Below are 144,179 nucleotides of genomic sequence, written 5' to 3'. Positions count from 1 at the left end.
TTTTTTTATTATTATTTAATCATAAGGGGTCGGGTCAGGTAATATTAATTTTGCTTAAACCTGAGACCGGCAAAATTGTGGATCGTCGTCCGGCCGTCCAGTCTCCACGCCTCTTGTGCAATTTCTAATAAGCGGGCAACTTTTCACTTCCATCTCAATTTCTCACAGCTAGGCACCATTTTCACCACAAATTGAAAACAAATAAAAGGAAGAAAGAAAGAACCAGGAAAAGTTTTCTGTTTTTATTTTCGAAAGAACCAAGAAGAAATTATACCGGACCGTGTCATGAAATCCTTCCTCCACAAATACTGCCACCAATTCTATAGCTTACGCTGGTCTTTTCAATAATCGGTCACTTTTATGCAATCAAAAGCTCCTGCCAGCTTTTGGGATGATTTGGAATAAAGTCGAATGACCGCCCTTCTTCTCTGCAGGATAATTAAGTTTCCATAGTTGGTGCCGGGCTGCTGCACCATGTGATCTTTCTTTGTACATCTTTATGATGTAATTTCTCTTTACTTTAATAAAAGACAGGGAGCTCATCTTACCTCCCTTTAAATCAAAAAAGAAAAAAAAAATCTTCAAAGGATTTGAAACCAGAGATTTATCAACTTACAGATTCCAGCAAGAGTAGGAGCATGGGAAGCAGAAGTTTGGTGCAAACATTGTCTTCCACATCAATTTCCACGCATGTAGGATTTCTTTTTTTTTTTTTTTTTTGGATGTAAAGGGAGGAAAAAATCTATCCTAATTTATTAACAAAAAAAAAAGTACAAAAACAAAGTGCAAATAAGATAAAGAGGAAAAAAAAAAAAACCCAACATCCCAACAAGCCTTTAGTTATTTATTTATTTTAAGCGGATACATCTTTATTCCATTTCACATTTCCTGCAGTGCAGGATCACCAGATTCTAAAATTCATAAACGTCTGCACTTAATGATCATCATGAGCTAGACCACCACGGTAAGTTCCCCTAACCTCTTGGCACATTCAACACTGTCATCCAGTATCTGCTTCACACCAAATCCATACTTAAAGCCCATATCAACCAGCTTTCTCGCCTTGCTCTGGATACTTAGCTCTTCTCCCTCAGCCCTGAAATCAGAAACCAAAACCATATTATCATACGCATGGGAAAAGCTTCTCAATGACTAGAAAGCAATTGGCAGTGCAATCTTCACATACTCTTTAATCACATCAAGTTCAGGGTACTTGGCGGCATAGTAGTCCACAATCACTTGCATCGATGGGTATGCACATGCCAAGAGGAACCTGCCGGTCATCGAAGGCTTCTCCATGCAGAAAGCAAGGGCTTCACAAACATCTTCTATATGCACCAAAGGCACTGAGCCCAGCAACGCCTGCAGGAACTTCAGCTGTATATGTTTCACCTTGTCTCCCGTAAGTGGGGACACAATGACTCGTACACTCAATGGTACATAGGGAAGAATTGTATCTCCTCCAACCAGGCCACAAGTCAGGCTTACCACTTCTAATTCTCCCTTCCCTTTTTTGTAGTTGTAGCTTAACACTTCTTTCTCCGAGAGCGTCTTCAGACATATGTAAGACTAAATACATGGACACCATGAAAGCCACAAAATTAGGCCAACATAAATTTAGCATCAGAATGGCAAGTTATAGAATTGCATGTAAAAGCCAGACCTTCACATGATCTTCGCAGTGAGCGAATGAGAGATTAAGAGGCGTCCAACAAGCTTCGTCGATGAAATCTTCATAACCGGTGCCGTCTTCCTTCAACGGAGATGCAGCCGTGACGGAACCAGTGTAGATGACTCGCTTCACCGTCCCGGATAGTTTACAGAGCCGCAAGATGTTCTGGACCGCAGCTAACGCAGCTTTGGGAGTATCGTGCTTCAATTTCACAAATATTATCAGATTTAGATTATGCTTCGACTGTGAATGTCACAATTAGATTGTTGTTTCCGTTGGAAAAAGAATCGTGAAGGTTATATTGAAAACCATTGCTCATCAGTAATAGAATTTTATTCCTACTTTTATTCTACTTAGTTACCCTATCTAGAATAAGTATTTTTGTCTCTTAGTAATTATCAAAATTTAGTTCCAAGGATAAGATAAGATTGATACCAACAATAAAAAAAGAAGGTTGCCGTCATGTAACTTGGAATAGTGAAGGCTTCACGGGAACAATTGCCGTGGTGCGATACAGCCGGCCAGCTCGTCTTCTGGAGTAGTGATATACAGTTCTAAGTCTTATTTTTTATATAGTTGAGGTCTTAACGGTCTCTTATGTAACAGAGAAATTCAGTTTGTATCAGTATTCTTTTACTATAAATAATGGTGCCGAGTTGTAGCGATTCTTCTTTTTGAGAAGAATCAAATTCATTATTTTAATCTCTATTTTTTTCTGAATAATATTTTTCAATGTATTTTGTTATTTTTGTTTTATTTAATTGGTATTTGTTCAGGAACTCATATGATCAATCTACTTCAAACAACATACTGTTCTGTATGTTATAAAGCAACTGATTTCGGACCTCATGGCTAATTGTTGTAGGTTTGGCTTCCAGGGTAGCGAAGATGAATTTTAGCTAGTCCAACGGTGGATCTTATGGCAGCACACAGAGTCCGCATATATCCATAGAGATCCAACTAGTCCAAATAAAATTGATTCAAAAGTTCCCCACTCATTTAAATTTGTCTGACTTGACTCATTTTGACCCGTGACAACTCACCAATCACTTGGTTTCAAACCAACCCCCACCCACCCAATATATATATATATATATAACCTCTCTTTTCCTTCGGAAGTTTGGGCCTTGATAAGGGCCACGTCTTATACAATCCGCACATGCAACTTGGATCCGCAATCTCGATTTGGGCCTGATCCGTAAAGAGTCGGTTGTACGTAGTCCACATCAAGCCTGTTAAAGATTTTAGATCAGGTATCTGTCTAACATTTTTAGACCCAACCGAAGCGGGCCCAATTAATTCATATTAGTGTTATTTGTATACTTTTCAATTTCTAAATTTTACCATACGATACTTTATTCTCTAACCAAATGGAGTAAAAAGAATAAAAATAACATGTCAAAACATGAGCATTTGTATTCGGCTTTGAACTAAATGTATTTTTTCAACTTCTTGTCGACCTTTGTTGTATGATTTACAATGAAATGATTATTGATCATGATTTATTTAAAAAATAATAAATATTTTATTGATAAATTTTGAAACATATAAATACGTTTAGTTTAATTAACTGTTTAAAAATATATAATTTGACACAGATAGAATTCTATATTTAGCATATATGAACCCAATTTTATTATCCAAATCCAGATCCAATCCAAAAAATTTAGCATATATGAACCCAATTTTATTATAGAAATCCAGATACAATCCAGAAATATAAAACAAATTCTGAACCAAAATCCAAAAAAAATCCTTGATTTACTAACATCCCGACTTGTCCAGTATCAATCCCATAGTTCCCGTATCTGTTTCCTCTTTCTTTTTCTTTGTCCTTTTTTTTTTAGGAAAAACAAAGTTGGGAAATAAAGTTCTCGCAATACAGAGATCCTAGCCAGCACGGAAATATGGACTCCCGGAGATTCACCTGATATGAACGATTGGTGATTGATGGGTATAGAATAGCAAGCGGAGGGATCGGCGGACTGACACGGGATCCACTTAAATGGGCAGTGATATAACGTCTAAAAGAAACAAAGCAATGATATTTTCCCACATAAGAGAGGAAAAGTTCGGTAACCTGAGAGTAGTTGGCGTTGAGCGGCGCAGGCGCGGCTAGGAGGAAGACAAACTCACACCCTTGGATGGCCGCCTCGAACGAGTGGGGTTCGAAGAGATCGGCTTCGAAGAGAAGAAGCTGGGCGTCCGCCCCCGGGAGGCTCTTCAAAAGCCTCGTCTTGGATTCATCTCCTGCCATATCCCCAAGGCCAGATTAATTAAGAAACTTATTATGAGTTCTAGATGAAGACAGTATGTAGAAGGGGAGAATGAACGAGAGAGATCGCCTGAGTTCCTCAAGGTAGCATGAACGGCATGGCCTTTCTCGAGGAGTTTCTTGACAAGCCAGGATCCAAGATAGCCGGAAGCTCCTATAACGCAAACTTCGCTGGTCCTCCCCATCAAGATGGAACCCCTCTAGCTGTCCAAGTCTGCCTTCTTTTTTTTCCTCTTTCTTTCTTTCTGATGGCAACTTTCCTTTTTTCTTGCCAAAACTGGGATGCGGTACATCAAGTCACACGTGGCCTCAGTTTTTTTTTTTTTTTTCTATCTTCTTTCGTGACGTCGACCACCCGATCGTATACCTTGCTTCGAGATCAGTATGAAGGATCTAACCGAGCAGAGCGGATCCGACGCCTTTCCTTTCCTCCAATTATTATTATTATTATTATTTAATGCCTGATCTCTCTGTGGAGAGAGGAGGGTCCTCCAGACGGCGCTCCTCCATCCTCGCGCGAGCGCATCCATCCTCGCGGCCTCCTCCACCCGCACTGGAATGGTGGCGTATGGGGCGGTTATGATCTTGCGTTTAAGCTCCAGAAGTGTGTTGGCCTGTATGCTTCCAGCCAAGGCAGTCATCCAGTCCATAGATGTGATAAAGGGTCCACTTGATCATTCCAACGATATCTGAAGAAGGCATTTTTGTTTTTTTTGGGTAAGAGAATATAACTTCATTAAATCGCTGTGAAAGCTGTACAATCACAAAAAAGCAAGAAGGCCTGGAATACAAAGGCCAAAAAACTGGCCGAGTTACCTAGTACAACATAATTACAACAAGAAAGAAAACTATAACCGTATAATAAGAAGATCCAAGTGAAGATGCCCGATTGACCAAAAACTGTAAAGGTGAAGGGAGAATTACAGTAGTGCCTTACTGCACAAGCCCTTAAACCAACATTATCTGGAGAAAGACTTGACGTGGGAGGCCTTCAAAGCTAGTCTCCATTCTTTTTTTTTAAAAAAAATAGATTGTCATAATAAAACTAGTTAAAATGGTTGTCATGTGGCTGCGTGTAATAACTAATTAAGATGGTTCCTATAATCCGACTTGGCATGAGGGAATTGATATATTAATTAATAGCAGGTCAGTGCAATTCACACGGGCAGGCCATTAATAAGATACCATGTCAAGCCTCACATCACATTGGGAACGGAGTGGGTACCGCTTTGGGTTGTTCAACATTTCGCTGATGAGAACAATAATTTATCTCATAATGTTGTCCTCGCATGGTTAGTAAACGAGATCCTTTGTTTGTTCCAAAAAAAAGAGGACACGTCCATTGAAATTGATGCGCGCTGATTTGTTCTCCACACTGATCACTCCATCTAAACACCAAAAAAAAAACTAATTCAATAGAATAGTATATCCTTCTACAGTGTAAAGATATCTATTCAAAACCTATCCCTTCGAACAAATTTAGCCTAGATAGATCGGGACAGTATAAGACTGAATTAAATGACCTATTCAGTTATTCTTATAGGATTGAGCTGACATTATATAGGATTTATGGATTGATCTGTCCATTTAAATATAACTCTGTATCAGTCAAAATTTACCAAGGCCAAAGATGCTGCAACTCACTTGGGAGTTGGGAATGGAGACTAGTAAGACCACCTGAAACAACTAGCAGTCATCTCCTCAATATTACGCTGGTCTTTTCAATGATCGGACACTTCTATGCAATCAAAAGCTACTGCCGGCTTTTGGGATGATTTGGAATAAAGTCCCTCCCTTCTTCTCTGCAGGATGATTAATTTTCCATATTTGGTGCCGGGCTGCTGCTGTTGCTTTGGAAGTTCAGAATTTTCCTTTCATAATTCCTCCATCTCCCGAACTGTGTGATCTTTCTTCGTACATCTTTATGATGTAATTTCTCTTTAATTTAATAAAAGACAGGTGGCTCATCTTACCTCCCTCTAAACCAATAAGGGAAGAAGGAAAAGAATCTTCAAGGGATTTGCAATCGGAGATTTGTCAACTTACAGATACCGGCAAGCGGAGCATGGGCGCGCAGCAGAAGTTTGGTGCAAACATTGTTTTCCATATCAGTCTCCACGCATGCAGAATTTTATAATTTTGGGGGGGGGAAAAAAAAACAAAAAAAAGCAATGGTGCAGAACAAGCCTTTATTTATTTATTTATTTTAAGTGGATATATCTTTGTTTCATTTAACATTTACTGCAGTGCATGATTACCAAATTCTAAAATTCATAAACATCTGCAATTAATAATCATCATGAGCTAGACTTCCACGTTAAGTTCGCCTAGCCTCTTGGCACATTCAACACTGTCATCTAATATCTGCTCCACACCAAACCCATACTTGAAGCCCATATCAACCAGCTTTCTTGTCTTGCTCTGTATGCTCTGCCCTTCTCCCTCAACCCTGAAATCAGAAACCAAAACCATATTGTCATACCCATGGGAAAAGCTTCTCAATGACTAGAAAGCAAGGCAGTGCGATCTTCACTTACTCTTTAATCACATCAAGATCAGGGTACCTGGCGGCAAGGTAGTCCACAATCTCCTGCATCGATGGGTTTGCACGTGCCAAGAGGAACCTGCCGGTCATCGAAGGCATCTCCATGCAGAAAGCATGGGCTTCACAAACATCTTCTATGTGCACCAAAGGCACTGAGCCCAGCAACGCCTGCAGGAACTTCAGCTGTCTATGATTCACTTTGTCTCCGGTAAGTGGGGACACAATGGCTCGTACACTCAATGGTACAAAGGGAAGAATTGTATCTCCTCCAACCAGGCCACAAGTTAGGCTTACCACTTGTAATTCTCCCTTCCCTTCTTTGTAGTTGTAGCTTAACACTTCTTTCTCGGAGAGCGTCTTCGCGCATGTGTAAAACTAAATAAATGGACACCATGAAAGCCACAAAATTAGGCCAACATAAAATTAGCATCGGAGTGGCAGGTGCTAGTAAATGCCAGACCTTCTCAAGATCTTCACAGTGGGCAAATGAGAGATCGAGGGGTGTCCAACAAGTTTCGTCGATGAAATCTTCATAACCGGTGCCATCTTCCTTCAATGGTGATGCAGCCGTGACAGAACCGGTGTAGATGACTCGCTTCACTGTCCCGGATAGTTCACAGAATCGCAAGATATTCTGAACCGCAGCTACCGCAGCATTGACAATATCTTGCTTCAATTTCACCAATACTGTCAGATTTAGATTATGCTTCGATCATAAATGCCACAATTAGATTGTTGTTTTTATCTGGAAAAGGATTGCGAAGGTAATTATATTGAGAATCATTGCTCATTAATAATAGAATTTTATTTCTAATTTTATTCTATTTTATTAGTTATCCTAGAATACGTATTTTTGTCTTTTAGTGATTGATTATCAAAGTTTAGTTACAAGGATCAGATTGGTATCACGATTTAAATGGGAAAGAGAGGCTGCTGCCGTGAGATTTGGAAAAGTGAAGGCTTCTTCGGATCACGTGTCCTGGTGCGATGTGGCCCACCAGCTCATCCTTTGGAGCACGGCTCCAGATTTTTTTTTTTTTTATATGGCTGAGGAGAGTCCTGGTGCGATGTGGCCCACCAGCAAACCCTTTGGAGCACGGCTCCAGATTTTTTTTTTTAAATGGTGAGGAGTGTCCTGGTGCGATGCGGCCCACCAGCTCATCCTTTGGAGCACGGCTCCAGATTTTTTTTTTTTTATATGGCTGAGGATTTCAATATGAAAAATTTTTTACGTACGGTATAAAAAAATTTAACGTAAAATATACTCTTTCATTTTGTTGAATCACATAATCATCACTTTTCAATATATATTTAATATCTTTAATTTTATTTTTTTATTTGAAATTTTGAATGATAAAAATATCTTTCATAAAAATTATGACACTTTTTTTTTCGAAAAATTATGATATCCCTTCATAAAATTATGATATTCTTTCATAAAGATTATGACACCTCTTTATAAAAATTATGATATCCTGTAAAAAAATTATGGCATCCCATGCAGAAAGTCATAATTTCAATGTACGATACCATAATATCAGCACAGGATGTCATAATTTTTTTGGAAAGGAAGGGATGTTATAATTTTTACGAGGAGTGTTATAATTTTTAAAAATAAATATTATAATTTTTAAAAATAATATTTTCATCATTCAAAATGTCAAACGAAAAAATAGAATTACAGACATTAAATACGTATTGGAAAGTGATGACTACATGATCTAATAGAACGAAACGATGTGCTCGACGTTAGATTTTCTACACCGCAGATGGTGCATAAAAAATTTTTACTTTAATATAGTCGCTCATGTACCCGAGGAATTCATTTTGTATAACCATTCTGGTTCTAAATAATGGTAGCAAGTTACAGCAATGCATCTTTGAGTGTGAGGCTTTTTTTCAAGAGAAGTCTTAATTTATTATTTCATTCTTTTATTTTTCTTTTGAACAAATTATTTTTTTTCATAATTTTTTTTCTTCTACTATTCTTGCTTGATTTAGCTAGTATTTGTTCTGGATTCTTGACTAGTGCATTCGAGTACAGCAAGATTGGAGCGCAGTCAAATATTTTGTGGGTCCGATTTGATTTATTCAAAGTATAATATTTGGAAGGGTGATTTAATTATTGATGGTTTTGAAAGTGATTATTGATTCTAGAGCTTTCAATAATTTATTGTGCATGTGAGTAGACATATAAATTCTATTTTGATTCAATATTTAGATTGTGATATTTGACTGCATCAATATTAGCATGGCCGCTTTTGCTACTATCATTTGTTTCTATAAGTTGAATAATATTTATTATCTAATTTGAAAATCTATTAATATTTGATTGGATAAGATTTACGAAATATTTTAAAAGAGTCAAAGATAATACCAATAAATACTCTTCATAATAAGGTCGATACTTTAAGATTGATGAGGTTAAGAAAAAAATCTAGAACATGGGGAGCTTAATCAGATAGATACTGTATCAAGCTTAGGAAAGATTATTAGCAAAGAACTAGTTGATTTTAAAATTGTTGAGGAAGAGTTAAAAGATGCCATAGCAATCTTAAAAATTATGTGGAGGAGTCTTTCGTTGAAGCTGTTTAACATATGGATGTTTTGTTTTTTTGGAGATTTAGTCAGCTAAAAGGTTGAAAAGTTAAATAATTTTGAAGTAGTTTCAGATATCGAATAGTAAGAAGATATGCTAAATGAAAATAAATTATATTGTGCCTAGTATATAACACAAATTTTGATGCGCCAATTAATTTTAAAGCTACTAAGAGTTTGAAAAATTAGAAAACTCTATGTATGAAAAGTTGATTTCACATATAGGAGCCAACTGTATACAAATATATCAAGCTGCTCAACTAGAAGCATGTGGATATGACTAAAGTTTTATTTTTGATTTTATTTATTTGAATATAATAATTAATGCTCACAATGACTATAAGTGGCAACTTAATATTTATTGTAATATTGTGATAAGTTGAATGTTTTATGGAATCTCAATATTATGATAATGAAGTCAACTCTAACAAAGTTAAAAGATATCACCGACTCCAAGATATGTATCGAAGAATATAAGCTAATGAATGAATTATTGTTCAAAGTCAATAAAAAAGTTCCGCTATTTAATCATTAGAACATCAAGTTGTTATATGCAACTATTACTGTTGCAATAATAACAAAGATTAAGATAATTGTAGCATTCACGCTATCTGTAAATCCAACATTGATGGCATGGACTTCATAATGAGGAATAGTATTGAGAAACATTGCTCATTAATATTATAATTTTATTTCTAATTTTATTCTATTTAATTATCCTATCTAAACAAGGTGTTTTTGTCCTTTTGGTGATCATCAAAATTTAGCTCCACATTGAAGTCCTTTAGCTATTCCTGGTTTATTTTTTTTTTATTTTTTTTGGTAAAAGACAAAATTGATATCAACATTTAAATGAGAAAGGAAGGTTAACCTACAAAAAATAAAAGGATTAGGAACATTCTGTTAGTAGTGTTATTAAATCGTACCTAATAAAAATAAATAGAGTCGTTTGTTACCGTTTCTATTGAATAATTTTTAGGCACATTTTTTTCGTTCCAATAAACACTTATAGGAATATTATCATAAAACCACTCTTAGATATAAATGGAAACAGATTAGAAATATTTCTATATACCAATTTAGGAACATTTGAATAAAAATGTTTCCATATATCTTGTTCAATTTTTTTGCTCCTAAAATTCTTTCAAAATTTATGAATTTATTTTTTTCTCTATGTATCAATTCATGTCTAAATAGACTATCATGATGTGGCATGCTCCTTTTATCTATGTCATCTACTTTTTTTCGAAAGAATTTTCTGGAATCAAGATATTATTGTTGTCAAATCAATATGCATTGCTTAAATTTTACTGATAGCAACTATTATCCATAATTAGGTTTTCATCGTAAAAAAGCTATGTACAAAGAATATTATAATAGAGTTGATATTTGTTGAACCTAGATATATATATATATACTAACAAATTAAAAAAATATTATAATAGAAAACTGACGCTTGTTGAACCTATATGTATGTATATATATATATACTAAAAAGTAAAAGAGGAAATCAAACTTATATAGATAGAAAAAAAAGGGTACATTCTGATACTGATGAGCCGTATGTTGTCCACTTTATTTTTCTTGCCATCTTTAAAGATCGCAATTGACACGAGTGCAAATCAGGGGTAGGTGGCAGTATTCGCATAAGTGCAAATCAAATAGCTAGACGCCCTCTTTAATAAATTCTCTCCCAATGCCTCCTATTTCTATTAAAGCAATATCTTTATCCCCTGATCCCATGCAACAGAAAATGGAAAAAAAAAATCTGATCTCCCATGATCGCACACCATAATCGCACCCCTGTTTTTCAAAAAAATAAAAATCCTTTCTAGCACCGCATGATTGCACGCCTCCTCACGTGGCCCGGGGAAAAAAAGAAAAATTTCTTCCCTCCTCTCTCTCGCGCCTCCTCGTGTGCCCCTCCTCCTCTTGCGCGCCGCTCCTTGCATTCCCCTTCTCCCACGAAAAAAAATATTTCTTTCTTTTTCTCTCGTGCATCTTCCCTTGTACCCACCTTTCTCTCTCGTGTGCCTACTCACATTCTCTCTTCTACCATTGAAAAAAATTTAAAAATCCTATCACACGTCTTCCTATGTCTGTGGATATCAAAAATCTTTACTTTGCCTTCTCTATCCGGTAGATTCCTAATCTTTTTACCTTCTATCTTGTCTATGTGCTTTTATATTTTTTTGATGGATTGGTGGGCTATAGTTTTTTATTTTTTTTATGGCTTTTCAAATTCTCTTGTTCTTCTTTGATTAATATTTTATTTTGGATGAGTTGGAACAGATTATTGTAGTCTTCCTTCGAAAAAAGCTAGCATGATGATTTTAATTATCACTAATCTTGTAGTCGGCCATCTCATCGTTTGGAGCAGTGATATACGGTTCTAAGTTTTATTTTTTGTGTTGTTAAGGGCTTCAACGTAGTCTCTTATGTAATAGAAGAATTTATTTGGTATTAGGAAACTTATCCTATAAATAATGGCAGTGAGTTAAAGCAAGGCACCTTTTATCCAAAGAGATACCTATGGGCATCATGGTTTTGTCCTTCAAAAAGTATCTCATATGGGAAAGATGGTCCATTCCTATATAAATCAGATTTTTTCTTGACTCAAAATCAATATAGGACTAATAATACCCTTTGTTATGGGATCTTACCACCTCAGTCAATGTTCTTAGGACTTATACTTAGAAGCTCTTGAATTAATAAGAATACCTATACGAGCCTTGACTACCGACCTCATGAGGAGGCCAAGCTCATCATAAGGCCGATGTCATCAGATGGTCGATCTCATCAGGAGGTCAAGATCATCAGAATGCTGATCTCTAGCACACGACAATATCAAGTGACATCGATCTCTAGCCGATCTGACTCTTCAGTATTATCCGTTAAGTTGGCTTAGTCCAGAACTACTAGTAAGCAGAATACTCACCTCTGTTATCTTTCGATCTCCTTTAGTCGTATCAGAACTTATGTCGGTTTCTGATCGATCTGATTACTGATACTCAAGGCATGACACCCAGTTCAGGTATTTACTTATATCAATTATTCCACATTAGTCTTTTACAGATGTGCCATCAGAAATATGGACTGTTATCTAACAGCTGTCATCCAACTCAACCATAACTGCCTTCTAGTTATATTCCAGCTCATTTACCATGTGGACAGCCACTCTACGATCTCTGTACAGCTGACAATTCTGTTATAACAACCCAATAGCTTAACAGATCTTTATCGATCTAATGACATGACAAATCTCTAATGGTCTAACAGATCTCTAACGATCTAATAGTCTTTTCTTAAGGCTTAAGCAAGTTCTCTCTATAAAAAGAGAACAAGGTGCTTTTCGGAAGATAAGTCCAAACTAAGTCTGAACAGAGATAAAACTCTGCTAAATTTCTTCAAGAAAATCAGAGTTCTCTCCACTTTTCTCTACTTAAACTCTTACTTCTTGTTTACTACTTTATTTTCACTACCTGTTCTCAAAGCTCCAGTTGACTTAAGCATTGAAGGATCCTAAATCGGAGGACACCCCATAGTTTTGAGATTTTTTTTACAAGTTTTACCATCGGTTCACATCGAAGCAACTCTCAGCTCTTTAATCTGGTTCAGCACTAACCTCACCTTCGAAGCCTTACAGCAACACTGTCCATAACAACATCGGACATAGGTATTTCTTAAACTTCTATTACATTCAATTTGTTAAGATTAGTTTATTCTCAATTAATCAATCTAATTCTTAAAGTCATATCATTCTTAATATTTTGAAATTTACTTATTATATTAAGCTACATCGACTTCATGATTGATCCAATCGAGGTTAGATAATGTTCATATTGTAAGAGGACAGTATTTTTAGTCCTACATCGGTTGTGAGTTAAAAGAGAGTACGGCTAATATGGATTGAAATTTTTTCTCTTCCCATAAAGAATAAAATCATGAAGCTTCAAATGACTAAAATTCACTAAAGTCTAAGACCCACTGAAGCCCAAAGATGATCATGAGTCAAAACGGACAATTCTAAATGTATATGAAAACAGAGTTAACCCAATCATCTGACCCATCTAACCCCTTGACCGCAACAGTTCATTATACATATGATTATCTAAGTCCTATATAGGACAGCTAAATCCAGATCAGGTTATATGAGGTTGGACAGACTAATTTACATATATATGTGAGTATGCATATATTAAAAAGAAATCCTCAACAAGATCTGAGGCCGTCTCAGTAAGATCCATGATGGAAGAAACTGATATTGACAAGATCCCAGGTACCATCTATGAGATTCGAAACCATCCCTGATAGGATCTGAAGTGGAGAAAGCCGATCTTTTATAAAGATATCTCGGGCACATGGCAATATTATAGATAATCATTTGAAAATTATATTGATCAAAGTCTATTTCTTGGTCAGATCAGTTAAATACCATTTTGGTTCAACTCAGCTCAACTAAACACCGATCTGAGCTAACTTGAATTGACTCTTGATGAGGCATTATAATCAGTTCAGCTATCTACCAATCTTTCATAGGGACATCGATCCAAAATCGATGTGATCCCAAAATATAGATAGTTATCTGACAGTTGTCTTCCAGCTTGCTACAGCCATGATCACCTAAAAACCCTCAATAGGATTCGAAGTAGAAGTCATTGGCAAATACATATTAGCAATCTATACTGAAAACTTATTCGAAAGGATGTAGCAATTTCACCTGAATAACTAAGTAGACAGATTGATCATTCTCATTAAAAATCCGACCTCATCAGGAGGCTGAAATCATCAGAAAGCCGACTTTATCAGGAGGCAGAAATTATCAGAAAGATCGATCTCATAAAAAAGCCAACCTTAACAGAAGGGCTCATACGAAGGTCGAGCTCATTAAATGACTGACTTCATTAGAGATTCAATCTCATCAGAAAGCCAAGCTCATCCGAAAGTCGATCTCCGAATTGAGCTCAAACGCTGAAAGTGCCAAAAAAAAAAGTCGATCTTTGAATCGAGCTTAAGTCTCGAAAAAAAAAAGAAGAAAAATCGATATCCAGATCGAACTTAAACGTCTAAAGCGCAAAAAAGAAAAATCGATCTCTAAATTGAGCTTAAGCCTCAAAGGGTCAAGAAGAAAAATCGATCTTTAGATCGAGCTTAAGTCTCAAAAAGTCAAGAAGAAAGGTCGATCTCCGAATCGAGCCCAAGCCCCAAAGGGTCAAGAAAAAAAGTCGATCTCTGGATCGAGCTCAAGCCCTAAAGAGTCAAGAAAAAAAGATGATCTCCAGATCGAGCTTAAGCCCCAAAGGGCCAAGAAGAAAATATCGATCTCTGGATTGAGATAAATCCCAATAGGACCAAAAATCTGATTTTCAGATCGATTTAAAGTCCCAGTGGGCCAAACCCTTTGAGGACCAAAATATCGATCTTTGGATCGAGATAAGTCCTAATAGGATCAAAAATTCAATTTTTGGATCGATTTAAAGGCTTAGTAGACCAAATCTCCTTGAAGACCAAAATATCGATCTCCAGATAGAGATAAGTCCCAATAAGATCAAAAATCCGATCTCCCGATCGATTTAAAGTTACAATACATCAAGTCCCCTTAAGGATCAAAATATCAATTTCTGGATCGAGATAAGTCTCAATAAGATCAAAAATCTGATCTTCAAATCGATTTAAAGCCCCAGTGGGCCAAATGTCCTTGAGAACCAAAATATCGATATCCAGATCAAGTGAGGCACTAAAGATAGAAATCCTATCAAATATGCAGGAGATCCAACCTGCTTACTTCGAGCTCAAGTAGAAGGATATAATAGTTTATTTGAAAAATTAAATAGTATAGATTCGCCACCTCAGACAAGCTGAGGATTCTTTTTTCATAAACTACTTTTGTCCAAAGCGATTTCTTTGGACTCAGAAGTGGGAGGCAAGTATTGTGGAGTCTTACCACTTCAATCAATGTCCTCAAAACTTATGCTCATGAGCTTTCGAGTTGACAAAAAATATCGATGCGAGCCTTGACTACCGACCTCATCAGAAGGTCAAGATCATCAGAATGCTGACCTTTGACATATAACAATATCAGATGACATCGGCCTTTAGCCAACCTGACTCTTCAGTATTATCTGTTAAATTGGTTTAGTCCAGAACTACTAGTAAGCAAAACGCTCACTTCGGTTATCTTTTGATCTCCCTCAGCTGTATCAGAACTTACGTCGGTTTCTTGCCAACTTGATTACTGATACTCAAGGTATAATGCTCAGTTCAGATATTTACTTATATTAATTATTCCACATAGGTCTTCTATCGATGTGCCATCAGAAGTATGGATTGTTATCTACCAACTATCATCTAGTTCAGCCGTAACTGCCTAGCTTCCAGTTGTATTCCAACATATTTGCCACGTGGGCAGCCGCCTCATGATCTCTGCATAGCTGACCATTCTATTACAATAATCCAACAATCTAATAGATCTCTAACGGCCTAACAGCCTAATACATCTCTAACGATCTAACAGCCTTTCTTTAAGGCCTAAGTAAGCTCCCTTTATAAAAGAGAAACAAGATGCTCTTCGGAAGATAAGTCTAAACTAAATCCAAACTAAGTCTGAGCAGAGACAAAACTTCGCTAAATTTCTTCAAAAAAATCAAAATTCTCTCCACTTTTCTCTGCTCAAACTCTCACTTCTTGCTTTCTACTTCTCTATTTTCATTACCTGTTCTCAAGGTCTCAACTGATTTAAGTATTGGAGGATCCTAAATCGGAGGGCACCATTCAATTTTGAATTTTTTTTTGTAGATTTTACCAGCGTTTTATATCGAAGTAACTCTCAGCTCTCCGGTCTAGTTCAGCACAAACCTCATCTTCGAAGCCTTGCAGCAACTCCCTTCCTTTTATACCACAACAAAATGTATCTTTTCAACTTTTTATCAATTTTTATTGTATGATTTACAATCAGGTCATTTTAAAATTTTTAAAAATAATTAAATATTTTATTGATAAATTTTCAAAGCATAAATACTTTCTGTTTGATTAACTGTTCAAATATATAGTTTTTTTTTTTAGTAAACAGTTCAAAATATATAGTTTGATACCCGATAGAATTCTATGCGTCGCATATCTGAACCCAATCCGACATAAAAGAGAGGAAAAGGTCACCAACCTGAGAGTAGTTGGCGTTGATTGACATAGGCGTCGCAAGGAGGAAGACAAACTCGCACCCTTGGATGGCCGCCTCGAACGAGTGGGGCTCGAAGAGATCGGATTCGAAGAGAAGAAGACGCGTGTCCGCCCCTGGGAGGCTCTTCAAGGGCCTCGTCTTGGATTCGTCTCCTGCCACATATCAAAAGGCCAAATTAATTAAGAAATTTATTATGAGTTCTAGATGAAGAGAACAGAAGAGGAGAATGGATGAGAAAGATCGCCTAAGTTCCTCAAGGTAGCATGAACGACATGGCCTTTCTCGAGGAGCTTCCTGATAAGCCAGGAAGCAAGATAGCCGGAAGCTCCAGTAACGCAAACTTTGCTGCTCTTCATCATCAAGATGGAAAACCCTCGCTATGTCTTCCTCCCTGTTTTTTTTTGCTTTCTGGCAGCAACTTTCCCTTTTGTCCCGCAAAAACTGAGATGCGGTAGGAACAAGCCACACTCGGCTCCAAGTTTTCTCTTTTATTTTTATTTTTTGGCGGGTATATTGGCCCAAAGCTTTCGCGCTGTCCATTTTCTTCGTTGTTTTATGTGCGCAATCAAATTTAGAGATAAGTGAGATAGCTGATAAAATAAAAAATCAAAAAAGAGAGAGAGAGAGAGAGAGACAAATTTACGATCTTCTCTCTTGAAGAAATACTAAGGAAGCATGTTGCCAACCAAAATCAAATTATTTTTTTTATTTAGATATCAATTTTAAATTTTATTTTTTTTTATATAATTTTTTTCATGATATACAATTCTACACCAACATATACTTTCAACTTTCTTAACAAGGTGGCGTACGTTTTTTTTTTCAAACTCATTTATAATTTTTTTTAAAATAATAATTATATTTTTGAAAAAAATTAAATTAAAATTATATCTCGAAGCTAGATATATTATTATTTATTTTTGATTTGAATCTATTTCGAATGTCTTATCTTGACTTCACATTCATCTTAAAATTTAAATGAAACAAATAAAATTCAATTCATTTAGACCAGAATGGATTGAGTATCTGGTGAATCAACTATAATTGGTATCACTAGACTTTAGCCAGCTAATGCCGAAGAGATGAGTTAACAAGATAGCAATAGGATGTCATTCCTCGAACGTAGAAGTACTGCAATGTAACTCAAATATAAAAAGCCTAGTTAAAATGGTTGCCATGTGACACAATGTGTTGCGGCCAATCGCCTCGTCGTTTGATCACCGGAGAACGAGCGCCTGCAAAAAGAGAAGTCCACACTGACCGGAGACGGCTCCGACGGGGACCCTCCGACGGTCAAGTCAGAGAGGTGACTGGGCAACAGTGAAATGAAGACAGAGAGCTCAATCGAGAGAGAGAGAGGGGGGGAGCAAGCCTGTGGTTTCGAAGTCGAAATGGAGGTCCCCTGTACAGTTGCCTTCCCCGATTTATATAGTGGAGCATGGTATGGCGCCGTCATTAATGGCGCGGACAATTGAGGAATTGTCAACTCACTGTAGACTGTCAGAGTCGCCGTAAAAGTGTCATATCGTCGTGGGGCTGTCAAATCACTAGGGTTGACAATGCCCTAGGCGGGATAATGCCTCTAGGTGGCAGTGTCGCATGTTGCTGTCAGGACTGACAAGCTCTGGCGGCTGTACAGCGATCGGAGGAGTCGACCGACCCTAGGTCGGTGGCCAGCTGTGTGGCGTCGGGTGGAGATTCGGGCCCCTTTGTTGGTCAGCGAGTCTTACGTGAGTCGGCCATCAGACTCCCTGGTTCAGTCGGTCGGGAAAACAGGAAAAGTATGCCCGACCGACACATCCTCAGTCGGTTATGGGCCGTTAATTGACCGGTGATGGCGCCCGTCGATCGATCGGTCGGCTGAACGGCGATCGGTCGGTCGGTCGGTCCCTCCGGCTGTCGGTCGATCGGTCGGTCCCTCCGGCCGTCGGTCGGTCCCTCCGGTCGTCGGTCGGTCGGTCGGTCGGTCGGTCGGTGGGTATTCCCCAATAGTTGCCCCCCTCCACTCCTAAGTCGGACGGTGAGCTGGCCGATGTCATTGCTCGGACAGCGACGCTGGGCGACAAGGAGTGGAATCACTGTGTGCCCAATTCCGACCGTACCACGGATGGATGCGATGTCAGGCGTCTCATAAATGCCGAGCGATTCGCTGGCGTCAGACGTCTAGTCGGTGTCAGATGTCGCGTCGGTGTCAGGTGTCACGTCGGCGTCAGGTGTCAGACGATCGGATGTCCGGCGCCTTCTGGGGAACGCAAACCGTCACCCAGCACCGATTCTGGGAGCGCGGGGCGCTGTCAGGCGTCCCATCGGGAATGCGAATCGCCGCGGGCGCTTTAATTCGGAACCGTGGCCTCTTTCGTCACGTGTCGGAGGTGGTTGGGCTGGCGCCCCTCGCATTAAATGAGGGCGGTGCGGCCGTCCCGAGATGGGCACGTCGAATCATCAGGCCGAAGGGAGGGCCCGGAGGCCGCTACGTGTCGCACATCCGTGAGGCCTCGGTCGGCGCGGAGGCATCTCGGCCGTCGGACGGCCCTATATATATAGGACCATCCGCACCCAAGACCCCATTCTTGACGTTTTTGCTGCAGAGACTCTGTCCGGGCGATTTCTCCATCGTCGCCGGCAGTCGTCTCTGCTCCCGCTCCCCAAAGGGCCCATTTCTGGTTGGTGATCCCCTCTTCTTCCTTTCTCTTCTTCTTTGCTTCCTCTCCTTCTTTGCTTTTTCTGCGGTTCTGGTGCAATGGCCGGAAATCCATCTCGGGGAGCTCGATCGGGAAATCCGACCGATGACTCCCGGTCGACTCCGGAAGTTGAGATTTCCTCGCTTTCGGGGCCGAACGATGATCGGCTTCGGGAGCAGTATCGCATCCCGGAGCAGTTTCAACTCTCCGCCCCAGGGGCCGGCGGTCGGGTTAACAACCCTCCGTCGGGCCAACTGGCGCTATATGTCGAAGATCTCCGCGCGGGTCTTCGGCTTCCAATTTCGGAGTTCGTCCGGAATCTGCTAGATTATTATGGACTCTGTCCGGCGCAACTGGCGCCGAACTCCGTCCGACTGACAATCAGCTTCGCGCTGTTGTGTCAGCTTCTACCGACCAACCCTCGTATCTCGCTCTTCCGGGCATTTTTTGTGCTCCGACCCCACCCTAAGGCCCGAGGGTGGTGGCTCTTCAACCTCCGGAAGGGTCTTTCCTTTATCACTGATCTTCCATCGTCCATCCACGGGTGGAAGAACTAGTTTTTCTTCATCTCATCTCCTTCTCCTTGGGGCTTCCCTTTCCACTGGGGCGTGCCCCGAACCGAAGCAAACGACAACAGCCAGGTGGAGGCGGACGATCGGGAGGACTTCCACCGACTCAAAGACATGTCGGTTCTGAAGCAGAGGGAGCTTGTTACCGAACAAGCTCTCTATGACGCCGGCCTGAGCTTGGTCCCCCGACTAGGTATTGCCCGATCCCTCGGTCTTCTTCTCATTCGGCCCTTTGTCTGGTTTTTAGATTAACATATCTGTCGGTATCGCAGGGACACCTCCAAGGATGCGACCGACCGACGTCGAGATCCGGCAGTACGCAGCAAGGAAGAGGCCGGCATCGGGGGCAGGACCTTCGCGACCTCCGAAGAAGTCCACTCCAGCGGCGCCGACCATCGAAGCATCGGCGACCGATCAATCGGAGCCGGTGATAGCGCTCGCGGCTCCGGCAGCGCATCCGGAGGAGAGGCCGGTGGAAGAAGCGGTCGAAGGAACATCGGCGGCCTCGCCGGCGGGGGTGGCGCCAGATGACGTTCGGGAAGCCGAACACCATCCGGCGGCGTCTGTGGCCGCAACGGGGGGTGCCGGTTCAAATTCGAGCATCCCCTCCCTGTCGGTTCCGTCAGTCGGGGCGGCCGATCGAGGGAAGGCCCCGATGGACCCCACGGACGACACAAGGTCGGGGAGTCGCACCGTGCCGCCCAGCGCACAGTTCCCCAAAGGGGCGTCGGCGTTGGCCGACCACAACCTGGCCAGGAGGCTGTGCCAGAGAATCCTCCTCCCGGCCGACGTGGAGGCGTTAAGGTCTCGGCAAGTGACCGAGATGCTGTCTTCATTCTACCCGACCATGGTCGAGGTAAGTCCTGTTTCGCCTCCTTTTTCCTTAGTATTTTCGTTACTTTGTTTTCCTGACGAAACGCTTGCGTCGGCAGCTGATCTACACCATGTCGGAGCTCGAAGCTGGATACCGGAGGTTCGGGAACGTCCGGGCAGCTTGGAAAGAAAGGTCGGCGGCGGCCGAAGCCGACCGGACAATGTTGGTCGACCACCTAAAGCAGTCGGCCGACCGGGAGGCCAAGTTGGTGGACGAAGACTCCCGCCTCAGGTCCGAGCTAAGGTCGGCCAAAAAAGAAGTCAAACGCAAGGGCCGAACCGTGCACCGTCTACGGCGCGAGCACGACGGTGTTGCCGCCGAACTCGAGGGTGAGCGCGAGCAGCTTCGAGTCAGCCTGAAAAAACTTGCCAAGGCTGAGGAGGATCTGTCAATCGCCCAGGCCGACGTCGATATATCGAAGGCAGAGGCAGAGTCGGCAAGGGACTCGCTCGGCCGGGCGGAAGCGGAAGTGAGGTCGGCGAAGGAGTCGGCCAGTCGGGCGGTGGAGGACTTTCGCGCCACCGACCAGTACCGGGAGGAAATGCTGGAGTCCGGCTTCACGTCGTACCGGGTGGGGTACGAGGATGGTCGGGACGCGGTCCATGCCCTGTACCCAGAGCTAGACCTCAGCAGTATCGTCCCACCGGGGGCCGAGGAGCAAGCCACTGAGGAGATGGCCGACCAGCCATCGGGAGCCGTCGTCGTGGCGGGGGAGGCCGTCCAGGAACAAGTGGCCGAAGGAGAGACGGCTGTGACTCGTGTCCCGGCGCCGACTGCCAGCTCCCCACCAACCGACGATCCTGCTTCGGCCGTCGACCCAGCGCCGATCATGGTGGATACGCCGGTCATCCCCGATCTTCCGTCGGTCGAGGAGATCGACTCGGAAGGATGATCGCGGTCTCGTCGGCTTTCATCTTTTTTTGTTTTATTTCTTAGAACTATTGTAACTGAGCTTCGGCCCGATTTTGTAAATTCCTTTTGACCTTGAATGAAATCAGTCCTTTACCTTTTTCTCTGCTTGTTCTTCTTTTTCTTGTGTATTGTTGAATGCCTTCGTAAGTCGCTAACTCATATAGGTCGGTTAGGACGTTCGGCAACTCGTGCCGCCACGCAGGTAGGACAAGTCTCGACTTTTAATCGGCCTTTGATAGTCAAGGTCATCAGTCGGGTGTCCTTTCCCCGGCCGTGAGTCGGGCGCGTCCGTTGAGTCGGGAGCCGACAGACCGTGGTAAAGGTTCGGTAGTCGGGTCCCTTCCGACGCGTTCAGTCGAATGTCATCCGACGCATTCAGTCGAGGGAGCACCGATAAGTCGGACCCCGATACCCTTGTGTCGGGTATCCGTGCTGCGCCTCACGATATACGGTGGTAAGCCGAATATCTTCCGACCGACCGTAGCCCGATCGGTGAATCATGAATGCGACTGAGGTCGCATTGTGCGATAGACGGTGGCAAGCCGAATATCCTTCGACCGGCCGCAGTTCGATCGGGAATCGCGACTGCGGTCGCGCAGGCATTCCGCCTTTCTTTGGTCGGGGCCCGATCGGCGTGTTAGCCGATGGTCTGGCCTGAAAGTTCGACCGTAGAAGGAGTGTCAACTTCCGTCAATATGGTGTATCAGTGCTCGTAAGAGTCCGATGTATCGTCGACCGTCGAAGGAGTGTCAACTCCCGTTGATATAAGTGTATCGATCCTCGTAAGAGTCCGATATATCGTCGGCTATGGAGCCGTCGGTTTCGCGCGGATACCAAGTCCGAATTGGCACGTCGGGGCTCGACCTTGGCGAGCACCGATCGTTAGTCGAAGAGTTAAAACTCCGAGATCTCAGACTGGATTCGTATTCCTACTGGACAAGTACAAAATTCATTGGTGATACAACTTCAGGTTATCGGCGTTCCACGTTCAGGGAATGGGCTTCCCTTCCAGAGTCTCCAGTCGGTAGGCTCTCGGACCATAGATTTCTGCTACCGTGTAGGGCCCTTCCCAGTTTGGAGCCAACTTCCCTTGGTCCAGGGGCTTCGAGACCTCTGCCTTTCTCAGGACCAAGTCACCAGGCCTGAAGAGCTTTGGTCTGACTTTGGCATTGTAATACCGAGCTACCTTCTGTCGGTACGAAGCCATGCAAATTTGAGCCTCGTTTCGCAGTTCGGGGAGGAGGTCTAGGTCGGCCCTCCGACAATCGGAGTTGTCCGACTCTTGATACCGCTCGACCCTTGAAGACGGCAGTCCAACCTCGAGTGAGATCATCGCCTCCGTCCCGTAGGCCAAGCTGAAAGGCGACTCCCCTGTCGGAACGCGGGGGGTCATTCGGTAAGCCCACAGGACGGAGCCTAGCTCGTCGACCCAGAGGCCTTTGGCTTCATTTAGTCGGGTTTTGAGTCCGTGGAGTAAGGTCCGGTTGGTCACCTCGACTTCGTCGTTGGACTGTGGGTGCCCGACTGAAGTCAGTCGGTGCGTGATGTGGAACTTTGCGCAGAAATTCCTGAAGTCTTGGTTGTCGAATTGCCGTCCATTGTCGGTGATGATAGTGTGCAGCAACCCGAACCTGAAGATGATGGATTTTTGGACAAAGTCCTCCATCTTCCGCTCGGTGATCTGCGCCAAGGGTTCGGCCTCCACCCATTTGGTGAAGTAGTCGATGGCGACAACTATGAATTTTCTCTGACCCGATGCTGGAGGAAAAGGACCGAAAATGTCGACCCCCCACTGAGCGAAGGGCCATAGAGCAACAATAGGAGCGATTTGGCTGGCCGATCGGTGTTGAACATTGGCGTACTTCTGGCAAGGTTCGCACCTCCGGACCAACTCGGCCGCGTCCTTCCTCATGGTAGGCCAGTAGTAACCCTGTCGCAGGACCTTGTAGGCTAGAGACTTGCCCCCTAAGTGATTCCCGCAAATCCCTTCGTGCACTTCGCGGAGAGCATAGTCTGCGTCGGTCAGTCCCAAGCACCTAAGCAATGGAAGGGAGAACGACCTTTTGTAGAGTCGGCCATCCATGATTACATATTGGGAGGCCGACCATCGGAGCCGCTTGGCCTCCGTGGGATCCTCGGGGCCGATCCTGTCAGTTAGGAACCGGACGATCGGATCCATCCAGCTTGGTTCAACTGCCAGCTGCTGTACTTCTTCGACCCGGTCGATGCTCGGCTGCTCGAGGTTTTCCACGAATGTCCGACCCAAAGAGTCGAAGGCCGAAGTCGCCAGTCTGGAGAGTGCGTCGGCACGGGCGTTCTCTGACCTAGGGATGTGGAAAATTTCAAAATATCTGAGGCACGCCACGAGGTCCTTCACTTTCTGAAGATATTTAATCATGGTCGGATCTCGGGCCTCGAATTCGCCTTTGACCTGCCCCACGATCAGCTGAGAGTCGGAGAAGGCCCGGAGGCTGTCGACGCCCAGCTCCCTTGCCATCCTCAAGCCGGCGAGGAGTGCCTCATACTCGGCTTGGTTATTGGAGGCCTTGAAGTCGAATCGGAGGGCGTACTCGACGATTACCCCATCCGAATTTGCGAGCAGGAGCCCTGCCCCACTCCCCTGAGCATTTGAAGCTCCGTCGATGTGCAGTACCCAGGTAGAGACCGGGTCTGGCTCGGAGACCGCATCTCGCCCCGGGTCCGCAGCTCCCGACCCTAGGTCGGTGGTCGGGCATTCGGCGATGAAGTTGGCCAGGACCTGAGCCTTCAGGGCAGGCCGTGGCCGGTACTGAATGTCGAACTCGCTGAGCTTCATCGTCCACTTTACCAGTCGTCCCGATGTGTCCGGTCGGTGCAATATCGCCCTCAGGGGCTGGTTGGTGAGAACCACTATGGCATGAGCCTGGAAGTATGGACGGAGTCGCTGTGCGGAGACGGTCAGGGTGAAAATCATCTTTACCGTCTCCGAATATCGGGCTTCGGCGCCGTGGAGTACCTTGCTGGTATAGTAGATAGGCTGATGGGTTCCGCTCTCATTTTCTCGGACGAGCACCGAACTGACCGCCTCAGAGGATGTGGCCAAGTAGAGATACAAGGTCTCCCCGACCTGCAGCTTTACGAGCAGCGGCGGGGAAGCCAAGTACTTCTTCAAATCTTCAAAGGCCCGTTGGCACTCATCCGACCAAGAAAAACCATTTGCCTGCCGCAAAGTTTTGAAAAATGGGAGGCACCTTTCAGCTGATCGAGAAATGAACTGGCTGAGAGCGACGATTTTTTCGTTCAGCTGTTGGACCTCCTTCTTGGTGTTCGGATGACGCATGTCGATGATCGCCTTAATTTTCTCAGGGTTTGCCTCGATCTCCCTTTGAGAAACGAAGAATCCGAGAAACTTCCCCGAGGTTACTCCAAAAGTGCACTTGGTCGGATTAAGCTTCATTCGATGTCGTCGTAGAGTGCGGAAGGTCTCCTCGAGATCCCGAACATGATCCGGGATCTGCGCACTTTTCACCAACATATCGTCCACGTATACCTCCATATTGCGCCCGATCTGGTCTTTAAAGACCTTATTGACAAGTCGCTGGTAGGTGGCGCCGGCGTTCTTCAGCCCGAAGGGCATCACCCGATAACAATAGAGGCCCTTGGGGGTCACGAAGGCAGTGTGCTCTTCGTCTTCAGGCACCATCCGGATCTGGTTGTATCCGGCGAAGGCGTCCATGAAGCTGAGCAGTCGAAATCCGGACGTCGCGTCCACCAGCTGGTCGATCTTTGGAAGTGGAAAGCTATCTTTTGGGCAGGCTCGGATCAGGTCGGTATAGTCGATGCAAATCCTCCACTTTCCGTTGGCTTTTTTGATCATGACAACATTGGCGAGCCAATCGGGATACGTGGATTCTCTGATGAAGCCCGCCTCGAGCAGCTTGTCCACTTCTTCGTCGATGGCCCTCTGTCTCTCTGGAGCGAAGGACCTCTTCTTCTGCCCCACCGGCCTCATCGTCGGGTCGACGTTGAGTCGGTGGGTAATTGTCTCCGGGGGGATACCCGACATATCTGCTGCCGATCAAGCAAATACGTCGGCATTGGCTGTCAGCAGCTCCGTCAATCGTCGTCGTTCGGGGTCGGGCAATTGAGACCCGACCCATACCTTCCGGTCAGGATTTTTCGCTATCGGGATCGACACGAGCTGCTCGGCCGGCGAACCCCGTTCTTCCTTCTCTCGTTGGTCCAGTTTGTCGATCGTCAGGGAGCCCCTCTACTCGTCGTTTTGAGCGGAGATCTAGAAGCATCGTCGGGCGAGCTGTTGATCCCGCGCATCTCTCCGACCCCATTTTTGATCGAGAATCGAACGAGGAGATGGTACATCGAGACGATTGCCTTGAGGGCGTTTAGTCCGGGTCGTCCAAGTATGGCGTTGTAGGCCGAAGGCACTTGGATGACCGCAAAAGTTAAGGAGACCGTGCTTTGTCGCGGTTCGGTGCCGGCCGTCACAGGCAGGGTAATTTCTCCTTCCATCGCGACAGCATCCCCGGCGAAGCCGATCAAGGGCATAGAGACCCTCTTAAGTCGGTCGGTTGACAGTTGCATCCGGGAGAAGGTCGAGTAAAACAAAACATTTGTCGAACTTCCATTATCAACAAAAATTCTTTTTACATCATAGTTTGCTATTGTTGTCGAAATAACAACAGCGTCGTCGTCGGGAGTTTGGATGCCTCGAACGTCCTCCTCTGTAAAAGTGATTACGTCGTCCGGGCGCAGTTTCTTCGTCGGCTCCCCTCCCGCAGACATCCCCGGGCCCAGCCGCTTGGAGATCATATTGATGACCCCGGCCGTCGGCTGATTAGTCGTCGCTTCTTCAGTCGGCTGGGGTCGTCGGTCGGCAACTGGTTGGGTCGGTGGGTTCTTCCGAAATTTACCGAGATACCTCCGACGAATGAGGGCTTCGATCTCATCCTTAAGCTGGATGCATTGCTCGGTGTTGTGGCCGTGGCCTCGATGAAATCGACAGTACTTCCGACGGTCGAGGCCTTTTGCATTCAGAGGCGGAGGCCGTCGCAGGTATTCTTTCCCCTCGATCTCCATTAGAATCTGCGCCCGGGGAGCGGAGAGAGGAGTGTAGGAATCATACCTGGGGCGTGTTGGCCTTGGAGTCTGTTGCCGGGGTGACTTTTGATTTCGTCGGGGTGGTGAGACCCGACTATCGGTCGGGGGCCTGCTGGGTTCGGCGGGTTCCCGACCCTTCCTCCGCTTCTTCTTCAGGCCTCTGGGTTCGGCCAAGCGTCGGTCGGAAGCTCCTTCATCCGCGCACATGTACTTGTATGCACGCTCCAGCAGCTTGGCGTACGTCCGGGGGAGGGTCTTGTCCAGAGAGTAGGTAAATCGGGACGCCCTCAGCCTCCATTTCATGACTGAGATAGCCATGTCTTCGTTGAGGTCCCGGACCTCAAGCGTGGCCGTGTTGAATCGCGCCACGAAGTATCGAAGCGTCTCATTCTCCCCCTGTTTGAGGGAGAAAAGGCTGTCCGACGTTCGCGGCGGCTTCCGGCTGGTGCTGAAGTGAGCCACGAAAGAGTGCTCGAGCTACCCGAAGGAGTGGATACTTCCCGATCGAAGACCGGAGTACCAGGCCCTGGCAGCCTTGCGGAGTGTGGCGGAGAAGCCGATGCAAAAGAGAGCGTCGATTGCCCCTTGGATCGTCATGAGAGCTTTGTAGCTCTCAAGGTGGTCGATTGGGTCGGTGGAGCCGTCGTATGGCTCCACGTGCGGCATCTTGAACCGACTTGGGATCGGTTCGTCGAGAACTAGTCGGGAGAGAGGTTGGGCGGTCTGGAAGTCGACGTCGTTCGAAGACTTCTGGCCGTCCACCTACAACTGCGCAAGCCGACGGTCGATTTCCTCGAACCTGCGCTCGTAGTCGTCCGTCCGTCGGTGCTGGGAGACCCCAGGAGTGGAGTCTCCGGAAGATTCCGAGAGGGAGGCGGACGACGTTCGCGGTCGCTTCTCCTTCCTCGCCCGTTCCAGCAGGAAAGGAGAGAGCTGCTAGGACTGTCGGTCATCGCGCCATGGCCGTCCCTCCTCCTCTCCGTGGGAGCGCTGTTGCGGGCGCTCGCGCGGAGGCGACGGGGATCGGCGCGGGCGTCGGCGGCTGCTCCTAGAGGGCATCGGATGGGCCGCCGGTTGTTGTTGGAGGCTCTTGACCGCGTCCGTCAGTACGGTCATCTGCCGTACGATGGCCGCGATCTGCGCCTCCGTGGTCACCGCAGGGTGTGGAGAGCTGGGCTCCGCCGCTGAGGGTGGCGGGGAGGCCTCTTCCCGACGGGAAGAGCGCCTCGCCGACCCGGTGATCCTCGATCGCTGGGCTCTTGTCTTCGTCATCAGTATCTCCTGCAGGGGGAGGCTTGGTGCCGTATAGCTTGCTTTCCCCTACCTGGCGCGCCAATCTGTTGCGGCCAATCGCCTCGTCGCCTGATCGCCGGGGAACGAGCGCCTGCAAAAAGGGAAGTCCACACTGACCGGAGGCGGCTCTGACGAGGACCCTCCGACGGTCAAGTCAGAGAGGTGACTGGGCAACAGTGAAATGAAGACAGAGAGCTCAATCGAGAGAGAGAGAGGGGGGAGCAAGCCTGTGGTTTCGAAGTCGAAATGGAGGACCCCTGCACTGTTGCCTTCCCCGATTTATATAGTGGAGCATGGTATGGCGCCGCCATTAATGGCGCGAACAATTGAGGAATTGTCAACTCACTGTAGACTGTCAGAGTCGCCGTAAAAGTATCATATCACCGTGGGGCTGTCAAATCACTAGGGTTGACAATGCCCTAGGCGGGATAATGCCCCTAGGTGGCAGTGCCGCATGTTGCTGTCAGGACTGACAAGCTCTGGCGGCTGTACGGCGATCGGAGGAGTCGACCGACCCTAGGTCGGTGGCCAACTGTGTGACGTCGGGTGGAGATTCGGGCCCCTTTGTTGGTCAGCGAGTCTTACGTGAGTCGGCCATCAGACTTCCTGGTTCAGTCGGTCGGGAAAACAGGAAAAGTATGCCCGACCGACACATTCTCAGTCGGTTATGGGCCGTTAATTGGCCGGTGATGGCGCCCGTCGATCGATCGATCGGCTGAACGGTGATCGGTCGGTCGCTCCGGCTGTCGGTCGGTCGGTCGGTCGGTCCCTCCGGTCGTCGGTCGATCGGTCGGTCGGTCGGTCGGTCCCTCCGACCGTCGGTTGGTCGGTCGATCTCTTCGATCGTCGATCGATCGATCGGTCGGTTGATCCTTCTGACCATCGATCGATCGGTCGGTATTTCTCAATACAATGTAATGGCTAATTAAGATGGTTCCTAATCCAACCCATGAGTGAAATGGGGCGGTGCAACTCCAATGGGCAGGCCATTAATGAGATGGGATGTCAAGCGTCGCATCACATTGGGAACGGTGTGGTAGCTTGTTCGGGTTGTTTATCTTTAATTACTTGAAGATAACAAATAACTTATCTCAATAACTTTACCCTTCCATGGCCAGTAAAACGGGATCCTTGATTATTCTTAAAAAAATAAAAAAATGAAAGACAATGAAGATTTTTTTTTGGTAAATAACAATGAATATCTTAATTAGCATACGTAAAACAATGAGTCTTCCTTTTAGCGCTCTAAAGCGAAATGCAGAAGTGAAGGATAGATCCGTTGAGATTTTTTAGTATTTTTATTATTATTATTATTATTTTTTTTTTTTTGGATAACCCATTGAGACTTTGTAGTTAAATAAAGAACTCAAAAGCAACAATTGAGAACCACTAGCTGAAAATTGAAAGATTGTTATCTTACATGATAATAATATATAATAAAATTAATATAAATTTTTAATTACCTCATATATTCAATAAAAAAATATTTATTTGATAAAATTCATGTCCAAAAAATTGACATGGATTATCTGATATTTTGCAGATAGACACCAATCTCAAATCCTTTGCATCTAGAATTTATGGACTAAAATATTAATGCACCGTCCTAGAGGCATCCATATCAAAGGTATGCAAGGCATATGAGAGGAAAGTTGGGCGGTTTGCACATCCATCAAAGTGGCATTGTTTTGTTTATTTTTATTTTTATTTATCATCATTATTATTACTATTATTATTATTATTGTTGCGGCCAATCGCCTCGTCGCCCGATCGCCGGGAAACGTGCACCTGCAAAAGGAAGTCCGCACTGACCGGAGACGGCTCCGGCGGGGACCCTCCGACGGTCAAGTCAGAGAGGTGACTGGGCAACAGTGAAATGCAGACAGAGAGCTCTGAGAAAGAGAGAGGGAGAGAGAGAGGAGCGAGCCTGCGCATGTGGGAGAGACGGACGGATCGACCGCTTGCACTGTTGCCTTCCCCGGTATATATAGTGGAGCTAGGTACGGCGCCGTCATTAATGGCGCGGACAAGTGAGGAACTGTCAACTCACTGTGAGCTGTCAGAGCCGCCGTGAAAACATCATGTCGCCGTGCGGCCGTCTAATCATCAGGGTTGACCCGACCCTCGATGGGATAATGCCCCTTGGTAATTGTGCCGCATGTCCGTGTCAGGGCTGACAACGTCTGGCGGCTGTACGGCGGTTAGAGGAGTCAGCCGACCCTAGGTCGGCAGCCAGCGGAGTGGCGTCGGGTTCCTCCGGTCGGTCGGCGAGCTTTATGTAAGTCGGGCCTCAGGCCCCCCGGGTTCAGTCGGTCGGGATGGATACGCCCGACACACCCCAAGTCGGCGATTAGCCGCTGGTGGCTCCCGTCAGTCAGTCGCCCCGACCGACGTTCGGTCGGCCTATCGGCCAGTCGGAGTCGTCCAACGGGGGTGGTCAGGCCGTCAGGCGGTCGGACGGTCGGGCCGTCCAGTCGGTCGGGCCCTCCGGTCGGTCGGGCCCTCCAGCAGTCGGTCGGGCCCTCCGGCAGTCGGTCGGGCCCTCCGGCAGTCGGTCGGGCAGCGGGTATTCCCCAACAGTTGCCCCCCTCCACTCCCAAGTCGGGTGGTGGACTGGCCAAGGCTTCCGTTCGGGCAGCAATCCCGGACGACTGGGAGTGGATTTGTCGCACGCGTAGATCCGACCGTACTGTCGGATGATCCGATGTCAGACGCCTCATGAATGCCCAGTGATCCGAACGTCCAGTCGACGTCAGAGGTCACGTCGGCGTCAGGCGTCAGACGCCACGTCTTGTCATCGTCAGTCGTCACGCCGGTGTCAGAAGATCGGGCGTCGGACGATACGGCGTCAGTCGATCGGATATTCGACGCCGATCGCGGAAGAGAGGGCCGCTGTCGGGCGTCCCATCGGGAACGCGAACCGGCGCGGTGCGTGAATGCGGGGCCGCGCCCCGCATGCCGCGTGTCAAGGTGGTTGGCCGGCGCCCCCTCCGGCATTTAATGCGGGCGGTGCGGCCGTCCCGGGGCGGGGCGCGCCGAATCTTCCGCCAACCGGGGGGCACCACGTGTCGCGAATCTGCAGGTCTTCGGTCGGCGCGGAAGGATCTCGGCCGTCGGTCGGCCCTATATATATAGGACCTCCCGGACCATGACCCACATTTGCAACATTTCGCTGGGGAAACTCTGTCCGGGCGATTTTTCAGTCATCGCGGGCAGAGCTCTTCTTCACCTGCGGAGGGTCCATCCGGATCCGGTTCGTGGTCTTCCTTCCCCTTCTTCCTTCCTTTCTTCTCTTTCTCCTCTTTCGGTCCCTGCATAATGGCCAGGAAACCGACTCAGGGAGCTCGGTCGGGGAACCCGACCGACGACTCACGATCGGCTCCGGAAGATGAGGCCTCCTCGCTTTCGGGGCCGAACGTCGATCAGCTTCGGGAGCACTATCGCATCCCGGAGCAGTTTCGGCTTTCCGCTCCAGGGGCCGGCGGTCGGGTCAACAACCCTCCGCCTGGCGACCTGGCGCTATACGTTGAAGACCTTCGCGCGGGTCTTCGACTTCCGATTCCGGAGTTCGTCCGGAATCTGCTTGATTACTACGGACTCTGTCCGGCGCAACTGGCGCCGAACTCTGTTCGGCTAATCATTTCTTTCGCGCTGTTGTGTCAGCTCTTGCCGACCAACCCCCGCGTTTCCCTCTTCCGGGCCTTCTTTGTGCTCCGACCCCACCCTAAAGCCCGAGGGTGGTGGCTCTTCAACCCCCGGAAGGGTCTTGCTTTCATAACTGGTCTTCCATCGTCTATTCATGGATGGAAGAACCAGTTTTTCTTTGTTTCCTCTTCCTCTTCTTGGGGCTTTCCTTCTCGTTGGGGTACACCCCGAATAGAGGCCAACGAAAACAGTCGGGTGGATGCGGACGATCGTGAAGACTTCCACCGACTGAAGGACATGTCGGTACCGAAGCAGAGGGAGCTTGTTACCGAACAAGCTCTCTATGACGTCGGCTTGAGTCTGGTCCCCCGAATAGGTATCGCCCGATCCCCCGGCTTTTCTTCTTGTCCTTCTTTTGGTCGGCTTTTGGTCCAGCCATTAACTCTTTGGTCGGTATTGCAGGGACACCACCGAGGATGAGGCCGACTGATGCCGAGATTCGGCAGTTCGCCAAGAGGAGGAGGCCTGCATCGGGGGCCGGCCCTTCGCGCCCTGCGAAGAAGCCAACCCCAGCTCCGCCAACCGTCGAGGCGTCGGCGACCGACCAGTCGGAGCCGGTCATAGCCCTCATGGCTCCGACAGTCCGAGCTGAGGAGAGGCCGACTGAGGGGGCGGCCGAAGGCGTATCGGTGTCTTCCCCTATGCGGGTGGAGCCGGATGTCGTTCGGGAAACCGAACATCGTCCGGCAGCGTCCGCCGGCGCAACAGGGGGCGCCGGATCGAACTCCAGCGTCCCGTCGCTGCCAGTCCCGTCGGTCGGGGCAGCTGATCGGGGGAAAGCCCCGATGGAGCCCGCGGAGGAGGATAGGTCGGGGGGCCGGTCGATGCCCCCAAGCGCCTACTACCCCGAGGGTGCGTCGGCGTTGGCCGACCACGATCTTGCGAGGAGGTTGTGCCAAGGAATCCTCCTCCCAACCGATGTGGGGTTGCTGCGAACTCGACAGGTGTCCGAGATGTTGTCTCGGTTCTACCCGACAAAGGTCGAGGTAAGCTTCGGGTCCTCTCTTCCTTAGAGATTTTCCTTAGGAATTTTTGCTTATCATGCGACTCTGACGAAGCTTTTTGGTCGGCAGCTGATTTTCACAATGTCCGAACTTGAGGCCGGGTACCGAAGGTTCGGCAACGTTCGGGCTGCCTTCAAAGAGAGGTCGGCGGCGGCCGAAGCCGAGAGGGCGATGTTGGCCGAACAACTCCTGCAGTCGGCCGACCGGGAGGCCAAGCACAAAGGTCGGGCCGTACGCCGCCTTCAACGCGAACGGGATGGTGCAACTGCTGAACTCAAAGGGGAACGCGAGCAACTCCGGGCCAGCCTGGAGAAGCTTGCGGAAGCCGAAGAGGAGTTGTCCATCGCCCAGATCGACGTCGAAATGGCGAAGGTCGAGGCGGAGTCGGCGAGGGAGGAGCTCGCCCGAGCCGAGGATGAGGCGATGTCGGCGAGGGAGTCGGCCAAGAGGGCGGTGGAGGAGTTCCGGTCCTCCGACCGACATCGGGAGGAGATGCTCGAATCGGGCTTCGCCTCATACCGGGTCGGGTTCGAGGATGGTCGGGATGCCGTCCGTGCCTTGTACCCGAAGGTGGACGTTAGCCGCGTCGTCCCTCCGTTCGCCGAGGAAGGAGCCGAAGAAGAAGGAACGGAAGAGATGGCCGACCAGCCGTCGGGAGGCATCATCGTGGTGGAGGAAGCCGTCCCGGAGCAGGCGCCGACCGAAGTTCCTTTGTCGACCGAAGCCCATCCCTCGGCGGCCGACCAAGCGTCGCTTATGGCCGAGACGCCGATCATCCCCGATCCTCCGTCGGTCGAAGAGATCGACCAGGACGGGTGATCGGGTCTGCCGACCATCTTTATTTTTGTCTTTTTGAAAACACATGTAATCGGGCTTCGTCCCGACTCTGTAATTTCCTTTTATCAACGAATGAAATTTTTTTCTTTTACTTCTTGTTTGTAATGCCGACCATTGCTGCGACGTGGAACCTTAGTCACTAACTTAAGCAAGCCGCCAACTTACGTAAGCCGATAGGACTTCGACAATTTGTGCAGCCCCGAAGGTAGAATACGTCCCGACTATAGGTCGGCTTCGGGTAGTCGAAGTTGCCAATTGGGTCCATCCGTTGAGTCGGGAGCCGACCGAACCTTGTAAAGGTTAGGGGTTCGGACTCCCGTAGATGCATTTAGTCGGTCATTTGCGTCGCAATGTCGGGGGACGATAGTAAGTCGGGTCCCTACTCTGCGTCGGGTTCCATGTCTTTTGACAGACGGTGGCAAGCCGAATGTCGTTCAGCCGGCCATTGGTCGGTCGGCGAGTAGTGGGTGCGACTAAGGTCGCGTCATATGATAGACGGTGGTAAGCCGAATATCCCTCGACCGGCCGTAGCATGGTCGGAAGTCGCGGCAACAGTCGCGTGGGCTTTTAGCCTTTCCCCGGTCGGGGCCCGATCGGCCTGTCGGCCAAAGGATTCTGCCCGAAAATTCGACCGTAGAGGGAACATGAACTCCCGTCGCAACAGCTGCATCGGCCTCTGTCAGGGGCGGATGTGTTGCCGAAAGTCGAGGGAGTGTAACTCCCGTTCATAAGAGTCCGTCGGCCCTTGTGAAGGTCCGACGAGTCGTCGAAGGAGTATTGACTCCCGTCGTCGTAGATGCATCGGTCCGTGTGAGGGACCGATGTGTCGTCGGTGCCAGATCCGCGTCGATGCGTCGGGGCTGAGCGCCGATCAGTAGTTGAAGAGTTAGAGCTCCGATTTTTCACATTGAACTTGTATTCCGATAATTGGATTACAGAATTCACTGGTAATACAGCTTCAAGTTGTCGGCGTTCCAAGTCCGGGGAATGGGTTTCCCCTCAAGGGTCTCCAGCCGATAGGCTCTCGGCCCGAAGGTGTCAGCAACCTTGTAGGGTCCTTCCCAGTTGGGAGCCAACTTCCCTTGGTCCAAGGGCTTCGACACTTCCGCCTTCCTCAAGACTAGGTCGCCAGGCCTGAAGAGCTTTGGTCTGACCTTAGCGTTGTAGTACCGGGCGACCCTCTGTCGGTATGAGGCCATTCGGATTTGAGCCTTATTTTGCAGTTCGGGGAGAAGGTCTAGGTCGGCCCTCCGGCTTTCGGAGTTGTCCGGCTCGTGGTACTGCTCGTCCCTTGAAGATGGCAGGCCAATCTCGAGCGGGATCATAGCTTCTGTCCCGTAGGCCAAACTGAACGGCGACTCCCCGGTCGGGACACGGGGGGTCGTTCGGTAAGCCCATAGGACGGAGCCCAGCTCGTCGACCCAGAGACCTTTGGCTTCGTTCAGTCGGGTCTTGAGTCCATGGAGCAGGGTTCGGTTCGTCACCTCAACCTCACCGTTGGACTGTGGGTGCCCGACTGAAGTTAGTCGATGACGGATGTGGAACCTGGCGCAGAAGTCCTTGAAGTCTTGGTTGTCGAATTGCCGTCCGTTGTCGGTGATGATGGTGTGCGGCAATCCGAACCTGAAGATGATGGACTTTTGGACGAAGTCCTCCATCTTCCGCTCGATGATCTGCGCCAAGGGCTCGGCCTCGACCCACTTCGTGAAGTAGTCGATGGCGACAACGATGAACTTCCTCTGGCCTGACGCCGGTGGGAAGGGGCCGAGAATATTGACTCCCCACTGAGCGAAGGGCCATGGAGCGACAATGGGAGTGATTTGGCTGGCCGGTTGGTGCTGAATATTGGCATACTTCTGGCATGGCTCGCACCTTCGGACCAACTCTGCCGCATCCTTCCTCATGGTCGGCCAGTAGTAGCCCTGTCGCAAGACCTTGAAGGCTAAGGACTTGCCCCCCAAGTGATTCCCACAAATTCCTTCGTGAACCTCTCGGAGAGCGTAGTCGGCGTCGGTCGGTCCCAAGCACCTGAGCAGAGGGAGGGAGAACGACCTCTTGTAGAGTCGGCCGTCCATGATCACATATTGCGACACCGACCATCGCAGTCGCTTGGCCTCCGCGGGATGTTCGGGACTGGTCCCGTCGGACAAGTACCGGACGATCGGGTCCATCCAACTTGGTTCGGACGTTAGCTGCTGCACTTCTTCGACCCGATCAATGCTCGGCTGTTGGAGGTTTTCGACGAACGTCCGACCCAAAGAATCATAGGCCGACGTTGCCAATCTGGAGAGAGCATCGGCACGGGCGTTCTCCGTCCTGGGGATGTGGGAGATCTCGAAATACTCGAGGCGGGCCACGAGATCCTTTACCTTCTGAAGATACTTGATCATGGTCGGATCTCGCGCCTCGAAGTCGCCCTTGACCTGCCCCACGATCAGCTGAGAGTCGGAGAATGCCCGGAGGCTGTCGATGCCCAGCTCCTTCGCCATCCTCAAGCCCGCGAGGAGTGCCTCGTATTCGGCTTGATTGTTGGAGGCCTCGAAGTCGAACCGGAGGGCGTATTCGGTGACTACCCCATCCGAATTCGTGAGCAGGAGCCCAGCCCCGCTTCCCTGAGCGTTGGAGGCTCCGTCGATGTGGAGTACCCAGGTGGAGATCGGGTCTGGCTCAGAGACCGAATTTCGTCCCGGGCCTTCAGCTCCCGACCCTTGGTCGGTCGTCGGGCATTCGGCGATGAAGTCGGCCAGGACCTGGGCCTTTAAGGCAGGCCTTGGCCGGTACTGAATGTCGAACTCGCTAAGCTTCATCGCCCACTTAGCGAGTCGTCCGGATGTGTCGGGTCGGCGCAGTATGGCCCTCAGGGGCTGGTTGGTGAGTACCACAATGGCGTGGGCCTGGAAGTATGGTCGGAGCCGTTGCGCGGAGACGGTTAGGGCGAAAACCATCTTTTCTGTCTCCGAGTATCTGGCTTCGGTGCCGTGGAGCACTTTGCTGGCATAGTAGATGGGCTGATGAGTCCGACACTCGTTTTCCCGAACGAGCACCGAGCTAATCGCCTCAGAAGATGTGGCCAAGTAGAGATACAAGGTCTCCCCGACCTGCGGCTTCACGAGCAGCGACGGGGAAGCCAAGTACCTTTTCAGGTCTTCGAAGGTCTGTTCACACTCATCCGACCAAGAAAAACCGTTCGCCTGGCGCAGGGTCTTGACGAACGGGAGGCACCTTTCAGCTGATCGGGAAATGAATCGGCTAAGAGCAACGATTCTTCCGTTCAGCTGTTGGACCTCCTTCTTGGTGTTCGGATGACGCATGTCGAGGATTGCCTTTATCTTCTCAGGGTTGGCCTCGATCCCTCTCTGAGAAACGAGGAATCCGAGGAACTTCCCTGAGGTCACCCCGAAAGCGCATTTGGTCGGGTTGAGCTTCATTCGGTGTCGTCGAAGGGTGCGGAAGGTCTCCTCGAGATCTTGAACATGGTCCGAGATCTGCGTGCTCTTTACCAGCATGTCGTCCACGTATACCTCCATGTTACGCCCGATCTGGTCTTTGAAGACCTTATTGACGAGTCGCTGGTAGGTGGCGCCGGCATTCTTCAATCCAAAGGGCATCACCCGATAACAGTAGAGGCCCTTGGGGGTCACGAACGCGGTGTGCTCCTCGTCTTCAGGTGCCATCCGGATCTGATTGTACCCGGCGAAGGCGTCCATGAAGCTGAGCAGTCGAAATCCGGACGTCGCATCCACCAGCTGGTCGATCTTCGGGAGTGGAAAGCTATCCTTCGGGCATGCTCGGTTGAGGTCGGTATAGTCGATGCAGATCCTCCATTTCCCGTTGGCTTTCTTGACCATGACGACATTGGCGAGCCAGTCGGGATACGTGGATTCCCGAATGAAGCCTGCTTCGAGCAGCTTGTCCACTTCTTCATCGATGGCCTTCTGCCTTTCTGGGGCGAAGGACCTTTTCTTCTGCCTCACCGACTTCATTGTCGGGTCGATGTTGAGTCGGTGAGTAATTGTTTCTGGAGGGATGCCCGACATATCTGCCGCCGACCATGCAAATATGTCGGCGTTGGCCGTCAACAGCTCCGCCAGTCGGTGGCGTTCGGTGTCGGGCAATTTAGACCCGACCCAAACTTTTCTGTCGGGATTTTCTCCTATCGGGATCGCCTCGAGCTGCTCGGCCGGCGAACCCCGTTCTTCCTCCTCCCGTTGATCCAGTTTATCGATAGTCAGGGGATCCTTTGTCTCGTCGTTTTGAGCGGAGATTTGGAAGCATCGTCGGGCGAGCTGTTGATCTCCGCGCATCTCCCCGACTCCGTTTTTGGTCGGGAACCGAACAAGGAGATGGTACGTCGAGATGATCGCCCTGAGGGCGTTCAATCCGGGTCGCCCGAGTATGGCGTTGTAGGCCGAAGGAACTTGGACGACCGCGAAAATGAGGGAGACTGTGCTTTGCCGTGGTTCGGTACCGACCGTCACGGGCAGGGTGATTTCTCCTTCTGTCGTGACGGTGTCTCCGGCAAAGCCGATCAAGGGCGTGGAGACCCTACTAAGCCGATCAGTTGGTAGTCGCATTCGGGAGAAGGTCGAGTAAAACAAAATATTTGTCGAACTTCTATTATCAACAAAAATTCGTTTTACATCATAATTGGCTATTGTCGCCGACACAACAACAGCGTCGTCGTGGGGAGTCTGGATGCCCCGAACGTCGTCTTCGGAGAAGGTGATCACGTCGTCTGGGCGCGGCTTTTTCGTCGGCTCCCCGCCTGTAGACGTCCCCGATCCCAGCCGCTTGGAGATCATGTTGATGACTCCAGCCGTCGGCTGGTTAGTCGGCGCCTCTTCAGTCGGCTGGGGGCGTCGATCGGCAGTCGGTCGGGTCGGCGGACCCTTTCGAAACTTGCCGAGATACCCCCGGCGGATGAGATTTTCGATCTCATCCTTCAACTGGATGCATCGCTCGGTGTCGTGGCCGTGGCTCCGATGGAACCGGCAGTACTTCCGATGGTCGAGGCCCTTTGCCTTCAGAGGCGGAGGCCGTCGCATGTATTCTTCCCCTTCGATCTCCATCAAGATCTGCGCACGGGGAGCGGAGAGAGGAGTGTAGGAGTCATACCTGGGACGCACCGGCCTCGGAGTCTGTCGGCGGGGTGATTTTTGGATCTGTCGGGGTGGAGAAAGCCGACTATTGGCCGGGGGCCTTCTTGGTTTGGCGGGCTCCCGACCTTTTCTCCGCTTCTCCTTCGAACCTCTGGGCTCGACCAAGCGTCGGTCGGACGCTCCTTCGTCCGCGCGCATATACTTGTATGCGCGCTCCAGTAGCTCGGCGTATGTTCGGGGGAGGGTCTTGTCCAGAGAATAAGTAAATTGGGACGACCTCAGGCCCCGCTTCATGGCTGAAACCGCCTTTTCTTCGTTGAGGTCCCGGACCTCGAGCGTGGCCGCGTTGAATCGCACCACGAAGTGTCGGAGCGTCTCGTTTCCCCCCTGCTTGAGGGAGAAAAGGCTATCCGACGTTCGCGGCGGCTTTCGGCTGGTGCTGAAATGGGCCACGAACGAGTGCTCGAGCTGCGCGAAGGAATGGATACTGCCCGATCGAAGATCGGAGTACCAAGCCCTGGCAGCCTTGCGGAGCGTCGCGGGGAAGCCGATGCAGAAAAGAGCGTCGGTTGCTCCTTGAATCGTCATGAGAGCTTTGTAGCTCTCGAGGTGGTCGACTGGGTCGGTGGAGCCGTCGTATGGCTCCACGTTCGGCATTTTGAACCGACTGGGAATCGGCTCGTCGAGGACCAGTCGAGAGAGAGGCTGGGCGGTCTGGAAGTCGACGTCGTTCGAAGACTTCTGGCCGTCCATCTGCAGTTGGGCGAGTCGGCGGTCGATCTCCTCGAACCGTCGCTCGTAGTCGTCCGCTCGTCGATGCTGGGAGACCCCAGGGGTGGAGCCTCCGGAGGATTCTGAAAGAGAGGCCGACGGTGTGCGCGGCCGCTTTTCCTTCCTCGCCCGTTCCAACGGGGAAGGAGAGGGCCGCTGGGACCGTCGGTCGTCGCGCCGTGGTCGCCCCTCCTCCTCTCCGTGGGAGCGCTCGCATGGAGGCGACAGGGGTCGGCGCGGCCGTCGGCGGCTGCTCCTGGAAGGCATAGGTCGGGCCGCCGGTTGTTGCTGGAGGCTTTTGACTGCGTCGGTCAGTACGGTCATCTGCCGCACGATGGCCGCAATCTGGGCCTCCGTGGTCACTGCAGGGCGCGGAGAGCTAGGCTCCGCCGCCGGTGGGGGCGGGGAGGCTTCTTCCCGACGGGAAGAACGCCTGGCCGACCCAGTGACTCTCGATCGTTGAGCTCTCATCTTCGTCATGCGTTCCCCTACCTGGCGCGCCAATCTGTTGCGGCCAATCGCCTCGTCGTCCGATCGCCGGGAAGCGTGCACCTGCAAAAGGAAGTCCGCACTGACCGGAGGCGGCTCCGGCGGGGACCCTCCGACGGTCAAGTCAGAGAGGTGACTGGGCAACAGTGAAATGCAGACAGAGAGCTCTGAGAAAGAGAGAGGGAGAGAGAGAGAGGAGCGAGCCTGCGCATGTGGGAGAGACGGGCGGATCGACCGCTTGCACTGTTGCCTTCCCCGGTATATATAGTGGAGCTAGGTATGGCGCCGTCATTAATGGCGCGGACAAGTGAGGAACTGTCAACTCACTGTGAGCTGTCAGAGCCGCCGTGAAAACATCACGTCGCCGTGCGGCCGTCTAATTACCAGGGTTGACCCGGCCCTCGATGGGATAATGCCCCTAGGTAATTGTGCCGCATGTCCGTGTCAGGGCTGACAACGTCTGGCGGCTGTACGGCGGTTAGAGGAGTCAGCCGACCCTAGGTCGGCAGCCAGCGGAGTGGCGTCGGGTTCCTCCGGTCGGTCGGCGAGCTTTATGTAAGTCGGGCCTCAGGCCCCCCGGGTTCAGTCGGTCGGGATGGATACGCCCGACACACCCCAAGTCGGCGATTAGCCGCTGGTGGCTCCCGTCAGTCGGTCGCCCCGACCGACGTTCGGTCGGCCTATCGGCCAGTCGGAGTCGTCCAACGGGGGTGGTCAGGCCGTCAGGCGGTCGGACGGTCGGGCCGTCCAGTCGGTCGGGCCCTCCGGTCGGTCGGGCCCTCCGGCAGTCGGTCGGGCCCTCCGGCAGTCGGTCGGGCAGCGGGTATTCCCCAACAATTATCATTATCAATGATGTAGTTGGAATTTATATCATAATTATTTAAGACTTTCAAAATATTTTATCTTTAACAAAGATAAAGAGATAAAAGATGGCTGGTGATGAACGCCTCATCTGTCGCTATGAAATGATGCATCAATGGTAGAGGAAAAACAGCGCTCCGGAGCCACACCATTAGATTTTATTCTCTCTCTTTTTTTTTGGGCTTTGCCAATAGAACTTCACATGCCATTTGCTGATAGCCTAATATTATCCATAGGCTAAGATCCTTAATCATCCAATTGAGTATTTCTTTCTATCATATTATTCATCATCCACATATTTCTGGCAGATTCCATATAGAATGATCGGATGAAGAACTCCCAAAATTCACTCAATTTGAATATTTTAAAAAAAATAGAAGAAAATAAAAAAAATTATGAAAGCAGCATTCAAATTCATTTTTCTTTCATTTATGATCCACACATCAAAAATTGAAGCACCTAACCTTCGATTTATAATAGTAGTGAGGTCCTCTTTGTACAATTCGAGCTAAATTTCTCTTTTAATTTGAATAAAATTAAATTTTCAAAAATAAATATGATTAGAGAAAATAATCATTAAAAAAAAATCAAAATCTTACATAAAATATATGTCAATCTTTACATCAATTTTATCTTATATTATTCTATCTAATTCTTCACGAATTCAAAATATCTTTGATGATTTTTTTTTTGAAAAGAAAATCTTCAATTTAATCAACCTATTTCACGATCCAAATAATAGAATTTCAGCTCATTTTAACCTTCTAAAGAGTTAGCTCTAAGATGTAGATTTCAAAACGTTATTTGATTTCAAAAAAAAAAAATCATCTAAATCGGACGTCGTTTGACCAAATTATGATTTTTTGGCTCATAATTTGTTTTTTGGTACCACGAATCTCGCTCCTTAGATCTATCTACCTATTCATAACGGCTAAAACGATCCATATCAGAGATTCTCTTGAATCATGGAATAAATGGTGGGTTTAATTTAAGATTGTATTTTCAAATGGGAGGATATTATGCCAAACACTTAAGAAGATAGTCTTCTTGGGATAAGTGCAAAAAAAATAAGAGAGAAATTAATTCTATTAAGCGGGTTTGGTGAAATAGAATTCTTCCACAAAATAGGGAAACTTATCTCCTCTCATTACAATTTTAACTTTACAATTAATTTTTTTTTGATAAAATGCCTTGACACTCTTTAAGCACACCAAAAAAATAAAATAAAAGAGGAGTCCTGTCGTTATGATAAAATTCAAATCATCGTGGAATCATTGCGTCGGTTTGTTCTCCACGCTCATCCTTCCATCTAAACAACCAAAAATTCAATGGAACAGTATATCCTTCTAAAGTCTGAGGATAGCTCTTCAAAACTCATCCCTTCAAACAAGCGTAGCCTAGATGATTTTGATTGGGACAGTATAAGACTGTATTTAAGCAGGAAGAGTGGCCAACTGAAAGTCCTTTTGCTTATCTGGAGGTATCCATCTTGTGGCTACCAACAAAGGCCAACCAGCCCCAAAGGCCGAATTTACGAGGTCGTCGTCGTCGGAGTTATGAGGAATAGAGGAGGGATGCATGTTCTTTTCACAGGACCCGTCTTGCCTGTGAATTCATGGGATGGGGTATTCTAGTCCATAGGAATGCGATTGAAATAGTCGATTATTGAGTCCAAATAATCAACGTCACCTAGGATGCTGGCCCATTTGCATCCTTTTCGCCAATAGATCCGCACTATCTAGAGTTTTGTCTCATTACGTTTTGATATAAATAACCAAGTTCCAGAAACTTAACTACTTTTATTATTATTTGTAAAATTAATAACCATACTGCTAAGTATGAAAGGTATATTTCTGTTCTAACTCTGATATGCAAAGCTAAATTAAAATAAGTGGAATATGCTTATTCAAGAAAAAGAGTGGTTATATTGGCCGGACCACCGGGCATGTGGTCCACCAAATATATCAAATTATCACATACAGAAAAGGAAAAATGGAAAATACATGCCCATGATCCTGCCATAGATATCCATCATGTTATCCGTTTACGAGATAAATGGTTCGTTGTGGAAATCTAAATGATCACACTGGGTGCCATACGTAGTGTGCCCCTCGTATAAGCAACAATCACCTATCTTTGAGATGGATGCCATGATGGCTATTCAAAATGATGTAGGACTCTACAATTCAAAAGTGCATTGCCGAAAATCTTGGGTCTTCTCGGTGAGTTTGGATCATCTGTGGCATAATTTTTGTATTGCAAAGTATTTTACTATTGCGGATAGCCACTATATGTCAACTATCTTGAAGATGAGTGGCTCTCATTCATGCCACGAATATGATAAGACACCATTAGCATGGTATAGGGATGAAAGAGGATCATTTGTCTCTAAAATAAATGATGTGGTAGTTATCCACGATGGTTAAAAATTTTATGTTGCAAACATCTACCTATTTAGGATTTGGATATTCTCTAAAATCCCATTATGAGAAAAGTTAAAAGAAAGAAAAAAAAAGAGCTCTTCAGTTTATATCCTCCCTTCCCTGTCTTTTTGGGGCAACTCCCACCGCTTCTCTCCCTGGCCATTGCCAAATTTCCGATAACTCCCCCTCCATCTCTTGTCGCTGTCCTCTTCTAATTTTGTCGGTGAGAGAGAGGATGATAGTAGCCAATGCAAGCATGGCGATTGCCAGGGTGGTGATCGAAGAAATGAATTCCATGTTAAATTACTATATTTGATATAAAAAGTGGAAGAGAAAGATGGTAAAAAAAATTTGATGGGCCCCATGTTTATTTTTCAAAGATAGAAGGTAAAATAAATACTATAGAGGGTTGATATTCGGTAAATTTTCGAATGATGATAATTCATACTCGATAAAAATACCTCCAGTAAAGCTGCATATGTAATTATTGAATTTGTTCTAATGCCTTTCTAAATTTATTTAATAAAAAATTTTTATCAAAAAATTAAAATGAAGATGGTATTATGCAAAAGGGCTATGTGATTATATCATTATATAAAAACTAATTGAAGATGGCAATGCTATCCTGATATTAAAAAATTATTTTATATTGAAGTATATATATATATATATATATATGTTTGTGTAAATTTAGTTATATTCTTATATAAATTTTTCTCCAACCAAACATAATATTTTTTTTTCAATATCATTTTTTTGAATAATTTTTTCATCAATTAAACGTAATAAAAATTATTTTTCTTCATAATTATTTTTTATATAAATAATCTTTAAAAATTATTAGATTATCTTGTAATCTGGTATACTCCAACCTAATAGACCCTTGATCTTTTCCGAAGCCCCCCTGTCTCTTCATGATGGAAATGACGGAGATTTGCGGGTTTTCCATTTCTTCTACCGTCCTAGTGGTAGTTTCTTATTTAGCAGTGGACTGCGTGCGGATTAACAACATGAAGACTGTTTAACAAGTTGCAGAATCCGGACACGATTTGGGCCCAAATATAGATTTATATTCTTACCAAAAAAAAATATAGATTTATATTGGTTGTCTGTGTCACCCACCGACAAAAGCTGGCAAATATCTTATTGCGGCCAATCCCCTGTTGCACCCATCGTCGGAGAAGAGCACCTGCAAAAGAAGTCCGCACTGACCGAAATTATGTCCGACGGAGATCCTTCGATGCTTAAGTCAATAGAGAGTGATGAATAGCAGATAGAATATTGAAAGTGATAGAGTATCAGTTCAGAATTACCTTATCAATGCTGTTCATTTATCTTCATTTTATAGATGATTCAGATGTAACCATCGAGCACATGGTCTTGCTTTTTATAGCACAAAGGACAATTATCGGGCCATAATCCTAGAGTTAATGGGCTGTTTATGCCCACTGATGATCGTAACATGTTGATAACTATTTATAATAGTTAGACACGTGGGTTTTACACATTCTGGAATTTTGTGATTGTGGGATCGATGGTTACATCCACCACTGATCATGTTCTGGTCATTACGCGCTTTCTGTAATAGCAATTTCAGATATTACCGACTATATATCAGTAAAAATAATATGTCGATAATCATGGAGACCTGAATAAGCATCGATCGATAACTCTGATATGTCAATGGTCATCGATCGAAAATTAATCGAGTTGTCATGGTTGTTCATCGATGGTTGAAAATAGCCGACTGTCAGTCGGTCAACTGATTGTTAGTCAGCATATTATATTTATAAGGTCGATCTAGAGTTGAAATTGAGGGTCGGTTGAATTATCCCAATAGTTGTCCTCCACTCTCAAGTCCAAAATGGCCTGACGTGCATATTGTCACCTGGTCTATCACGTTGGATGAAGAAAGTTGTCACGTCACGTGCTGCTTCGAGCTCCGATTCAACTACTAACGTTAATGATTTTTGAAATACGAGAGATCTCTAGCTGTTTTGTTGTTTCGATATCTATGAGATCATCATTGGGATGTCATTTTGGATAGATAATTCGACATCCGGAGAATCCAAACGATTTGAGTAGATCTTGGCCACATATCAAAATATTATTGGATCTGAGCTGTTCACGCGGATAATGGTGAGGTGGCATGATCTGACAATAGGTGCGTCGAATTGTCTGATCAATGGTTAATCTTGATGTAGCCACATGCCGATATCCAAGGAGACTCTGATTTAAATGATTTTATCCAGACCATTGAGGGATCCTATATATACAAAATTGCTTTCATCTGAATTTTACTTTTACATTCGTTGTTTTCCTCTGCAATAGAAGGTTCTGCCAGAAGGTTTTGCCCCACTACTAGGAGCTTTTCAAGTCCTGTTCCTTGCGTCATCTTTGACTCCAAATTGAGTTCTCCTTTCTCTCTCTTAGGATTTTTTTTTAGGGTTTTCCTTTTTCTCCTTTAATTCTTCATTTTCAATGGTAAGTAAGAAGGCTTCATCTTCTCGGGATAGTTGATCGAAGAATCCGACCGACGATTCTCCATCGGGTCTGAAAATAGAAGTTTCTTTTTTATCCGAACCCAATGTTGAGTGGCTCTAGGAACAACACCATATCCTGGAGTAATATCAGCTTTCTGCTCCTGATCCGGACGGTCGAGTGAACTCTCCTCCTTCGAGCTAAGTCGCATTTTATGTGGAGGATCTTCGGGTCAGTCTTCGATTTTTGATTTCAAAATTCGTTCAGAATCTTCTCAATTATTATGGTCTCTGTCCTACTCAGCTGGCTCCGAACTCCATCAGACTGATCATTAGTTTTGCTTTATTATGTCATCTTATTCCGACTGATCCTCATCCATCTTTATTTCAGACTTTGTTGGTTCTCCGTCCTCACCCTAAGATCAAGGATTGGTGGTTTTTCAACCCGAGGAAGGATCTTTCTTTTATCTCCGATCTTCTATTGTCCATTCATGGATGAAAGATTCAATTTTTTTTTGTTTCTTCTTCTTCCTCCTGAGGCTTTCCTTCAAGCTGGGGCAATCCGAGAACTGGCCCCAACAAGAATAGTCGGGTGGATGTAGCTGATCAAGAAGACTTCCTCCAACTAAAGGATATGAAAGTTCCACCGCAATAAGAGCTGATCACCAACAGGTTCTCTACGATACCGGACTTAGTTCGGTAACTTCTCTAGATATATCATAATCGGTCACTTCACTTTTTCTTCTGCCTATTTCTAAACTTTGTACTGATCTTTTTCTTTTGATTGCAGCTATGCGGATAAGGGCACGAGTGTCAGCAGCTGACATCCGTTCGCATGCTACCAAGAAGAGGACAGTGATCGATGCTGGATTCTTTCGACCATCGAGAAAGAGTCGGGTTAATTCTCCATCGATATCGGCAAGAGAATTCGACATTCTGTCGGAGTCAGCCCAGAGCCAGTCCTAGTATTGTCAGCTCTGATAACACTTCTTCTGACTGAAGCGCCGTCCATTGGAGTCGGGGCGGCGAGGGATGAAAAAGCCGCAGTAGAACCATCAGCAGCTCCATCGATGGGGATTCGAGCTGAGTCGGAAGTCGCAGTCGAACCCAAGCAATTTGTGGCTGCGCCAACTGTTCCTCCAGTAGAGCGGTCTCGGGCACAGTCAAGCGCTAACTTCCCAGTGGTCTCAAGCATGCGACCGTCGACTGAAGACCGGGGGAAGGCTCTGGCTACCTCGATGGATGATGAGTCATCTATGGGCCTTCCCACCCTTGTTGACATTAGAATTTTTGAAGGTGAGTCACCCTTGGCCAATCCGACGTTGGCCAAGCGACTCATCGAGGCCACACTTTTCCCTACAGATAGGGAGAGTAGAAGAAATCGGACTGTATCCAAAATATTTTCCTCCTTCTACCCGACGGTACTTGGGGTATAATTTTTCGACATTCCTCTTTTCTTTTTTTTTAATCCAACTTGACTTGTCTTCTATTTTCAGTGGGTGCACGATTTGCATGCTCTAGAAAGCAGATATCGAAAGATCATCGACTTTCATCGATTTAGGATGGACAAGGTGGCGGCTGCCAGTGCTGAGAAGACTGCTGTCATTGAGTAGCTTTAAACAACAACCAAGCGGGAGAAGACACCTCAAGAAGAGATCTCCTGCATGACGGTTGATCTGCAGTCCTTCACAGCCGAGCTTGAGTCAGCTCATTAGAATATTACGTCTCCCGAGTCTCGGATCAGGAGCAAGAAACATTCTATCAGTCGGCTCTAAAGAGAGATAGATGAATATATTGAAGAACTGGAAGTGGAGCGTGAAAAGTATCGGGCCACCATGGAAAGGCTGGCACTGGCGATGCCGAGTCAGCCTCCGCGAAAGCTGAAGTCGAGTCGGCGAGAGATGTCCTAAGTCTAGCTGTCAAGAACTTCAAGAATTCGGAAGAATTCAAGGAGGAGATTCTCGAGGGTGGATTCGCCTCCTACTGCATCGAATACGAGGACGATCGAGATACAGTCGAAAAATTATATTTGAACTTGGACTTGAGCAGCATCGTTCCTCCAAATTCGAAAGAAGAGACTGCAAAAGAGGGCCCCGCACCACCTGAAGAAGATGCACCGACTGCATCAGGGCTTGCTCCAACTACCGAAGCTGTGCCGGAGCAAGGTGATGAAGAAAATGACTGGTGATTGGTGTAATTTCTTTTTTTATAATCAGATCTTTTTTGTACGTAAATGAACTTCGGTTCAATTTTGTAACATTCTCTTCGGTGAATAAAAAAAAAAAATTAAGTACAAACTCTCTTTTGATATTTTTCTCTTTATACTTCCAATGTTGTAGAATCATAGTCAGACAACCGATTATCCATTAGCGAATCGGATGTTCAATAATAACTGTAGTAGAGTTTGCCTATTAGTCGAATATTGGTCGACATACCTTATCTTTTAGGTATTTGGATAGATAGTGATAAGTCGAATATCCTTCGACTGACCATAGTCAAATCAGTATGTCTAGATATTTGATAAATAGTGGTTAGCCGAATATTCTTCGACTGACTGTAGTCAAGTCGGTATATTTTTGATTTGATCAGGATCGAATCGGCATAATATTTTATTTAGTTATAACTAAGTCGGCATAAGTAGTCATTCGACTGGAGTCGATTTTTATAGTGAAAAATCGAGATACAGTCGATATGTCTATTTTTATAATGAAAAATTAAGATAAAATTGATCAATTATTTATCGACCTAATGTTATTTTGTAAATGTAGTTGATTAAAATTTTTATGATTCTGAATTCCAATATTTCATTCTGAACATTATACATGGGAACAACTTTATTGATAATACATTTTCAAATTGTCAATATTTCAAGTTCGAAGAATAATTATTTCATCAAGAGTTTCTAGTCGATATACATCCGATCGAAGCATTTCGGTTATTCTGGGTCCTTTTCAATTTGAAGACAACTTTTTCTGATTCAGAGGCTTTGAAACTTCTGCCTTTCTTAGGATCAGATCTTTTGAACGGAAGACCTTCGACTTAACTTTTGCATTATAATATCAGACTATTCTCTGTGGATATGCTACCATTCAAATTTGAGCTTGCTGTCAGACTTCTGAAAGTAAGTCTAGATCGGCTCTCTGACATTCTGAATTGCTCGACTCATCATACTATTCAACTCTTACGATGATAATCCGATCTCAAGTGAAATCATCACTTCTGTTTCGTAGGTCAGGTTGAACGATGACTCTCCCATCGGTATACGAGGAGTTATCCGATATGTCCATAAGATCGGATACAATTCTTCCATCCGGAGGTCTTTAGCTTCATTCAGTCTGGTCTTAAGATCATATATGATTGTTCGATTTATCACTTCCACCTCACTGTTGGATTGTAGATGGCCGATTGATGTGAACTTATGTGTAATATAAAATTTCGCACAGAACTCTTTGAAGCTCTGATTGTCGAATTATCGATCATTGTCAGTGATAATGATGTGTGGTAGACTGAATCTGCATATGATTAACTTCTGAATAAAATCTTTCATCTTACTTTCAGTGATTTGTGCCAAAGATTTAGCTTCTACCTATTTGATGAAGTAATCAATGACAACCACTATAAACTTCTTCTAACTAGATGCCGGAGGGAAAGGGCCAAGTATGTCGATTCTCTATTGTGCGAAAGATCATGGTGCAATAATTGATGTCAACTGACTAGTTGGTTGATGTTGTATATTTACATACTTTTGACATGGTTCACATCTTCGGATGAGTTCAGCTGTATCTTTCTTCATGGTGGACCAATAATATCGTTGTCGTAAAACTTTATAAGCCAAAGATTTGCCCTGCAAGTGATTTTCACAAATTCCTTCATGAACTTCTCGGAGTGCATAGTCGGCATCCACTGATCTCAAACATTTCAGTAAGGGAAGAGAGAATGATCTCTTATAAAGTTGGTCATTCATCAAAATATATTGTGAGGCCATCCATCTAAATCGTTTGGCTTAAGGATCTGTAGGTAGAGTTTCATCAGTCAAGTACTGGATGATCGGATTCATCCAGCTTGGCTCATCATTGAGTTATAGCACTTCTTCGACTTTATTAACACTCGACTGTCCAAGGTATTTGATGAACGTCCAATCCAGTGAGTTGAATGAAGTGGTTAAAAGTTGAAAAAGTACGTCGGCTCGAGCATTTTCTGTTCTTGAAATATGAGAGATCTCAAAATATTTTAGAGTCGACGATGTAAGATCTTTCACTTTTTGAAGATACTTTATCATAATGGGATCTCAGACTTCAAACTCGCCCTTAACTTGTCTGGTAATCAATTATGAGTCGGTGAAGACCTTCAGATTTTCAATGTCAAGCTCTTTAGCAATCTTCAAGCCAGCTAGGAGAGCTTTATACTCGACTTGGTTATTTGAAGCTTTGAAATTAAATCGAAGGGCATATTAGGTTGCAATCCCTTCGAAATTAGTAAGGATGAGATCAGCTTCACTGCCTTGTGCGTTGGATGCTCCATCACTATGCAGCATCCACACCGATGTTAGATCAGGCTCGGGAGTTTCGACTTGCTTTATTTTATTTTTGGATTCATCCTCGAGATTATTGTCAGGTATGGTACCTTCGATGATGAAATCGATCAAAATTTGTGCCTTCATCTATGGACGTGGATGATATTGAATATCGAACTCGCTAAGTTTTATTGTCCACTTTATCATTCGTCCCGAAGTATCAGGTCGGTATAAAATCATCATCAATGACTGATCTGTCAAGATGATAATGGGATATGCTTGGAAGTATAGATGAAGTCCTTGCGATGATATGATTAGAGCATAGATCATTTTCTCCGCCTTTGAATATCTTACTTCAGTATTATGAAGCACCTTGCTGGTATAGTAAATAGGTCATTGAATTCGATTTTCATCTTCTTAGATGAGTATCGAACTAACTGTCTCTGTCAAAGTTGTCAAATAAAGATACAAAGTTTCTCCCATCTTCAATTTTGTATGTAGCGGTGGAGATGCCAGATATCTTTTTAGATCTTCGAAGGATTATCGACATTCATCCGACCATGAAAAATCTTTTGCTTATCTCAGAATCTTGAAGAAAGGCAAACACCTTTCTACGGATCTTGAGATAAACCGACTAAGTACAGTGATCCTTCCATTGAATTGTTGTATCTCTTTTTTGGAGCTTGGATGCTTCATATTGATGATAGCCTTTATTTTTTTGGGATTGATTTCAAATCCTCATTGTGATACAAAAATCTAAATAATTTTTCAAAAGTTACTCCGAATACACACTTGATTGGATTCAATTTCATCTGATATCGTTGAAATATGTCGAAGGCTTCTTCCAGATCCCGAACATGGTCAGAAGTTTGAGGACTTTTCACCAGCATGTCATCAACGTAAACTTTCATATTTTGCCCAATTTGTGATTTGAATATCTTGTTGACTAGCCATTGATAAGTAGCTCCAGTATTTTTTAAACTGAATGGCATTACTTTGTAATAGTAGATGCCTTTGTCGGTTATGAAAGCTGTTTGCTCTTCATCTTCGAATGCCATCCAAATCTGATTGTAACCTATAAAGATGTCCATGAAGCTTAAGAGTCAGTGTCTCAAAATCGCATCAACTAGTTGGTCGATCTTTAACAAAAAAAAGTCCTTCGAACAAGCTTCATTTAGATTTGTATAGTCGATGCAGATTCTTCATTTTTCATTGACTTTTCTCACCATTACTATATTGACGAGCCAATCGACATAATTAGCTTCTCTGATGAAGCCAGCTGCAAGAAACTTGTCGCCTTCATCATTGATGATCTTCTGTCTTTCAGGAGCAAAAGGTTTTTTCTTTTGTCTCATCGATCTAACTTTTGGATCAATATTTAATCGATGGGTTATTATCTCTAGAAGAATGTCTGACATATCAGTAGCCGACCAAGTAAAAATATCAATGTTTGCTCTTAGTAGATTTATCAGTTATTGCCGCTCTAGATTAGACAATTACGATCCAATATAGACTATCTTCTCAAGATCTTCTTTTAGCAGGATAAAAATCAGTTGTTCAATTGGTTCATCCCTTTCTTTATTTTCTCTTTGATCCAATTTATCGACAGACAAAGAGTCTTCAGATCGATTATTTTGTATAGAGATGAAGAAGCAGCGTCGAGTAAGTTGTTGATCTCCACGTATTTCTCTGACTTCATTTCTTATTAGAAATCAGACCAGCAAATAATATGTTGAAACTACTGCTCTTCAGGTATTAAGAACAGGTCATCCGAGTATGGCATTATAAGCCGAGAAAACTCGAACGACTGTGAATGTCAAGAGAATAGTATTCTATCATGGATCTGCTCCTACAGGTTAATAGGAGAGTGATTTCTCCTTCTACAGTAATTACATCCCCAATAAAACTGACCAATGACGTCGAGACTCTTTCGAGTCGATCAGTCGGTAGTCGCATTCGAAAAAAAGTCGAATAAAAAAGAACATCAGTTGAGCTTTCATTATCAACTAAAATTTTTTTTATATCATAATTTGCTATCATCGTTGAGACAATGACAGCATCATCATAGAGAGTTTGTATTTCTTGGACATCATCTTCTGAAAAAAATTACATTATCAAGTCGTCATGTCTTTGCCGACTCTTCTTTGAAAGTTGTCCTCCGATCATTCTATCATCTGGAAATCATATTGATGACTCCCGCCATCGATCGATTGTTGATCATTTTCTCAGCTTATGGTCGAGACTGTTGGTCAGTGGAAGGTTGAGTCGGGCAATCTCATCGAAATTTTTCGAGATTGTCTCATCGAATCAGGACCTCTATTTCGTTCTTGAGTTGAATGCACTGTTCGGTATCGTGTCCATGATTACAATGAAACCGACAGTATTTCTTCCTGTCATGGCTCTTCGGTGGCGCTTTCATTGACAGAGAGTGTCGAAGATACTTCTCTCCTTCGATTTTCATCAAGATCTGCGCATGGAGAGCAGAAAGAGGAGTATAGGAGTCATACCTATCATAGCTATTTGGCTTTGGACTCTGTCATTGAGGTGAAGCTCATTTATTGATGGTGGTCCAACTTGATTCGATCGGAGCTTCATCTTTCTTCCACTTTTTTTTTGACCTTTTTCTTCTATTTGGCACCGGTTAGAAGCGCCCTCATCCATGTATATATACTTGTATGCGCACTCCAAAAGCTCAGCATAAGTCTGGAAAAGAGTCTTGTTCAGAGAATAGGTAAATCTGGATCCCCTCAAACCCCTCTTCATAGCCGATATGGTCATATCTTTATTGAGGTCCCTAACCTCAAGTGTGGTCGTATTGAAACGAGCCACAAAATCTCTTAATGTCTATGACTCACCTTGTTTAATGGAGAAGAGACTGTCTGATGTCTGTAGCACCTTTCGGCTAGTGCTGAAATAGGCTACGAAAAAATGCTCGAGCTGCTCGAAGAAGTTAATGCTCTCCGACTGAAGCTCAGAATATCAAGCTCGAGCAGCCTTCCAAATAGCCGTTGGAAAGCCGATACATAAGAGGACGTCGATTGTCCCCTAGATCATCATGAGAGCCTTATTGCTCTCCAAATAGTCGATTGAATTGGTGGAGCCGTTGTATGGTTCCATCTACGGCATCTTGAAATGAGATAGAATCAGTTCATCTAGGATGTGTTAAGAGAGAGGTTGGACAGTGTGGAAGTCATAATCGTTGAAGGACTTTCGATCTTTTACATGAAGTCGGACAAGTTAACGATCGATTTTCTTGAACTTGCGCTCATAGTCGTCGAACCGTCGTTGTCGGTACAATTCGGGGGTAGAGTTCCTTAAAAAATTTGAGGATGGAGAAGCAGAAGGTGTACGCGGCCTTTTCTCTTTCTTGATACTATGTACACGGAAAGGAGAAGGAGAATGCCGCGAAGGATGGGCGGCACGATGGGAGTATCGAGAATGCGGTTGTCCGTCTCGGTGAGAGTATCGAGACGGTCGTCGCTCTGGAGATGAAGAGGGTGAACGTCGTGAAAGACGGCGGCTGTGCCTAAACGGCACTGAATGAGCCACTGGCTCCTCCACTGGTGGTTGCTGCTGCCGCTGTATTTGTTGCTGTTAGAGGCTATGGACTGCCTCTGTTAATACCTTCATTTACTGCATTAGGATAGCAATTTGTGCATCCATAGTGATCACAGGACACGAAGAGCTGAGCTTTGCCAATGGAGGTGGGGGGAATATCTTTTCGATGAGAAGATTGCCTCACAGATCCTGTTGAATGTTGAGCTCTAATTTTTGCCATGATTACTCGTATTTCGCCTCCTACCTGGTGCGCCAATCTGTTGCGGTCAATCTCCTGTTGTGTCCGTCGCTGGAGAAGAGCACCTGCAAAAGAAGTCCGCACTGACCGAAAGTATATCCAGAAGAGACCCTCCGATGCTTAAGTCAGTGGGGAGTGATGAACAGCAGATAGAATATTGAAAGTGATAGAGAATTAGCCCAGAATTGTCTTACCAATACTATTCATTTACCTCCCTTTTATAGGTGATTCAGATGTAACCGTCGAACACGTGATCCCGCTTTTATGGCACTAAAGGATAATTATCGGGCCATAATCTTAGAGTTAATGGGCTGCTTATGCCCACTGATGATCGTGACATGTTAATAACCGTTTATAATGGTTAGATACGTAGTTCCGCATATTCTGACATTATGTGATTGTGGGATGGATGGTTACATCTGCCACTAATCATGTTCTGGCCATTACGTGCTTTCTGTGCTGGCAGTTTCAGATATTACCGACTGTATATCGATAATAATAATATGTCGGTAATCATGGAGATCCGAATAAACATCGATCGGTAACTCTGATATATCAATGGTCATCGATCGGAGATTAACTGAATTGTCGTGATTGTCCGTTGATGGTTGAGAATAGTCGATTGTCGGTCAGTTAACTAATTGTTAGTCGATCGGTATATTGTGTTTATGAGATCGATCTAGAGTCAAAATTGGGGGTGGGTTGAATTGTCCCAATATATTCAAAAGTTTGGATTAATGCGGACCACATGGATGTCTATCCTTTTATTCACCGCGCCCCTGTGGTGCGTCGAAATATCGTCTTCACCTCAATAATCTGGCTTACAAGCTAGGAGGGTGAAGTAGGCAATGCGATCATAATTATCTAAAAAAATTTTTTAGAGTAGATTATGAAGAATATCCTAAATTTAGAAATAAATTATATTTACATCTAATAATTTTAAAAATCTATATTTATTTCTTTAAAATATATTTCTATTCAATACTTTAATTCATAACTTATTATAATATTAATTAAATCATTAATTTTAAATGAGATCCAAATATAATGTCGGATAAATTAGAAAAATGATCAAAATAATATTAAATGATATAATAATTATTAAAAAAAGAAAATATGCATATCTTCCTCTCCATCCCATTAATATCGTTAATTTAATTGAATATAAATAAAAATTTTACAAACTAATGTATATAAATATAATAAATATAAATCTCAAAAAAAAAATTTGTAATTTGTTCCATTCCTTGACCATCTAAGTTTTATTTCTTATTCATCAACTGTGTCAAATCTCTCTTCACAATGACAAATTAAAGAAACATGGCGTGCACGGTGCCGCAAAACCTAAGAACCAACGCAAGTACGGCCCGCTAGTCCGCACCTACATGCTACATGGTACAGGGGTTTTTTGGTTGGGGGTGGAAACTTTTTAACCTATAGTACAGGATAAGTCTTTTTTGACAGACAAGTACAGGATAAGTCTTCTAACTGTAAATTTTTTATGGGAAGCAGGTATATATTATGAATTTTTCTTGCTACAAAGGAAAACAAGGGTACGTAAAAAAATAGAAAAATTTAAGAACTAGTCGTCTCGAAAAACTTTAAGAGCTGAGTTTCTTTTTAGTTATTAACGTAACAGTGTTCTACCTCGTTTGTTAACCCTCAAGTGTTGCTTCGGGTGAATGGTCTAAATTTTACCATAATGTGGAGCTTCTCCATTAACATAAATGGGGAAAATTAATTAAATGAGATTACACCAACACGCAAGAGCATGAGGTAGAAAGCCGAAGAAACCACACTTAATTAGAATGTAAGCTTGAAGTGAAAGTTACATGGATTACAACAAAAGGTTAAGGAGTCATGTTCTAACAAGATGGACTTGATTATTGTCGGTGCCTTCCACATTTTCTTTGCTACTGAGCAGTTGCTGGACGAGAGCCGAGACCGATCGAGGGAGCTGAGCTAGATGTTAGATTATGGTTGATGTTGCGTTCGGCGGATTTATGAGAATGTTTGCAGAATTTCCTGTGCTAGTTCCTCCGCACTAAGTTCACACTCAATTCCGATCTGTTGAAAGGGAAAATATTAGATATATTACTAGACGTGCAAATATCTGCAAAAATACCTAAAACCTCATTAACAATCATTTAATGGCAGTCAACCATAATAAGTAGCTAATAGAATAGATTCCAAGATTGCCATGAAATCAAATGTCGGATCATAATAGTTCTCTTTTTTTCATGCAAATTCATAACCAAAGTTTCACTTATGAGCCAAATCAATTAAATACACTTCCTTGGGCAAAAGATGTTCTCCAACTACATCGTTCTCTGGCAAGGGTTGATATCTCAGACCTATCTGGCTTCTCAGTGTATTTATTTGACGTAAACAATGGTTAAGCTATCTTTCATGAAGGATCGAAGGTTGTTAATCTCTTTATTAAGTGGAGAATACTTGGATGAAGAATATAGCACCATGGCATCCCAGAGAAATGATAAGGTGGAAGAAAAGCTGAACCAAAGAGTAAGAGAAATGATGTCAACAAGAAAGGCTGCTCAGAAAGTTGAGTTCATCAATGATATGCTGAGCTAAACAGTAAGGTGTAAGTTTTTTTCATGTAAATGGAGGCGGCAAGCGGCTGTCCCCAGCTTTTATTAAGATAAGAGAGGATGTACAGTCGTGTAAGTAAAAGCATCAAAATTTGTTCTTTCAACTTTAATGTGTCATTAAATACTGACAGGCTCAACATGTAATGTAAACAGGCCTACACGTTAGCTATATCATCTTAAAAGATAAATTTTGTAGGATCCTCTTGGCCTCATGTGGCTACTCAATCTAACCTAGTTTTTGTCTTCTTCCCTGCATCTCGTTTAATCAATCCTTTTTCTTCTTCTTTTTGATGCATAAAAAACGAAAAAAAAAAACAAACATGGTCCGAGTGCCTCTAGTATTTAAACTTCAGTAGATATAAAACATTTACTAGCTAGCAAATTTAAGTAAAATAGTAGCCCTTTTTCACTTAAAAAAGAACCCGGAAAGCAATAGTGGTTCCAAGTTGCATGAGCAGCATCCAACATAAGTGTAAGCATCTTGAACAGCTTTGACTTTGTTGCAGATTCCTCGTAAATACAAAACTACATCTCTTATACATATATATCTACATGCCTTGTTTGGTGCTAAGAAGATATATGTATTAAACCAGCTAGACCAATAAGAAGTAAAATCTAGACGATCAGGTTCTTCAGTGGCTACAGGTCTAGATATAGGTTTTTAAGAAGATATAAAAAGAAACATGGGGGTGAGGGGTGTAGATACCTTGATGGTGAATGAGTTGAGCATGGTATCATCAATGGTGCTGATGCTTACATGGAGTATCTCGAGAGAGAGGCCCTCAAGGGCGGCGATTATCTTCAGAGCCTGGCCAGGGATGCGATGCGACACCGTCTTCAGGAGCACGTTAGGACCGGAGAACTTCACCTCTACATCCGCAACCGGGGATTTGGAGTTGGCCGCGAGCTCGCAGACGTTGTTCTCAATGGTGGGGGAGGATTCATGAGATGGAACCAACGTCGGGGAGCGATAGCTTTGCTGCATTCTTGGCTTGTAGGGGCTGCCTGGCTGAGGGGTTCTTGGACTTACCGGCAAGCCCTTTCTTGGACTCAGAGGCGGAGGCCTCGGGCTCAGTGGTGTCGTCCTAGGGCTCGAAACTGGTCTGGGGCTGAGAACCTCACTGTAGACTTTCCTCTGCTTCTTGGCCTCCAGGGATTGCAAGACTTGTTGTAACTCCTTGATGTAATCAACGACCCCTCCTATGATGGATGCTTGATCCCCCTGAGTTTAAACAACAAATATAAGCAAGAGGAGAATAGTAGAAGGATAGTCCCAGACATGCAAACACCTGAGAGAGCTTATTTAGGATGATGGGAGGTCTGAAAAAAGGGCTTGACGGTATCTTACTCTCTTCACATAGAAGCATGGCATCAATGATCGGAGTACCGATAAGTGCTCGTTCATTTGCTTCCTCCGGTTGCGCTCCACCGTGATGTGTGACATCTTGTTCTGCCCGTCTTGGGCAGCCGCATCGACCGAAGCAACCAGTGTGGAGGACTTAAGCTTCTTTCGGGCATGGTTAGTCTCCTCATCACCCTCATCGATCTCATGAGCCCTAATGCTAGATGAAGCCGAACCTCGAGACACTAGCCTTGTCGTAGAATCGTGATCACCACCTCTCGGGCTAAGGACAGGTTCTTCAAATGGGTTGAAGGGAGGAACCTCCTTAGTAGCATCCTCCAAGCTCTCCAAGATGCTAAAGAGGTCCTCCGGGGAGGCGGCCCCGGAGAAGTTGGTGTGCCCGAACTCTGTGTCCTCGAAAAGTTCAGATAAGCCGTCTCCCATGTCACTGGCTGATTAACTACGGATGTAATATCGGAAGCAGTCGGAAAACCACCTCGCTTGCAATGGTTTTGGATGAATATGGCCAAACTCTAGCGTGGAAATAAAAGAAACCTAAGAACTCATGAAGGTGGGTCTATGGACAACGATAAGAAATGGATTCCAGAATAACTCCCTAAGTTATATGGCTCTACTTCCTCCTTCAGTCACTAAAACAGTACTATGGATTATATACTATGGAAAGAGAGAATACAAATGAGAACAAGAGGAAAGAGAGGAGGAAGGAGGAAAAAGGAGAGAAGGAATCAAAATGGACCGTTGGAAGGAACGCGGAAGGAGGGAGGAGAGAGGTAATATAGAAAAATATCGGCTGACAAATGGAGGGGAACCACAGCAATGCCACTAGGGGTGTGGATTTTTTTTTTTTTTTTTTTAATTTTTGGACGCTCTGCATGGCGTTTTAAATTGGCAGTTCCCGGCACCGTACAGATTCTGCATTTCCGGGTACTGAAGGGATCAAAAAGGCAACACCGAGGAGGGCAGGCCAAGTTTTAACAGTTTGACAAGCGCAAGGAGACAGTAAAATTGGTCCCTCTTGGTGCTCCGCTGCATGGATGCAACGGCCGCGATAATGGCTTCAGGATACCTTGTAACGCTATAAATGTATAAAAGATTTAAAATAACCTAGACCTCCATCTAGGAGAGGGGGGTTGTACCACTAGCAGATCACCCGGTTCACTCTTCTCTTTAGATCTTAAGTAAGAAATTTTAACAACTTTCGGCTTTAAATGCCATTATAATTTACTGGGATAAATTTCAGGTAGGTGCAGTTCCATGATCGCCACTATTGATCTACAAGTATAGAATCTGGTGAACATAAATATTTTTATCCATTCATTTAGAACGGTCACAACTGCCATTATTTAACAAAAATCACCGTTCAAAAAATTTAAAATTATTTTTATGCAAATCAATATTTTTAAACAATACAAAGTATCATCTGATGGATAAGGAAGGTTTTGGAACATAACTTGGTCATCGAATTTATAAGGACCATGTGAGTGTGTTTCCCTCTTACATTGGTGGTGCATTGTATAGCTAGTATTTTTTATTGAAGTCCCAAGTTAGTACAATTTGTATTAGGATGAACCTCGCCTATGACCCATGTGTGACTAGGTTCACTGGATAGAGTACCAGGCTGAAACCCATCCAAGATCTTATCTATATACAGAGATATGGAGAGTCATGAATATGGACATGTTGCTGGATCTTCGCCAATCTACCAACATCTTCTCACCACTTCTTCAAGTAAAGCTCTGTCCAGTCTATCTACCATGGCTTCTTAAATGAGGTTTATTGCATAAAAAAAGTCTCTCTACAGAGAGTAGAACGCATATCTTAGGATTCTCACCACACACCACTCATGAAAATCCTAGTTCTCATCCTTTTATATTCTGAGAGAAAATTCTGAATCTGGGCTTTAACGATGGCCCTCTCTATTCCTTTAAACTTGGCTCAATAACACATAGGCCACATCTTCTCATAAGGAGGGATACCCAACAGCATTGTTGTATTATTATTTTGCTGCACTTAGCTATTATATGATGTTGTAAGGGTAAATAATGACCACTACAACAATTAAATCATACAGAAAAGTTCTTTAAATTTTTTAGCAACATTAAAATCCGCCATAATCTTATATTGATTCATAAAGTTCAAGATATAATTGATGTATAGCTATTAAGGCTGCTGAGGCATTATCATAACCATGTTACAATGCGATCTATACAAGCATGTTTTGCATAACCGATGCAAGGTCCTGAATTTGGGGGAAAAAGCCCCAGCAATCGCATGCAAAAACTTTTCCGCCAACGGAAGGAAAGTTTTGACCAAGTTCAATATTCTTGAGTAAGCTTTTAAATATTTGAAATATTGCACAAAATTAGAATTGGAAGAGGGACCTATGGCATTTTGAATAAATGCTGTAAATATCCAAAATTACGATGTTGCTGTTGATGCTGGATTTGATCATAATGTGGTCTTGCGGGTTTTATTTCGATAGTTTTCAGTCACTATTAGGTCTTTAGAATATATTTGTGTCTAGTGATTTTGATTTTAGGTTTTTAAAGCCATATGATCTGTGATCGATATTGTATTTGGTTTATAAAAAGATTTTTCATATTCTCTCTTTAAAGAAACTGAACAAAGCCTCTTTCAATGTAGTAATATGAGAATGGAATGGATTATTGAGAAAAGTTTGCCTGGAATTCGGATTTTGAACTTATTTCTCTGTCTTCCTCTTCCTCTCTATCTTGTTCTTTATCTTTTTCACAACATATTTATTCTCTCATTTATATAGATTATTCATTAAGATAGCATCAAATCCTTGACGATATTTGGTGGCTAAAGACCATTCACATCAGAATTTTTGGAGAGAAGCCTTTCTTAACAGAATTGCATCGTATATTTTTGGGTGGGACAGTTATTTAAATATTGAGTCACCCAAATTATATCACCATTGCTATACCGATGCTTCTGCTTCTTAAACTTGCTGCCATCATGCAATTAACTGCTTGCTTTTCTTGTGTTTTCTTAATAAAGTCGAATTACCTAGCAAATAAAACAGAGATTCAGGATCTATTCTAATTCTTATACCGACTTTTTCTCCCCTTAGATAACATTAGAGTTATTTCTAGTAATAATTATTTCTGGAAAAGTACTCGACAAATAGCAGGACTTTCAACAGAATAACAATTGCAAGAATGATGATTTTTATTTCAAACTGGGGGGGAAAGCTTAAACAGCCAGTGGTTATTATTTTCCATCCATTAGTTAATGAGAGGAATGAGAAGCAGAACAGAATGTTGGAGGCTTAGCCCATAATTCGCTTAATTGCTTCATACTTATTGTAATTTGACAAAATTTATCTTTAAAAATAGCAAGTTATGATCCGATTTGTCAGGTCGCACCATGAACGACTAGTTTTAAGCAGATTCAAGTTTGACATACGTGAATTTAGATGATATATAAATCAATTTATCTAACTTGTTTATCAAATAGAATGGATTCTGATTTAGATCTTTAATCTATTTAATTTATTTTGATCTATTTAATAATTTAATTAGATCATAACTCGACTAATTTAATTTATTTAAGATATATTTAATTTATTAAAAATTTATTTTATCTATTTCTATCCTGATGTCGTAATCCGCTCAGCCTATTTAATCTATTTAAATCCACTTAGTTCGTTAAAAATTTATTCAATCTATTTAATTTGTTAAAAATTAGATTATATAAATTAGATCGAATTATTTATTTAATAAATAAATTAAATTTATTTTTAAAATTTTATTTAATTTAATAAATAAATTAATATTAGATGGATAAATTTTTAATTCAATTGACATTCGAGCTTATCCGATTGCCATCCCCATGTGTCAGATTGCAATTCTCCCGTCAAGACGTTTTGAACTATGTTTTTTCACTCAGATCCTGGTCAAGATGCTCCACTCCATTGACAGCTTCAGGGGGAGCCCCATGCTTGTCTAACTTTTTAACTCCACTGCCAGGGAATATCTTAAAGGACTTTGCTTTTTGGTCAGCACAAAATATACTTTCCATCTCTCTTACGTGGAACCCGTTCAGTGCACAAGAAAATGGTATTGGTTTTGGGTACCCGAGCCACCAAAAGTAGCCGTTCGAAGCAAATGCTACTTGAACGTAGGGCGTTCTTCAAGGCAGTCGGACGATCGATCACAACATCCATTCACATGAAAGGGACCTGGGCTCAGTACTTACGCTATTTCCGACATACTTGTTCCCTGTTCCCTTGTTTCACAAAACAGTTCTCTCAGCCCTTTAACATTGCCTAGGGTAAAGAAACAACAGTGGCTTCACATGGTGATGCCATGATGCCTGGGATTTGAAATCCAGAAGAATTCCTGGGCAAAAATAAGAAATGTAATTAGAGAGAATAATGCAAATAATTCAAAGGCCAAGTGATGAATGCTGACAGCATACACATGAGAGCCCAGTTGTGTTCTTGTCAAGTGCTCTTCCTATAGATCACTGAACCACGGCAAAATGTTATGGCCAGAGGCTAGCAGTTTTTAAGCTTTTGACCACTAGTGGTCAGTTGACATGTTAATAAAGCTGAAGTTTATGGATCCAAAACCTATTCAGGTTTTTTCGTTTCGAGGAACGGAAAAACTTATTCAGGCTTATATGGGAAAAAAATAAGAATAAATATCCCATTTAGGCCAATTCTTTTGAGCCTTTTCTTCTCGTAATTTCCGGTTGTCCTCTTGCATCATCCTTGACTTGTTTAGGCCTTCATATGAATTGTCCAAAATATCTTGATTCGTTTGGAGTTATACATTGTTGACCTTTCCCCTGACATCTTAAGCTTTCGGCGCCTAGTGTTGTTGATAAAGAGTTCTGGGCCTTCGTGAATCAAATATTGGAAGTCCATTTCTCCCTGAAGGTAAAATTGTTTTGTTGACATAATCGGGAAAAAGAGTCTATTTTTCTTAGAAATAACTGGAGGTATCTTAAGGAATGCATAAAATTTGGAAGGAATGGACTTCTTAGAGGCAAACACATATTAGGAACTGTGTCTTGCAGGCATGGGATGGTTCATTTGCTACTTTTCTTTGCGTTGTTTTTTGAAATAAATGGAACTTTAGAATTTTTTTGGAAGAACACACTAATAAAGGCCGGGTGGCTTCTTTTGCCTCCTTTATCATCAAAAAAAAAAAGAAAAGAAAAGAAAAAAAAAGAAGAAGAATTCTTTTGGAAGAAATAAGCGGGTTTCGTTTCTTAAGTTGTGTGTTGTTCAGTTCTCTTTTCACCACTGCATTGTTTGTTTGGTCTTATTTTGTTTTAGTTATGTATCTGTAAATTCTGAGCTTTTTATTTTAATAGAACGGGGTTAGCTCTGCTACCTCCTGTTCACATCAAAAAATATATTTTGTTTTAGTTATTTTCCTCTCAGAGAGAGGGCTTAAAACGTTCCCTCACGCATGACTTCCCCCATGCACATGGAGGGAGAAATGAAATGAAAGACAAGTGGACATCACAATGAAATTAATCGGATAAATAGTTGAGAGGCTACAAAATGGTCGATATCCTTTTTTTTTTTAATGGAAATATGATTCATATATGCGACGAATATTGTTGTGTTCCACTAAAAGGGCACCCTGCAGAAGTCCTAACGATGATGAAAATATGAAGTTTCTAGCATAGCTCTTGCCTAACAGCAAAACGGCGGTCTTCTTGTTGCTCCCTGCCGCTGCTGCTGGTTGTTTTGTATTCTCCTCCCTCTCTCTCTCTCTCTCTCTGGAGTGGCCTCTGAGTCCATCGGCTAAAAGCGCCATGTTCATCTCCTCCAGGGCTCTGAATTCAGAAGCCACTAATGGCTACATTTACAACAATTTAATTTACAAGGGAGGATAGTTCCTTCTTGGATCATTGTCCTGCCTCCAATCAAAAAAAAAAAAAAAAATCCCCCACCTTCCAATGTGAACCATTCTTATGTTTATTAATTTCTTTTGGAGTACATTCTGAGAGTGGAGTACACGTGCATTAAATAGATTCTATGCTGCATAGTGAACAAATCAATCTGACACCATAGAAACCAATTTTGTTGTTTCTGGACCATATAAGCTTCCATCATTTTTCAACTAAACAAGCTTCAATTTGCATTAAGATCTCCTGACATTGCCAGGACTATGTTCTTAGATTGTGTCTCATTCTTCCAGATTCAAATTAGCAAAAAAAGTACCTGTAGACTAAACTGAAGCTTGTTATTTGAATGGACATATTTACTACGGGAGTTTCTGGTATCTTCCCAGCAAACCAAATAACTCTTACAGGAGCTATTACTAATACTTTTACAAGAAATTTTTTAAGAGGAATAAACTCTTACGGGAGTTGATAGGGTTGCTATGTATTTCTGAAAAAAGTAGTACTAGTTATACAGTCTATCAACTATAGCTTCAAAATGGTTTAGAGCTTCATCGTCATTCTGCACTTTCTTCGTTTTTTTAGGACTCCTGGACCCTTGAAGATATCACTTTTTTGGCAAGTAAATATAGCAGAGGAGAGATTTTTTTTTTTGAAGCTATAGCAGAGGAGAGATGAGATATCCTTAGTGGGTTTCTTTTAATATTCCATATAGCCCATACGCGGATTATTGACAATGATAGAGAACCCAGATCTGGTGCAATATTTTCTATCCACCGAGTCCAATAATATAGAGGCCCATAACGAAGATTATCAAACCACATTACTATTTTTACAGTTTATTTCAGAGTAAAAGTTTTAGCAACATTGCTACCTTGTTTCTGACAATTACAGCATATCTATATTTCTACCAAATAAAAGCATACTGTTCTTTACCAGCTGAAGGAGTAATAACTAGCTCTCTTTTTTCTTTTTTCTTTTTTTTTTCAAAGTTATAAATCTACTAATAGCTCTTTAAGGAGGCTGATATGCATGAACTCCTGCACCCTTTTAGTTCCATCCCTTTTAGAAAGAAGGTACAGAAGCCTGATATAATTCACTACGATACAGACTACCGAAGAAAGAAGAACTTTCAGGTCACATTTGGTGGCATGGTCATGTATTTCAAAGCAAGCATATAGTAAGCCTTTCAGCTGGTTCTGTTCTGTGAGAACTTAGTTGACATGACCTAAATAGAATCCACTAAAGGCTTTTATTATGAAATTAGGCGTGAAGATGAAAAGATGGTTTATAATGCACCCTCCTGTTTACAAAAATCAGACAAGAATCCCTTCTCACAGTAGTTCCAAAGTTTTGATAGTGTGACAAAATAACAGATGGCATCAGCTATACCATCAAGAGATAATCGCTCCTTCACAAAATTTCAAATATTGGTGGTCCTTAAAATCTTAGAATGAACTCAAATTGAAGATTTATCTAGGACCTATGTTGTGGTCACAAATCTCCTCGCTAGAAAGTTATGAAATTTAATTTCACCTAGAATTTTAATCGGTTCTTTCATGTTTCATTACCCAACTGTGTTTTAGAAGAATAAAAAGATGAGATCCCAGAGGACAAAAAAAAGGTAATTGTCCTTAAAATATGGTTTGAGCTGTTCTTACTTCTTAGAGAGGCCATATAATGAGAATGCATCATTGTCAAATCGAAATATCTGATATTGTGGAAGTCTGGTAGATGCTTAATATAAGCAACTCTAATCTCCACCTCCATTGCTCATACAATTATGTACCTTCCATCATGACCCATAGCGTATCTTTTGCACACCATAGAATAATGCAAAAGAATTCAAGATGACAGTAATAACAGTACTAACCAGTAATAAAATACAAAGTATAAATAGCCAAAGTTGAGTGAAATAAGACGCCGAACAAGTGGCTCCTTGCAATTACATTTCCTTTTGGATGCAGAATGAACATTTCAACAGTGATCAGCGTGTAGAACAAACTTATGAGAGAGAAATAGGCCAAAATAAATGTGAGCGTCAGTAAACATCTGCAAAGAGGCTTGAATGAAATCAGACACGGAGAAGTCGTGCCACGATAAATAACATAAATAGGAATAGGGGAAAGAACCGATGACACAGGTGATGCATGAGAGTGCCTCATTTAGTGATCAGCCGTCGTTGGCCTTTGTTATGCTCTAGTCTTTGTCCTACCTCTCCTCATTTACTTTCACATTTACCACCCCCAACTACCCCCCATCCCATCATCAGCTCTCTTCTTTAATAAACTAGAATGAAGTCGCTGTTGCAATCAGTGTCCTTTTTTTTTTTTTTTTTTCTGGTGGCATCTCTTCTATCCAGTTGATGAAGAATATGAAATTCTTATCAGAAAAAAGAAAAAACAATAAAGGGTCTGAAAGTTCTCCATTAGTTCAAGTTTTCTTGCCGTTTATCAAGGTTCCTATCTCTTGGCAGCAGTCATCGTGCAGCCATGATGATGGGCCTCTGTTTTATTTGGCAGGGATTGATGTAATACTCAACTACGAGAAGAGAGTAATTGAAACCTTACATTCCAACGGCTAGTTCACGAGTCCTATCGCAGTTATTTCAATGCAAATCTTCTGCAAAATACAAGGTGGTTCGAACTTAATATTTCCATATCTCCAATCATTCAAAGCCCATACAGCAGCTGCGCTACACCATATGCGATACAATAAATACGCCATTATGTAGTTATTACAAGACCGTAGAAAATATAGTAGTAGTCTGCAAAGCTGCCAAGGCACAAACTCTCTATATGCGCGTGTGTGTGGTGTGCATACACAAATGGAAGGCTGTATACGCCGCGAAGTGGAATTTGAGTTATTGCCATAGAATGCAATTTTGGGCCACAATCTCCTACCCTCAAAAGGTGTGTACACTTACAGGCCTACAAGATTTATTTATAGATAGAATAAAATAAAAATGCACAGAAGTCAAAAACGTACGCAGGAATTAAACCGGTACGTCACTGTGTGGCATGTGGGCGTCTCACTCTCAAACATGCATAAGCGATAGCGTTGTATCATCTTTTCATGTAGGCTTCATTAATTTCTCTCTCTCAATGGCTTCATTGATGCCTCCCTCGCATACATTGAATGACACCACGAAAGGGGTATGAAAGAGAGAGAAGACACTAGTATGCAGCCAGTGGCCATACGAATATAATCACCATTTTATTTTTGAGGAAAAAAAAAAATACAAACACCAGTTTGAAAATCCCTTCTTAAATGGGATAAGCAGTGGGAGGGGAGGGTGGTGTTTATGGTCCTGGGGAATTGTACGTGTCTGAATGTCGGATCCTGGCGGCCCCCGCAACTTGATTGCAAGAAAGATTCTGGCCGCCTGAAACGTCACTCTCGCCCCACGAACCGTTGGGAATCGGGAAAACAATGGACGCATCCCTTCGATCCCATCTCCCGCTTCCCTCGCCATAAGCTTCTGTTTGGGCGCGGATGCTGTTTTCCTTTTCCTGCAGCCAAGCCAGAGTTGGTTGAGGGCCATCACCAGCCCAACCATGACCCATTCTCTCGAGAATGTTATGGAGCACCAAATAATCTCACAATGAGTTCTTCAAAGCCCATTGGCTGCGTCTAAACTCCTGATTCAATCAACCTCTTGGAGTCTTGTGCATGACACCAACCCTTGTTGAATTATGTACCGATCTTTCTCTGCCATGTTGCAGAAGGAACTTTGTGTGTCTCTCAGCGGGCACCCCCTAGCATGACTCGTTTTTCCATTTTTGTGTCTCCTAGTCATCCACATGTCGTGTTACTATAATACATGGGGATGGGGGGGGCCTATCCATCCAAATCTGGGCCAGCCCACTTATTTGACAAGGCATCGTGTACTTGGTTGGAGGGACGGGGTGTAATGCAATCATGCCGGGCTTGCCTTCGGCATTAATGGAAGGGAACAGGGCTTGCTTCTTTGGTGTGATGGGAGATGGAGAGACTTGCAGGAATCTCTGAGACCATCAGAGCCCGAATTTAAGCCTGCCTCAGTGGACAGTGGCGAGCGTTGCCCGGGCTCGGGACCTATTGGCTATCGGTTGTTGGTGGGGGCACGGTACATACGGCCCATGTTGGTTGGGACGCTTGGACGTGGTAGGTCCAGGGCACCCTATTGGCTAGCTTGGCACTTTGGTTCAGCAATTCACTTCAGCGTCGTTTGGGCCGGGCTTGGTCAGCAGTCTAAGCAGACTGGCCGTGGAACGATTCGCGATCTTTCTCGGTGGGAATCAGGTGATGTGACACACGTTTAAATCACAACTGAGGTTGGAAGTTTCATAACACTGATTGTAGCAAAAATATGTGCAAGATGGATTTCTTGCATAAGGTTTAGAAGAATACAAACCATTTTATCATGTTATATACAATGCAAAGCTTTTAATTTGGACCATGTTAGGGCTGTTGAAGATTTCAACGATCATGTGCTCGAGATCATGCGACCATGCATGATTTGACATGGTGCTTTGGAAGATAAGATGTTTGACTTTTATTTGTAATAAACCATCCTTTTGATTCATCCTTTATTCATTTTGATTTAGAGAATAAAAAAAGGTTTTTATTAACAAATAGTGAAATAGAGAATTTACTGCCTAAATATGCCGATATCTTTATTGTCATAGAAATAGGAGAAAAATCTATGATCACCTATGAGATAATAGCTAATTTTTTCTAAGAACTTACTCTTGATCATATGCATTTGACTTACCCTTCAATCCAATTAAAAATATAGGTGGCTTGAGTACCATTTAGCTACGTAGCATATGGTAGGTATCGGTGGTTTATATATTCGCCAGTATATCCGGGGTTATTGTTGGATCCGACAAACCTGTTCTGCTCAGAGGCTCTGATTGATGTGTACAGAGGAATCGAGAGGTATCTCCCAAATCAAATAACAGGTGAATCCAAGAAGTGTCTCTTGGAATCATTTAAGATGGGAGCCATCTAAATTGACGACATTTCTTAGTGCCAAGATGTAACTTTTGTAGAAATGAAAATTTAATAAACTTATTTGAGTTTAGTAATCGGGTTTTGTTATTTGCATGAGCAATATGCTGGAATGCGGTCACAGATGTTGCATGCAATTATGGATTTAGTAAATATGGGTAGTTGACGTACACAAGCCAATAAAAAAGCCAAAAACAAGACCTTATACGCAAAATTACATAGAAGAAATGCAAAATAAGATGGATGCTAATCGTATTGACATAATCTTTTTAATTTAAAAATGGCCTAACCAGACCGAAGAAGGCGGAGCCCAGCGACCAACCACTCGAAGAACAAGCCCTGATACGTGGACCCAAAAAGAGGCCCAAGGCCCACCAGTACATGCACAAAGCAAAATAATTTAAAAAAACGCGTCCGTTCTGCGGGATGGCCAAGTCTCTCCGAAAGGCGCATCCTCCATGGAGCGACGCGTCTTCTTCGCCAAGACACGTCTCGTCTTCTTCCTCGCCGAGCGATGTTGCCGACCACCTATGCCGGAGAAGATGGGAGAAATTCCTTCAATCGCTGTCTCCGAAGTTCGTTCACTAGCGCCGGAGCACATCAGACATCCATCCGAAATTGTCGTCGACTCTTGAAACTTTTGCATTTTGTACTTCGCATAATCCAAATCGCAGCTGGAATTGCAATTATATGAAGATGGGTGCAATGGGTTTACTCCACCATCCTCATCTATGTCGTGGTGGGAAGTAACTACCTTGATCCCATGACAATAGAGTGCCACTATTTGAGGTTTATGATGATCAAGAGCTCATGGCTCAGTGTGTGTGTGTATTTGAGGTTTATGATGATCAAGAGCTCGTGGCTCAGAGTGTGTGCATGTATATATATATATATATATATATATATATATATATATATATATATATATATATATATATATATATATATATATATATATATATATATATATATATATATATGAGATATTGTCTGCTTTAAATCATGGGCTTCATGATTCTATCCATCCGAAAGCTCTTCATAGAGGATGGATGGTCACTTTCTACATAAATCAAAATTTCTTTTAGCTTACAATTAATATGAAACTAATAATATTCTCCCTCCTACAATACAACAAGTTTTATATATCAATCAAAGCCATAACTTGAAATCTTAGGGGCTCACCATCTGCTTATTTAGCTTATTACATGACATGAGGCTAAACCAGTTACTAGTTACCGGTTCTGATAAATGAGACGGATAGCTAAGACACAGGCTAAATTACCTGTCCAAGTCTATTTCATGTGAGTTCTGTCCGTCTTTTAGTTTAAAAAAAATCTGTTAGAAACCAGGCTACTATACTTTTTTTTAATATGAAGCAACCTACTGTACTTTATTCAGGATGGGCAACAATACGGTCAGCGCTCAGCAGCCTTAGAGATTTCATTAATCATTTTCTTAGCAGATAAATGAAGTAATCGATCTTCTAATCACCATTCATCTTGTGGGCCCATTCTTGTCGCAATTGTCAGAGATTGATGGAAAGACATTTGGGAGTTGGCTTAGGCTTGATTGCTGTTGTTTTAGTTAGAGGATGGCCTTTCATGCCAAAATTTTAATGACTCTTTTCCACCGGAAGCCGGCTTGAAGGTGTGCGGAATACCGGTCTATCAGGCATGGATGGTTGGATCGAGCATGAGTGGTTTTCATTTGAGCCAATGGATCTCATTATTTAGGATGATCTCGTACCCAATCTTGGAGACTTTAAAAGAAGTTCATGATCTTACCCAAGAAAAAGTAGAGGAGGAGGACGAAGAAGAAGTCATGATCACGCTAATTTGCAACCAATCAAAATAACAATTGAACGTAAACTACCGTGACAGCACAGATAGTTATGGACTTCATCTCTGTCTTATCTCCTGACCGTACGTCCAGCTATATGTTAATGGAGTTGACAAAAGTGAGCGTTAATAAATAAAAATATCTAGAACTTGCGACGTGCACATAACCTCAACTTGAAGGAAAGCTGTTGAATGAATTTCTTGACCAACTCAACTAGTGTAGAATAAGCCCTTTTAAATTGCCTGAGCTAACCAACCCCATAGCCACTAATTGTCGCTGGACATATAAAATCAAGCTTGCATATATTTCGTGGTAATGCTTATCGTCAACATGTACTTCCAGCTAAATATCCATTGTTTAAGAACCACGGTATTAAAATTCCAACATAGTATAGCAATCAGGAGGCCTTAGTGCCAACATAAGATTCGACTATAATTTGCAATACCAACCCAAGAATTAGCAATCACTCCCTCAGGCCCCTTCGGTGCATTCACCGGCCACCTATTATCTCTGGCACTGCTCAGACTGAGGACCCACCCTTGCAAAAAGCACGAACAGCTGCATCCCCAAGAAGCTCCACTCTCCTCACATTCTCTTCCCTTCGTCAGCCTCCACTGTATTGCGCATGACCCTTTTTATTTCTCCCTGTATAACCCTTCATATCTTCTGTTGGTGGCCACGCAAACAACAATCGCACCTCTCTCATGATGCTGTTTTATTAGGTGGACCAGGTCAACTGTGGACCAAGGATAAAATCATCCTATGTCATGTTGCTGTTACATATAAAAAAGAAAAAAGAGGCGGAAAAATGGAGTGATATCAACCTAGGTTTACGGTGGGCCTCGTCCACCTAATAATTTCTCACGACGGGTTTGGCCTAATATTGCCAGATGAAAGGCTGCGAAGCAAACCACACGGCCCAGCCCTTATCCCTCTCCGCGAAACCCACAGGCTCAATTAACAGAACTCGTATGTGTCGGCATGGATAGCGCAGATTGAACATAAATAATGGGCACTCTTTTGAACCAAGGCGCTCAGCAGAACGGTGGGGTAGCACAAATTTAAAAGGATAATCTGCCCTGTCCGGCGGATTCAAAATATGCTCCGAATGGGAACTGCACATTAATCATCCAAATGGTCAGGAGAGGTATAAGTTACCAGTTACCTGCCAATAAATTAAAACGCTGAGGGATTTTGTGTTGAGTTGTGAATTGTGATCCCCCGCATCAACTTAATAACTTTGACTACGAGGAAACCACCGATTTTGAGCGCCATTTGCCTTTATGGATCTTGGCCACGGAACTAGCATGAGACGGGCCGATTATCAAAGGGTATTATTCTCACATCTCGTGGTAGTGGTTGGACTGAAACAATCAAGCATGGAGTACACTCTTGCCTATTGTCAACTTGCGCTTATTTTACTGTTGTAAGCCAACAACACGGGCACTACTTTTAAGGAAGAGAGCAATAAAATACCATATCACATCTAAACCGGGAATTGCGATAACAAACAGAGATTCAAACATAACCAAACAAGTAACACGCAGCCTAGAAATCATCAGGTCCTCCTATCCATCCATTCACGCGCCACCTCCGACAAGGCCCTGACCGAAGACCCTTCTTGGCCGAGGGAACGAGCTGCGACATGACTGAGCTCCTCCGCCCTCTTCCGCAGTCTCTTCCCTTCTCCCCCTTCCATCAAACGCTTAACTACACTCGCAATCTCATCCCTCTGTACGAGACCACTCTCACTTACTTTGGGCCTCAGCGCCACCTCCACATCCTCATTGAGCAACACCGCGTTCAGCCTTTGCTCCGCGAATAGCGGCCACGCAATTAACGGCACTCCCTTCACGATGCTTTCGAGCGTCGAGTTCCACCCGCAGTGCGATATGAACCCTCCGATGGAGGCGTGGCCGAGCACCGCCACCTGCGGGGCCCACGAAGGGACAAAAAATCCCACACCCTTGGTCCTCTCCTGGAATCCCTCTGGCAAGTAGTCCAAGGGATTTTTACCGCTCTTGTCCCCAAAATACGTGCCAGTAACATCCCGTTCATGTGGGCTCTTCACCACCCACAGGAATCTTTGGCCGCTCATCTCCAGACCCAAAGCCAGCTCCCTTGTCTGAGCGCGCGTGAGGGTTCCCCCGCTCCCGAAGCAGACATACACCACCGACCCACGCGGCTGCCGGTCCAACCACCTCAAGCACTCGTTTTCCTCGTCCGGCGCGGCCCGGACCAGCGGCCCAACCGGATAGACCGGAGGTACACCGTCAGCTTCCTTCAAAGCTTTCGCGGCCCCTGGCTCCAGATCCTCGAAGCTGTTCACCAGGATCCCCTTGGCTTCGTAAAATCGTTTTGTGACGCGGATAAACCAGTTGTACGCCTCGCTTCTCCGGTCCTGCACCGTCTCGATGAAATCCGTCCCTTGGACCGGCACGCACCCGGGCATGCGGACCGGCTCGGGCAGGTCCCGGTATTCCCCTTGGAATGTGGCGTCCAGCTTAAGGAGGTGGAAAGAAAAGTTGAGAGCCAAGCACGAGCAAGTGACGAAGAGGTAGGCCGGGATGCCAAACTCGGAGGCCACGTCCAAGGCGTCGATGCAGAAGACATCGATGACGAGTGCCGCGAGAGGAGCAGACGAGGAAATAGCTCTCAGAAGGGAACGGAGGTGAGGAAAGTTGGCGTTTATAGTGAGAGAGACGCGGGTCTCCAGTTTGGTGGTGCCATTCAAGGAGTCCTCGGGCGGGAATTCGGGGAGGCAGACGGTGTCGACTTCGTCGGGTAGGTTGTTGAAGAGGGCCCGGTCGACGGTGGCGGAGGGGTCCGCCGGGTGGGTGATGAGGGTGACGGCGATGCGATGGCTGCGAACGAGGTGGCGGGCTAACTCGGCGAAGGGAATGATGTGGCCCAGGCCGGGGCTGGAGAGGAGGGCGATGCGGGGAGGCCTGGGGTCTTCCATGGGGTGGGTAAACTGGACCTGCTCTAGCCTGGGGTTGGTTGGGGTTCAAGTGGGAGTGGCGATCTATATCTTCACTGGATAATGAAGAGGAACGGATTCGCCGTGGGAAGGGAATGCGATTGAACTTGTAAGCGTTTTATTTTGTCGTCTTTGTCTTTAATGTGCAGGAAAACTGGCATCATCGAATCTGCATTATAAAATGGGCTGGCGTGTCTGACTAGAGAAAAGTAAACCATCCAGCCATTTTACCAGGTCCATGGCACATGCCATGAAGAGAAGAAATTAGATGTGGAAGGACCCTTTTGTATGGTTAAGTGATAAGGATTTTTTTTCCCCTTTTTTAACATGATATAAATCACTAAATATGCATTAATTTAGGCAAACTAGATAGGCGGTCGAAGAAGAATTTACAAAACTATCCAATGTGAGTCCATTCATGCATCTAATTCAATGATAATGATGACTTGAAGGCAGATTACTTATCAGTCAACTGAACGATGTGGATTAATTGAGCATAATTGGGACTTATTTGAGCTAATGAGTCCAATATAACAAACATGAGAGTAACCAAGATAACCATGCACCCTATTTAGAGAAATTTAAATAATTACTGCTCCCACCATTTTGCAATGAATTAAACTGAGAATTGGATGTTCTCTATCTTGATGGTATATATCTTGCTAAGAGATTATCTTGATGATGCAAATTGTTTGGGTTGATATTGCATATATAGATTTTCTATCAAATTCTTCTTGACGTAGCTTCTAAAACTTATAAAATGACCAATTAAAAATTGATGACATAAAGAGTGATGGAATCCCTACTCTCTAAAAAGTCAACTTTTTGTGGACTTTAAAAAGAATTTGTATTCTTTCGAGTTTAAGATTGAGTGGAAAAAGTCCATCCTTGCCTGGAGACTAGAACACTCTTACGCAACTCGGGCAGGAGGAAAATGAGCTTTAATAAATCAAACAATCAGAGCTTATGAATGTTACTTGTGACCCGTATATCAACCGGAGAACTTCGAGAAAACCTATATCCACATCAGGTCTGTTCCTCTATGGTATCATGGCCAGCTGAACTTGGGCAGGTAGCAAAAGTCCATTGCCAAGAAGTATGTAACAGCCCCTAGGAGTGGTTGGACTTATAAAATAACGCAAGGACTAGAACTACCACGAAATGAGGAGGAACAAAGGCAAGGAGTCGCCACTTGCACTCATTGTCCACTGGTGCCTTCGTTTTTTTTGGCCCTTTCCTAAAATAGCAACACGCCAACAACGCATCAACCTGGCATTGCAAGTTGCAACTCGGAATCCAAATGCCGACTAATATTATGAATCGCACTACTACCGATACTTGCGCTATGAGCTTAAAAATTATCGCATCATCCGGCACGTCTGTTCGCAGACCACCTCTGACATTGTTCTACATGAAGACCCGTCCTTGCATGAGCTAGCATGCAAATGTGTTAAAACACAGACCACGCCCGTTGATAGGATAGGAAATTTAGTGAACCGGGCTGAGCTGAGAATTAATGCACTATCACTCGATGGCATTCTAATATAATGCTCTATTATATTTATTTTATGTCGCAAGCTCACGTTATTGTAATTGGATTTTGATTTTTCAAACTTAGTTATCCACATGACAATTATCAATTCTTTCTTTGTGGACAATGAAATATATACTATGTTGTACCAATATACACATGCACGCACGCACACTACGCGTTTTTATCTTTTGAGAATTTTTTAAACTTTACCATCTAGAATGTTAAATTTATCAATAATTGTAACTTATTTTTTTACATAATATATAAATTTTCAGATTTAAAAATTTAAATGGCTCATGATTTTTTTGTTATATTATAATTAAAAATGATTCAAAATTTATCAATTTTTTATGCATATTTTTTATATTAATTTTATTTTATATATACATATATATATATATATATGTATATATATATATATATGTATATATGTATATATATATATATGTATGTATATATATATGTATATATATATATATATGTGTATATATATATATATGTATATTAAAACTTTAAAAATATTTTTAATGTAGATTTGGTCCAACTAGTTGATTTGGCTGGAGTTGGGATATGCATCTTTGGTCGGGTCCATCTCAAAGTTTAATAACTACTAGTTTATAACTCCATGCAATATATAGAATTTAATTTTTTTAAATAATATTTAGTTTTATTATCTATTTTATTGTACCTATTCTATATGCATTTTAAAAATATTTCTCAAGTGATGCAATTTATATTTTTTTATAATTTTTAAAATAATGATCATTATATTTATTAATAAAATATATATAATTGATTTTTTTTTTGCATTACTTTTTCATATATCATCCATAGTATCAAAAATTAAATATTATCAGAAGCCTTTATATTATTATATTAATTCTATTTCATCAACATATATTAGGTAATTATACTACTTTCTCAAAATGATACTAATATCTATGAATAAGGATTGGATGATGTATATATAATATTTCTAAATATGAGAAAATTATGAAATAAAAAAAGTTATATTATAGAGTTTTATAATGATATTAGAAGGAATTTTTTTTAATACAACATGAGAGGATTGATGAAATTTACTTATACTCAATTACATACCTATTCTTGAATTGCTCAAATCTGATTTTCATCCATTCCATAATAATTTTTTCAGAAAGTAAAAAAAATCATAAATTTGAAGAAGTAGATTTATTGAAATGATGGATAGATGATCCCCTTTTCTTCTCATGATACTGATTTGTGGAAAGAAAATAAATTTAAGATCTTTTATATTGATAAACAAATGAATCAGTTTTGAAGATTAAAATAGTAAAGAAATATGATCTATTAGCAGTGAAAAGAAAAATTTTAATTCTTACAAAAATCAAAAGAAAAAGTAAAAGAGATCTTATAGATCTTTTTATTATAGATAACAGTTCATTATGGAATCCTTTATTTTTTGTGCTATGATTAACATTCCTATAAAAGCAAAATAAATAAAACATCAATCATCATTCTAATAAAATAAAAAAAAGAAGGTATTATCATTAAGATATCGACTTAGACTAGTATAGAATTAAATTTTTAAATAATCATCTTTGAAATTAAATTCTAAAAAAATATTTATTTTATGAAATAATTATCATATATATGATGAAATTATAATCCATATAGATAGCATGCTATTCGATTCTATTTAATCAGTTGTCATGTTTTCAATGAAAGTGGTATAATTACCATCACAGCTCGCAAAATATTAGGAATTGGAAATGCTAAATTGGTATATTATACTTTAGAAAAAAAAGGGCATATTAAAGGGATGGTTGTAGTTGAAAATTGTGTGGCCCAGTTGATTATCAAGACCGTTAAATAGGTGGGCCATCTCCATCAAATGAATTTACTTTTTATCATTTATTTTTTATTTTATTATTTAAATTAGAATTATATATAATGCGATTCTATTTTCATTCATGATGGAGAGAGAAAATACTACAACAAAAATGATCATTACGATATTTTTAAGTATCGCTATAAATCAAAAAAAATATCGTAAATATTTTTAGTGGTATTTTTGTGGTATTTTTTTATGTGCTGTCTTAAGATGGTATCAATAATTAATTATCGATATTTTTAAAAAAAATATCGATAAAAATTTTTATTTTAGCAGTATGTATAAGTATTTTTAAAATTTTAATGTCAATATTTTTATATATTAATAAAAATTATCCAAAAATAAGTGTGTGTGTGTGTGTGTGATTCTGTAGGTAGGGATTTTTGTTTTTTTTTCCGGTGAAATGCGTGTAGGGATTTTTGTCTTTTCCCGTGCAAAACGTTTTCACCGGCATGCATCTGGGGAAACGCTGCCCGCCTGGTACGTGAACATGGGGTTCCTCTTTCACCAGCTTGGATAGCGCAAGCGACGTGTTGTTTTCCCCTTTCTAGAGTATCGGACAGCAAGAACACATGGAGCAGATGGATAGTCGCCAATGGTCATCAATGGCGTTGTTTCCAAGTGAAAAAAAAAGGAAAAAAAACTGTCTACATAGACTGATCGGCATAATTTATATTCCGCTGTCGTGTGTAACTTCTATATGTACCTTTAATTATTAAAAGCTTGTATCATTAAAAAAATGGATTAAAATTTAGCTGATACATGCACTGGCTAGGCCGCTAACATTTTCTGAGCCTAATAATGTCAAAGGTCAGGTTAACGTCGGTAACACCCCCAGTCGCCCATACAGCATTGAAGCAAAATAAGGACAACATGGAGAATCATGTCATGTGAGGGCAATAACTTAGATAAGAAAACCTTCAACTAGGATACAAACATTACATTGAAAATGCATGGGCATCATCCATTGTCCTTGATTTATGATGCATCTTATTTGGATGTAATTTTTGGTTGGATCAGATCCATGCGAGCCAGTCCAATAATGAAGCAACATGCACAAATCGTATATGTATTCATAACGATGCAATATCTACAGATGTACATGTATTGCATTTTTTTTTTTATATGCCTCTTTGTATGTGCTGCTTCATGATTGGATATCAATCCACTAACTGAGTGGTGGATCTGGTAAGGGAGTGAAGATAAGTTTGTTGTTTGCTGCCTAACGTGTTGGGCCACATCCAACCCACTTCTCAATATGTCAATTGGGCTCACACAACCGACAAGACGATTTCTCTCAATGGACGAAACCCAACAGTCCATAATAATTGCTGAAATGGGCATCTCGGGAATCAAACTGCAGCCCATTGACAGTAGATTCTTAGATTGGGCTCATGCAGTTGTCACTCTGGCAAAGGCTTAATTTGGTGGGTCTATGAAGAGGACTTGTTTGTCAAAACGATCCAGTTGGATCAGATTTGAATTCGAATCATTCGGTGCAGCTATCAGCACTACAAAGATGTTAATTAATTTGGTTATTAGATTATGGAAACTATTCGTGATTTTTGCTCGTTTTGTCCGTTGTTCCGGCTTATGAATGGGTCAGCCACCACTACTTTTCTAGATAGCCAGCGGAAAATTTAAAATGTTATCGACTTGTCCTCCATATGGGTTGGAGCATCCAAGTTTTTTTGTTTTTCGGCTTTTTTAAGTAACAGCACATAAATCATAATACAGGTATATTAGACCTTGTTGGGCCCATTTTTTCTATCAGATAAGAGTTCCAGGTAGCAAACATGGTTGTTTATACTTTGTTATCCCTTGCACCTCTTCGTCTCTTTGCTCTATCTTTTTATGATTTCATGAACCTCTTTTCATCATCTTCTCATTATTCCAGGTCCTTGCAAGACACATCATGCAAATAAGCTGACTAGCCTTCAAAAAAGAGTTTTAACTGATTTCTTAGCTAAAATTTATAAACCTTGACTTACATGATTTTCTTGTGCAGATGAGGAAGAATGGATATGGTATTAGAAATTGGAATATTGAAAGTTTGAGAAGCTCATTGGTTGAGTTGGAGTTATGAGATACTATTTACTAATGTCTTGATTATCATCCTTCACTAGTTTTTATTTTTTCAATACTTAAAAGGAAGTAATATTTTTTTGCCTGCATACATATCTCTCCATGAAAAATTATTGATTAGAATGATTCTATCATATTTATCTTGTACCATCCAATAATAAATCAATTCATCAATAATTAGTAAAAAAAATTATATTATTATCTAAACTTGATTAAAAATTTTAAATACAAAAAAAATTTATTGTAAATTATGATTGGCTGACTTATAATTTTTATTATGATGTATTGATTTGTTATTGAATGGTTCAAAATACATATGTTAAAATTATTTTAACCAATAATTTCTCCCTCTCCGTAGCGGAACTTTGCGGGTGTCTTTAGTGCCTTTCGAAAAGGATACGCTCCGATGGAATTTAGGCTAAGATATTTATTTTATACTATTCGATCCCTCCAAGGCTACTTCGGTCTGCGTACGTTGCCTTCCCTTTGGATATCCAGCGGTATCCATCTCTCCGGGACCGGCGGTCTCCGCCAAAATCCATTTCTCTTCTTTTTGGTCTACCCGGTAAAGCGTGGCCATGATTTCTCAAAGGAGTTTTTGCCTGATGACGAGAATCTCCTTTCAAAGCTGGCGGGACTCGCGTGGGACTCAGGAGAGGAAGTACTCGAGTACGGCTGCATTTTCCTCGTCGATTTTCCGGTCGCGTTTCTTTTTGTTTTTTTCTTTCTTCTCTGCTGTCTGTTCCTCTCTGCTTTACTACCTGTACAATTTTCGTTCGGTTTTGCTTTTCAAGGAAATAGGCAGGAGGGTCCTTAACCTTTCTCCTTTCATTTTTTTTTTTTTTTAAAAAGGGGCCTCATGGGTCCGTGATGGGATGCACAATGAAGCTATTCTAATCCAGTGGATAGATTTTTCTTTTTTTTTTTCTGAAATACCAGAAAGGTCCAAGCTCTTTTATTTTTTTTAATACGAGTAAAATATTTTCTAATTAGACATACAAGGAAGGTCCAGATTTCCGATATTAGTTGTCCATGTCCTCTAGTTCTATGGATAATTACGGAAAACAAAATAAAATATGGGTAGGTACATCACATATCTCACCCACTTACTGGTCATTTTAGGATGCATTGAGTTCATGATCAGAATTGAAAGTGAAATTGGAATCAAGATAGATTGGAAGGAAAATCAAAGTTGCTATAATTTTAACACATTTAGTTTATGAGGAGGATCAGAATCGCAATGACCAATTGAAATATTTTTGAAGATCAATTAAATGGAGAGATTTATTAAAAAAATATTTTTTAAATAAATTTAACAGAATGAGATTTGAATAAAAAGAATATGGTTGTATTTTGGAAGATTGATTTTTTTTTTTAATAAAAATGGGGATGGAGCTCCTCCCAACAAAAGGATGGCTCGTTCCCATTTCGATATAAGAGCCTAGCTTCTCCGACCAAAAGTGTTTCAAGAACTTGCACTCATTTACAAGGACCAAAAGTTGTTCAGTTGCAGCCCAATTGATAAAGCTTTACAAACTCAGAATGGCACCGTAGGGATCCACCAGTAATTCTTGCTTTACGATAGGATAGCCGCATCAATTGGACTTACGTTTTGCTGTCGGTACGTAGCACGTGTTACACAAGAAATGGTCCAAGCAGAAACCAGATCGACGTTGAGATAATCGATGATTAAATAATCGTTAGCGGCCGTGCTGCTGGGAAAGCTGACATCAATTTTGATAGGCTTTTTGTTGCGGCTGGTTGCGAGTGGTGGGACTCACACACGTGACTGCGGTCCCAATGAAAGACATAGGCGGCATAATGGGATTCTGAACTTGGTTCCATTAAGTATGGGTAATTAAATATGGATGGCCTCTCGAAAACATCATCTATTTAATTTTATGCTGGTCACGTATTGTCCAATAATTGCCCAAGCGACATTTTGGACCAGCTTGCTCTCTGCCACAAGAGTTGTTATCAGAATCCTCTCTTTTGTGAGGGAGAACCTTCTCTATTAAATGAAAGTATGCCCACATTTTCATCTTGCAAAACCATCAAATTCCTTTTTTGCTTCATCATTGATGTCAATGCAATGTGTTCTAGCTCATGAAGGCAATGTTTTCATGATATATTTGAACCAATAATGCTCCTTCAACCAATGCGTTCATGATCAAGTAATGGACTCCCAAGTTTCAAGTCCTCTTCCAAAAATTAGCCTCAGACCAGCTAGCTAATTAGGAAAAAGATTCCAAAGTTGTTGTACATCATATTCTTCCTCGAGGTCAGAAGCCTTCAGAATTTTTCTTTCACTCCCTTTGTCTATCCTTTATGGTGTTTCCATGATCAAGTGAGACCAACTTAAGTTTATATAATAGGGTGCCATTTATATAGCACTTCCAAAGATAAAATGCCCTATGTGATTTGGATCGGCCCATTTCAAAGCTATTTTTGGATATTTAATAAATATAGAATTAGTTCAGTCGTAATCTTATAAATTTGCTAGTTGTATTGGACTAAACTAAAAATTCTATAGGATTTTCAGTCTAATCATCAAAATAAATTTTAAATGATTATTTTGAGTTACATGGATCCTTTCCTCTGTTAAAAGGTCACCCATCTGTTACTTTGCCCCGATTGATTTTCCTCAATCACTTTTCCACAACATTGCTCTAAATAAATGGAGGTCATCATTGTATTTTTTTAACCCAACTATTTTATTTCAACAAGAAAAAGATGCTCTGCTGTGTATCTGAAACTGAAGTAGTTCTGTACCCAACAAATGAAAAGTTAAAATAATGGAACATATATTGCACTCTTGGTGCTCGTGCCAATGACCCCTTAAAATAACTGAAAGAATACTCCAAACCATAGAAACAACCTTCTCAAATATTAGCTTTTATTTTTTTTGATGGATTGTGGGAGAATTAAGATTTTTTCCCCACTCAATTCAATTAATTTAAAGTAAGTATACATACAAAAGAAGATGGTAGCGTATAATAGCACCAAATCTATATCCCAAAAAAGAATCTATTTCTCCATATTAACCACTAGACGAATCGGATGCAATTTCGATAGCTCTTTGTGGAAACTTTAAAGATTTAAGTGTTTTATATGAGTATGCTAGAAGAAAAAACTTAATACAAGGGATGTGTTGTAGAGAAAATTTGGATAAAATAAGGGTGGATGCATCCTTTGTCAACAAGCTCTACAGACAGTATATCACCATTTTTCCGCTTGCTGTTTCTTCTCATCCATTTGGAAAACTATTTGCACATTACTTGGAGTGCTTTATTCTCAATTTAGGATGCGTTTGATTAGTCATTGAAAAAATATTTTTTTATTTTTTAATTTTTAAAATATAAAAATCAAAAAATAATATTTGGTAACACTATGAAAAGTAAAAAACAAGAATCAAAATAATCAAAATAATTACTTTATATGCAAAACTAAAATTTTTTATTTTTTTAAATTTATTTTTCTATTTTTTTTGCTTCCGTACATCTAAAACACCAAATCAAAAAGTAAAGAGCCCGAATCCTTATCCCTCGTTGAGCTTTTCACCTCCCCACCCCCTTCTGCCTCCTTTCCCGAACCCTTCTCCTTCGTCAAGCTCTTCACCTGCCATCCCCAAATCTTGCTTTTGTTTTATAGCAATATAGTTACCAAACATATTTTTTACTTTTTTAACTTTACTCAATAACAAAAATTAAAAAAATAAAAAATATTTTTTTAAAAATTAAAAATTAAAAATTAAAAAATATAACCCATCCTTAGTTTTAATTTCTTATGCTTTGATCGGCGAAGAAAGAATTTCGCAAAAGCTATGCGGCCTGTAGTTCTTATGCTGCTCTCGGCTATGCAATGAGCTTTTTAGCGAGAACGAAATGCCAGAATTTTTCGCAACAAGCATTCCTCCATCAATCTATTACCTCCAAAGGAGCGCACCTCTTTAATGACTGGTCGTCTCTCTGAAGGGACAGTTCGGAGAAATTTCAGATTGAAATCAGTTTTGATCAGGGAAATTTAAGATTTAATTTCAAATTCAGAGAAAATACTTTCTCAATTTGGACAAATCTAATTAAAGATTAAAAGTATTCCATGCCAACTGACAGACTAATAGAATTTTCAGCTGCAAGTACTGAATTTCAAGCATGAAGACGGTGAAAAGCGTGCAATGATGAATTTGTTTTTATTTGGATGCTGCTATCTATGAATCTCAGAAGGGACGGTTCAGAGAAATTTCAGATTGAAATCAGTTTATTCAGAGCAATTTCAGATGTAATTTCAAGCTTGCCTTCAATGGAGTTTCATCAGCAATCCTTCTCTGTTCAGAGACTGTTCTGAGTTGATTTTAAAGCTGTCGTCAACAAATTTTCAGCAGCAATTTTTCACTATCTTCAATAGAGTTTCAGCAGCAAATTTTTTTAGTGTCTTTAACAAGGAGTTTCATCAGCAAACCTTTCCCAATCATTTTTCAATTCTTTCAGCTTCTGTTCTTGCCCTGTTAGTGCTATGTTTTCCACGTTGTAATGTTAACTAGTTTTATTAATAAAGGACGGGTGGCTATTTTTTTGGCCTCCCTTATCAAAAAAAACAAAATAAAAAAAAAAAGAAAGCAGCCAACAGATAAAATAAATATTTTTTTCCTTTTTTTGGATGGAAGGGGGAGGCAAAAAGCCATCCAGAATTTATTGAAATAGTAAAAGAAAATATGTACAATGAGAGTGAAGAAGAATAGTGAAACAAAGAATAATCGCTATTGGAAGTATTTAGATTACATTTGGTAGTTGGCAATCTATCCAGATTGCTGTCAATTTAATGTGCTAATTTGCATTACTGCGTCTGGTATGCTTTTTGCCTTTGCAATCTAGATTGTCTCATGGGAGGCAATCTGAATTGCCAAGGAAATGGATGGCTATCCAAATTACTACTACTTTGGTAATCTTGTAATAAAATTTTTGAATGAAATTATCCTTATAAAAAAATAATCAAATAAAATTCAAACTCTCTTGTCAGCCACTCCCTTCTCCCCTCAACCCCTTGCGTCATAAACCCTAGCCATCCAATCTCCGCCTCTCATATCACCTTTGGTCAAGTCACCGCCATTCAACTCGTCGTTGATGATCACTCTTCGGTCGGTAAGTCATTTTTTTTTTATGTCGCTGTAGGCAGTAATCATTTTGGGGTGGGTTGTCTCCGTGAGCCGTCGGGCGGCAAAGCTTGATGATGTGGTGCTGGGTGCGAGCCCGAGAATACCCTGGCAGCTCTCATGGGTGGCGAATGAGAGCGTCACCCCGACGAATCCCGCGAGCCCGCAGGTGAAATCCATCAGTGAAGGTGCAGGTGAGCTCCTCTATTGGTGAAATCTGTGAGGCCATGGGTGGTGTTGCTGGTTGTCGACGGCCCCTGGATTGTTGAAGGCACTGGCAGTGGTCATCGGCCTCCCAGCTTGAGCTTTGTTTGAAGCCGGAGAGGTCTGGGTGTGGCGCCATGCTTTGGACTGGGAATGAATGATAGAGAGAGATGATGATGGGGTATTATAATATATAATATATTTTTATTTTTTTATTTTAAAATTTAAAAATTTTGTGCATGAGTTGTGATCTGATTAGCCATGCAGGCTGCTGGTGCAGGAGCTCCAAGCCGCCAATACTCCTACAAATTATAGAGCACCGACATGCTCTGTAATTTTCACAATACCTTTTTTTGTTATAATAATTTTTATATTTATCTTCATATTTTAACATATAATTTGATGAAATATTTTACTCAATATTTTTGCTAGAATATTTTGCTAGATTTCTGAATACTCATTATTGTGCTTAGAAATTTTCATTGAAATATATTATTTTTCTTGTGATGATATTGTGATTTAGATGGAATGATTGCCAAAGAAGTTGCTTCCAAAAGTGGCAACTATCATTGCAATGTACATCAACCTTATAGGGCCATTATTTCGTTAACTGATGTATTACATACATATTATGCTTATTTGTTGATTAAAAGAAAAAACAAGAGAAAAAAGATTGATCTTGGTGAGTATGATAGACACAAGATCAGAAAAATTAGTTTAAGGAGGATTGTATTTGATTCTAAGCTGGCATGTATAGAAAATATATGCATGGATAGAAGATGTTTTCATGCATTATGTGATATGTTACAAACTACTAAAAGATTATCGAATACCAAAACTATATGTGTTAAGGAGATAGTTGTCATATTTTTATATATATGTGCTCACCATGCTAAGAATAGAGTAATTAAAAGATAATTTGTAAGGAGTGATGAGACAATTAGTAAATAGTTTATAATTGTGTTGAAGTCTATTCTTCTTTGCCATGAAATATTGCTCAAAAAATCAGAGTCCGTACCTGATAACTCAAGTGACTACCGATGGAAATGGTTCAAGATAATTTTTCTAATTAGGTAGATAAATATTATGTTAATTTTAAATTATTTAAAAAATATTTTATAATAATATAATAATAATAATATATTTATTTTATTGTAGAATTATCTAGATGTCTTAGATGAGACATACATTAGATGCACTGTCCTTGATATCGATAAGCCAAGGTACAGAATAAGAAAAGATTAAATAGCTATGAATGTTCTTGAAGTTTGTAGTCAAGATATGCAATTCATCTATATTTTATCTGGTTGGAAAGGATCAGCTGCAGATGATGGAGTACTAAGAGATGCTTTATCAAGAAGAAGTGGTTTAAAAGTGTTATAAGATAATAGTTCTAGTTATTTTGAACTTATTTTCTAACATATATGTCGAACTTATTTTCTAACATAATTTTTATTTATATTAGATTTTTATTACTTGTGTGATATTGGATATACAAATGGAGAAGGATTTTTAACTCCATATAAGGGTCAACGATATTATTTGAATGCTTGGAGACAAAATCATCAACCAACAATACCATAAGAGTACTTTAACTATAGACACTCATCTGCTAGAAATGTCGTTGAGAGATGCTTCGAATTTCTTAAAATCAGATGGGTGATTCTTAGAGAAAAGTCTTTTTATCCAATGAAAATGCAAGCAAAAATTGTTAATACCTGTGCTCTTTTTCGTAACCATATTAGAAGAGAGATGCCAATTGACCCAATTGAGGATGAGGTGCCTAATGTCTTTCTGATAGAAGAAATGGCAATGAAGGGGAAATAATTGACCACATTGAGAGTACAATTGCTTGGACTCAATTTAGGGATGACTTAGCACAAGAAATGTGGGTTCAATCCACAGCTTGAAAAAATGTTTAACATTGTTGTAAATTTTGCTATGTATTTTATATTTTCTGTTACTATTTGATATTTTCGAGACTTTTTTTTTTATGTTTGTATTTTGGATGTTGTTTTTGGATTGTTTATCTTAATATGAACCTTGTTATTGTTATTTGAAATTTTTTAGTCAGCTTATTGTTGTTGTCATTTAGATTTGCATTATAAACATCTCTTGTCTTTTATAGTAAATAATCATCTTTTAGATATGGATGCTTTTTAAAGTTAAAGAAGGAATCAGGGAAGAAGCATCAATAGAATATGGAGCAAAATGCTATACTTATTGGATGTACACTTGATTGGAAGAATGATCCAATATGGAGGGGAGAAGGTGGCAATTTCAAGCCCGGATTCTTAGTCCAGTTAGAAAAGATGATGGCAAACAAGATGCCTAATTGTGGCATCAAGGCTCAGCCACACATCCATTCAAGGTTCAAGTTGTTGAAACAATAACATGGTGCTCTTTATGATATGTTTAACACATCAGGATTTGGATGGGATGATGCGAGAAAATATATTACTTCAGATCAAGATGTATGGGACTACTGGGTCAAGATAAATGCACAACATATTAATTAATTTTTTATTTTTTATTTAATTTTTGATACTTTAGATATAGTTTGCTCAATTTATATTGGTTCGTTATAATAAAGTCATCCTCGAGCAGCTGATCTTCGAAACAAGCCATTCTTACACTTGGAGGAACTCTCGATCATATTTAAAAAAGATTGAGCAACAAGTTAGAGGGCTGAGGATCCTGCAGATGTAGCTGCTGAAATCCTCGCAGATGTTGTAATAACCCAGATTTAAAAAAAAAAAAAAATAGAGGAGGAGGAAGACTCCTAACCGGAGTCTTCTTCCTCTCCATTTCCTACGAAATCGGAGTGATAGAGTCCGGCACGGGTTAAGAAAACTCCTCTATAAAATCTCCTTCCCCTCCCTTTAGGTCTTTATCATGGAATTTTGAGAGATTATTAAGAGTTTAGAGAGATTTTTTCAAGATTTTTCTGCAAGTTCTTTGAACAGGAAAAAAGGATTGTCGGAGTTCTTCTCGGCTGCCGGAGCTCGAGGTAAGCCCCTCCCCTTCTTCCTCTCCCTCTTCCCTTTCTCCCCTGGCCCAAAGTCTCGCCGCCGGCCAACCAACGAGGGGACCTCACGGTCCCCTATTTCGGCCCAAATGAACCCACGGGAAAAGAAAAGAAGAAGAAAGAAGAAGAACAAGAAAAGAAAAGAAAAGAAAAAGGAAAAAGAAAAAGAAAAGAAAAAAGAAAAAGAAAAAGAAAAAAAAAAAGAAAAAAGAGAAAGAGAAAAATAAAAATAAAAATAAAATAAAATAAAATAAGAAGAAGAAGAAGATCAAAAATTTTCTCTCTCTCCTCTCTCTACCTTCTCTCTCCAGTTTCTCTCTCTAGATTCTCTCCCTATTTTCTCTCTCTAGAATTTTTCTCTTTTTATGGATTTTGTCTCTTTAGATTCTTCCTCTCTCTCTGATTTCATCACGGACCCTAGGATAGAATTGAGATGAAAATAAGATGATCTGAGGTTGCTCCGAAATTCGTGCGGTAGATCTGATTCCAGTTCGATCCTATTCAAAATTTGTAACACTTGATTCATATTGAGTCACTCTGATAGGACCTCTGATGATCTCGATCATGAGTACCTCATCAGAAGGATACGAAGGTTTCTCTCTCCACTTTCTCTCTCTACTTTCTCTCTCTAGAATTTTCTCTCTCTTCATGAATTTTCTCTCTCTAAAAATCTTATGGATCAGTGGAGGATCCAAATACTTAAGTAAATCCTAATTTTGGTTAATCCTAAGAGAGATCCTAGATTTGTGTTATCAGATCGATTATTGGTAATTTTTTTCATATATGATCTTTATATTTGATTAGGGTTACGAAGAGATGATTGTCTGCAAATGATATCGAGTGGAATATTTTGTTAAAGACATTCATAAATCAAAGAAGAACATTAATTTCTGTACTTGGATCAGTCATCGATAAAGGTAAGAATCCCTGTACATGATCACTATTATATATATGCTATTTTACTGTTGGTCTTGCATCGTTGGTTTTGCATCGTCGGATTTGAGATCGATGAATTTATTATACCTGAGATACTGTTATTTGATTTTGAGCATGAGTATGTATGTCAATATATATATATGTATCAGAGATTGATGGCATGATTATATGGATATGACATATCTGAATTGATCATAATGCAAGTCAGAATTGATTTGATGAAATCAACACATAATGATTTAATGAAAAGAAAGAGATATATGGTATGGACTAGTCTTGTCATGTGGAACAGTCCGCTAGGAGCTTATGCCTGGGACAGCCCCCACTGGCTTACAGGTGGATCAGCCGGTCAGGAGCTCATGCCTGGGACAGCCCGCCAGGAGCTTATGCCTGGGACAGCCTCTCACGGGCTTTGGTACGTGGGACAGCCGACCAGGAGCTCATCCTGAGACAGTCTTGAAAGACTTTTTAAGTGGATTCGATCCGGATGGTGACTGAGGTATAGACTTGGATAGTCCAGAACGAGAAAGAAAAGGTTGAAAATCATGTGATTATGAAAGGAGAAATGAAAGATAAGACATAAAATAATTGTTGAATAAAAGGGGTTTCACCTGTTAACATATGATGATGCATCTATTTTAACAAGACAGAAAATTTATGAATGTTTGCATTATTCTAGATATTGAACATGAGATTTTATATTTTATTGCTTATCTTTATTTTCAGACTATATTACTATATCAGTGTGATATGAGAATTCTTACTGGGCTGTAAAGCTCACACCCCTTTATCTTTCTTTTCTTCTCAGAGTTACAGGATGTCCATAGTTGGCTATGGTATGGATTTGTGAGTGAGCGGATGCATAGATAGAGTACCGTTGATATTTGATCAGAGGATTGAAGAAATGTTAATTGTAATTATGCAAGTTCTATGAATTATTATTGAAATTAAATATTATGGTTGTTAAGATTGTAATGATTTAATTTGGCCTTGCATATTCTTTAGGGCTTGCTCTAAGGAGTGTGCGGCCATCACGTATCCGACCCGGATGTTGGGTTCGGAGCGTGACAGAATGGTATCAGAGCATAGGTTATGATCATTAGGGATTATGATATAAGTGATTAGAATATTACAGAGTGATATTAGAGCTTAGGTTATGATCATTGGAGATTACGATATAAATAAATAGGATGAGATAGAATAATATCAAAGCTTAGGTTTAAGATCACTAGAGATTATGAAGAGATATTAAAACTTTATGTAAGATCAGTAGGATGTGACAGAGTGTCATCTGAGCTTAGAGCTTAGGTTACGTTTATTTGGAGACAATAATACAAGTGATTAGGATATGACAGAAAGTTTAAGGTCACCAGGGATTGTCATATAAATGATATCAAAACTTGAGATTATAATTGATAGAGTATGATAGATAATATCAGAGTTTAAGATTATGATCATTAAGGATGTAATATAATGATATTAGAGTTTAGGTTATGATCACTAAAAATTATGATTTAAGTGGTATTGAAGCTTAAGGTTATAATTATTTGAAATTATGACTTTAGTGATATTTAAACCTTGGTTATGATCATAAGAAACATGATTGATATAAAAGAAAGGAATCAATATTTGGATTTTGAATCAATAAATACTATGATGAAACTTTATGTATAAGTGGTATATGATGTCTATAATAAAATTGACGAGTTATATCTTAGATTTCAATTAGTAAGGTTGACCTAAGTATGAAAGAGTTGACCTTGGAATAAAGTGGGAGGTATTGATAAGATATGTTGAGTATACTAGAGGATTTTGGAATGTAAAACTTATATGATTGAAGATCATGATAATTTTTTTTAATTTCGATGATAATTGTCTGAGCATTATGAATTTTGGACTTATCAAAGAAAGTTAATTAGGGTATGGTCTAAGAAGAAATTACATCATATGAGAGAGAAATATTTTTGAACATTGAATCTATAAGAGGTCATATAACTCAATTTAGATGAATATATATATATATATACTTAAATTTTATTATGAGAATACAAGATACACATTTTGGTAAAATCTTTGGTTACTCAAAATATCATATTCTGAATATGATTCCTTGATCTTTCAAGTTGCATTGAATTTCAAGTCAATAGTTTATTTTTCTAAGTGGATCAAAAGTATTTTGATATTGTTGTTAAATTAAAGAAGAAAAATTTATTTTGTCAGAGTATGATATACAGGTTATGATGAAATCTTTAATAATTCGTATTACCATCTTTGTATTAGATTTTTTTTAAATTTTTCTTGTGATTGTTGAAGATGGTGAAGTGTACTAATTGTTCAAGTCAAAATTCAAATTTTTAAATTGAACTAAGACATCTTGCTAGTGCTAATTTTTGAATGACTTATACAAGGGACAAGATTTTGTATAGATTTATTGATTAATATTAAGGGTTGTGATGAAAGGAGCTTTATAAGAAATAATCAAGTTGATTCTACTTAAGAATGTTGGCTTGAGTTTTTTTAGTTTGTTAAGTTAGAATTAATTCTTTTAAAAAGGAAGATTGATTTAGAAATTATCTAAATGATTGTAAGGTAAATCTAAGGTTAACTCCAATTGATTCTAGACATATTCGATTCTTGAAGAGTGATGAAGCTTATGCAAATATTTCAAACATAGAAAGTGGATCAAGATTTAATTTTGATGTGCTATGCCCAAGAAGCAATAAATATAAAGAAATTTAAGGTTTTGCCCTAAGTTCTATATGAAATTTGAAGGTTGGATCTATCCTAGATTGATCTAACATATAAGGATATTTTTATCTTTGATAGATTTATATAATTTGATAAATTAATATCAGAGTGCGTAGCAAAAGCATGGTGGGTTAAATTGATTAGAAATATTAATTCTTTGATTCTGAAGATATTATGGAATACATTAGTTGTAAATAAGGAATGATTTTTAATCTGATCATAGTCGGATAATTTTTGTTAGTAGGTTGCTTCATTGCAGATAATGCCAAGGAATCCTAGATATCTCAAGTTTATTAACAGCTTGATAGTTCTGTTATCAATTCAAACTTAGAATGTCCTGACATAGATCTCATATTTTTTTTAAAAATTTAATATTGTTACTCGAACTGATATAGAAGATTGAGATTTTTCTTAAGATGAGAGTCTAAATATAAAATTTGTTGGAAGGTCAAGAGAAGAAAGAAATCGATGATTGTGAAGAGCGCCCAATGTTTGACCTTTAATTATTTTTCTATCAAGGGTAGTCTGAGATAATTATAAATTTCGAGTGAAATGTATTAGACAAATAATGGTAGTATATTAATACAAGTCCAAAATATTACAGTTCTTTAAAAAGTTGAGAAATCAATAAGAAGGGATGAGTTTGAGATTTCAAATAATTTTTGTTATAACAAGATCATGAGAAATAAATAATATATATGACATTATCGTAAGCTTGAGAATGACATGAAGAATATATACTTCGAAATATATTTTAAATAATATAACTTAATTTCGAGGACGGAATTATTTTAAGGAGGGGAGAATGTAATAACCCAGATTTAAAAAAAAAAAAATAGAGGAGGAGGAAGACTCCTAACCGGAGTCTTCTTCCTCTCCATTTCTTACGAAATCGGAGTGATAGAGTCCGGCATGGGTTAAGAAAACTCCTCTATAAAATCTCCTTCCCCTCCCTTTAGGTCTTTATCATGGGATTTTGAGAGATTATTAAGAGTTTAGAGAGATTTTTCCAAGATTTTTCTGCAAGTTCTTTGAATAGGAAGAAAGGATTGCCGGAGTTCTTCTCGGCTGCCGGAGCTCGAGGTAAGCCCCTCCCCTTCTTCCTCTCCCTCTTTCCTTTCTCTCCTGGCCCAAAGTCTCGCCGCCGGCCAACCAACGAGGGGACCTCACGGTCCCCTGTTTCGGCCCAAATGAACCCACGGGAAAAGAAAAGAAGAAGAAAGAAGAAGAAGAAAAGAAAAGAAAAGAAAAAGGAAAAAGAAAAAGAAAAGAAAAAGAAAAAAGAAAAAGAAAAGAAAAAAAAGAAAAAAGAGAAAGAGAAAAATAAAAATAAAAATAAAATAAAATAAAATAAGAAGAAGAAGAGAGAAAATTTTCTCTCTCTCCTCTCTCTACCTTCTCTCTCCAGTTTCTCTCTCTAGATTCTCTCCCTATTTTCTCTCTCTAGACTTTTTCTCTTTTTATGAATTTTGTCTCTCTAGATTCTTCCTCTCTTTCTGATTTCATCACGGACCCTAGGATAGAATTGAGATGAAAATAAGATGATCTAAGGTTGCTCCGAAATTCGTGCGGTAGATCTGATCCCAGTTCGATCCTATTCAAAATTTGTAACACTTGATTCATATTGAGTCACCCTGATAGGACCTCTGATGATCTCGATCATGAGTACCTCATCGGAAGGATACGAAAGTTTCTCTCTCCACTTTCTCTCTCTACTTTCTCTCTAGAATTTTCTCTCTCTTCATGGATTTTCTCTCTCTAGAAGTCTTATGGATCAGTGGAGGATCCAGATACTTAAGTAAATCCTAATTTTGGTTAATCCTAAGAGAGATCCTAGATTGTGTTATCAGGTCGATTATCGATAATTTTCTCCATATATGATCTTTATATTTGATCAGGGTTACGAAGAGATGATTGTCTGCAAATGATATCGAATGAAATATTTTGTTAAAGACATTCATAAATCAAAGAAGAACATTAATTTCTGTACTTGGATCAGTCACCGGTAAAGGTAAGAATCTCTGTACATGATCACTATTATATATATGCTATTTTACTGTTAGTCATGCATCGTTGGTTTTGCATCGTCGGATTTGAGATCGATGAATTTATTATACCTAAGATACTGTTATTTGATTTTGAGCATGAGTATGTATGTCAATATATATATGTATCAGAGATTGATGGCATGATTATATGAATATGACATATCTGAATTGATCATAATGCAAGTCAGAATTGATTTGATGAAATCAACACATAATGATTTAATGAAAAGAAAGAGATATATGGTATGGACTAGTCTTGTCATGTGGAACAGCCTGCTAGGAGCTTATGCCTGGGACAGCCCCCACTGGCTTACAGGTGGATCAGCCGGCCAGGAGCTCATGTCTGGGACAGTCCGCCAGGAGCTTATGCCTGGGACAGCCTCTCACGGGCTTTGGTACGTGGGACAGCCGGCCAGGAGCTCATCCTGGGACAGTCTTGAAAGACTTTTTAAGTGGATTCGATCCGGATGGTGACTGAGGTATAGACTTGGATAGTCCAAAACCAGAAAGAAAAGGTTAAAAATCATGTGATTATGAAAGGAGAAATGAAAGATAAGACATAGAATAATTGTTGAATAAAAGGGGTTTCACCTGTTAACATATAATGATGCATCTATTTTAACAAGACAGAAAATTTATGAATGTTTGCATTATTCTAGACATTGAACATGAGATTTTATATTTTATTGCTTATCCTTATTTTCAGACTATATTACTATATCAGTGTGATATGAGAATTCTTACTGGGCTGTAAAGCTCACACTCCTTTATCTTTCTTTTCTTCTCAGAGTTACAGGATGTCCATAGTTGGCTATGGTATGGATTTGTGAGTGAGCGGATGCATAGATAGAGTACCGTTGATACTTGATCAGAGGATTGAAGAAATGTTAATTGTAATTATGCAAGTTCTATGAATTATTATTGAAATTAAATATTATGGTTGTCAATATTGTAATGATTTAATTTGGCCTTGCATATTCTTTAGGGCTTGCTCTAAGGAGTGTGCGGCCATCACGTATCCGACCCGGGTGTTGGGTTCGGGGCGTGACAGATGTGATGAATATTAAAGAAGAGGTTTAGTTTGTAGATCCTACCAGATTTGACAGTAACAGCTAACTCCATTCTCCAAACTCCTATTGGTCATCTTCAACAGAGTGCTTCTTCATCCCAGAACTAGTCTGGATCAAGAAAAGGAAGATTTCTAATGAGGAAGAAGTTGCTTTTATAGGCAATTTGATTAAAACTGTAAACAATCTTGGAGCAATGCATCAAGTTTCAAGTAAAAGTATTGGTAAGTTGGCAGAATATTCTCAGTTCCTTACAGATGATTAAGAATTGAAGAAGAAGGTTTGTGAGGCAATAGCTGAGATTAAATATTTGGAGTTGCATGAGTCATTGATAGTTAAAGCTAGATTGATAATTGCTCGTGATAGTGCAAGTCTGACTTACTCCTTTTCACTACCTCTGAGGTTGAGAAAATATTATGTATTGGATATCCTTAGTTTGAGTCATAGTTAGAACATGTATTTTGCTAGTTATGGTTGCTTTGGTGTAGCGGTTGTTTGGTTGGATTATCTATAGTAGTTTGGTACGAATATGTTAACTTTTGTAATGTGTAGTTGTTCCAACAAACTACGAATACTTCTTGCTGATGTTTGATTTTTATTTTTTTTTTTTTTATTTGCTGTGATTGGCTCATTTTGGTTGCGTCGTATGCTCTTTATTTACATTCTTAGTATTTTTTTACAATATAATCAGTATAATTGTTTCTTTAAACTAAGGCAGTGATTGGCATTGTTACCATCTTTCTTACATCTCAAAACATGAAATTAGCTGGCTGTTCATGTTTTCTTTCCTGTTGATTGAAAGTATGAAACATGTGTGGTAGTCACTTTTGTTTAGCATTTCTATAAACAAAGAAAAAAATCAGGTGGTGGTGACATGTCTGTTGTGCATGGCAACGGCGGTGTCAGTGGTGGAGGGCTGGTGATGGTCATAGGATGATAGGTTGGTGCTGGCAGTAGTGGCAGCTAGTATGAGTGAATTTTGATATACTTGCTTGCTACACTGAATAACTGAAAGTGCGGATATTGTTGCCCTTTGCCTTTGCAAATCCAGTTATTGCTGTCCATGATGTCATTGGTTCTCATTTTGTGTTTTCGGATTGTTTGTTCTCATCTCGCGGTCATATTATCAGCTTTTGCTCATATCCTGCAGAAATGAATTGTTCTAAAGACCAAACTCCTCCAGATGCAGCCCCCATGGAAATCCATGATTGTGAGTAGAACCCTATTTCTTTTTGATACTATAATCTGAGATTTTACCGCTTTAAATTATATTATTTCATGGTGTGTTCATCTGATGGTTTGGTAACAGGAAAACAAACCATATGTGGACAGAGCAGTAGAGCTTAACGCAGAATATGAGAAAGAAATGGAGAAATTAGATGACGAAAATGAGAAGTATGTGGAGCCACTCTTTTCCCTTTCAATGATTCCCAGCTCTTTTGCTGTATCTTATTCAATATCGATGCTGTATCTGGAATATGGCAACCATTCACATGAATTCGGAAATCAATTGTATCTGATTATTTTGGCCTTTTGGGTTTCAATTTTTAAGTTTATCAATTTTGTGTTTGTTTCGATCTTTGTGAAATGGTATTGATACATTGAATGGAATTCTTCTACCGGTGGATTAGCTTAGCTTAGCATACCACAGGATTTGTTCTACTTTGGCATTCTCTGGGACCATAAGGTACAGTAGATTTGGTTCTTTATGTTTAAAAAATTAAAAAAAATTATTATAATGACTTATAAATTCATCATCGTGAAAAACATAATTATGCATTATAAGTGAAATTTCATCGTTGAGTTAAAAATAAAAAATTTATAAAAAAAATTCAACGATAGAAACAATGGTTTGCAGTGATGACGATCAGCAGTTGTAGCATGGACGGTCGGTTGTGGCTTACGGATAGGCACGTTACCGTTCGATAACTACAATATTAGAATCATGTGAATATAAATCATAGTATATAAATTTTTAATAAATTTAATTTAAAAATATTTTAAAAATTTATTTTTATATTATTAATAATTTGATTATCATATAAAATATATTAATCAAAATTTTTTATAATTTTATTATAATATCATCTGTATGTATCATATATAATAATTAATATTATTAATAATTTATATTACTGATAACTTAGATTATATGATGATGTACTAAACGCCACCTTAAGGAAATACAGACAATAGAGACAGAAGTTGAGTCAAAGGACACCGAATAAATTCTTACAAAAGAAAAAAAAAAAAAAAAAAGGGACACCCAATAAATATTTGTTTACATAACATTCAAGCCCTTCCATGTACTAGCCACCTCCGCGAGGGTCTTGTGGGCCAGCCCATCCTCCTCCAGCCCTTTGGTCCCCGCCTCCTGGAGCTCCTTCACCCGGCTTCCCAGCCTCTTCCCCTCCTCCCCCTCCATCAACTCCTTCACCACCCTCGCAATCTCCTCCCGCCCGATCAACCCATCCTCCCCTTCCTTGGTTCGCAGCGCCACCTTCACGCCCTCCACCAGCATCACCGCGTTCTGCCGCTGCTCCGCGTACAGCGGCCAGGCTATCATCGGTACTCCGTTCGCCACGCTCTCCAGCGTCGAATTCCACCCGCAATGCGTCAAGAATCCACCCGTGGCCCCATGGGCTAACACCTGTATCTGTGGCGCCCAGGATGGCACCAGCAACCCCATATCCTTGGTCCGCGACACGAACCCTTCTGGCAGGAAGCCGAATGGATCATAACCCTTGCTCTCGGGGTCGAAGTAGGAGCTACCGCTCACTCCGCCGTCACTCGGGCTACGGACAACCCACAGAAACCTCTGGCCGCTCATCTCCAATCCTAAGGCCAGTTCCTCCAGCTGGGCCTTGGAAAGGGTCCCGCCGCTGCCGAACGAAACGAACACCACCGAATTACGTGGCTGCTCGTCCAGCCACCGGAGCCACTCCCAGCCGTCCACCCCGGCCGGTGATCCAGTCTGGATCAACGGCCCGATGAGGTAGACCGCAGGACGCCCGGATTCTTTCTTCCGGAGGATCTTGGCCGCCCCCGGTTCGATGGCGTCGAAGGTGTTGACGAGGATGCCCTCGGCCTCGCGGTAGCGCCGGGCGTGGTGGACCATCCACTTGTAGCACTCGTTGGAGCGGTCCTGGAGCGGGTGGAGAAGGTCCCGACCGAGGACCGGCACGCAGCCAGGCAACTCCAGCGGGTCGGCGAGGTCCCGGTACTCGCACGTGGTCGTGGCGTCCAGTGTCGGCAAATGGAACATGACGGTCAGCGTCATTAGATTGGAAGGGAAGAACATGTAGTGGGGGATGCCGAGTTGTTTGGCGGCGTCGAAGGTGTCGGCGCCGAAGAGGTCGGCGATGAAGGCGACAAGGTTGGTGGAGGACTGGAGGTCTCGGAGGATATCGCGGACGGCGGGGATGGAGCGGACGGCGGTGACGGACATGATGGTCTCGACGCGGGCGTTGGGGGGAGGTCGTCGAGGGGGACCGGGGGGAGGGTGAGGGAGGAGATGGAGGGGTAGAGGGCGGTCAGGAAGGCGGACTGGGCCTTGGAGGCGGAGCCGCCGAGGGTGATGAAGGTGAGCGTGAAGCCGTGCTGGGCGACCAGCCGCTTGGCGAGCTCGGTCAGGGGGATCAAGTGGCCCATGCCGGGGCTTGGAAGGACGGCAAGGTGGGGAGTGCTCTTGGTGACGGGTCCATTCGCTGCCATTGCTAGGCTAGGTTAGAGATATCCGGGGAGAGGATAAGGAGGAAAAAACTTCTATAGTTAGACCGATCATGAAAGAAATTATGATCATCGTGAGCCACATATATATATTGAAACATCCATAAAAAAAAATAATTATATGATATTTATTTAAACTATTTTATCCCTTTCATATATCAAGAACCACCAAATGAGGAGAAATCAGCTAGCATCATATAGAGCCACATCCTTTATCTGGATAAAACTTCTATAGTCGGAAGACATCAGCTAGCATCATATATAGCCACATTCTTTATTCGGATAAAACTTCTATAGTCGGATCGACCATGGAAGGAACTATGGTCGGACATGCTTTGAAAATATCCATCAAAAGATGAATGGCCGCACGCATATTAAAATATCAAAAAAAAAAAGAATAAATAAATCTTATGAATATTTGAATAGTTTAGATAAATATCACATAATCGTTTCTTTTTTTATGGATGTTTCAATATATGCACGTGGCAAATGATGATGGTTTGACCATAATTTCTTTCATGGTCGGCCCGGCTATAGAAATTTTTTTTCATGGGAGATGACGTCCTTAATTGTCTCATATGTGGATACTTGCAGGGGACCATGATGGGGAGACATAATTGGATCTCGGGATGGTGAGGTCAAGAAAAGCGTAAGGCTCACATAACCAAGAGGAAGGAAAGAGCTGATGAATTAGGGTTGGGGTTGGGGTAACTGCATTATTGGTTGCTTCATTTCAAGGGACACTGCTTAGCTAGGTTGGGTAGGAATTAGGGTTTTATTTTTTTAAAAAAATTAAAAAAAATTAAAGTTCTGAACCTAAGGATTTGTTTGGTTCTCGAAATTTTTTTTTTGCATATAAATATTTCTTTAAAAAGTTAATATATGAATATATAATGTTTAGAAAAGACTTGCATGTTTGATTAATCAGATAAAAATAGCAAGTTTTAAGAATAGATTATATTTGGTTAAGTATTTACTTTAAATATAAAATATCTATTATATTTTTAATAAAAAAAATTATTCTATTCTGTCTAAAAACTTGAGAGTACTTTGAAAAATATATCTAAATTCTAATCCGTAGGAATATAACTTTCCATGAAAATCTTTTTTTCACAGAAAAGCTCCTCTTCCATTTCTCTTTTTTAAAAAATTCAATCAAATATGATATTTTTCTCTATTTTTCTATTGACTACACTTTCTCTTCCCCTCCTTTCGTGAACCAAACAAGCCTTAAAAGATTGTTTGAATAGCATTTGAATGGAGTAGGAAGTGGATTAAGGATGGGTGAAGGGCATTAGTAGGTGAGGTTATATGATGGGTTGCAATATTTTGCAGCTTTTAAAGTGAATGCGGGTGCTGATGTGACACCGGGAGCTATTGTGTGGTGGAGCTTAATTGCCTTTTCAAACATATATTGATATATGATCCAGGAATCTCAAGGGTGCACTGTTTGCACCGTAGGATACTATATAATACTTAATAATCATTATCAGAAGGTAAACGGTCATAAAAAAAAGATGTATCATATAAAGCTATTTTATTTGATAGCCATCCATATATTAATGACAGTCATTAAATACTATATATCATTATATGATGCAAATCATATACAGGAAAGGATCTATACTCTAGATATATAATGTATATCATCTTCTTCTTCTTTTTTTTTTTTTTTTTTTTTTGTGATGGATATTTGGATTTCCTTTGTTTTCCGATTGTAGAATTATAGGAATGACGATTAGCAAGGCAATAAATTGATTTCATTTATAAAATCTGAAAATATCTAAAAAATATAATATGATTTATTTTAACATTTGGGAATTTTCAATTGCTACTACCTTAATATGATTTGATTTCACTATGGTACCTGTTCTGGTACGATTTTCACCCCATCTTTTAGTGAGATTATGGTACGGATCAAAAGAGAAGGCTAAGCCAATAATGTAGGCAAAAGTGGAACCATGGAGCGTGTAGTTCAATACGTTAGAAATAAAGCTTGCGAAAATAGTGGAAAAAATTGATTTTAATAACATATTTGATAGATATTGAAAAGTCTTGATAGAATTCTTTTTAATGCTAAAAAAATTAATATCCGGTAGTATACCAAGCTTATTAGCAAAGTTATCACCCACATTTTCGACATGAAAAAAGAGTGTACATGCACTCATGGGATTGATCTTAAATAATAGACATTATAAGTTTTTAGAGGCCATTATAGAAGCCTATAAAAGATAAAGGCTCCTTGCATGTTATGAGCAATGCAATAAAACAATTATAATGACCATTGTGTGACACTAATCAATCTTATTCTAATATTTCAACAGGAATCTGTAGTTACATATTATGATTATTTTAACATAAAATATTAGCATCAATCATTTTTCTTATTATAACAGCTAGCTATTACAACTGACTTTACGACATGCTGACAATAAAAAAGCCATCATGTTTTTGTTTCACAGCAATGCATGATTGTGTAGCAATGGCTAATGGTTGTTCAACGTCTATCTCTGTTTATTGAGCAAGAAGGTGGCAAGGTCCCGCCTATCATTGCGCTTGCGTTAGGAATATTTGTCTTTCCACAAGGCTGTTCATGAATGATGCTAGGATTTGATAAAAGTAACGAAGTAATGTCCTTTATCTCCCATGACAGAAAGAGAAAAAGGCGACGTGTTGCTCCAAGGCTCGAGAAGAAAAAAATGAGATTGGTGTCGAACCAAACTGAAGAGCATCGATCATGAATAAATTTGTAAAAAAAAAAATTAGAATCGATGAGATACTTTTTAGTTTAAAATCTTTCGATACTTAAATCAGTTAGAATCTTAAAAATAGATAATAAAAAAATAGAGTATTGTAATGTAATGGAAAAAATTTTAGATGAAAAGAATGAGAGATTTTGATTTTCTTCGGTCAAAGAATAGTCCAATAGAGTCTGAGCTCTTTGAATTATGACCTGCCTTTTAGAGAGTATCCTACCTCTTTTTATATAAAGAGGATTTATTCAAACCATCGGACCGTTAAAAAAATTTGTTAGGCTGTTAATTTGTTATAACATAATAGCTAACTGTATGAAGATCGTGGATTGTTCACCTACGTGATGAGTAACTGTAGTATAGCTGAAAGACAGTTGTTATAGAACTAGATAATAACTGTAACAATAGTCTTAGAGTAACTATCTTTTTTCTAGATTAGATCTGTTACAGACCAATGTCATCTGAGGCAAATCGAGTCAAAGCTAAACTAATCACAATATTCTGCTGAGATCAAATCCAGATCAGCAAAAAATTGATCTGAGAATTAAATCAGATTGGCCAACAATCGATCTGACTCGAAAATAGATGATTTTGCCATATGACCAGAGGTTGATTTATTGTACCAACATGATGTATGCAAAGGAGAACATGTAGAGGGAAATCTGTTTGCACTTTTGCATTCAGCTATTTTTATATTGCTTTAATATTTATTTTAATCTATCTTTAGGTCTCGGATAGTAGGGCTGAGCATAGGTCGAATTCGATCAGATTGAGAAAAAAATTTTATCCGATCGAACCTAATCTAATTGAAAAAAATTCAACCCATTGCCGATCGTTTATCATGTATCAATCGTTTGAAATCGAAGTGAACCATTTGTAGCAGATTCAGATGGATTGTATTTGTTTGGGCTTCAATATTGACCCAATATTGATTTTAAGTCCAATGTTGGCCTATTTAAACTTTTTTTTTTGTTAATTTAATGCAAAAAAGACCTAAACCTTATAAGTTATAAATTTTAGGCTTATTCTTGAACTTATACAAAATAAAACAAAAAAAAAAGATTTATTCATCTAAAAACAACTACATCTGAAAGCTTTCATTTTAAAATTATCTAAAATTGATGTATTTCTATTAATAATTTAATATTTATATTTTCATGAATTTAAATGGGTGACTGAGTGATTTTTATAATGAAGTATTGAAATCTGAACGACGCCGTCCCCAAATGAAAGTGAGTTTATGAAATACTACGTCGATTGGGTTCGATTTCATATAAGTTAAAAGTATAGGAACCGAATTTGACCGTAAACAATCGATTTTTTACAAACCTCAATCCGATTTATGTCTTTCAACCAATCGAAACCAATGTTTATTAGGTCAGATTGGGTGGGTTTCTTCGGATTTTGATTATTTACTTAACCCACCGGATATATGATTTTACAATATAAAAAATAAGGATTATTCTTTTTTTTTTTTTTTTTTTTGGCTTCAGAGACAATATTATAGCTAACTTTGGGATCTAATTCATGGAGTATGAAACAAGGAAGTGCTCTGATATTCATTTTGCAAACTCTGGACCAACAAAAATAAATCCAACCTTAAGGATGGCCATGAGGGTATGACTTTGCATTTGGCTAGCTTCTTTTTGGAGAGGGGGTGGGGGATGGGCAACGTTGAGGGTGATCTATATGTGATTGCCTAGACAGATGCAAAAACAAATACCAGCCGCATTCCTATCAAGAAAAGTATGCCTTTTCTTATGGTCTGTTATATATCAAGAGATGAACCAACTAGCAGATTAGCAAGCTAAAATTATAATTTGTGAGGGATGATCCATAGAAGTAAAGTACAACGGTCCAAAAAAATATAAGGCAATCAATTTCACGGATGCATCACCTGCCAAATTTAGATCTTTGGGATGTGTTCTGGTTCAAAAATAACATGGGTTAAACTAAGAATCTTGACTAGTCTGATCATGAGAAGAGGCTGGCCCAACCCCGCTTGCTCGCATTTCTGCAGCGTCGATTGGGCCAGGCCAAGAGATGTATACGCGAGAGCCGAATAATACAGCAAACATTTTCGTAATTCCTACACCAAAAGTCTATCATGATATCATCCACATCAATCTACAAAGGATGGAAGTGTATGCTGGCTGATGCCAGTCGTAGCTGAAAGTTCAAAATTTCAAATAGCCAGTGGTCACATTTTCCCATGTTGACAGGAAAAATCTTGTGTTCCAACCATTGAGAGAGGTGTTTCCAATTATGGACTTGTGGCCATGAGTGAGCTAATATGTCAAAAGCTTAACCATATACTTCAGAGAATTTTAAAAAACAGTACACCTTATTTTTTCGGTACAATAGTAGACCTAAATCCCCAAAACCCCACAAACTCCCAAAATACTTTTCCGGTTAGAAATTAGCCAATAAAGCTCCAAACTCAGGTAAAAGGTGAATCTCACCCAACCACCACGGTAGAGGCAGGATTTAAACTCAAGATCATCAGGTACTAATTACACTAGTTGGCACCCAAGGCTTGGATTTGAAATTTGAAAGGTATTCTTAGGAATATTTAGGTATGTATAGATTTACTGGGAGAGTCTCCCTCTTTATAGGTCCTTAAAAAAAAATCTCAAAACTTCATAACTCGTAAGAATATCTCCATGTTATGTGCTGGCCATGGATCATTGATCATGAATCATGGAGATCTCAATTAGTTGAGTTGATTTTGAACCAGCCTAATTCTTTACATCATCAAAGACCTGCCAAAAATTGCACTTTCCGCCTGGATGTTCAAATGGGGGCTTCGTGGTCATTTATAGTTCAAATAGTTGGTTGATTGGATCTGTGGTAGCTCATTGTCCGCCCCCTGTTCAGCTAATTTGGTCATGAAAGCAATCAAAAGCCTGATGCGCAGGTTAAAAAATAAATGCTTGGACTTTTGGAGGGTATAAGGTGAAATGTTGTCGAAAGTCTAGTGGTTGGTTAAATTGTGATGATGAAGGAGAGTGTGATAGATGGTAACAAAGAGAAAAATAAATATAATTAAAGCATGACTTTAGCTACAAGCAAACTTAGGTCGATGTAAGAGCTTAGGAGTGCTGTGAGTTGAAGTCCATGGTTTTAGGAGGCAGCTTTCTGATTGCAGGCAAGAATTATTTTTGGTCCTCCTTATACTTGGTCATTGATCTATCATCTTAAGCTTTATCTACCGTTGTTAAAGATTCATTTGGGTTTTTATTTTATAATATTTATTTCAAATAAAGCTTTCAGATATAGTCATCCAAATTAAGAATTGTTTGATCAAAATTAGATGAATAAGATTCTTGGTTTGACTACAAGATGCATTGCTCTAAATTAGAGATCCAACTTGAACAATCAAAAATTCAACTCAAAAACTTGGCTAGTTATTGGATGATAGGCGATCCAACTAGGCAAATTTCTATCCTTTGAAAGTATTGAGCATTTATATATGTTTCATTTATCTATATTATTCATACATATTCTATTTGAAAATTTTCATAAATGTTTCATGATGTCCAATATAATCTAAATTGTTAGACCGTTGTTTTTAAGAAAAAATTTCTAGACATTCAAAAAGAGCTTTTCACGACAATGATAATTCATTGTAGTTTTTCATTTCAAGTACAGTGTCAGTCAGCACAAACATGTTATCCTCATTCAAGATAAGTTTCAAGCTTCAGGGTAAAGATGGCTTCTTGGTACTCAACTAATAACGAGTATTTTTATCTACAACTAACCAGGTACAAATTAAAACACAGAAAAAAGAGCATGAATCACAAAGCAATCAATTAACCGTAGATAAAACAAAAGGGTGAACAAGAAAATAGACATTTAAATCACTAATAATTCTATCCAAATATGTGGAGCTCAAAAGTTTTCGGTGCCATCTTTGATGAATCTGAATGAATTGGGGAAGAAAACCTGTTTCATACAGCGCATCCATCATACTGCCTCTTGTAATTTTGTGATTGCATCTTTATAATTTACGATCTATGACATGCATTTCTTATTTTCTTCCTTATTCTTTATACAACTAAAACATGCCTTTGAATTGTACATGTTACATGTAAGGCCCCCCCTCTCCAGCTCAAGCTATTCGAGTCTTCTTGACCAACCAACTGCAGGAACCATTCCAACCTACAAGATTCCTTCCCGAGTCTTCTCAATCAGGGACCTTTCTCTTCTTTTGGTTCTTCCTCCCCCTTCGATGCAACTACTATTGATTGATGGCAGCACCTAAAATGTGAATGGTCCAGGTGAAGTAGCGACGTGCTTCTTATCTTCTCCAATAAGGTAGGAAATTTGTGAAGCTAAGCGAATGATGATCGGTCATGCTCTATCATGATCTAGTAGCAAGATGGATTATTATCTAACTTTTGAAATTTGACTTTCAAAATTCAAAAGATATTTGATTTTGGTATGTGCGGTATGGGTCCTCTCTCCCTCCGCCATTAAGAAAAAAAAAAAAAAATTCAAATCACGGAATCCGGAAGTTGTGACGTGAACTGTTCGATGCCAGCCAAAGTTATGAGCAACAACATTCTAAACCACATGATCGGAATAGTCCCCGATAAGACCGCTTTCCGTTGGCCAGCAGTGGCACTCGTGAACCGTTCGGCTATGGTCCTCCTCACCACCGAGTCGAGCTCTGGCGACCCGAAATCCCCCTTGGAGACCCCTCGGCTATCGAAACATAACTTTCGGATCTGGAGTAGACACCATGGTAGCCATCTTCGTTATGTTGGGCAGTTTGAAGCCGCACCCTGAATAGAGGCCTCAACTGGAACACCGATCGGAGGAGCTTGTGAAGTGATTTGGAGAACTTGGAGTGCTTCTTTGTACTGCGGACCGGTGGTGGCGGCAGCGGTGGAGGATCGGATAAGTGCGGCATGGAGAGGCACCTCGAGGCGATGGCGGAGTCAAGCTGCCGCTTGAAGGATTTAAGCTCGAAGGAGTCGTAGAGAGAGCTGCCGCAATCCCATAAAAGAGAGTTGGTTGGGATCTTGTTTTGGTCTTTATCCATATTACACTACTAACGAGACGAAAGGAGGAGTAACGACATCCAAGGAGAAGGGGAAAGGAGGGGAGGTAGATGAAGGGGTTGGAAAATCTTCGCAAGCGGATGGATGCGCAGCTCAAACGAGATGGAAACGCTTAGGTACATAGCAACACGGCCTCACCACCCACCCCTTTAATACTGGTTGGTGTGACTGACATCGCTATTGGGTTTCCACGTAGGTGTCCTGATGATGGATGTTTCTTTATTTTTTTTAAAAAATCGGGAGCCTTAAATTAAATTAAAACGAATAGATATATTCATAGGAATCATAAAATAAATATTTAAAAATCGAATCGAAAGGTCGGTTGGAGCAGTCTGTAAAATTGATCCCATATGAACAGCTGCATAAAATACCATCTAATCAACAATACTGTTAGCCCCAACATCTTTCAATAATTCTATAATAAAGAATTCAAAATATCATCAATAAAAGATATATTAGAAAGCCATCGGATCAGGGAGTCATCCTCTTTAATAAATATGTGAGGCCCCAATATATGAGATGTATTATAAGATGGGTGCTTTTCACGAGCGGAACGATTGAGTAAAAGTCCAGGTGTGGAAAGAAAGCTTGCAACTTGGCTTGCTGGGGAAGCAAATTGGGTCACATGGAGTTGACCAAGTCATGGATCGCATCCTTCATAATGACAGCAAACTGCTCCCTTTGCCATCAACGATCTCTTTCTACGTTGCCTTAAGTAAGACGGTTCTTCTCCCATGATGGACATCTGTCCATGCCAAGCAAGACAGTTTAAAATTGTTTTTGGTAGGAAACGATTTAAAATTGCTTATTATAATTCAAGCACGAGATGAGGGATCTCATGTTCATTAACTAATGAGAGGATAAGAATAGGATGTGTCCATTAGTCCGATAACAGCAGGATAACAATGTATAGATATATAAGTAAATACCATTGGTTTCACGAGGAAGGATCAGCAGTTGGTAAAGGGACCTGAAACTAATCTCTCTTTTTTTTTTTTTTTGAGGTATGTTGGGTGGATCGCAATCACCCATTTCACTATTTTCTTCGGAGAAATACCTAAATTCAAAGATGAGAACCTGAATTCCACTCTCATGGAGGGAAAAATTCCAAAGAAAGAACATCACATTATGACACAAAATGCATTGCCTATGATGAAATTTTGAAGTTTTAAGGTCGCTGCCTCTCTGTTCTATAATCTCGGTATACAACAAAATTCAAATATGATGCACTATTCCTTATTAATCCTTGACCCTCTGCTGCTAACTGCAACACTGAAGAATTATTGTCAACAATAAAGAAAATATGAGAGCCATCATTTGCTGACAGAAATAAACATCAGGAATCAGATCAAAGTAGTTGAGGTGACCAGATTATCTCTTCTTCTATTCCAAGAATTCAACAAAGAAAAGAAGAAAAAACCTGTTCTTTGACAAGTTAAATACCTCTTCTGTACCTATTTTTTAAAAAAATACTTGCCTCATGCATTTGTTTCAATCCAGGAATGAGAGGCAACTATAGATTGATTAGAACGTAGGGAAGCGATAGTTCTCCCATGGTTTCAAATGGTACTTTGCCTACAGGACACATGGCATGGCTAAATCCTCCATATAATACTGATGAGATGCCCTTGCAGTGCACGCCAAGGAAAAGTATAGGTGAATTAGAATAGAGAAATGAAAGAATATCGTGCTGACAACAACACTCTAACAACTATCGTGAACAAAATAATCACAAGCGATGTGCTGCTGGACTCCTATTTGAAAGAAGAAAACTCTACGAACAGCATAATCCTAAGCAATCTGCCGCAAACTTGCATCTCAGAATAAAAACATCTCCGATTTCAGACCCCAACTCCCCCCCAACCAAACCCCTTCTTAAAGTGTCACATAGAGGCACCTAATACATAACTAATCTTCATGAAGCTATTGTCTCTGAGGAGAAAAGCAGATATTCTCTATCAGCAATTACAACCTCTACACTCAATAAAATACTTGGATGTAGATAATTTACATAAGTCGACTTTGTTTTATGGTAGATTTAGTACCCTATCAGCTTAACACCCTAAAGATCTCTAATTCAAGCAAGGTGATGCCAAATATTTTAAGGAGGCAGTTGGTTATCAGCATCGAAATAGATTGGAATGGGAATAAGAATGGCTACACCCTTTGATGTGTTTAGTTTGTGATTGGAATCGGATTCGGAACAAAGTTTGAATACCGAACAAAAATATGGATTGGGTTTAGGATGATTAGGATATTTGCATTTTCTCTCGGAATTAGAATAGGAATGGACTCCTCCAACCAAATGGCTGGAATGAAAATCATCTATTTCTATTCCCATTCTGGAGTCCAACTCTCAATCAAATATACTCTTATAACTAAACTCTCAATCAAATATACTCTTATAACTAAACCATAACAGAGTGAGATTTTTAATTGGTTGACTTGATCATGCCTCTTGTATGAATTTCGAAGATGAAATGGAAAGACATATAATCTCATCTTAATGTCTGAGTAGTCAACTTCATGCAAGGAAAATATTTGGATTGATCATCTTTTTATTAAAAATAATTAAAAGAAATACCCCTTTGGGTTGATTTTTAATTAACTTGTGCCCCTTCTTAATATACATTTACTTATACTTAACTAGTTTTGAGCCCGTTGCGCATGAATTCTAGGTTTGATCACGTTTGAAAAAAATTATATATAAATAAAAAAATAATATTCATTTAAATTCTTAGTGTCATTTCATATTCTCAACTATCTATATAAATAGACTTTAATTGTAAGAATGCAATAATATCATTAATAATATAATTTAATTCATATAAATTGGATTTAATATAGTTTTTTATTAATCCAAGGCTTGAATTTAATACTCGAAGGATTGTTAGGTAGGAGGACACATGGCATAGAAAAAATTGCTTGTGTGGACAATCTCAAATGTTAAGAAACTTTTTCTCAGTTTTTGCTTTATAATATATATATTAAATTAGATTCTTATATGTGGCAATTTTTCTTTTTTTCAAACCATTGTCTTAGATGTTGGATCTTAGACCCAATGCATGCTGCAAAAATCTAGAAGACTCAAATAAGATTTTAAAGTCATAATCTAGTTTAGGGGGGTGTTTGGTTCGCAACCAGAATCAAAATGAGAATGAGAATCGGATTGTCTTGGAATCGAAATCGGAATCGGCAAATTCTCTGAAACATTTGGTTTGTGACCGGATTCGGAATCGAAAATGGAATGAAAAATTGTATCCATAGAGGAGAGTAGGGATTGAGTTTTATATAAATTGAGCCATTCCCATTCTATCCCGAAATCGGAATCCCGGAATTAGAATCGGAATGGGACTCCTTCCAACCAAACGATTGGAATGGAAGTCATCCATTTCGATTTTGATTTCAGACCCCCACTCCCCCTGACCAAACACCCCCTAGAAGTTTAGTTTTTTATTAAGAAATATTCCAATTCAAACCTAGAACCTTCCCTTGGCACATTGCAAAGTGAGGGGCACCAACAACCTGCAAAAGTCTCGATCGTCTGACTAACTCTTTAATTTGTTTCATTCATGTGATGATGAAAATTAGAGGCAATGACCATTTCTTTTAATGTGAATCAATATTCTTGAAGTTGGAGGTTCAGAGTGCTATTTTTAGTATGCTTGTTTGATTGTAGACTGTCTCCAAGTATAACTGAATTGCTAGAAACCCCTTTTAATTTCATTTCTTTGGTACAACATTAATTTGTCATTGTGAATTCTACACATAAGCACACAGGTAAAATTTTGCTAAAAGAAATAGAAGTAACTAACTACCGACTCTCTTGCATTGCCAATTCGTTTGTTTGGATGTATGCAACAGTTTATGGACCTAAAGACAGAAGGCCAAGGCAATCCTTCTGGAATTAGTAGATGATTTTAACATCACTAAATATCACTCTGATAGGAAGGGTAACCCTTAGAGTATCAGGGACTGTTTTGAAGTGTCGAGACTTCATTGAAGACATACAACTCATCGATCTTGATCTTAAAGGTTGAGCTTATACCTGGAGTAATCTTCAGGATCAGCCAACTCTAGCCAGATTGGTCTATTTTCTCATTGCATTGGAATTGAAGAATAGATTCCTGCTGTCAATCGAAAAAGCTCTACTGAAATCAATCACCTATCATTCAAATTTGGGCAATGGTGGATGCTGGACCCTGATTTGGAGGATGTCATCAGGAGTAAGTGCAAATCTGTAAGGAACCTGAACAGTGTAGCTTATGGGTGGGTAGAAAATTTCAGGAGATTGGAAAGCTTCGAAAAATTTGGCTACGGCAAAAAAAGGAAGGATTTAGAATCAAAAAAGAAACTAATTAGTTGTATATTGATATACCGGGCAAGAAAGTGGAGCAAACCAATTTTAGTTCTGAGGAGCTTGAAACTAGAAGAATACTCAAAAAGAGACCTAGAGGAGCTGTATCGGAAGGAAGAGCTCTATCTGAATAGTGCTCCAAGCTGGTGTGGCTTAAAGAAGGGACAACAATACCTCCTACAAAGTGGTTTCTAGTTACAAATCAAGAAACATGATAACCTTCTTGTTCGAGGATGGGGCAGAAGTTCTTCTCCTGAGGACATATGTGTTTATAGTTTTCACAAATTCTACTCCATCTAGTTGCTGAAAACGGCAACTATCGATTGTCCATGTACTGGAATACATTGTTTGTATGGATAACCAGGGTGTATTTATCTAAATTGGCAGCACCATTTAATCTGGAGGAAATTGGAATAGCTATCTTCGCTCTTGGAAACGAAATCTACCAGATCGGATGATTTTCCACTGCTATTTTTCTGGAGATTTTGGGATCTTACCAAGGATGATCTCTTGGCTCTACTCAGAAGGAAATTTAGAACTATCAAAGGTTCAACTTCGCATTCATAACTTATACCCCAAGAGGGAAGGTCCACTGGTTACGAAGGATTTTTGACCCATCTGCCTCCAAAGCAGTCTCCACAACATCATTACAAAGGTGCTGGCAAAGAGAGCTAGCCCTTTCTTCCCCTTCTTGGTAAATTAGACCTAATTAGCTTGTATATAAGGAAGATAAATACTGGAAAATTTCAAGGTAGCCAATAAGATTATATATCATTGCAGAAAAAAGAAATATCCTGGTAGCTTGATTTTGGAAAAGCTTTTGATCAGTTGGAATGACACCTTTTAATGGATGTCCCCAAAGGTAGAGGCTATCCCCAAGCTCGGATTGAACGAAAACACAGGCTGCTCGGATTGAACGAAAACACAGGCTGCTTTCCACAACTCAAGGTGTTCTGGTCAATGGCCACCCGGGCCACAGGATATTATGCGAAAGAGTGAGACAGGGCAATCCATTAGCAACTAGCCTATTCATCCTAGCTACAGAAGTTTGACCTAATATCTACGATGCATGGATCATTACTCCCAAAAAAATAAAATAAAAAATAAAAAACATCTTACAATGTGCAGGCTGAATATAATTTAATTGAAGGAATTAATAGTAAACCTCAGTTTGGGAAAGTTCGTAAGATAAAATCTATAGTAGACATTAACATTGACAACCCAGAGGGTGAACAATTCACTTACATGCTTTGTTGCAAACCTGGGTGCTTTCCAATCACCTATTTAATAGGAAATTACCAACCACGATCCTCTTGGATGCCACCACTGGAAAAGGTAAATCACCCCTCTTGCATCATGGAGGAGATCCCTCCCTCATTTAGAGGCCGCATTACTCGACTGAATGTTGTCCTTGGCACCTCACCCTTCATACCATATGGCCAATTTATGAACATTTTTGTTGAGAGATAAAGATCATGGATCCACAATTTGAATTGTGCTGTGGATCTATGCTGAATCCGTAGCCAAATGCATCAATGGAAGGGTTCATACAGCAATGCAGAAGAATCAAGTCAATGAGAATTTTTTCTTTGAGAAAGTCAATGACAAATTCACCACAGTTAATGCTCATTCTAAAAGAATTTCCATCTTAGGCACAGGATGCATGAGATGCACGATTCATCGTTCATGGATAGAGCTTCAATGGGAATTGATCCTGGCAGTACAGATGTCTCACTCATCTGAGGAACAATTAAATGGTAAGAGAATTGGCAGCAAAGAATTTCCATTTGAGACACCAAGATGCATAATGCAACGCTTCATCATTCATGAATGGAGGAGCTTAATTCAGTTACAGGGAAAAGAAGCACCAAAACATTGACAGTACAAATATCCAAATCTCACTTGTGTGAGAAACAGTCACACATGGTGACGGACTTGAAGTTCAACAGAACTATTGAACCAACTACATACTCAAGATTCATGATCTGGGGTGTCGATTTTGCCCATGGCAATCGACTTGTTGTACTCCTCCATCTCTCTTTTGTATGTAGCCATGCCTTCCGCTGCTTTGTCATTCCAGACTTGCTTTTCTGCCTCACATAGTTCCTGTACACGACAATGAGAACCTAATATTAAGTATGTCCATTGAAGGAAATAGAGTAACATGACGGGGATCCATTGCTCCTAGTGATTACCTTCCATTTTACAGAAATCAGAGCACTCAGCGTAGAATTGCCAATTCCTGGTCGTTCCTCCAACAGCTGTTTCCTTGCTTCCATGCTGGAACCGCAAATAGAGTTAATGCAACTTAGTCCACTTCTTACTGGGAAAACTTCATGCATCTTTTCTAAAATTGAGGAAGGACACAAACATCATTTTTTTCCCCCCTTCAGAGAAAGATGAAGTGTAATTTTTTCTGAAACATAGAAAAAAAGAAGAAAAGACTGAGTATGGTTCCTCTATTTTGGGTATATCTTGCTAAACCTGAAAAGAAGGAAAGATGATGGTGGCCTTCTTGGTTTGTTGGGATCTGCATTCTGTTCTTCCTTCTTCTTTTTCTTCTGTCGGGCTTCCCTTGTTTTCTGTTTCAGGTATTAGCTCACAAATTTAATAATGATGTGGGTGAACCTAAACAAGAGTGAGATAGATCGCAAACGATGGGGGAAACCTTAATTATATTCTCTGTTTTCTCCTTCTTTTTGAGCAACTGAAGAGCTTCCTGTTTCAGAATTTTCTTCAGCTCCTCTTCTTCCTTCTCTAAGGTCGCAGCTTCCTAATTCCATTATCAACTTAAAAAGTCATTTTTCAGTTTAGACACACCTGTAAACCAAAACTGGCAGGATATTATATTCTTACCTCAAGCTTGTTCTGCTTATAAAGCTCCATTTGTTGATTATATTCTTCCTTGCATTTCTTGGAGATCTGCAAGAGCACGTGCAGTTTTAGCACAGAATCAAACTGGAATCATTGGTTTCAGCAATTGTATAGAGGAGAAGAAAAGTTGGTTTGGAGTTTGGACCTCTTCATAGGGTGCTCTCTGTCCTTCTGTCATGTTCTTCCATTCCTCTCCTGCAATCTTAGCAATCTGCTACCAAGAAATAAACAAGAATAAGTAATTACCAAATATTTAGTACTAATGGAGATGGCATTTAAGTTTACAACCTCAAGGACATTCTTGTTCTGTTCAAGCAGTGCTGCACGCCTTTCCTGGGAGAACAGTAAGAAAGCTGACATGGGATGCTTTGGCTTCAAAGGATCCTTCTGTTTCCTGAACAAAAAGAAAAACGAATCATTTTAGATGATCAAAAGAATAGCAAATGATGAACCTTGACATAACCTCGACACACAAATATAGTGATTAGCGGAACATTAGAGGGACGTTCTTACCTCATTTTCTTGCCCTCTTTATCAACTTCCTGCTATAAATGCAAACATTCAAGCATAAAAACTTTTGAATATCTTGATGGAAGAATATTTTGATGATAAAATCAACCCAAGAAGGACAGAAATAATATTTCAAACGAATCAGACCTGTTTGAATTGCATGTACTGCTCTAGCAACTCCATTGCGGTCTTCTGCAGCTGCTCTTCCTCTAAAAGCTTAATTGCTTCATTCTCCCGCTTCTCCTGGCCAACAATCTGCAAGTAAGCTTCCTTCTCTCGCTGGTACTTCTCTTCATAGGGCTTCTTCTCTTCGGCACTCAAGGTCTTCCATTTGGCTCCCAGAGTATTCGAGATTTCCTTGAAATCAGCATCAGGGTTCTCTTTCTTGACCTGAATTTAGGGAAAACTGATATGAGCTTTGATACAATTCTTGACCTAACAAGAAGTGATCTACACCCAAACACACGGACCTCATTCCACTGATCTTTGCACCAAAGTACATATGCTGGACATGGCTTCTTTTTCTCCAGGCAGTCCTTGTCCTTCTTCTTCTTCTTCTTCTTATTTTCTTTCTTTTCTTGTTCTTTCTCCCTCAGGGACATGATAAAAGGAATGCTCTGCGAATGATCAAGAACAAGAAACCCATACGGATTGAATCGTTAAAACCCAAAAGACAAAAAAGGAAACAAGACACCTCTAAAGTTCTAACATTGAAAGCAAAAACAGAAAAGCGAAACGAGAAACACATAAAGATCGAATCTTGAAATCCAAACCAGAAAAGGAGAACAAGAAACCCATGATGATCACATACTGAAACTGAAAACAAGAGAAGAGGAACTCGAATTTATGCGAACATACCATGGTAGGCTTGAACTCCTTCAACTTCTGGAGCTTCTTGAGTTCCTTCTGAAGCCTCTCTTGCTCCTTGCCACGATTCTCGAGCTCCTCCTCTTGCAGTTTCAGCATCTCATCCCGTTGCATCAGGAGCACCTCGGTCTTCTCCTTCTCGAGCTGGAGCTGTTCGAACCTCCCTTGCAATTCTTGCAACTCATCAGCGAAGTCTTTCTTAGTCGTGGCCCGAGCTTTGGACCTGGAGACCATCTTCTTGGCCTTCTGAGGCGAGAGGGTCGAGACAAGGCTATCCTGGCTGTCCTCGGCTTCAGCAAACGGGGGAAGTGGGGAGGAAGAGACCTTCCCTGCCGAAATGTTGACATCGTTCTCCGTGAGGGTCTTCAGTGCCTTCCTGCCCCTTCCTTTTTTGGTTTCTGCCATGGCTACCGTGAGAGATAGAAGAAGAGGGGGGGTTGTCGTTGAGTATTAGTGGTTGGTTTTGGAGGACGGTGGGAGGGAGTTTTTATAGACGAAGGGAATGGAGGAGATCTCTAACGGTAATATTTTTCAAATTTCAAATGGAATCCGGACAGAGGCAATGTTCTTACCGTTGGGGAAGTAGATTTAAGAAGGAGAGATCCGATTTTCAACCCGAAGGGCATTTTAGTCCTTTTACCGTTGCTCTATCCTTGACTTGGACCTGTCCACCGGCATTCCGGGTGGAGCCGGGGTGCAGTAAATATATCAAATTTCAAGGACATTTTAGTTTTGAAATGATGGCACGTTCGGTAACCATCTCCAATGTCAGGGATATTTTTTGAACGCCCTTCAGCCCTCAGCCCCCGAAGCGCAGGGCCCTAGAAGGGCCACGATGGAGGAGGAGGCGGAGGGCCTGCGCGAGGAGGAAGAGGAGAGAAGGCGGAGGGCATGCACGAGGAGGAGGAAGAGGATAGGAGAGGAGGAGGGCTGCGCCAGGAGGAGTTGGACCACCTGAGGCGTAGGCAGTGGGCGGCGGCATTGAAGACAGAAGGCCGGGAGGAGGAAGAGACGGCGACGCTGGTGAGGGAAGGGAGGAGGGAATGCAGGTGGCGGAGGAGGTAGGCGAGGAGGAATCCCTTGAGGAGATCCGCTGCAAGTTCCGATCTCTGGAGAGGGTGGAGAGAGGGAGGATGTAGCTCCCAACGCACCGCCACCGAGCCTGCCCTCCTCTCAGGCCGGTCACGATATTTTTTAGATCCGAGACTAAATGAAAAAAATGAAGCCTTTTTTATTAAAATTTAATATATTTTAAATATTAATTATTATTAAAAAATTAATCTACGTGCAATAATATTTTATAGATATATTTATCAAGCTATAAAATTCATCATTAACTTATTTAATTATTTTTCTTGTTATGATAGTATAGGAAGCTATTCTTGCATCCCATTAGAACATCAATGCAGGACCTGAGGCCTAAGACAGTCACCCCATTAGACTTGCTCCAGAGCCAACTCTGCCTCCTCTCCCATGCCCTCATCGAAATCCGCCTAAGCATTGTAGCATGCCACATCACTCCATCCTGCCCCATGCCTGCTCCTCCGATCACAGCTTCCTTCTCGATCGATCACAGAGGCCGCCAGCATCGACGAGCCCAAAACCAAGACCGTGAGTGCCTTGTGGATCGAGATTGACACCGGGATCCAATCCTCCGCCATCAAGGTTAGGCGGACTCTTGGCTCGAGGACCTCACGGTTCGCATCCTCGTGATATAGCGGGTCTCTTTCGCTCGTCTCCTCCTCCGCCACCTCCATTCCCTTCTCATCTCTCTCCAGTGCCACCCTTGCTGCAGCCCACCCGCCTACGCCTCCGCGAGCACAGTAGGACATCGGCGCTAAAGTAGAAGAAAATAATAAAATAATTTTTTTAATAAAAATAATAAAAAAAAGAGCACCAATAATATTGAAACTGTTTTAAACAAATATGGATATAAATTGGGTATTGACAATATAGGTATCAATATAGATATAAGACAGATAATTATTATAATCATAAAATTGAAAATATTACTATGTTGGTGATAAATCAAGTTAATAGCAATATAATTATATATATTTTAAAAAATTATAATTATTGTATAAAATTAAATAAAATTATAAATATTGCTGTTTGATTCGGTCAAGATCGGAGAGAAGGCGGTTGAGCCTCGCGTAAAGATGCTGGCATTGGAGTGACCTGCAAAATAAGTCTAAATCGAAGATTTTCGCTCCAATGAGAATCCTCCGACGCTCAAGTCAGATTCAGAGAACAATAGAAACAGCAACCAGTTCTCTGAGAGGAATTGAATGGCTTATCTTGATCCTTGGGACTTTGACTGCTTATATAGAAGGCTATTAGACAACTGTTACCTTAGTCAAACAATTGTATGATTGTACGATCCCGAGATTGCAAAATTATTGCACATGCCATTGTGAACGAGATAATCCAGCCCTTAATCGCTCCCATGGAGTGAGGAGGTCGTCACTGGTAATATATTGAGTGAGGATTTGAATATCTTCGAAGATCGTGATTGATCTGTTGGCCTTCTTAAATTGGATGAGTAGTGTCACCTCATGATACATGAGGGTCCCACCTAGTAATTGCATGTGCCATCAATCAGGAGCTGAGAGTATGAAGAGATTTTAGCCTTTATATGCTCCCATGTAGGGGTTTTTGACTTTTTCTACATGGTGTGGATGGTTGTCATGGCATGAAGATGGCTAAGTATGAAATACCTCAGCTTGGTATGGAAATGGTCAAGTATACCTTAGCTCAATATAAATGAGGCTCAAGATAGCTCTTCTCAGCATAGATATGGCTCAGGATAGCTCAACTTATATCAGGATAGCTCATCTTAATATAGATATGGCTCAGGATAGCACAACTCATATCAGGATGCCTCTTCACAGCAAGCATATGGCTCAGCATGCCTCTTCACAGCAAGCATAGGCTCGGCATGCTTCTAAATCTACATTCCGGATATGAATCCGAGGCATCCATGATACCACCGTAACACTACCTCCCTACTCCGAAGTCTGAGAATCAGGTGAAAGGAGTACTGCTGAAATGATATCTCGGGTTTAGGGATGTCCATCCATGCATCCCATTAAGGCATCTATTCCTCATTTAATGCGAGCGACAGAAGCAACTAAAGAAAAGCTTGAATTTTGAGCCAATCTAAGGCCTTTTGAGCTTAGGTCGATATAAGGCCCTTACGAGCGGCATGTTCGCTCTGCTCTTCATACGAGGGCATCTTGTGTTGTTCTTCACATGAGCATCTTGTGCTCTGCTCTTTATATGAGCATCTTATGCTCTGCTCATTTTGTGAGCAGTGATGTGTGCACTTTTCGTAATGCGAGAGGCAGTTTGTGCTCAGTTTATTTTCGTCGGTCAAAGATTGGCTCAGATGAAGATCGACGGGCTGAGGATCTGAAGATAACTCGACGGACTACGGAGATCTTGTAGGTTGATCTTTGCAAGAGTACGACTCGAAGAAAAACTCAATTAACTGATCTGAAAAAAGATAGACAGGATAGAGGATTCAAAGATGATAAGCTACGGAGGTCCCGTAGGTTATCCTCCATAGAAGTATGGCTCGGAGGGAAACTCGATGCGCTATCCCTATAGAGATTGATGGGTTGGAGGATTTGAAGATAACTCGATGAGCTGCGGAGGTCCCATAGGTTATCCTATGCAAGAGTATGGCTCAGAGAAAAACTCGACAAGCTGGTCCAGATAGAGATCGACGGACTGGAGGACTCAAAGATAACTCGACAGGCTATGGAGGTCCCACAGGTAGGAGCACAGCTCAGAGAAAAACTCAATGAGCTGGTTCGGATAGAGATCGACAGACTGGAGGATCTAGAGATAACTCAACGTACTGCGGAGATCCCATAGGTTATCCTCTACAGGAGTATGGTTCGAAGAAAAACTCAATAAGCTGGTCTGGATAGAGGTCGATGGGCTGGAGGACCTAAAGATAACTCGACGGGCTGTGGAGGTCCTGTAGGTTGTCTTCTATAGGAGTACGGCTCGAAAAAAAATTCAACGAGCTAGTCCGAATAGAGATCAACAGACTGGTATCATGGATGCCTCAGATTCATATTCGGAATGTAGATTTAGAGGCATGCTGAGCCATATGCACACTGTGAAGAGGTATGCCGAGCCATATGTTTGCTATGAAGAACTATATCTATGCTGAGATGAGTTGAGCTAACCTGAGTCATATCTATGCTGAGATGAGCTATCCTGATATGAGCTGAGCTATTCTGATGTGAGTTGAGCTATCCTGAGCCATATCTATACTGAAATGAGCTATCTTGATATGAGCTAAATTATCCTGAGATATATCTATACTGAGAAGAGCTATCTTGAGCCTCATTTATGCTGAGCTGAGGTATACTTGATCATTTCTATACCAAGCTGAAGTATTCTATATTTAGCCATCTTCATGCCATGGCAACCATTCACAACAGAAAAGGCCAAAAACCCCCACATGAGAGCATATAAAGGCTAAAATCTCTCCATACTCTCAGCTCCTGATTGATGGTCCATGCAATTAATAGTAGAGATTCTCATGTACCATGAGGTGACACCACTCACCCAACTTAAGAAGGCCAACGATCAATCACAATCTCGAGGATATTCAAATCTCCACTCAATATATTATCATTAATGGCCTCCTCACTCTATGGGAGCGATTAAAAGATGGCTTATCTTATCCACAATGGTATGTGCAACGGCCCTACAATCTCAAAATCATATAATCATACAGCTATTTGACCAGCTGTCTAACAACCTTCTATATAAGCAACCAAAGCCCCAAAGACCAAGGTAAGCCAATCAATTTCTTTCAGAGAACTGGTTGTTGTTCCTATTGTTCACTGAATCTGACTTGAGAATCGAATGGTCCTCGCCAGAGCAACAACCTTCGGTTTGAACTTGTTTTACAGGTCACTCCAGTGCCAGCATCCCTGTGTGAGGCTCAGCCACTTTTTTCCAACCTCGATCAAATTGAGCAGCAACAAATAAAGAAAGGATGTAATCTTTATTGTACCTCTGAAATGAGCATCATCTCGGCTCTCCAATGCAGCTGCCCCCACCAAGCAGAGCAAGCCAACAGTCGGGTGCAGCAACCGATGATTGAGGCTCCCCCATCGGCCCAGCCACAGTTGGTTACGGTGGATCAATTCAGTCTACTCTTTCAGCAAGTCCAAAACTTGACGACCGTCGTTCAGATGATCCAGACTGTTCTGACACCTCCCCCAGTAATGCCATAGCCTACCCAGGCTACCCCTAGACCTCTTTCAGTGGTGCAACCAGTGACCTTTTCGGTGGCACCATCGGTGCCTCCCACGATGGTTTTCCCATCGAATCCAATTCTAGACTCAGCTCTTCAGCCGTCCCATAGTCGAAGCGCATATGCCTCCTTAGAGCCTGGAGAGGAGGCACACTCATCAGAGCTGTTTCAAGGCCCAACAGCCAGCCAGACGGAGATCTCCTAGTCCGCAATCGGGGCATAATTCAACCCCTAGTCACCATTCTCTATAGCATTTCGAGGCTTGTACCATCTGAGATTTTGATATTGAAAGGCGGTTTCAGGCGCTCGATAAATAGATAGAAAAGAAGATTAAGAATGCACTCAACAATAAAGACTCCTTGGTGCAACCCTATTAGGGGTTTAATAGTGAGCCACCCTTCATCCCGAGAATAGTGCAGGAACTACTCCCTCGGCACTTCAAGCTACCTCAACTGAAAGTCTACGATGGGACTACCGACCCTATTGACCACTTGAAAACCTTCAAGATGGCAATGCTCCTCCAGGGAGCATCTTATGCGATCCTCTATCGAGTGTTCTCTCCGACTCTCAAAGGGATGGCTTGACAGTAGTACTCAAGTTTGAAGCCAACTTCCATCTACTCCTTCGAGGATCTGTGTTGGTCTTTCGTCGGCCATTTTGTCAGTAGTCGGTGGCAGCAGAAGTGGTCCGACTACCTCCACGCCATCAAGCAGAAGAAGGGTGAGTTGATTCATGCTTATGTCAATCATTTCAATGTGGTGATCCTAGAGGTCCGTGATCTGGATCAGTCGATTGCAATGGCCATAATGATGGGTGGCATATTGAAGAACGACTTGAAGAAGTCATTGATTAAGATTTATTTTCGAAATTTTTCGAACGCACTTGCCCATACGGAGAAGTATGCCCGTACGGAAGAGGCCTTTGCAAAAAAAATCTTTGCCTGTTTTGTTATGGCAGGACAGAATAAGAAGTGCTCTCCAAGAAGAGAGGGGAGAAACTGCTAGCACTCCTAGTCTCCATTTTAGAGGTGGAGAAATGGGGATCGAAACCATCGATCTCGAAGTTCTCAGAGAAGATATCGATGACCCTCACCCCCTGGGCGTTATAATAATTATACACCCTTAACTATTTTTAGAGGAGAGGTATTGATGAAGGTTCGGGCCGAGCTGCCCCAGCCTATCTGATGCAAATGAAGTCAGAGCACCACCGCAATCAAATAAGTATTGTCTCAATCATCGTGACCAGGTCACAATACTGAAGATTGTCTGCAGTTTCGAGATGGGATAGAGAGGCTCGTTAGGTAGGAAAGACTGAACCATTTCATCCAGAGGGCGGGGCCTCAACATCGACCTCTGAGAGCTCAGGAACCACCTCCTTTGCCTCAGCAACCATTTCCTCTACCTCAGCCACAGTCGGTACTAGTGCAGCAAAGGAGACAGAAAGAAGGGAGACAGACAATAGTGGAAGATCAACCCATCCGAGAAAAAATCTATATGACAACTGGGGGTCATCTGGATCAGTGGAGCCTCCAGAGGCAAAGAGGCCAAGGCTTGAAGTTGAGGAAGAGAATGCCATTGTCTTGATTGAGTAGGATGCTGAAGGTGTACTTGCCTCACACAATGATGTAATAGTTGTAACAGTAAATATTGCTGATTTTAATATACACCGTGTCTTTATTGATAATGAAAGCTCGATCGATATTTTATATTTTTCTGTCTTTACCCAAATGGAGTTCACCCCAAACCAGCTAACTAGATTCGACACCCCGATTTAGGATTTCTCTGAAAGTTTAGTGATTCCGAAAGGGATGATTAGGCTCCCCCTTACCGTAGGCACTCTGTCACAGCGAACGATAATTCAAGCTAACTTTTTGGTGGTCAAACTTTTCTTGACCTACAATACAATCCTTGGCCGTCCGAGCTTATGAATTTTAAAGACCGTAGTGTCAAGTTACCATCTGATGGTGAAGTTTCCCACCAAAGGAGTGGGACATATCCAAGGTAAAGATGCAGACCAGTCTGAAGTAAAAATAAATCCAAACTAAGGCAACTAGCAGGAAGAGTCAACCAAAACTCAAAAGCTCTCAAATAGAGCTCATAACTCACATGATAAAAGCTTTCAGACACTATCTATTATCCTGTATCATTCTTTTTGAATGATAGATCTTCAAACACTTAAGCTAGAGTGAAGATCGAATCAAGGCCATGATGATGAGGTGAGGACTAAGATCAGGCCTACAAAAAACTAGCCTCAAAGTGTCAATATCACCAAAAGATCAACCTAAGCAAAATTGGATAATATCAGTCTAATTATCTATTATTTTAATTAAAAAATCAAAAGATCCAGCTAAAGTCGGTCTGGCGAGTCCTCCCATATTTTATGTGCAGGTTCGTAACAACAAACCTCAAACAGAGCATGTCAATCTCTATCCGAACCAGCTCGTTGAGTTTTTCTCTGAATCATACTCTTAAGGAGGACAACCTACGGAACCTCCACAACCCGTCGAGTTATCTCCGAATCTTCTAGCTCGTCGATCTCTATTTGGGCTAGCTCATCGAGTTTTTTTTCGAACCGTACTCCTGTAGAAAATAACCTACGGGACCTCTGCAACCCATCGAGTTATCTCCGAATCTTCTAGCCCATCGATCTCTATCCGGACCAACTCGTCGAGTTTCTCTCCGAGCCGTACTCCTATGGAGGACAACCTACGATACCTCCGTAGCTTGTCATCTCCAAAACCTCCAGCCCGTCGATCTCTATCAGGACCAACCAGTCGAGTTGTTCTCCAAGCCGTACTCCTACGAAGGACAACTTACGGGACCTCCGCAATCCATCGAGTTATCTCCAGATCCTCCAATCCATCGATCTCTATCCGGACCAGCTTATCAAGTTTTTCTCCGAGTCGTACTCTTATGGAGGATAACCTATGGGCCTCCATAGCCCATCAAGTTATCTTTAGATCCTCCAGTCTGTCGATCTCTATCCAGGCTAGCTCGTCGAGTTTTTTTTTGAGCCGTACTCCTGTGAAGGACAACCTATGAGACCTCCGCAACCCGTTGAGTTATCTCCAGATCCTTCAGCCCATCGATATTTAGTCGAATTAGCTCATCGAGTTTTTTTTTCGAACCGTACTCCTGCGGAGGATGATTTATGTCACAAATTGACATAAAAAGTATCAATTAATATCTAAATTATCTAACTTTATTAAGAAATTGATATTTATTATTATATTTTGCAGAAGAAAAGATCATCAATAGAAAGAACAAGGAAAGAGGATTCCAACGACGCAAATTTTATGCAAAACGGAGTTAAATTGACCCAGGAATTGAAGAATGAAGAAAGAAGACTCAATTGGATCAAATCCGAGTCAAATCAGATCAAAATTGATCAAAAATCAACTGATTTGGTGATCTGATTAGCCGCCTGGTCCACAGCAACAGGCGCGTGGACCATGGACCCATCGGCGCACCATAAACCCCCCTAACAACTTTCTAAAACCTCTTAGTCCCACATCGAAAGTTTTAAAAACCTTATAACCCCCAAATGCCTATAAAAAGCCCCCAAAGGCCCTTGTTTTATGTATTCTTCCTTCCGATCAAGCTTGTAACCCTAGATAGTGGGGTTTTTAGCTCTCTTTTCAAGCCTCGAGCTTTGAGATTTTTGTAATAAATTTTTTTTATATATAAAATCTTATTTTTATGCAATTTCATCTCTTTACATTATGCAATTTATTTTTCTTGCAATTAGGATAGTTTAATTTATGCAATTTAATTTTATGCAATTAGGTTAGTTTAAATTATGCAGTTTAAATTTATGCAATTATGATAGTTTAATTTATGAAATTAGGATAGTTTATTTTTTTATATTTAAATTTTGCAAGTAGATTTAGATCATGTCTAGCTAAGCATCCCTTCTAGGGTTTGCGATGAAGCTAGATTATGAGTAGGGATTTTACATAGGGTTCTTTCTTTTTCTTAGGGTTTCTTTTTCTTCCTCTTTTGCCAAGAATTTTTGATGAACTACAGTTGGGTCAGAGTCCCTTCATAGTTCATGCTTGATTCAGTGCATAGGAGGAGAAAACCCTAAGGGATCCTAGTTACTACTCCCCTGTAAAGAATCTTGATGGGTTATCGTTGGGCCTTAGTCCCTTCATAATCTATGCTTGGGAAAGATAAGAGGAGTAGTCGTTAGGATCAATAAGAAAAATTCTAGGTAGAATTCCCTAATCTAGATCTAGTGGATTCAAAAAAACCTAGATCCTTAGTCTTATTGTCTTTAGCAAACAACTTTCGACTTTCGATTTTTGTTAAAGCTCGCTTGAGCATAGATTTGAAAATCATTTTTAAAATCAAGTCTCTGTGGGATCGACCCGTACTCGCTGGTCGTGCTACTCTGCACACCGTGCGCTTGCGGTTTTATTTACAAATTTTAAGATTTGAACATCAGAGGACAACCTACAGGATCTCCACAGTCCGCAAAGTTATCTCTGGGTCCTTCAGCCCATTGATCTCTATCTGAGCCAGCTCGTCGAGTTTTTTTCTGAGCCGTACTCCTACGGAGGATAACCTACGGGACCTCCGTAGCCCGTCAAGTTATCTCTGAGTCCTCCAGCTCATCGATCTCTATCTGAGCCAGCTCGTTGAGTTTTCCTCTAAGCCATACTCCTATGGAGGATAATTTATAGGATCTCTGCAGCTCATCGAGTTATCTCTGGATCCTCCATCCTGTTGATCTCTATCTGAACTAGCTCGTCGAGTTTTTTTTCGAGCTGTACTCCTACAGAGGACAACCTATAAAATCTCTATAATCTATCAAGTTATCTTCGGATCCTCCAGTCTGTCAATCTTCATCCGGGCCAGTCTTTGATCAGCTGAAAATGAGCTGAGTACAAGCTGCCTCTCGTGTTACGAGAAGTGCATATGCTGCCACTTATAAGATGAGCAGAGCACAAGATGCTCATATGAAGAGCAGAGCACAAGATACTCATATGAAGAGCAGCACAAGATGCCCTCATATGAAGAGCAAAGCAAACATGCCACTCGTAAGGTCTTAGATCGACCTAAGCTCAAAAGAGCTTAGATCGGCTCAAAATTCAAACTTTTCTTTAGCTGCTTCCATCGTCCGTATTAAATGAGGAACAAATGCCTTAATGGGATGTGTGGATGGACGTCCCTAGGCCTGAGGCATCAGTTCAGCAGTACTTCTTTCATTTGATTCTCAAACTCAAGAGTAGGGAGATAGTGTTACGGTGGTATCATGGATGCCTTGGATTCATATCCAAGACATAGATTTAGAAGCATACCGAGCCATATTCTTACTGTAAAAAGGCATGCTGAGCCATATACTTGCTATGAAGAGCAATATCTATACTGAGACGAGCTATCCTGATATGAGCAGAGTTATCCTGAGCCATATCTATACTGAGAAGAGCTATCCTGAAACTCATTTATGCTAAGTTGAGGTATATTTGGCCAGTTTCATACGAAGCTGAGGTATTCTATACTTAGCCATCTTCATGCCATGGCAACCATCCACACCTTGCAGAAAAAGCCAAAAATCTCCACATGGGAGCATATGAAGGTGAAAATCTCTCCACACTTTTAGCTCCTGATTAATGGCCCATGCAATTAATAGGTGGGACCCTCATGTGCCATGAGGTGATACCACTCATCCAATTTAAGAAGGCCAACAGGTTAATCACAATCTTCGAGGATATTCATATCCTCACTCGATATATTGTCAATAATGGCCTCCTCACTCCACAGAAGTGATTAAGGGTTGAATTATCTCGCCCATAATGGCATGTGCAACGGCCCTGTAATTTCGAGATTGCACGATCATACAACTGTTTGACCAGCTGTCTAACAACCTTTTATATAAACAACCAAAGCCCTGAGGATTAAGATAAACCAATCAATTTCTCTTAGAGAACTAGTTGCTGTTTCTATTATTCTCTAAATCTGATTTGAGCCTCAGAGGATCCTCGTCGGAGTGAAAATCTTCGATTTAGACTTGTTTTGCAGGTTACTCTAATGCCAGCATCTCTGTACCAGGCTCAGCCGCCTTCTCTCCAACTTCGATCGAATCGAGCAGCAATAATAAATAAAATTGAATATTTGGATATAGATGGGATGATTGTTTATCTACATTAATATCCTCTTTTTGGCAGATATGAATACAAATATGAATAATAGTCAGATGTTCAAAATTTTATTTGTACTTGGATAGATTTGGATATAAAAATTAATTTGGATGGATATTATTCGATCCAGTTTCATCTCTAGAGCATGATCAAAATAATAATATTTTTTAATAAAAAATAATTTAAAAAAAAAAAGAGAGAAGGGAAGTAATCTACATTGCACCGTTTGCTATTTACTAATGTGAAGGGAAACTCTTGGACACCATCATCCATTGGAATGTGAAGTTGTCTCCCATCTTTTTTCATTGAAAACTACATCCAGATCTCTACGTGGGGATATCGATTTTTAGGAGGAAAAAATGCTTAATGCTCACGAACATAAGTATTGCTTTTACACTTGAGATCAGACAGTCGAGGTGACGAAATTGCATGAAGGTGATGCTTGAGCTCTAGCTTGGAAATCTACGAAAAAATATCTCACCGGGATTTTTTTCGATGAGGAACCTATGACGCTCAAATTAGGAGGTGGAAAATAATGAGAAAAAGAGAGTGGATTTGAAGGCTTACCTTAAGATCCCTATGCTCCTCTATTTATATAGGAGAATCAGAGTTGTGTACACCTTGGAGTCCAGTTGGCTTCCAAATATTATGCGCAGAGTAAGCCTGGCAAAAGTTATTTCCATTTGGGGCATAATTGAAATGAAAATATCTTTTCTGAGGGTTTCGAAATCAGAGATAAGAGTGGATTCTATCAACGGAGAGAGCTAACTAGAGGTCAGCTCAAATCGACCTGAGTATACCTTGGCCATGGATGAGATATGGTTACCTCAGCCAAAACCAAGATCTGAGCTACGGGCATGCGTTTCTAACAGACACCGTTTTTGTTTTGTGATATATATCTGACATCAATAAAAAATGGTCTTGGTGCTCAATGAAGTCCAATCTTTTGTATCTTCGGTTGGTGCTGAGAATATAATTGATCGAGATCAAAGTGAAAATCCAAAACAATAATATAGAGATATTCACACTGATCCTAATCTTCGTGAGCGTGAAGATCTCTATGCGGGATATCGTTGGGAAAGGAACTCTGCCTTCAACGTCCACTTCTTCTGTGAAGATCCCTCAAACGGTGGATATCGCGGCCAAATTTGTTGCTCCTCATGTCCCGCATGATGACTCGTTCTCGTCCTCGGATGACGCAGGCAACATGGACGAGAAGATTCGGTTCGGACCACCCAACCCAATCTTTGCCCAACCTAATCCCGAAGGACGAACCAAGCCCACCCGAATCCAGGGCCGACCCTCCCACGCTATCCTCTCGACCTCAACCCAACTAGTTGCTTTGGGAACAGGCTATTATTAGACAACTCAATGCCTCTCATCGAACGGTAACAGTACAAAAAAAATGTGTATATTTTTCATCCAGCCAAACAACTCCATATCCGAGTTCATAAGTAGTAGGAATTGGATTGAAAACTTCAAAGGCCCTTTGCGCAGCAGGCATGATCGATTATAACGACTTTTGCACTATGATAAATAATGCAGGCATTTGCACCAGGATAAATAATGCCTCCCTCAACGTGGAAGATGGTGTTATTTGGAAACGGAGCTCAAACCACACCTTTACCGTCAAGATTGCGATAGACTTTTTTAGCGATGGAAGACCCGTCTCACAATTGACCGAGAATCAATGGAGAATATCCGGATTTTTTTTACTATTATTTTTTTAATACTTATTTCCAAATCTATCTCTCCTCTTTATTTTATTTTCAAATATACGGCACTTGGGCTAATTCAGCTTGAATGTGATGAAATTGTATGTTGAACATACGATTTCGAACTTGAAATCGCATGTTCAATATGCCATTTCAAATGACATGATCCATCATAATAAAAATTTTCAAATTTAAATTTAATTTTAAATTTAAAATTGAAATGGTATATTAAAATTTCAGTTTAAATAAAATTACACCTTGAAGATACACTTTTATTCCTCCTTTTTTTTTTTTTATTTTCTATTCCCACTTAGGGGCGCATCTCTTTTTTTTTTTTGATTTTGTACCAAGAGACAAGCAGGAGGCGCGGATGGGGGCTTCATCGAGACCAGGGGGAGGGGGCATCAGGCGGTGAGGGTGGTGGGCTGCGGTGCGGGGGGGCATGGAGTGCGGGCATAGGGGTCGGGGGACAGTGGAAGGGGTTGGGGGGCACCGGGCGGTGAGGGTGGTGGGCTGCGGCGCGGGGGGCCATGGGGTGCGGGCATAGGGGCCGGGGGATAGCGGAGGGGGTTGGGGGGGGAGGATGGTTTGTGTTCACGAGGAACGGTGGGGGTGCGGGGTGCAAGCTTCACCAAGGCCAAGGGGGGAGGGACGGTGCTTGTGTTCACGAGGAATAGTAGGGGGCGTGTGGTGCAAGCACAGGGACAAAAGGGGGTGCGGTGTGGACAGGCGGCCATGGCAGCGTGGAGGTCCGAGCATGGGCCTGAAGGAGAGGATGCGGAGGAGCGGCGGTTGGACAATGGTGTCGCGGGTGGCACGCCAGAGGGGGGGTGCAGGTCGGCTGCTGGTAGAGGAAGACAGAGGATCAGGAGGAGTATTGGGGGAAGGGAGAAACGAAAGAAAAAAATATTTGATTAGTAATAAATTATTATCATTTGATTAGTAATAAAATATTATTATTTTATTAATAAAAAATATTATTATTTAATTAATAATAAAAAATATTATTTGATTAATAAAAATATTATTATATTAATAAAAATATTATTTCATTACAAATCAAATAATAATATTTTATTATTAATCAAATAATAATATTTTATTATTAAATAAATAATAATATTTTATTATTAAATAAATAATAATATTTTTTTATTACTCAAATAATAATATTTTCTTATTAATAAAATAATAATATTTTCTTACTAATGAAATAATAATATTTTATTATTAATAAAATAATAATATTTTTATTAATAAAAATAATATTTTATTACTAATCAAATAATAATATTTTTTATTAATAAGGTAATAATATTTTATTACCAATCAAATAATAATATTTTATTATTAATAAAATAATATTATTTTTATTAGTAAAATAATATTATTTTTATTATTAATAAAATAATAATATTTTTATTAATAAAATAATAATATTTTATTATTAATAAAATAATAATATTTATTATTAATTATTTAATAATATTTTATTATTAATAAAATAATAATATTTATTATTAATTATTTAATAATATTTATTATTAATTATTTAATAATATTTATTATTAATTAAATAAAAAAATTATTAATAAAATAATAATATTTTATTACTATTTTTTCTTTCGTTTCTTCCTTCTCCCCAACATCCTCCTGATCCTCTGCCTTCCTCTGCCCACGACCCGCACCCACCCTCGCTCTGGTGCGCCACTTGTGGCACCACCGTCACTCCTCCACGCCATCTCCTTCGAGCCTCACGCCTGGATCTCCCTGCCGTGATGGCCTCTTGTCCGTACTGCATCCCCCTTGACCCCTGTGCTCGCACCCCATGCCCTCTGCCGCTCGATGCCCTCACCTACCCACACCCCTCGCCGCTCCATGCGAACACAAACACCGCCCCAAAACATGCCCCCCCCCCCCCCGGACACACACACCCTCCACCCTCTCCCGACCCCTGCGTCGCACCCCACCGCCCCCGCCATCCGACACCCTCCCCCTCCGCTCCCACTTGTCCCTTAGTACGAAACAGGAATGCAAAATAAAATAAAATAAAATCACATTTTAAAGGTGTGATTTCATTTCGAATTTAAATTTAAAACTAAAATCGCATGTCGAACTATGAAATTAAATTTTAAATTTTTCACCGCGGCAGGCTATGTCACTTGAAATCGCATGATGACATGCGATTTCAAGTCTAAAATCGCATCTTCAATATGCAATATCACCATGTTCTAATTGAGTCAGTCCAAATGCTTTTGGACTGTATTTTTGAAAATAAGATGGAAAGAGGGGTAGATTTGAAAATAAATATTAAAAAATAATTTTAAAAAAAAAATCCGAGAATTTAAAGTCTTCAGCTGGCTGACGATTTAGAAAAAAATTCCCCTTCACAGAAAACTTGGCTAAAAGAGGCTAGACAAGACCTGAACACTGACCTTTATGCTGTACAATTTAGGAGAACATGGACCCTTTACTGTTAACATTCCCTTGCTCCAATTGCAATAACACCCATAAGAGCCCTCTCACTGCCCTCACCACCGCCGACTTATGAAGACATGTGGCCTTCTTGGAGGAAGGCAACCCCTAAAAAAGAACTGCTGGCATGGAATTACATGGTGGCAATAGTAAGTTGGAGCTTATGGAAGGAACACAACAGAAGCTTATTCAATTTTGAAGCATCATCATCCGGATCAGTATAAGATCCCATTCGTCTGTCTACACATTGGACCTCCATGGCAAACCGCAAACCCTCAAATTCTAATCCCCGACTTTTTATTTTATTAAATACTCATCCCACCCTCCATCTCTATAACCATCACTTATCTCCCCCATTTAACCATCTCATACCTCCAAGTAATAAACTCGTACGCTTAATAATATTTCATGAGTTAGGGATCCCTTACTCCTTTCTCGGAAAAAGGTTGGAGCTTGAAACTCCTAACGATGGCAATGTCACCACGAAAGAATGAACCGGGCCCACTTAAAGCTTGAAGCCTATGACGGCTTACTGATGATGGCAATTGATTTCTCAAAGAAAATCATAAAGGAAAAGAGGGCACAAATGTAAATCAGCAAGAAGAAAAGAAGAATGCATCCTTCTAACAACTAAGTCAGGTCAGAACATTGAGTCAACAGAATAGACCACCCGTAGATTACAAGCCTACGTTCAGTTACAGCTATATCCATGAAAACACTATAATAATCATCAACAGATCAAACAAAATTACACGAACAGTCCTCCAGCACACCAATTTGTGGATGCCTGCCTTTTTCTCTCGGTAACTTTGACTCAGCAGATGCTAAGTACACAAAAAGGGACTTAACATTTACAAACCATACCTCAGATTTCACTCGTTCCGCACCATCTCCATTATTAAATCATTCCAGGCATCCACAGGACCGGGCAAGCACCAATGGAGGCAGTCATTCTGTACCACTGCATGTTTATCCTTGTCAAATGGATGGAATGTCCTGTAAGGACCCGAATGACCGTCTGGTCTTAGCAATGAAAGCTGGTAGGTGTCCAGAAGTTTCAGGCGTGCTCCACTACCTGGTCCATCGAGCACCACTGCCCTATCAAACTCCTCAAACTCGATGTCTCGCATCAAATGATCGATATCTTTGCCATTGTATTCTCCTAACTTATACGGTGCTGTCCTGTTGCAGGTCCCACCATTAAACCACTCCCCATTTTCGAAGTGATCTGGTGTCCATGTCCGATAAAGAACGAAGGGCTTGTGATCAGAAGTGGCGACGAAGCGGAAAACCAGCTGAAGGGTTTTGTGATAAGCATGATCGACCCCCAGTTCTGTTAAGTTCTTCCCATGGCAGTAGTGGCAGCCAACGACCCCACCATTCTCCCAGTAAACTGCAGTTTTCAGGAACCATTGCCCAGCAGATATGACTATGTAGTCAAAGCTATGGTATTGATCTGTCCAATTTGCATCAAGGACATCAAGATGGAGCTGGATTTCAGATGTTGACTCGCCATCATCATTTTCAAAAATTTCAGCTTTAACTAGGAAAGGAGACCAAATGAGTGAGAGAGTAAAGTTGTGGGAGGGGAAGCGCCATCTTCTGGATTTGTAAGTATCATCATGGTAGACCTCAACAGCTTCTTCTGCCTGAAGTACACAAAAATGTTAGCTTGCTTATTCAGAATCTTGGAGGAGAACAAGGAGGAATTGTATTTATACAAGGACCACCTCCAGAAATTCATCAGGTGTAATATAATTTCATTTGATAAATATTAGGGTTTTTTCTTTTTTTTTTTCCAACAAACAGTTGCCTGGGACCTTGCACTTTATACACAACAATTCACTACAAGGTATATTCCTGGACACGGGATTGGCATGAAAAGAAAAAACACATGATTCATTTATATGTGGCTACATATCCAACACGACCTTTTAAACTGGTGTTTAAGTTCCCATTTTTCTGAAAAGTAGGGAACCCGCACCCACTTCATTGAGGAAATAAAGAGGAGAGGCAGCCAAGAAAGGCCATCACCGGCAGTGACAATTTCCTTGTGTTACGTCTTTGAACAAGAGAAGGTTTGCGAACTAGAAGGCAAGTTGGCAGATAGGGAGAACAAACTAAACCAGGTAAACAAGAAAAAATCTAAGGTTCTTGTAGCCTTTGAAAGAGTCTAGACAAAGGCAATATAACATATTCATAGTTAAGGTACAAAATTATAAGCCAAAGAATAATGTTGAAACACAATTCCAAAACTACGGCAAATAAAAAGTAGGAGGAAAAGAAAGTACAAGATCATAAAGCACTGCCATAAAGTCAACTAGTCTAACTTGTTCATATTGTAGAAACTAGATAATGAATTAGATACAGAACACATTACAGATGAATGGATAGAAAGTATCCACTTTGACATTGAATCTAAGGGTCTGCATAGTAGTGATTCTATTTTCAGGATTTATTCTCAAAAATCCAAGAAGAAAAACAGACTAGAATGAACAACATGTACGATCAAACCCTCTTGTTTTTCAAACTTGTATGTAAAATCTTTTGAGCTTTTGGAAGCAAAGATTTATTGCTTCGAAAAAAGTGAAAATAAAAGCAAGGAATAGCAGAACTTTTGAGAAACTTTTATCTTCAACATTAAAATCTCAATGTGATATTTCAGGAAAAACATAAAAAACAACTACAATGCCAAACAGGCCTGAAGCGTCTAGATACAAACGTAGAGCATGTTCAAGGGCAACACAACCATTCATATTATCAAGTTTAATATAAGCCAGATTAGTCAACTTTTTATATTACGATGCAGCATCAACACATTACAAGATACCCAAGATGACAAAAGAAGCAGCATCAGCAGATGCTACGAATGAATGCATGGTAGTAAGCCATTTTTACACTAAATATAGTGTTTCAATACAAATATACAGAGGGGGAAATGTCCCTGTTTTGAGACAAAAAGACATGAAAGATAACACCGCAAGCAGAAGCTGCAGAACCAACATGTCATAAAAACAATCATAACAAAAGATCCCGTGGGTTGGGGGGAGGGTGGGTGCTTGAGGAAGATCTTGAATAGTAGACAGAAGGGACTTCCTGTAGTTTCCTTTCGTGAGATCATTCAAAACCTAAAGGAATTCCAAATAAAATGAAGAAAAATATTTATTTCATCTTCAAGTGGAGCAGTAAAGAATAGAAGATATCTTGATAAATGCTAGGTTTCTGAAGCATACTGACTCCAAAGATTACATAGATAGCAAAAATAGGGTGATGTTTTAAATTGAAGCTGAATGATAAACAACCCTCATGACTAGATTCTTAGGCACCGTTTAGGGATAATGAAGAAAATAATGTTGTGACCACAAAAGGTGATCTACACTAAAGAGGTGATCAATAAGTCCTTATAATGACCAAGGACCTCATCTAAAAAGACTAATAGGACGGTGTTATTTGGATTCCTTGGCCCTATAAGTACTCAAGATCTTCCATGCATAGCTGCTAGGGATTGAACACATGCTTGCACGGGTCTTCATATACTCTCTCTATTTAAACCCTGGCATCCCAAGATAAGGATTTGCTCCAAATCCAATCAAATCTAATCACAAACACCATGATCGGCTTGTGGTCAGTCCCAAACTAGTCCACATGGACCATGGGCAAGGTCCGCTCTCATACCATTGGTAGTGGCCTACGACCTCACCAAAGTAAGGTTAGCCAAAAGATGTTATTTGGATTCCTTATCCCTATATAAGTAGCGCATAACCGATGTGGGGCTAAACGCACACCCCTACGTGCCCTCACAATCCCAACATATTAACACACAAGCCTTCAACGAACTAAAGACCAAACTTTATATGTAGCCTAGAATTAGTGAGAATCGGTACAAAGATTGACCATATACCACGATCCTATTGCAACAAGCCCAAAATTGGAAAACATATTATGTTTTCCACAATTCAAATACACATATAACTACCTTCAAATCTGCAAGGATTGTGCATCTATAAAAAAGAACATCATCAACTTCCATGCTTCCTCTATTAACTGTGACATGCGACCATGATTTCATCATGTAGACCTGTTAGAGGTCATTGCCCATTTAATGTGACTATTATTGGGGAATGATAAGGAGTAATTTGCTCTAATAGAGTAGAATTTGCTTCTATAGATTCTAAGTTTGTCGTGCACAATGTCACAACTCAAGGCTGGATTCTGTTCACACAGTCGCAACGTTTTTCTTTGATCAAATCTTGAAAACCTTTTTCACCTTGAGTTTCTTCAACATGATTTAACAGGCTTTTCATTGATAAACTTGTCTTCAATCTTTAGCTCTTCTTCCAGTAGTGGAGCATCAATATCGCTTTCAATATACAATTACGAATCAAAGGCTGTAAAAACTTGCATTCTTTTTTAAGTTCAACAACAAGTTTGTTGGCTTTGACAAAATAAGAGGATGCACTGAGTTTTGACATTTGAACTATAACACACATTCCCGACTGTTAAAACTGACCAAATTTGTTCATCATGAATGAAAATACTTCATCTCTTTCTTTAGGTCATTTAGATTAAAAACAGTGGCAAACCAAAAGCTCTAGACCAAAGAGAAAGGTCTTCATCATATAATGATAAAAACAAGAAAAATAGGTATTCTTCACACATTTTTGATTGGTAATGTGTAAGTAGAAGGGAGAAGGATCATGGTGTTCCACCTCTCCAGTTGAAAAGAACAGTGTTACAAAAAGTTCCTATGCATAGTAAATCACATTTCAGAAAAATATTTTACAGCAGCAGATTACTAAATAAAAGTTGATATATATCTTCAATTATGCAAGCATATATATGTCTCTAGTCAAATGACCATGCCTTCAACCAATTTCTGGCGCCACAAGACAATGAGACAAAAGGATCTATATGAGATAAACTGCAGGGCTTGAAGATAGCTATAAAACATGCAGACATATACCAACAGTGACGTGCTTTAATCAAGGGTATAAATCCTGGTGCCCACCACCACACTGGTTTGGTCCCCGATCAGTAATGTACTAGGATGCTACTGTCCCATCTCTTAAGACAGTCTGACACCATACCAAAATGCTTTTTTTCTTGTTTTTCAAAACTTGTTTTCTTAAATTAACTTTTATGAACATGTAAATATTCACAAAATCCTTAAACATGGTTTTTGAGTCGATAGTAAGGTGCATGGTGCTTGTAATAGTACTGACACCTGGTTGTTTGAATAAAAATTAAAAGCCTTTTGACTGGGATAAGTTTAAATTGATGCAAGTTTTTGGTGTGCATCAAGGTGCTCTCAAGCATGACTAAAATTCATCCAAATCATGTAACAATTTAATAGCATATGCATGCTAATAATGCAAACATGTTATATTTTTTCCTTTCCAAAATTAGATTTATATTATTTAAATAATTGAGTTATTCTATAATGATATTATCTTACAAAAAATGCTTTGTTAAACATAATTTTGTAGGCCAATCCCCACCGTACACATATCCCAATTGATGCCAAACGGGAAAATTTTGGTATAGTTCCCCTTTTTTCTTATTTTTGGTCAAGTTGGGTAAAAAAAGGGAGTGAAGGACCCATTAAATGTATGAAATATCTGATGTCAAGGATGCTGGATCTCAGTGAGGACAGGCCAAGTCTAGGCTAACCCCCCCCCCCCTTCTCTCTCTCTCTCTCTAGGTGTGTGCCTGAGACCTTCCCCTGAATGATGACAAAAGAGAGTTCTAGGGAAGGCAAGCTCACTTTTTCTCAAAACAAAGTGACCGGTTGAGTCTCAGCAGTTACCAACCAAACTGACCTTGGTACACACATGTTCCAATCCATTCTAAGTGGGATGGATGCATGATGTCCCACACCTATCCAATGTATTGTTCCCTATGGAATGATATTGCACGAGCAGGTATCGTGAATACCTTAATCCTTGGTTTTAATAAACTTAGGCCTCTTTAAAAAAAGAAAGAAGAAGAAAAATTACTCTACCTAAAAGTACACAAAAATTACCTACTTTTCCAGCCCAACTTGAATCTTTAAAACAAATTCCAGGTAACAATAGGCTGACTTGGACCTGCTACACTTCTGATTATATTCTAATAAATAAAAGATAATCCATGTAGAGCTATGGACAATTCTAACAATGACCAAGACATGCCATAATCAGTTAATGTATACCAAGGTTTGAGCTTGTTTTCTATACCACCGTCTGCATGGGCAAAGCAAGAAAATTAAAAGGTACAAAAAATAAAACCTTATGTGCTTGTCATAAAATACATAAATGATATAATATGAGAAAATAATCCCAAAGAAGAGCACATTTATTTTGCTAAAAGGAAGCAAAGCTATCAGTGAATTCCTAATATATAAAAACACATTGTGATAAACATATCAAGCATGTTCAAGGTTATCTGCTACATTCCTGCATGTAAAAATATCTAGTCAGTCTCCAGTTCTGGAGTATAAAGGTTGAATAAAGCTCAGTCCATGCTACTAGAGATCATAAAAGTTATTTACTATATTAAACTCATGCAATGCATGTCTGAAAAAAATACATAAAGAAATATAAAACTATAGATTATTTTTTAACCATTTTATTCTTCTATACATTGTGAATTATATCATATGCAAACAGATATGAAAAATAGCATGCTAAAACTATCCATGCATGCAGGCCTTCTCAACCTACATGCAGTGCACTTTACAACCAGTGTTGACTTGGTCAACCATTCCATGATGAAGAGTAACCTGTGCAGAAAGTTTCCAACAAGTTTCAAGCCTTTTTATCTTAAATACCATTATTGTCAGAATTCTTTCTAACTTACCCTCTCCTACCTATGTTAAAGCCTCCATCTTTCACTACAGACTGTTGCCATGAGTCGGATGATCCGAGCCTGAAGTTAGGTATGTGCACCACAAGAGCATGTCAATGGATCTATTCATCTACTGCAGCCACATAGCCCCCCTCATGAAACAACAGTCCTGCCTTCCATCTATCCCAAAGGGTGATAACTGGATTGTCTACAGTGCACATGAGGCCTCCATGATGTCTCTTAGGGTTCTATTCACCTGCTCCATCACTGGAGCAATCGCTTATGAAGAATGATATCCATGCAAAGCCCAAACCTGATGCCCTTGGGGCACTCGGCAATGCTGTGGGCTTTGAACTGCATACTGCTCAAGGTATGACATATGACACATATGATGCAATTGCCTTGTGGGACGACTCTTTTTTAGGACATTAGCAAGTTTGTGACCCCTCAACCAATTTTTCCTATCTTGCCAACTATGGAACTCTCTGTTGTGGGAACAGGAGGGATCCTTCATCTAACTGACTTTGATCCCAAGAAGACTCTTGCAGGTTTTATCGAACTTGTGACTAAATGGAAACAACCATGTAGCAAGGATCTTATGCAAGAGGCACTAGTGAGATACAACAGTTCTAGTTCAGCAAGAAGCATAAGCGATTGAAGTCAAGATGAAAAATAGCCATCAATCACTACAAAACAAAACTGGTGGTTAATGCAGTTAAAAGGGCTCCAAAGCTCTTGGAATTATGAGTCACTGAAGGAGACTCCATCGTAAGCTGCAATCTCATTCCATGCTAAACAGCAATTCATCTGAGTTGAAATGATGAAACCTTCTGATTGTCTAAGCTATTACATAAAGTTAAAGCTTTCAAAGATTGGTTTTGCCTTAAATGAATAGCTTGTTGAAGAGTTATGGAGATGGAGCAATGAGAAGGGTTTTTGGAGTAATCGGCTGATAGGAAACCATTTGAACTGGTAACTTTCTTATGGACAGTGCCAGATGTAAAGCCCCATTGTGGGTAGGTGGAAGGAACCTACAAGTGGGTTCCCCTCATAAAGTGTGCATTTGGAGGTTCACAATTTCAAAATAACATTATTATCCTTTTTTATCTAAAAATTATGAGAAAAAAAAAAAAGAGATTTAAGATTTTTTTTGAAGGTATTGGTTGTTGGAATTAGAATGCTCAAAAATAGGGGAAAAAACAATGATAAGAGATCTTATGGAAGGCTTTGTGCAATGGAAGGTTTTATTTCAGTTTCGGTATTGTAATCTTAAAGGGTGTCCAATCACAAGAAATATTTTGGGGTGTATATGGAAGGTTGCATGTAGCAGATATAGACTGACCAACATAGACAATCCCATTATTTGATAGAAGGAAAGATAAAAGGTATCGGTTTAACATGCTCCAAAAAGGAAAAGGAAAGGGGAAACTGGCCAATGCAATTAGAGAATTATAGTGAGGAAATTTGGGATTAAAAAAAACTGAAAAACATAATCCTAAAAAGCAAATTCCAAAATACAAAAGTTCCTTTTAGTAATATAGTATTGGTCTGTGTCACCATAGTTGAAGAAAGTTGGAAGGCAGACAACTTGAATTTAGTTGCTGTCTAACTTTATTTTTTTTTCCAAAAAAAAAAAAAGAAGAAGAAGGTGGATTTGAGTGTTATTCTATATCATAACACAATATATAACAGTCATGCCAAACTTTCCAACAAGATGCATATGATTTCCTGTAATGCCACAGGTTGTCTTTAACAGGAACAATCGGAAAATAAAAATATTTAAAGAGGACCTCAAATAATTAAGCATGATTTGATGTTATGGTCATTATCATATAAAGGGTATGTCATGCATCAAGAAGGGCTGATGTATTGAATTTATGTCCCATACAGCAGATAGAGTTAACACCTCCACTAAATTTAAGATGGATTATAGGCCAAAAGATTGCCAAAATAAATATACAAGCCACAGAAGATCATTGAGACCAGAGAGGAAGAAAACAAAAAAAAATCATGCTGCAAAAAGAAATATGAGAACAATTGGTTAAGAGGCCACCAACTTCTTAGATCCGAAAGGTATCCTGCAAGGATGAATGAGGAGCTGCAACAAACCAAGTCATCACAAATGCTTGAAAGGACCAAAACCCAATAAGCAGATAAGCTAAAAACAATCTAAAAGGTGTCACAAGAAATGAAGAGAGTAGAAATGACTACCACAGAAGCCCCACAAAGTGTGATATACGCAACCAACTAGAAAGAAAACCATCGAAGCTAACCAATTTAAGGGATCAAAGTTGGGGCAGAAAGAGGGAAACAACAATTTGATCTGAGGTGCTTAGATTTGGATCCAGTATAATTTTTTGAAAATGAAGCATCAATGGAACATTTTTACAAGGTATCAAATGTATGCGTATGTATTGTTTTCTCTAATGATGTGCAGTGTTCTTTGACTTCACATTAGAGATAATTCCAGAATGCAGATCTGATTGTGTTCCAACAGAGAAATTTTCCAAAATTTATGGTAAAAATTTAATACCATAAGTGAAAACAAGAGGTAATAATAACTTATCATCACATTCTAGATCAAATTTTATCAAGATTGGGTGGAAAGGCAAGAGGTGCACCTTAGACAGAAGGCAAATCAAAGACTGGACATGGTTACGGAGAATTGAATCACCAATTAATGCCCAACTTTTGTTCCTCATTGAGTCCAGGAATTTCTCCGCATTAAATGAAGGTAAATCACAACCACGCGGTCTCCATTTCCAATAAAGATACGCCTTATCAGGTCGCCCATTCTTCATACAATTCTGAGGAGGTTCTATGAAGTGGCAGGTCTCATTATTATATGCTGGTCCAGAAGGATTCGGGATCCATTCCCCAGTAAAAAGATCACATTTTTTTTCTGCATCACATGCATGCGGAATCCAATCAATTTTCAGAGCAGTATGCTGGAAAACAATAAAACAAGCAAAGGAAAGCTAAGACTTCTTTGGGGGGTGTGTGTGTGTGTGTGGGAAGAGACAGGGGTGGGGGTTAATGTAAAACCATATTCCGTGAATCCCAAAAAAAAAAAAAAATCGAAGGTAGTATTATTTTTTAAGTTTTTGATTAAGTGCTAATCACATGCATCGAGGATGCAAGAACAATAACATTTTCATGTTCAAATTAACCAATCAAGTCTACATATCATGTCATAACAAATATTCATAATTTAACAATAAACATTTTTATAAAACTTGGGAGTATAAAGTAAATGGTTATAGAACCCAACCTAACCCAACCCAAAGTTAGTGGCTAAACATGCACGAAGCCAAGATACTGTGTAGTACCTAGGCAATATGCGGCTCATGGGCAGGCACATACGGAGGTTGTATTTTAAAAAATGTTTAAAAGTATTAAACTAGAAATTACTTAATAGAATTTTCAGGGAAAAAAAAGAAAAACTATATAGAAGGCACTGGAGGAGGAGAGATCAGAGCACTATATATAGGCATTGGCAAATGTGGACCACTTGGGCGCTGCCATGCAGCCCATCCACATACAAGGACAACCTACACCCTACATGGGGCAGCCAAGGGATGCATATGCATATACGGACGAATACATCGCTGCATATATTGCTTTTCAAAATAGTGCCCCCACTCCCCTCTTTCTTTACTGCGCCAAGAATATTCATGCAAAACCCTTATTTCATTTTGTCAATTTGGAAATCAGCAACTTTCCCATATAAAACACTATAAAAAATATTTGTAATATTAAATTATGCAAATTTATCAACTTGCAAGATATATATTAGTTTTACCATGAATTGAAGTATCAAAAACACATTTAAGGATTTCCCACATCATGAGTAAGCCAAAAAAAAAAAAAAGGAAGCTAGAGTACTAATAACTTTCTATCACAAGCTCATTTGCACCTACAGTTTTGTGAAAACTATTGACCTCCTAATCCAGAAAAGAATTAACATTTATATATTAAGTTACTCATCATTTGCTTTCCACTAATTCGATTTCTTCTCTTTAGAATTTAGATAACTCGAAAGTTTATAGAATAAAGTTTTCAAAATTCAATACCTTTCTGAGAAACTTGCTCTTCAAGATCTGATGCCATCTCAGAAACAGACAAATCAGAGGCACCAGTTTTCTCAATTGACGGAGAGTCTGAAATAGGCAAAGACATCTAAAGCATTAAGAAAAGAATATACATGATATCAAGAAAAAAATGTCTCCTAACACTGTCAAATGTTTTGAATGTTCATTTTCTATGATTTCTTTCATTTTGTGAGGTACATGTTGGCACAATTTAGACCAGCAATTTTGGTTGATGCGATCTAATTCAAAGTAATTAGTATCAATAAAAAATTTTCAAAAATATGAATAGATAGATCTTGATTTCAAGACAAAACACAGATGGTACCAGCAAGTCATATTACAGAATCAATGAAAACACTCAGACATGACTTGTTTGATTTTAGTATTTCTAGCTCTATTGTCCCAGGCAGTTCACGACAATAATCTTAATTTCCAACGAGAATTCCATATTCTTCTGGCATCCAACCACTTCCCCAGAAAACAAGTAAATATAAATCACAAGAAGACACTAAGCTTTTGTTTGGAATTTTCTCATTTAAGTAGTATTATCAACAAGCTCCAAAGTTCTACTTTTTTCCTTGCTGAAGAGATGAAGAACTTTGCCAAAAATTACATGGTCCAGGACAAAGAACAAAGTTCAAGAATTGAATTTCTTCAAATTGGTCACTGTTGTAACGCACAAGCATTTTCCCCTAAAGATTACTTTAATGATAACTGAATCGCTCTCCCAATCTAAAAAATAAAGCATTTCTGACACATTAACTGAATCACCAATAACAGCGTAGAAAAATAGTATACTATGCGAGACAATCCTCCCAAACAGAGAACAATACATTCCAAACAGTTTTCCTAGAAAACCCCAATTCTTAAGGAAAAGGTTTTCTGGGGAAAATTTTTCCGATTTATCACCAAACTTCTGGGATCTTGGAATCGGACGCATTCCCAATCTAAAATCCGACAAATTTCTCCATCAGCAAAGATAAACGATCAAATATCTTCTGATTTGAAAGAATCAAGATCTTTTCAAGAACAAGAACACCAAACACAAACACAAACCCAAACCCAAGCCTTCGATTCCACCAAATCATCGTATCAAGAAAAAGAAAAAAAAAAGTCTAAAAAAGATTTATCCCGATGTAAAACTATAGAAAAATACTTTCTTTTTAACGCTATCTGAACTAAAAATTTTGCGTGTTTCCACGAAAACCAAACTCGAAAATAGAGATCTCTGGGACGAAATCTCATACCTTTCTCCGGCTTTGTATCTCCGGCATCGACCACTGGCGCCTCCGTTCTCTCGGAGGCGGCGGGTGGTTGGGAGACGGGCAAGAATGTGGTGGAATGGGAGAAGAAGAGGCGAAAGGAGATGCCAATGAAGAGGGCGGAGACCAAGAGCTTGAACAACAGATGGTTGCTCTTCCGGTGGAGGGCAGGCCACGGCTCCCAATCCGACCCCATCTCCTTCACCATCTACCGCTCCTCAGAGCAGAGGGAGAGAAGGAGGAGGTCTCCAAGAATCGATGTAGAAGAAAACAACGAGAAAGAATGGGAATTAAAGGGACTACAAAGAAGGGAAAGAAAGGAGGAGGACAAGGAAAGCAAGCAAGGCAGCGTCTTTTTGTCTTTTTCAATGGTAGAGAAGATTATGGAGACTGAAAGGACCCGCTGGTGACAAGTGAAACAGCGGAGAGGAGGAGGAGGAGGATGTTGGTGGATGGCAGGAGGATAACATGGCACAAGGCTCCCCGTTCTTTCGTCTGTTGGCAAGGGTAGTGCGGTAACTTTATTTTATGGTGCAGTATACTTTTTGGTCTGTCACTTTTATATCGCACCGTGGGATAAATACGGCTCTCTGTAAACCTTGGATATACAAATGGGTGCACTGACGGTTGTAATTTTTTTAAAAAAAAAATATTGCTCTCACCTGATTTATTACTATCATGCCTTGGGAATTGGTTTAGAATGAGTAAAATGCAGCGTATGCTCATTGCCGGTGGATGGGGCCAGAGACCACCGCGGCGCCGCTAGCTCTAGCAAAAGGCTCATAGGGAAGGAGCAACTGGACTGCAGTAAGATACAGGGTCTAAGAATGAGAGAGTAGTAAAGTCTTCATTTCATTTTATTTTGGTAAGGTTAAGTGTAGGAAGTTATATGAATATATCCATTTTTAAAGATTCGGTCCGCTTTTTTCTTCTCCCAACAAGACACAGAAAGAGATGGATACAACAAAGATATGAAGGTGATCTAGAAGTGTATTATAGAATGCCTTGTTCTCTCATCTACTCGCCACTATTTTGTTGCTGCCGTACACTGGACATGGATCATTTTAGGATGACTGGATGAATACCAGAAGGCTGATGTGGAGAGCTGGTTGATTAGGCCAAGGGCCACCGCGGCACCGCTAGCTTGGGTAAAAGGCTTGTGAGGAAAGAGAACTTATTAGATTTCATAGTGGGCATGGGCTGTCCGCCGGGAGCATCTGAAGCAAGTCACTCCTGCTTGAACATAGATCCAACTCGATTAAACTGGCCTGTGTAATGGCCTTGTCGGTGAGGTCAGGGATTAAAGTCTGACCTTTGCGTAATAATGGGTTATTTTGACTATTAATTTAAGTTCATATGTATCACCTTCACAAGCGAACTCATTTTAGTGGAAAGATTTTAAAATAATTTAACTAGATCAAACCATCAAGTATAAAAAGAATACTAAAATGGTGCTGACTCGAAGCATCTACAGTCAGAGGGAATGCATTAGAAAACGTGTTGAAAAAAAAAAAAAAATGAACTCCTTAAAAATTCAGATGGCCTCATGTTTTTAGAGGGTTGCCAGGGTGGTGGCCAAAGTTTTGGACGCCAGCTTTTTTTTCCGAGGGATGTCAACGTCTACATTAGTTTGGCATTAAATGGTCATGTTCTAAAGCTGAAAGGATAATAAATTAATTTGAGCATTACAATGTCTGAAGATTTGGGTGGCAATTCCATGGTAGACCATGACAGGAAGCATTTGCAATGCTAACGGTGTTGGCATTCCTCTTCCCAGGGCTTGCAGCGGGAGAGCTTCCGTGCTTGAACACGGAAAGGTGGTGCTCCCATCTTTAAGAAAAGGATAAAAGCATTTGTATGAGCATTTATGCGAAGACAATAGAACCTTTACATAAAGTGAGCTGATTTTGTCCAGATGCATATCTCGGTTCAATTTATACGTGAAGCCAAACAACTTCGTTCAGCGAGTTAATCATTAGTATGTACGTAAGTTTAGACGGTGCCGAATTTTTCATTTTAGTGGCATCTTTCTCATTAAATGTAACCTTTTGGTCCAGCACGCTATTCGTGATTTAGGAACGAAGAAACGAAAGAGATATATGGTTGCTATTTTATCTGATTTGGTATGATTTGAAGGACCGAAATCCAAAAATCCAGTCGCTAGCTGGCTTCACTTTTGCGCCAGCCAAAGTTAAATTAATGAAACATCATATGGAA

The 144,179-nt window shown here is 41.0% G+C and overlaps 8 protein-coding genes across 11 annotated transcripts; all 8 read right to left on the bottom strand.

Moving 5' to 3' along the window:
* Positions 1–823: 823 nt before the first annotated feature.
* On the bottom strand, positions 824–4,210 carry LOC105040723 (NADPH HC-toxin reductase 1). The gene is made up of 5 exons (XM_010917379.4): positions 4,018–4,210; positions 3,753–3,922; positions 1,664–1,873; positions 1,187–1,569; positions 824–1,096 (listed from the first exon to the last, which is right to left on the bottom strand). Exons 1-5 carry the CDS (start codon positions 4,130–4,132, stop codon positions 952–954), a joined length of 1,023 nt encoding a protein of 340 aa, XP_010915681.1. The 5' UTR covers positions 4,133–4,210; the 3' UTR covers positions 824–951.
* A 1,909-nt stretch (positions 4,211–6,119) lies between these two features.
* On the bottom strand, positions 6,120–16,641 carry LOC105040722 (NADPH HC-toxin reductase 1). 3 transcript variants are annotated; one of them, XM_073254533.1, is made up of 5 exons: positions 16,507–16,641; positions 16,250–16,414; positions 6,953–7,198; positions 6,485–6,867; positions 6,120–6,396 (listed from the first exon to the last, which is right to left on the bottom strand). In XM_073254533.1, the coding sequence occupies exons 1-5, from the start codon at positions 16,624–16,626 to the stop codon at positions 6,252–6,254; spliced, it is 1,059 nt and encodes a 352-aa protein (XP_073110634.1). In that variant the 5' UTR covers positions 16,627–16,641; the 3' UTR covers positions 6,120–6,251. The 3 variants fall into 3 exon arrangements, with proteins under 3 accessions (XP_073110634.1, XP_073110635.1, XP_073110636.1); XM_073254534.1 differs by having other exon boundaries at positions 6,512–6,867; XM_073254535.1 differs by having other exon boundaries at positions 6,953–7,162.
* Positions 16,642–55,391: 38,750 nt separating this feature from the next.
* Positions 55,392–58,346, bottom strand: LOC105040725 (transcription factor SPEECHLESS). The gene is made up of 3 exons (XM_010917382.4): positions 57,629–58,346; positions 56,987–57,502; positions 55,392–55,738 (listed from the first exon to the last, which is right to left on the bottom strand). Exons 1-3 carry the CDS (start codon positions 58,064–58,066, stop codon positions 55,673–55,675), a joined length of 1,020 nt encoding a protein of 339 aa, XP_010915684.1. The 5' UTR covers positions 58,067–58,346; the 3' UTR covers positions 55,392–55,672.
* Positions 58,347–71,681: 13,335 nt separating this feature from the next.
* Positions 71,682–73,454, bottom strand: LOC105041495 (UDP-glycosyltransferase 72B1-like). Its single transcript, XM_010918458.4, has one exon. It carries the CDS (start codon positions 73,323–73,325, stop codon positions 71,922–71,924), a length of 1,404 nt encoding a protein of 467 aa, XP_010916760.1. The 5' UTR covers positions 73,326–73,454; the 3' UTR covers positions 71,682–71,921.
* Positions 73,455–96,227: 22,773 nt separating this feature from the next.
* On the bottom strand, positions 96,228–97,947 carry LOC105040726 (hydroquinone glucosyltransferase-like). The gene is given in 2 exon segments (XM_010917383.4): positions 96,228–97,486; positions 97,489–97,947. Coding segments are annotated over 2 exon segments (1,431 nt in total). The 5' UTR covers positions 97,730–97,947; the 3' UTR covers positions 96,228–96,296.
* Positions 97,948–105,151: 7,204 nt separating this feature from the next.
* LOC140856327 (uncharacterized) lies at positions 105,152–105,544 on the bottom strand. Its single transcript, XM_073253436.1, has one exon. The coding sequence runs from the start codon at positions 105,542–105,544 to the stop codon at positions 105,152–105,154; it is 393 nt and encodes a 130-aa protein (XP_073109537.1).
* Positions 105,545–111,674: 6,130 nt separating this feature from the next.
* LOC105040728 (high mobility group B protein 6) lies at positions 111,675–114,641 on the bottom strand. 2 transcript variants are annotated; one of them, XM_010917384.4, is made up of 11 exons: positions 114,163–114,641; positions 113,775–113,921; positions 113,452–113,694; positions 113,308–113,339; positions 113,083–113,188; positions 112,940–113,005; positions 112,777–112,842; positions 112,589–112,693; positions 112,405–112,502; positions 112,116–112,200; positions 111,675–112,026 (listed from the first exon to the last, which is right to left on the bottom strand). In XM_010917384.4, exons 1-11 carry the CDS (start codon positions 114,574–114,576, stop codon positions 111,892–111,894), a joined length of 1,497 nt encoding a protein of 498 aa, XP_010915686.1. In that variant the 5' UTR covers positions 114,577–114,641; the 3' UTR covers positions 111,675–111,891. The 2 variants fall into 2 exon arrangements, with proteins under 2 accessions (XP_010915686.1, XP_010915687.1); XM_010917385.4 differs by having other exon boundaries at positions 111,680–112,026; positions 113,308–113,336; positions 114,163–114,639.
* A 15,732-nt stretch (positions 114,642–130,373) lies between these two features.
* Positions 130,374–142,472, bottom strand: LOC105040729 (protein trichome birefringence-like 23). The gene is made up of 4 exons (XM_010917387.3): positions 141,948–142,472; positions 140,683–140,769; positions 139,231–139,511; positions 130,374–131,433 (listed from the first exon to the last, which is right to left on the bottom strand). Exons 1-4 carry the CDS (start codon positions 142,168–142,170, stop codon positions 130,657–130,659), a joined length of 1,368 nt encoding a protein of 455 aa, XP_010915689.1. The 5' UTR covers positions 142,171–142,472; the 3' UTR covers positions 130,374–130,656.
* Between the last annotated feature and the right edge of the window lie 1,707 nt (positions 142,473–144,179).

This window comes from Elaeis guineensis, chromosome 3, assembly GCF_000442705.2.
Source record: "Elaeis guineensis isolate ETL-2024a chromosome 3, EG11, whole genome shotgun sequence".
Classification (NCBI taxonomy): Eukaryota; Viridiplantae; Streptophyta; class Magnoliopsida; order Arecales; family Arecaceae; genus Elaeis; species Elaeis guineensis.
The sequence above is the reverse complement of the archived record's forward strand: the minus strand, read 5'-3'. Positions and strand labels throughout refer to the sequence as shown.

Coding starts and splice junctions, on each gene's coding strand:
- LOC105040723 (XM_010917379.4), bottom strand. CDS start 4,132: ATGGGGAGGACCAGCGAAGTTTGCGTTATAGGAGCTTCCGGCTATCTT. Junction 3,923..4,017: donor TGCTACCTTGAGGAACTCAG/GCGATCTCTCTC, acceptor GGGATATGGCAG/GAGATGAATCCAAGACGAGG. Junction 1,570..1,663: donor ACTGCGAAGATCATGTGAAG/GTCTGGCTTTTA, acceptor CCATGTATTTAG/TCTTACATATGTCTGAAGAC.
- LOC105040722 (XM_073254533.1), bottom strand. CDS start 16,626: ATGATGAAGAGCAGCAAAGTTTGCGTTACTGGAGCTTCCGGCTATCTT. Junction 16,415..16,506: donor CCTTGAGGAACTTAGGCGAT/CTTTCTCATCCA, acceptor GTGGCAGGAGAC/GAATCCAAGACGAGGCCCTT. Junction 6,868..6,952: donor ACTGTGAAGATCTTGAGAAG/GTCTGGCATTTA, acceptor CCATTTATTTAG/TTTTACACATGCGCGAAGAC.
- LOC105040725 (XM_010917382.4), bottom strand. CDS start 58,066: ATGGGAGACGGCTTATCTGAACTTTTCGAGGACACAGAGTTCGGGCAC. Junction 57,503..57,628: donor CATGCTTCTATGTGAAGAGA/GTAAGATACCGT, acceptor GTTTAAACTCAG/GGGGATCAAGCATCCATCAT. Junction 55,739..56,986: donor TCAACTCATTCACCATCAAG/GTATCTACACCC, acceptor CCCTTTCAACAG/ATCGGAATTGAGTGTGAACT.
- LOC105041495 (XM_010918458.4), bottom strand. CDS start 73,325: ATGGAAGACCCCAGGCCTCCCCGCATCGCCCTCCTCTCCAGCCCCGGC.
- LOC140856327 (XM_073253436.1), bottom strand. CDS start 105,544: ATGGATAAAGACCAAAACAAGATCCCAACCAACTCTCTTTTATGGGAT.
- LOC105040728 (XM_010917384.4), bottom strand. CDS start 114,576: ATGGCAGAAACCAAAAAAGGAAGGGGCAGGAAGGCACTGAAGACCCTC. Junction 113,340..113,451: donor AGTACATGCAATTCAAACAG/GTCTGATTCGTT, acceptor TTGCATTTATAG/CAGGAAGTTGATAAAGAGGG. Junction 112,843..112,939: donor AGAGAGCACCCTATGAAGAG/GTCCAAACTCCA, acceptor GTGCTCTTGCAG/ATCTCCAAGAAATGCAAGGA.
- LOC105040729 (XM_010917387.3), bottom strand. CDS start 142,170: ATGGTGAAGGAGATGGGGTCGGATTGGGAGCCGTGGCCTGCCCTCCAC. Junction 140,770..141,947: donor AGATACAAAGCCGGAGAAAG/GTATGAGATTTC, acceptor TGCCTATTTCAG/ACTCTCCGTCAATTGAGAAA. Junction 139,512..140,682: donor AGAGCAAGTTTCTCAGAAAG/GTATTGAATTTT, acceptor CATGTGATGCAG/AAAAAAAATGTGATCTTTTT.